General features: G+C 40.5%; 1 protein-coding gene, 1 long non-coding RNA gene and 1 pseudogene across 5 annotated transcripts; 2 read left to right on the top strand and 1 right to left on the bottom strand.

Moving 5' to 3' along the window:
* Positions 1-35,207: 35,207 nt before the first annotated feature.
* On the bottom strand, positions 35,208-97,653 carry LOC149255213 (LEAF RUST 10 DISEASE-RESISTANCE LOCUS RECEPTOR-LIKE PROTEIN KINASE-like 2.5). Of its 4 annotated transcripts, XR_016267211.1 has the most exons (6): positions 97,173-97,234; positions 95,268-95,412; positions 95,111-95,177; positions 94,935-95,009; positions 35,369-35,435; positions 35,208-35,283 (listed from the first exon to the last, which is right to left on the bottom strand). XR_016267211.1 is itself a non-coding variant. In XM_089460386.1 (5 exons), the coding sequence occupies exons 1-3, from the start codon at positions 97,628-97,630 to the stop codon at positions 95,846-95,848; spliced, it is 1,599 nt and encodes a 532-aa protein (XP_089316512.1). In that variant the 5' UTR covers positions 97,631-97,653; the 3' UTR covers positions 95,112-95,177; positions 95,268-95,412; positions 95,807-95,845. The 4 variants fall into 4 exon arrangements, 3 of the variants coding, with proteins under 3 accessions (XP_089316512.1, XP_089316514.1, XP_089316513.1); XM_089460386.1 differs by lacking the exons at positions 35,208-35,283; positions 35,369-35,435; positions 94,935-95,009 and adding exons at positions 95,807-97,071; positions 97,303-97,653 and having other exon boundaries at positions 95,112-95,177; positions 97,173-97,217; XM_089460388.1 differs by lacking the exons at positions 35,208-35,283; positions 35,369-35,435; positions 94,935-95,009 and adding exons at positions 95,807-96,891; positions 97,303-97,653 and having other exon boundaries at positions 95,112-95,177; positions 97,173-97,217.
* LOC149255214 (plant intracellular Ras-group-related LRR protein 4 pseudogene) lies at positions 62,964-64,197 on the top strand (annotated as a pseudogene).
* Positions 97,654-105,525: 7,872 nt separating the features above from the next.
* On the top strand, positions 105,526-106,374 carry LOC149255212 (uncharacterized). The gene is made up of 2 exons (XR_016266343.1): positions 105,526-105,790; positions 105,926-106,374. It is a non-coding gene; the product is annotated as an uncharacterized LOC149255212 (long non-coding RNA).
* The last annotated feature ends 37,805 nt before the right edge of the window (positions 106,375-144,179 follow it).

The following is a 144,179-nucleotide window of genomic DNA, read 5'->3' as shown; positions in this document are numbered from 1 at the left end:
GAAGGCACATAAGGCAAGGAGCAAACATATTGACAGGATAAGGGAAGGACATGGTCATCAGCGGGGGGAAGGGAAGACATACTCGGTAGGGAAGGAGGGATAACACATTCGGCATTAATACGGGAAAACACACGGGTATCAGAGGGAACACATTAGTAAGGAAATAACACCATCTATCGATCGACGGAAACACATTCGAACACATTGATCGGGAAAGCATCGAAGGAAGGGTAAGCTCCCAAACACCCCACCTAACGTATTGTATCCGAACACCTACTCTAGCCCAGCGACTAGGAACCTTGCCTTTTATTCCCATTAATCTAAAAATGCTTAGATACGTATGCTTAATCATAGTAATCATTGAGAGCTTATTGGGGATACTAGTATATATGGAACGTGTATGAACTAAAGGTGATATCTGTGTTTCCATAATATAGAGGTATAAGTAATATAAACACTATACCTAAGGTATTGAGTATTGGTATTGGTTATGAGGAACATGAGTGATTACACTTAACTAGTAGTGACTAATGGTTTACAAATGATAGCAACTACCCTTTGTTTCACATATTGTACGTTATAGGTAGTACCGTATTACATTGTATGCTATGAGTAAGCATAGGTAATCAGTAATATGTATTGTAACATCTTCATTATAAATGGTATTTGATCTATTGGAATTGAACCAATTGAGCTCTTAGTCATTAGTCATATGAATAATGACTGGAAGAAATGGAAGAAGTTCACAATTCGATCTCTCAAAATAGCATAATGACATATATAATATATGCTTTGGCGGAGGTTTTCACATCTTTCCCTCAATTTACTTATTGGGTGGGGGGGCTTATGGTCGAGCACCTAAAGGTCCTATTATAACATTTTCAGGAGGCGGAGGTGGAAACAGGAGGGTGCCTCTAATATAATGGTCACATACATATGAATATTTTGTATTCTCATTTTCCTACCGAGCGATGGTAGTTTCCCCGTCGCCAGGGTGATACCGAAAAAGGGATAGACAAAAGGGACAAGTCGTTCGTTCCCTTCTCATTCAAATGAAATCAGAACCGTTCCTCTCCCTCTCCTCTCCTTATCAGTCGAGCCCCCTAAAGGGTCCTTAACAGTCGAGTACCTAAAGGTCCTATGGTCGAGCACCTAAAGGTGATGGCGGCCTTATCAGTCGAGCCTGCTTACGCATCCTTATGCATGAATGAATTATATATGTCATTACAAAACCTCCGCCTCCTAAAATGGCAAGAATAGTAGAGAAAGATGTGAAAACCTCCGCCCCAACTAAAATAGGGGAAGTGTCGCCCATATTCACATGGGCAGATCTGAAAACCTCCGCCTCCTCTCCTCTCCTCTCCCTTATGGTCGAGCACCCTAAAGGGTCCTTATCAGTTGAGCCCCCTAAAGGGTCCTTATCAGTCGAGCCCCCTAAAGGGTCCTGAAAATGCTATAATAGGAGGGGAATCTTGAAAAAACCTCCGCCAAGCTAAAATGGCCAAATTAGTAGGATGCGTAAGCATGCTCGACTGTTAAGGAGAGGTCCGGCAGGGTGAGGTAACGAACGCTCGACTAAAAGGAGAGGGCTCGACCTTTTTTACTTATTTGGGAGGCCAATAAGTAAATTGAAGAGGGTGAGCCTGCCGAACTCTCAACCCCCGGGAGAGGGATTCGATCCAGCCGCAGGTTCCCCTACGGCTACCTTGTTACGACTTCACCCCAGTCGAAGACCCCACCGTGGTATGCGCCAATAAGACCACCCAACCATAGTGGGCCACACTAGTGGAACTGGGACTCATTGTCAACCTCGAATCCACTTCCTCAATGTGGTGTTCACTCGAGTGATTGGTTGCCGGGGCGAGATGAGGCCTCTCCATCGCTATAGGTTGGTAGACTGGTCAAGAGAGAAGGCGGGCGTGTCAGAAAAAAAGGCTTCTCTGAAGAATAGAACGCGTAGGATAGAGGTGTAACTGAAGAGGATGCGGCTCAAAAAAGCGGAAAGAAAGGAGCCGTAAGGCCGCTCGACCATTCGCCCCCCCACCCAATAAGTAAAATGAAGGTTGACCCGCTTGTCCGCATCGGGCAAGGAGTCAGAGAGCATATGAAACTACTTGGTCCTGCACATGAATTCTACCCAGTGCGGCTTCGTTCAATCCATCCCTACGTTTCAACGAATGTCCAAAACCTCCGCCAAGGTGATAAGAACCTACAGAAGCAATCGATCAGTACTAATAGTAGTAGAGGTATTCCCCAAAGTCAAGTGGTTAGGGGTATGAATTCTCACTTTGAGAGCTTCATAGCTAAGTCCTTTCAATTTCTTGATTGGGAAAGCCAGGAGCGATAGCGAATGGATTGATTGATTGGACTTGTTTAGAATAATAGATTGACCAGATCTTTGACCACCACAATAGGAACGAACATAAGCTACTGGCGAAATCATAACTATCATCGCTATAACCTCGGGCATCACTATACACTGGGGCACATGGGCATACCATAACCTACATCTGAACGTAGCATACCAGAAGAGACATGGCATTTCCTATTTCAATATGTAAACACATATTCTCAGTAAGGGTATCTATGGGGTTTCCACGCGTTAACACCCCACCCACCCGCGGAGGATCATGGAACAGAAGAGCACGGGGAAAGGACAGAAAGGGGATGAGGTGCATTTGTATCCATTAGCGCATAAGATCATGTACTCCCCATACCCCCAAAAGTATTTACACCTGGAACCAAATCTCGTTGAAGAAAAGAAGTCAATCTTGTTCAAAGAGCTCGAAGTGCTTTGGAAGGGAAAGAGCTTGGGACCTAAAACCCGACTTTACGGAGGAACAGCGAAATATATATTGCTTTAGCAAACTTGTCTAATTCAGAGGCTCGCCATCGACGGATCATACTTGGTAGAGCAGCATCTCTAAAGAAAAAAAAGCACACTGTAGCAACATATGTAATATTTAGAGAAAAAGACTTGAACCGATCGCATGGTCAATCCACCCCGTATGGGTTCATTCCGTGCATGGCGCCCCGTGGTTTGTTTCCTTGTTTTCATCATTCCCCCACCCCGTCCCGGACACATAGTCGAACACTGAAATAGACGTCGTAGCACCTCTTTGTTGCACATATTCATTCACTGCATATAGCCCCTCTCCTTTAGGTTGAGTTCAAGGATTTTGGTGAACGGTTCATATAGCAGCCACTCACTTTCTGTTGCATATGATCTTCAGATTGTGAATCAACGTATGTAACGCATAATCATTGCATGCACTCCAGGAACCATTGTTCCGTAGAGGTAAGTGAGGTAGAAGCAATTGTTCCATAGCGGTCAGTTTTGTGGAAGTGTATGTGTAGTCCGTCCGTGGTACAACCCCGCTCTGTAGATGTGTTCCACCACGCATTCCGTTAGATGTGTTCTTCAATTGAATCAACCGAATCAATCACTCCTCATCGCATGGGTGACCACCTTACACAAATGATTGGTTCCGTATCGATGCGTCCGTTGGCCCTTGAGCTACTCATCACCTCCAGCTACGTGATCTATGAGTATTGGTTCGAGAAGGCAAGGACTCTGGAGGGCCTAAATGGTTGGCGAAATCTAAGTTCTCATAGAGAGAACCGCTCTGAAAGTCTATAGTTTATAGATAATAGAATCCAGTTTGATGTTCCGATGATATTGAATGGGGGGGTTTAACAAACAGAAAAGAAGAAATCGGTTAACAGAAGGAAAGCATAACAGGAAACATGGAGGAAATGACAAGCACCCACATTGGTTCGCAAACTGATCAGATAAGCCCTCGCTCGAATGCATCAACTCTAGGATCGACTGGAGTACCGGCATTGAAACTTGGCATGGCCTACCAGCAAGTACCGGAAATGAATGCATCACCGGCGAGTACCGAGAATGCATGGACACCTGATCGAATACCGGCATCGTCACCTGAATCGAGTGCATCGACAAGCGACATTGACAAGCGGCATAGACTACTTCTGGGAGAAACTTTTTTGATTCCTGGCATCGACTCCTGAATAACTAATGGGATGGACCCATTATGAATTATTAAGGGGGCACGGTCTAGAGCATAATTCATGCACTGTATAGAGCCATCCTGCCTCTTTTCTTGTCCCAGCCCGGGGTGATTCTTCCAGCCCTCGGGTTCTAGATCACGGGTTTTCTTGTCTCGCCTAAAAGCAAGCCATCCATTTACTTTCCTCACGTGCTATTCAACACTAGTAGGGCCTTTCAAGACGTTTCCCTATGATGGCGGGATGGAGATTGGAGTTTAAGCCCCTTTGTTCTTGCTGGCTTTTCGGGATTGACGAATGAACCCGCCCGACGAAGAGAGAAGGACCCCCAAGTTACCACCGGACAATAGAAAGGTTCTAAGTCTTTATTGGGTGGGGGGGGGCACCATAAAAGATTGAGTTCATCATCACAGGATAACCAAAGAAGGAGTTCCATATTCCCCCGTACGGGGCGGCTTACCTATTATATATGGAACAGTAGTGCCTACCTCTACTTGATGGACCATGCGTTACATATGATGCACCTGTTTATAAGGTGCATACCCACATTCATAGCCAATAATCACCAGTTATAGCTGATTTACCATAGCCATAAGGGCAGTGCCGAGATAAGAAGCGCCCCAAATCACATACCTTAAATAGTCCACATCCTTCCACTTCGAAACTGGTGTTGATGCTGACTATATGCCGGTACTAAATCCCAAGAGGAGATCCAATGATAGGAGTATCCAAGGAGGTGTGGTGTTATCTGGAAGCAAGATAGATAGAAGGGCTTGCTTGTCTAAAATGACAGATAAAGTATAAGAGGATAGTGGAGGGATACCTGAGTGAATGGAGGGCATAGCGGTGTGTGGGGAATCGTTTCTTCTGTGATGCTAGAGATTGGACATAATTTGGCAATGGGTATCTGAGTTGCTGTTTCCATCCGGAACACTTCGATATCTGTCACCTCGTAGAGAGAGAGAGTGATAAATTAGGCCTTTCTTGGGGTTCTTTGTGGTATAGCACTCTAGTGGCGTAGATGAGACGATGTAGGGGTATGTGATAATTCAACTAGAAAGAGGAGGTGTTTCGTGATTGATGCTTCCATGAATTCTAGGGAGGAGGGCATAGATGATTCGGTGATAGCCAATCGTAAGGACGGATAAGGGAATTAATACCTTATGAGTGAGATGGATTGGTCACTTACTTTTAGGGCATCTATCCCTTTATCTAAAGTACACGCGCTTGGAGGAAGGAGGTTACCCGCATCGATCTTACCCGTGTTCACTGTTGGATGTTACCCGATGCAGGCAGGTTGTTACCCGACCGAACCCAATTGATATTCCCATTAAGCCCTCCCACTTACCCTATGATGCTCACTACCAATTCCCCTACGATGCTCACTACCACTTGGCCGGGATCACCCACTTGGCTGGGCTCGCGAATCTGGGAAGAAATACTCTGCTTACTTGGCTTGGTTACTCAGACTCGGCTACTCGACTTGGATACTCAGATTGGTTGGGCTCATGGGTGGGGCTACTCGGATTGGATACTCGGCTTGCCTACCGGGTTCGGTTGGGCTGCTCAGTTGGGCTACTCGGCTGAGCTAATCGACTGCTCGGCTTGGATACTCGACTGGGTTGGAAGCAGTCATTGTCTAGAAGCTCTACTCGCTACTCATCAGTGATAGAACTCTTTTCACTGCATGAATGATCTCTACTCATCGAAGCTCTAGTCGGTGCATGAAGCTAGGGTCCGTCGGTGCATGAATGATGCTCCTGTCAGTGCAGATAGAAACTCTGGTCGGTGCAGCAGTGCCAGTTGTCAGTGCAGCTTGCTCCAGTCTCATTGCCTGAAGGTCATTGCTTATAGCAACGACTGTCTATGATCCTATGGCTATGATTTATGACCTTATGACTATGATCAACTGGCTATGACTGGCACTTACTAGCTGCACTTACTGAGAGGATAATAGAAAAGAATCTTCTTTGAGGGGAAAGATCTAGTCTTCTGGGAATAAAGATAGGGGCTTAATTTCGTTTTCCGGGAAGGGGCTAGAGGCATACATGTAGTGAAACCACTTCTATGCGCAGCGGGTTAACAGCTTCAGTGAATGGTTTACAGACACAGTGTTATATTATGAAAGTTTGTTTTTTAAGTAGGGGGTGTGTGTCTGAAGGTCCTTCTCACTGGAAGGCAAACAAGAGGGCTCACTGAGCCTTGTAAGGGAGGGATGAAAATCCTTCCCTGATTACAGGAAAGCGCCCTCACCATATGAATAGTGAGCCCCCTAACGGGTCCTCCGGGTCCTTGTTCATGTTGAAAACTTCCAACTTCGATGCTTTCTTAGAAGATAAATTCTTGTTTCTAAGAAGCGAACTGCGATGGTTCCATCTATGAAAATGTTGTCGGAGCTTCACACCAAGAAGTTGTTGGACTTCAATAGTAAAAGTAATCATCTTATGGTTATAAGAAAGGTACAACGGGTCCTTCCTTCTCTTACGCTTATGAAGGAAGCAGGGTAAACGCAATGGGTCCTTAACTTAGCTTACGAAAAAGGGTAGGTGCTACGGTGAAGGGTAGGTGCTATTAGTCCCTTTGCTTACAAAGCAGGGTAAGCGAAATGGATCCTTATGACCTCAGGTCAATACAATGATAACGATGAATTAGGGTGACCTAAAAGCTATTCATAGGAAGGTGCAGTTGGTCCTTCTTACCTTAGCTTACGAAGGAGGGTAGGTTTTACCAAGGAAGGTAGGTGCAATTGGTCCTTACCTTCTTACGCTTATGAATGCACTAACGTGGTTAGGTCAGCTGTTCTCCACTTGTGATTGATAGTTTGATGCACTCTCTAAGTCAAGCCTGTTTTAGGTGGTAGAATTGGGCGGAGTGCAAGTTCTTATTAATACTGGGTCGATACACTTTGGACGGGCAGGCTCTTAAGGGCTCACCTTTGGTGGTATCTCTACTTCTGGTACCTGTGTCTCTCCCGCTGCTCCTGCTATAGTGTCGAAATTGAAAGGTCCCGGAGGGGCTTGCGCTTCCTAGTGCAAGGAATGCTATCGGCTCTCGATATGCAACTGCTGGCATTGGATCTGATGGATATGAAACAACCCGGTCAACTCCTGGGGTTCAATCTTGATCAACCGGCATAACTATATGAAATACGGATATACTCTATAGGTCCTACCATTTAGACCGCTTGGCTAAGGTTCTACCCCCAATACTCCTAATGTTTTACCGTAGGCGACGGAAAGCTATGACAGGTTGCTAACGAAGCTCACACTTACGAAGAAACAGAGGTGCACACCCTACCACTACTCAATCGAAACAAAGTTATAGTCCATATACCATATATTTTGTATGTAGTCGTATAGGCCTAAAAGAATCCAGTTTAAGTCCCCGCTTCTCCTACTGTTCTAGGGCTACTACCTCGTCCATTTTAAGACCAAAATGAAAAGCCCGACGTTCCCTATCCATATCCATTCATTATAGATCTAGGTCCAGATTCAGTTTTATGAGCCTAAGAAGCATCATCCACGGTTTCATTCCCAATTGAAGATCCAATTCCAAAGGCACAAACAGTCAAGCCAGCAGTACCAAAGCAAGCACCCCGCTCAGGATCCCATTTTGATATCCAGAAGCAATTGACTCCGATTCTTGCTTGAATAAACTGGTACTGTCTTGGTTTCATCCACTAGTACTGCTCCTACCTTTCACTCTTACTAGACTGCTAGATATGCTCCTATTACGGTCATAGTTAAACCACTACTTCTCCTCTTGCTTACCTTGTTTATGCTAGTACTGCTAGTAGATAAGCTACTCGTACTCCTACTACCCTTTTATGCTACTGGCTCTATAAGCTAACTAAGCTATTGCCACTAAGCTCCTCACTAACTCAGCTATCGAACTAATAGAACTCAACAAACACCTAGAAGCTATATAGAACCTCTTCTTTGCTTGCCACTATACTGGTAGGGCTAAAGGAGAAACTCCCTCATCCAAAACCGGTTATAATGCTCTTGATTCCCTCTCCTTAAGTCGAGAGTTCGGTACCTCTCCCGGTGGTCGAGAGTTCGGCAAGCTCACCCTCACCCTAGAGAAAGCTTCAGCAAATCCTCAGAGTAAAGAGTCTTTATCTGACTTTCCATCCAGTAGAAGAGCCAAGGAGAGCTTGTCTAATGACTTGCCTTCTTAACCATTGACTTGCTTAACCACCATAGTAGATCCGTTACTTGCCTAACCCCTCTTAACCATTGACTTGACCATCTTAACCACCATCCCCTCATAACCACTAACCATGTTTCTAATATGGAAGTCAGCCGAGCAGTCATGAGGAAGAAACCTTGAGGTCCCCAGTCCCCTTCATGAGCATGAATGAACATGAGGAAGGACCCTAGTAGATCCGTAGGAGTGGTATTGGTTTCATATTGGTAGAAATCACCTCCAGAGCCTTCCCCTCTCTTAACCCCTTCTATTGGATGGTTACTTACTCAACCCTTTACTTGCCTTTTGACTTACTTTCTACTTGCTCTTCTACTTGCTTACTGGCTTGCTACTGGCTCTGCTACTGGCACTGGAGAGGATGTTGAAGCTATTGATGGGACTGCATATCGATATCGATCTGCTACTGAAGCTACCGGTTGTGCACCTGGAGGATCTAAAACTGGATATGCTCCTGCCCATGCTACTGTATATGCTTATGATTATTAACCGAGATGCTGGACAAGGTAGTGCTACTGAAACTGCTCTTGCTTGCACTGATGCTTCTGGTAGGTAAAGTAATTAACCTTTTGCTAGCAAATTATTAATATGCAAAAAATCCAATTTACTCAGCAAATAACTCGATATAGCTTAGATTCTTTCCAAGTGTACTATAAAGGTCAATAACTCGATCTGGCTCAGATACTGGTGGATCTACTTCTTTATCTTTATCTAGAACTGGAAGGGATACTACGGACTTTATAACAGGATCCGTATCAACTTCACTTGGTCCTGCTCCCATTTATGCCTTAGCCCCTTGCCTTTATTCCTGCCTCTGGAAGAGATACGGCCTTACTTTCTTCTCTCTCTCTAGCTAGGAAATCACTCTCATTATATATGTCATTACGGCAGCAAATTAGGCTATTTCTTAGGTCTACGCAGGTTCCCCAGCTTGGGCGTGTCAAGTAGCCGTAAAACACACGCAAATGGTCTTCAGACGAAATTCCACTCTCGATGCATGCCTCTGGAAAACTACAGCAACATAGGCTGGCATAGGCTGGCTTATGAGCTTGCTATCGAGTCATGCCATAATGACATATATAAGACACTACGATCTGACAAAGAGAGGATGCGTAAGCAGGCTCGACCAACGGGAGAGGACATCATGACTAATCGAATCATGCCCATAGTAGTATGGGGCCTTTGCTTCCTTCCCTCCCGGGCCCTTTTCCCACTCCTGGAAATGGCCTCCCTACTCCCTGAGCCCAGCGAAACCAGCCTGCTCTTGGACTGATCTAACCTGGGGAGGATGCGTAAGCAGTAAGGCCGCCATCACTGAAACTTGTCCGTGATTCCAGTCATTATATACGTAATTACGCAATCTAATTTGAGGCCCGGTAGGACCCGTTAGGGGGCTCACTATTCATATGGTGAGGGTGAGCCTACCGAACTCTCGACTATAAGGCCGCCATCGAAATCTAACCTCCGCCTCCTCTCCTCTCCTCTCCCTCTCCTCTCCTTATCAGTCGAGCCCCCTAAAGGGTCCTTAACAGTCGAGCACCTAAAAGTCCTCTCCTCTCCTCTCCCTTATGGTCGAGCACCCTAAAGGGTCCTCTCCTTAACAGTCGAGCCTGCTTACGCATCCTTATCAGTCGAGCCCCCTAAAGGGTCCTCTCCCTATGGTCGAGCGCCTCCGGTCCTTAACAGTCGAGCCTGCTTACGCATCCTCTCGATGGCGGCCCTCTCCTTAACAGTCGAGCACCTAAAGGTCCTTATGGTCGAGTACCTAAAGGTCCTATGGTCGAGCACCTAAAGGTCCTCTCCTCTCCCTATGGTCGAGCCCCCTAAAGGGTCCTTAACAGTCGAGCCTGCTTACGCATCCTCTCGATGGCGGCCCTCTCCTTAACAGTCGAGCACCTAAAGGTCCTTATGGTCGAGTACCTAAAGGTCCTATGGTCGAGCACCTAAAGGTCCTCTCCTCTCCCTATGGTCGAGCCCCCTAAAGGGTCCTTAACAGTCGAGCCTGCTTACGCATCCTTATGGTCGAGCACCTAAAGGTGATGGCGGCTTTAACAGTCGAGCCTGCTTACGCATCCTTATCAGTCGAGCCCCCTAAAGGGACGGAGTCACTCACTATTCATATGGTGAGGGTCCTCTCCCTCTCCTCTCCCTTATGGTCGAGCACCTAAAGGTCCTTAATAGTCGAGTACCTAAAGGTCCTATGGTCGAGCGCCTCCGGTCCTGTTAGTCGTGAAACAGTGACCACACCGAAAGGACACAGTGAACTTGCTTCCGATACAAATTGGTCGAGCAACTTCGTCCCTCGATCTTCTCTTTATTCTTTACCAGTCTATTTTTTGGCTTTCAATATATCTATGTTACGCCTTACTTACGCGACTGGCTTTCAATACGTTACTAAAAGCCTGTCTAAGGGTGAAAAGTAGTACTCCTAGCTTTCAGTTTCAACTGGTGCCTAGATGAATGCGATCTATGAACCTGGTGCCGCCGATGGATGAATGTGATCTATGAACCTTGCCCCCGGCATGTATATAGGTCGGCTTTGAATCATTCTTGAGATATTGAATGACGCTCATTATATATGTCATTACGGTTTAGCAGACAATGCATATATGGGCATCTGTCATTACGCTTTCTTATCAATGCATATATGGGCATATGTCATAATGACATATATAAAGAATGACCAACGGGAAAGGACATTCTTGCTCGATGACCGGGGAGAGTGAGAGGATGCGCAAGCAGGCTCGACCATAAGGTGCCGTCAGGCCGCTCGACCATAAGCCCCCCCACCCAATAAGTAAATTGAAACTTGAGTTGCTCGACCAACGGGCCGCCATCATAGTACACTCGACTGTCAAGGAGAGGGCCCTTACTTCTTCATAGGGGTCACTCACTCATTCCGATGGGTGAGGACCGGCAGGGTGAGGACCGACAGGGGCTCGACTGCTAAGGCCGCCATCGTGAGCCTGTCGAACTCTCGACCTCTGGGAGAGGTAACGAACGCTCGACTAAAAGGCCGCCATCGGCTCGATTGCTAAGGCCGCCATCGATTTCTCGCTCGACCATAAGGACCTTTAGGTGCTCGACCATAAGGGAGAGGGAGAGGGCCGCCATCGAGGGGGAGAGGAATGAGATATATTATAGATGTCATTATGTTATCGGTTTCTGAATGAGAGAGAAGGAGAGAGATTTCGATCTTCTCTATGTCATTATGCATGAATGAATTATATATGTCATTACGCATCAAAACCTCCGCCTCCTATATACCCTCGGATGGTACAATCGGATGGGAGGACAAGCTTCCCGGTTCGGAGTCCCTTCCCTGAAACTATGTGTGGGAGGACAAGGAGAAAGAAAGATGTAACTGAACTCCCGGGAGGCAGGGAAAGCTACCTAGGTAGCAGGGCAACTGGATCAAGCTCACGCTGTAGAACCCGGGGGTGTAGGCTAGCTAAAATGAAAGCATGCTCGAGCTAGATAAGAAATAAGGGAGGGGCCGGTAGAATTCAATTACTTCAATGTAGTTTCCTTCCTCCCTGCTGGAATAGCACTAGTCTACTCCTTATCCTTGTTGCCTTCTCGTTCACTCCTCCATGAACTCGTCGCATTGATTTATCCACACCCGATGGAAATGAAAGCTCAGGTAGGCCGGCCATTAAGTAGGTAGGCTCCTCGTTTACTTCCGGTTGAGCTATAACTTATATCTAGTTGTATGGAGTTGACTTCCTTCCTTCCATCCTTACTTACTTCCTTCCAGCTGGTCCCTAAAAGAAGTGGGGGTCAACTTCACTGATGGTCCTTCCTTCCGGGAGGGAGGGAGCAGGAGCCCAGGATGGTAAGACCTTCCGGTTGAACGAACAATCCATATTCTGGAAGGCCAATATAACGTATGTAAGGATAGAACTAGCCGTCCTTCACCCTCTATCGGAAATACAGATTGATGTTCTAATACTCTTCTCCCCTCCCCAGAGCAGTTGTTCTCGACGACCGACCCTCGCCTACACAGGATGGAACCAGCCAAACAAGACAAATCGACTATCGGGGGTGAAGGATGGAACCGAGGGTGAATGCCCAAACAATCAATCGGGGGCAGTTGTTCGAGCTAGTCGTTGGATGGAAGCTCGTCCGTTAGTTTAAGCTTTCACTCATCACCTGAGAATCCTAACCGGAAGTAAGGAAGGCAAGGGAAGCTCGTCGAAGAGTTGGATGGAAGCTCGGAAGGCCAAAACATTCATTCAACCGGAACCTGGCGGTGCTTCATTTAACCGGAACCTGGCACGCGGAATCGGAAAGCAGAAAGAAGGTCCCGGAGGGGCTTGCGCTTCCTAGTGCAAGGAAGTGAAACGAAGTAGTAAAGGTCTTCGTCGGAAGGATGAAAATACAGGCCGAAACAGCGGATGGATGAGCGACCCCTAAGTAATATGGGGCCCTTATTTTATACCCATTTTAGTTATATGGAGGGAGGGAAATGACACTGGTCTTATCTTTACTGAACCAATCAATTCACACATGCTAGGATCACCCTAAATAAGTTCTAATTGTTCGAGGAGAAGGTGAAAAGCAAGAAGCGGGGGAAAGGGAGATAGATGTGGTAGTTGTAATGGATCAACACTGGTGGAATTTGTGGTAATTACGGAACAAAACTTCAGTACTATGGTAATGCAGCTCTCTAGCTACTCCCTTCAAATGCTAGGGTAATAAATGAAACTCAAAGTTGGGGTGGGGTGTCACTATCACTCATCTTTGCGATTGCAGGGAAGGGCACTACCAAAAGCACGGGCCCAACCATAGCTTGTTTCCCCTATGCCAACTAGCATTTTGTTTCGTATAATAATAGACACTCATTATTTCCAAGGTGCCACATCATATGCCTGTCTGAAGAAGGAATTCAAAGAACACCGTCGAAGAGTGCAGGAACATAACCATATAATGATTATGCAACAAGGGGTTATGCGGGTGAATTCAAAAGTGCGTTATGCCAATGTGATAAGTAAAGTAGGCCACCTAACGAACCTCACCATCTCGTACGCGGAAATTCAGTCATCTACTGGCTTACTCACACCGGCTATAGTACCGGAAACGCTATACGACATTTCCTACCCACTTTTCAAAGACATTTCTCATTAGGGCTCATTCAGATTGTCAAAGAAGCCGCTACCTTCCCTTTTTGATCGAGTAGTATAGAAGTCCATAGCCTCCGCCTTATAATCAATCTTTGAGCCGCTCTTTCCACCAGTGTCTATTGGTTCCGCCACTATCATAGTACCCATGCTTTCTTTATTGAGATCCAGCAATGGGCGGGAGTCAAACGATTCGTCCATGTAGACGTAAGGTGGTGTTTCGATCGGATACCCCTAATTATAAGCTAAGGACCAGCGCCCTATTAGCCCCGTGTACCGTAGCCGGGTGTACGGAAACAGACGTGTGCATCTATCATACGAAATCTCTTCCAATACTACTTAGAAGTATTAGGAACTGCACTAGTCAAAAGAGATACTAGATGGGGGAGTTTCTCTGCAGTACGAAAGCTGATGTCCAGCAGGCGAATTCCACTTTGTACTATGCACTTCAACCAGATGAATCAGGGTGAATTAATGTGGTCATACCTTTTTGTCACGGAGCAGTTCACCAAAGCGATACATATTGTAGAGGGGCTTCTTTAGCGATTCGAACTCCCAGTTAAGCAACGTCGTGGAAGGAGCAAGAAGAAATAGCCCCCACCTTATCTTATTTGGCAGCACATATTTGTTTGTCTATCGGTTCTGTTGCGCTGACTACTCCCCCCCCGAAAATGTGGCTTGGGAAATTAGCTAGCACATAGTGAGTTGGGGATCAACTCGAATCCATCCATCATGCAAACACCTTCCATGGTGCATCGTACTATGTAATATGCACATTTGGTTTCTGATCTGAATCGACATCGGATGCTCATTATTATGCTAAATCGACCTGGGTGCATAGTCTAATCAGAGCAATTGTTTCTCTCTACTCTGAATCAAAGGGAATACAAGATTCAACTAAGAGCCGTTCACCATTGAAACTCAAAACCTCACTTCTACCAAAACCCACTCCGACTTTCTTTACCGCACTCTACTTTCACTACCACGTAGGGTTTATTGCTTTGGTGTTCATAGCTTTAGACCAAATTGATGCTACACGTCTACTACTAATCACAGCTGCTTCTAACTCTTTACGAGTGGGGGTAAAGGCTGCTCGCATGAACTTAGTGATCGCTACCACATTGCTTGAGATATTGGCAATTGATGGGGGGTGGGAGGCACCAGAAATGAAATAGATATAGAATCCAATGCCAAAACTGCTAGCAATACATGATTGGATCCACTACGAATTGGAGTACAAATAAGCCACAAACATTCGTTCTTGCACACAGATAAGCAAGCAACAGGGTCCATCGAAGGAAGCCCGGTCTTAGGGTGAGCACCGGGGAAAGCTAATTAATTCATTAACGGGCAGGATGCCGGAAGAGCCCATAGTTCGGCAGGGAGGGCACCCTTCTCCTTCTATGGGAGAGCTAATTAGATTAGGCACCGAGGGACGGAAGCATAGTTGGAGGAAGGACAAGGTGAAACTATAGTGAATCAAGAACCTAACCAAGCAAAAGCACCAGTTTGGGCAATTAATTTAAGGGCAAAGCATAGCCCGTTCAAGAGCTAGCAGAAGCAAGGCAAGGGTTAGATCCATTCCAAAACCAGTGATAGATTTAGCTTTATATCCATAGCCCATTTAAGATCCATTTTGATATCAACATTGAGACCCAACGACAGATCCGGTTCCAGGGCCAGTTGACCTCGTTGAAGCAATTGGAGTTGACCCAATATTGTCAGGTTCACTAGTTGTTAGCCTACAGATATAGTTCCAGCAGCAGATCCCGTAGTGGAGTCCTTAGTAACAGAGCGATTAGCCAAGGTGGAAACACCACCCGTTGAATAACCAGTTGATCCAGTTGAATAACCCGTTGAAGTTGATAAAGTGTCAGATTATCCAGTCACAGATCGTACGTTTGATTCGTAAGCTAATGACTTATCGCCCGAGTACATTCATAATTATTGGTGGAAATTGATTGGCCTGCATGCATAAATGTCGCTGTCTCTGATTACTTTCGGCTCATCTCACTGCTGGATCATTCGCTCTTGGTTCCGTTCCGCTTATTCCAAACTATCTCCTGACACAAGCTTATAGATACCCTACTTAGTTAAAGGAGAACGAAAGGCCATAATATATAGCTCTTAAGCAAAGGGAAACACATTGGATGCTCGGACAATTACTATTGGAACTACAGCCCACTAGGACATAGGAAAAAAAGGCGGTTTACCCGGTTACAGCCGTCGGTTTAGATTGTGTCTTCATAACAAGCATAGGCAGCAGAGAAAGCAGCTTAGGCAGAATCACATGCAGTAGATGCAAAGGTAGCTAGAACGAGCAGCAGTTGATCTTAATACGTGTCTCCTCGGTGATAAGGCGGTTCCTCAATGGGATCCAGGCTCCAACTAGATTTGCTAGTGAAACAGGGTCCTTTTTTAAGGGCAGGCTCCAACAACCAATTCGAATATGGAAGCATTAGCCAATAAGAGTAATTGTTTCAGAAAATCCTATACTTCCAATGAGGTGTGGTTATTCCGTTGGGCTCGATAGATCTTATACTCGTCGATAAGCCGTAACACATAGGTCGAGGATAGATGCCACGGGAGCCTCAGCATTGTTGATGGAGCGGGAGCATTGCTACACCGGGCAGTTGATGGGAATAACGTTGGGCCAGCTACAGCTGTTCCTCTAGAGAAAATATAAGGGCTGATAGGGTGAAGTAATGTGCGAGGATAGGGTGTTAACGCTAACCATTCATATGGTTAGGAGCAACTCTCTTTTGGGGGAGGGGCCCCAAAAGCCGCCATCATGCTACAGCATGACTCGACCACCGCCATCAACTTGAAGAACTAAAAGGCCGCCATCGCCTTATCAATCAAGAGCACTTCGCAGAGCGGACCGGCTGCTTCGTTCTATGTATGAGGGTATTCCTGTCCCATTTTCCAATTGGTGCGGCTGATCCATCTCTCTGTCCAGTTCGTCCATTTCCGCGTTGCTCATCGTTCTCGTGTTGTCCTTCCTGTCGTTCATCCTAGGTACTTATTCGTCTAGCAGCTTAGAGATTGTCTTGCTCATTTCCTAGATTTCCCTATCATTGTTGGTCTCTGCCAGCGGAAAGGAGTAGCTCGCCCCTAAGCTAAACCCTATGGGGCAGGTCTGACCTAGTCCGGGTTGGCTTTATTATATATCGGCCGAAATCACCTAAATAAGAGACGAACCTTCGATCCACTATCGATCGGGACGGCTCCTGGGCAAACTGAAATCTTACTTACTTCCCAACATACCGAAGCCCTAAAGGACTGGGAACGATAAAATTTCGATCAATTAGATCATAAGGGTTCAGAGCCAAACACAAATCATTGTCAGTTATAAAGACCGAGCTAAAACCTCGGAGGTGGCGGGCCGGAGGAAGATGAGGGTCATTAGGGCGCTCATCTCGCTATTCAATATTATTTGTTCGAGACTAGAGGCGCAGACGGGAGATATAGGGATCTAATCCAATCTGTTTGTCACCCCGCTAACCTAGTTCTCGCATACGAGAGTATCAGGGGCAATCCGAGCAAAAGGAAAGATTAAGGGCTACAGAAAAAGGGTGGAACATGGTCGTTCCCTAGATCTGGTACCGGCCATAAAGCAAGGGGGGGTACAAATAAGGGTATTTATACTGCACCGCCTAAGGAAAGATTCTTTACCACGCCTACAAGCACTTACTTATTTGGTGGCCCCTTAACTAAATAAGTACTGCGGTCTTACCTCTCTTTCTTACTGATGTATCCGGGCCCGAGGAACGCGTAGATAGACGTGCCAATTATGCGTATTCTTATTCGACCGAAGATAGAAGCAAGGTAAGGTCACGTTGCTTAGCTCCGTCTTCCCGTAGTGGGTGAAAGGATGAAGCCAACCTAGTCCGTAGGTCATGTATCGGTATTCCCCAATCATACCAGTCAGAAACTACCCGCATATAGCCCGTAGGTTATGTCCCCGTCTTCTCTTACAGAATAGATTCCTTATACTGTCGTAAGGGTTAAAGGTGAGGTACCACCTTATGACCTACTCCAAGGCCAGGGTGAAAGGAGCAATCTTTAGGAAGACCCATAAAAGAACGATTTCTTTATTAACCTGTCTCCCCTAAGGCTGGTATAACCAACCCTGCCCGAGAAGAGTTGTGGTCTGATCGCCCGCCTTACGAGTTCGGGTCGCCTCTCAATATTAGTTCTGGTTGCGGGCATGTATACTTTAGATTGGGTCGACTACCTTAGATAGGGTAAACTACCAGGGCGAAAGGTAAGGCTCTCTAGTAAGACTCTTTCTGCCTGAGCTCTTTGGCCAAGGATCCTGTATATTAGCTTTCCTTATGACTAGTCATTTCCTTACCGCCTGACGGAGAACAACTAGGCGAAAGGGCTCTCTAGTAATTCCCTTACCGCCTGAGCTCTTTGGCCAAGGAACAAGGGGGATCTTAGATATAGAAATATCTATGAACAAATAACAACTAGGCGATAACAAGGGCTCTCTATGAAGGGGGATCATATAATAGAATAGTCTTTTCTCTTTGCTGGCCTTAATTCCAAGGGGAACATGAAAGACTAGAAAATCTGGTCGTTCCCTAGCCTAGATCTGGTCTCCCGCCTATGGAAATGCACGAGGAAGAGTCTGTAGCTTAGAGTCAGCAGCTAAGTTACGTTCTTACAAGAGCCGTCATTAACACGTACGGCCATTTCACATGAACACCCCAAGAGCCTACATTTCACATGAGCGGAACAAGAAAGGGGGGATCGATATTGTCTTACTTTCCTGCTCTTAATGCCATAAATGTGAACGAGATGGGTATCATATTTGTGCTGTCCCAGAGCGGTAATTCGCCCTTATTCTTTCTATGGATGGGGAAGCAAGCCACGTTCGACTTGCATGTGTTAAGCATATAGCTAGCGTTCATTCTGAGCCAGGATCAAACTCTTTTTTTGAGTATGATCTATTTTGAGCATCAAATGCCCCTCACCCATATGAATGAGTGAGCGACCGATGGCGGCCTTGACAGTCGAGCCCCTCACCATATGAATAGTGAGTGACCCCTCACCATCGGAATAGTGAGTGGCTCCGCCCCTAAATAATATAGGGCCCTCCGGTCCTCACCATCGGAATAGTGAGTGGCTTCGCCCCTAAATAATATAGGGCCTTTCGAATGCCGGCAGCCTTAATATTCATATATTATATATGTCATTACGGTCATGATCGAATTCATGACGATCTCCCTGCCTGAATGAGATAGGTAATTACGCTTTAGCAGATCATGCATATATTATATATGTCATTATGCTATTTTGAGAGATCGAATTGTGAACTTCTTCCATCCGGACCTTCTCTCACTCACATCTCTCTGGTCATGTATGAAATGACATATATAATGATCAGTCATAAATCTCTCTCCTTGCACTAGGAAGCGCAAGACCCTCCGGACCTTCTCTCAGGAGCATCTCTCTGGTTCAGAAATGACATATGCCCATATCTGGAATGACCGCTTCTTGCATCTTACCTCTCCTATTGTCGAGAGTTCGACAGGCTCACCCTGCTGGCGGCCTTAGATTGAGAGCCTGCTTACGCATCCTCTCGATGGCGGCCCTCTCCTCTCCTCTCCCTAATGGTCGAGCCCCCTAAAGGGACGGAGTCACTCACTATTCATATGGTTAGGGTCCTCTCCTCTCCCTATGGTCGAGCCCCCTAAAGGGACGGAGTCACTCACTATTCATATGGTGAGGGTCCTCTCCTCTCCCTATGGTCGAGCCCCCTAAAGGGTCCTTAACAGTCGAGCCTGCTTACGCATCCTTAACAGTCGAGCCTGCTTACGCATCCTTATCAGTCGAGCCCCCTAAAGGGTCCTTAACAGTCGAGCACCTAAAGGTGATGGCGGCCTTAACAGTCGAGCCTGCTTACGCATCCTCTCCCTATGGTCGAGCACCTAAAGGTCCTTATGGTCGAGTACCTAAAGGTCCTATGGTCGAGCACCTAAAGGTCCTCTCCTTATCAGTCGAGCCTGCTTACGCATCCTTGGCGGAGGTTTTAGCAGAATACACTATTCGTTTTGCCATTTGAGGAGGCGGAGGTTTTTCAAGATTCCCCTCCTCTCCCGGGGGTCGAGCACCTAAAGGTCCTATTCTTGCGCATCCTCAGCTGGCTTGCGAGGAGCCTGACCAACTTAATGAACCACCGCAACATATATAAGATATTGGGTTATTTCATTCTTAAACGAAGGGTGGACTGATTTCAAAGTCCATTTATTCCAGTCATAAATTATATATGTAATTATGCATTTCAATTGCCCTACCTTTTGGTTTTGGGTGGGGGCGTTGCTCAATATTCCAAAACCGCCGCCAACGTAAAATGGCCAATCTTTCTAGGTAAATATGTTCAAACCGCCGCCAACGTAAAATGGCCAATCTTTATATGGAAATATGTTCAAACCGCCGCCAAGAGAAAATGGCAAAATGAGTAGGGCGTTAAGGGGGTAAAAACCTCAAAGCAGGGTATCAACAACTTGGCATGGAGTAACCTAAGATCACCAGGCTCATGGGCAAAAGGTAATTGGGAATCGTAACCTAAACCTCGCATGCTGGGTATCCAAAACTAGTTGGCCTCTCTCTCTCTCATGCAATGGAGTAGCGTCATAATCGAACAACCCTAATCGTGTAACATAAAGCAGGGCAAGTGAAAGGGTATAAGTGAAAATTAATGGGTAATGCGTACTGAATGCGGGCAGACTGAATGCGAGACTGCGTGCGGAGGGAATGCGGGGTTTTCTTAACTGGGCCTTCCATTCAAGGGTTGGTTCGTTCTCTCTCTCGTCGTCAGTTAGAAACGCGGGTGTAATTTCACCTCTCTCGTCATGTCCTGGGCGAATAAGTGAATCGGTGACCTCCTGTATGGGGGATGAGAAACTGTTCACGCTAGAATAACCTCCTGTTAACGTCTAACTGGTAACACACATGTAAACCACCTTCCTGGGCACATGGTATAGAAAAGGGTAACGTTGAACAACAGGGCTTGGTGCTATTGGGACCCTCCTTACTAACTGACTCACTAACCTCAGTAACCTCACTAACTGGGCACGTGGTATTGAGAACTGGTCACATAGAAAACCATACTGATCACGGACTATTGGGACTGCCGCTTCACTAATTGACTTACTCACTGACTAACCTAACTAAAAGGGCACGTGGGAAAGTTTACAGGTAACACACATGGAATCCCCACTTCGTGGGATGGGTGGTTACTGAAGGCGGAATATGTGGGATTGGTAACAGAAAGCGTAATGGGAGGATTGGTAACTGAAAGCGTAATGTGTGATCAAACCTCTACGTCCTCATCATGTGGGCAAACGGTAGCGATCAGTTTCTCTCCAATCCCTTCTCTCTCTGCTACCATCTAGAGTTCCGGCGTTATCTCTCTCTGTCTTTTCTTCTGCCCGGCCTCTCGTTCCCATCCTGCTTCTTGGCTTGGTTCTCGCTACCTCTTTCCTATTCTGGCCTCTCACTTCCGGGCCATCTGTCATTGCCTCTCCTGATTCCCTTCCTTTGTTCCCTCACCCATCCCCCATTCCCGTTTCATCGATCTGTATCCCTCCCTGTTTTCGTTTATCCATCCTTCGTTCAGCTTCTTTCTCTAGCTCCTGCGTCTTTCCCCTGTCTGTGTTCTCGCAGCCCCCTTTCCCTTGATTACGAGGGGGTGCCTGCAGCCTCGGCCTCGACTTCATCTTATTTTATCCTTCCCTCCTAGCTGGCTCCTGCCTGCTTGCCTTCTCGCTGCTCCGTTCCTTCCCCCCCTGTCCTTCCTGGTTTTTGCGTGCTTTCTCTTCTCTTTCTATATTCTCCGGCTTGCCTGGGGGCGGGCGTGTGGTCTGGCTCTATTTTATCTATTCCCGATGGTGGTCATACTCTATTCGGTTCTATCTTCTCTCTATTATTCCCCGTGTCCTGTTGCTTTTCCAGGGAGGGGTGGCGGCAGTGGACGGGACCATAAACCACTAGGTACAGCGGACCACAGTTAACCGAAAGCCCCATGTTCCCAACAGCTGTTTACTGCTCTTACTTACTAACCTTTGTTCTAGCCCCCCACTCCCACCTGGTGCCATGGGGAATCTTATAACGAAGTCTCTATATGCATTAAATAAGCTGATTGGCTTAATGAAAATGCAAGTCCCAAACTCTCTTTTTTATTTAGCCAAATAGACCATGCAAAATAAGGGGGTCTGCATTTCAGGTTATTCCATCCATGCAAGATAAGGGGTCTGGCTGAAGGCTTGGTTCTGAGGGTGAGCCTGCCGAACTCTCGACAACAGGCCGCCATCGCTTGGTTCAATCATCATGGCTTAGGGCTTAAGGCTGGGGTCTGGCTGAAGGCTTGGTTCTGAGGGCAAAGTGGATTCTACAGTGGATTCTGTTGACTATGCAGTCGGTGAAGATCCAATTACTGGGCCAGCAACATCCCTTCCATATCGAGATCGAGTAGCTTATTCAGTTTAAGCACCAGTAGCACACGTTGAAGAAGTACCGGGTTCACTACTAGCACTCCTGGTAGTTTCATTTCCGGATCGAGACCTACCACCAGTGGGCTAGGGCTATCGAAGTGACGAAGATGCTGGTCCAGATCGAAGCCCCTGTAAGCAACAGATATTCCGTATATAATGTGCGAAGTCTTACAACCTTGCTATCTACCTAACCAACCGCTTGCTTCGCTCACTGATCCTGTGCTTTTGGGTTGGGTATCGATCCCGATCAACAGTATCCTTCCTCTGCCTACACGCTAGCTACCTTTACTACAGCTCAATTACTACAGCTCGATCTCTATCTGCCTTTACTTAGCAACGGAAGGAAGCAAAGAGCTGGACTGGCACCGAATACTATCTGGTGGATGGATCAATACGGGGATAGGAGTAAGAATAGTAAGATCCTTCAGTTGCAGATTCAGTTTACCCAGTTGCTGGAACATCCGAAGTAGGAACAGCAGGTACAAGCGCACTAGCACATGCTAACACCTGATTCTTACATTGATAATAGCTGAATGGAAGATGACTACGGGTAGGCTCTTACAGGCATAGACTGGACTTTGTTCAATCACTCGGCACTACAAAAGTGTATTAAAGATTGGAATAACTGGCCTAAAATAAGGATTGATTAGGAGAGGGCATTAGAACTGGGGGTTAACGCATGGGAAATAGAATATTGTGACCCTACGGGTGCACTATCGACCGTTTTGCTCGAATCAAAAGGCTAGTAGAGAGCAAGTCTTATTGCATACATGTTATTTCAATCGAAAAGCCTATATCTCCCCCCGTAATGCCTGCTCGTTTACTTTGTTTATGATGATAACCCCCGACCAAATCGAGACCCAGCATCAGTGACAGTCGAAGATCCGGATCCACCCATTGAAGAATCATAGGCATCAGTGTTAGATACAAATCCAGTTCCAAGCCAAGTGAAAGCATCCGAGTAAGCACCCCTTCCGGGTCGATAGCCAGTAGCAGGAGCGGTAGTTTACCCGTTAATCCACCGGAATCACTGATTTCAGTAGCATCAGTTATGAATAGGTGGCATAGGCCACGGAGGCTACGGTAGCATAGAGAGCAGAAGCAATTGACCGAGTGAAAGCAGCACAGGTGGTTGGAGTTTAGCAAAGGTATAACCCCTTAAGATCTAGATCGAGAGCTTGTTCTCACATTTACTATAATTCAAATAACCTACTTAAGACTAATACTAATAAAGCAATGAACCCAATGGTATAGAGTCCATCGTCTCTATAGAAAGACGCACAAGGAAGGAAAGCACCGCTTTACCCACTTTATACCTGCCGGGGGAAAAGAACAAGCTTAGAAAAGAAACACTTAATACGGGGGCGTTAGATGTGTGGAATAGACTGGGTGAAAAGTATGCACAAAGGCAAAGCCAGTAGATCCACCGACGGATTGAGTTTCCGATCCTTCAGTTGACCCCACCCCCACAATACCACTAAGACTCAACCCCATACCTTCCGGTAGTAGACACTAAACCTAGAGGCAGATCTGTTTTATATAGTAGAAGAATATGTTCCGGATCCATAATCCACTGATATAGGTGAATAACCATCAGTTGATCTAGCCATCGGAGGGACACTAGGCCTGGGAAATACAGTAGAAGGAGGAGCATAGGTGAAAGTAGAGGTAAAGACAGGAGAGGAAACAAAGGCAGGATTTTGACCATAAATAGATTCAATATACGAGGGAAGACCGGTGCAGGGAGAAGGATAGGTAGGGACCTAGACGGAGGGTAAAAAAGCGGTGTGGGAAACCAAGGAAGAAGGACTCCGAACCATAGGAGGAGATGCGGAGGAGACGAGAGGAGGGGACCAATATACTAGGTAGCCCCAAGGGACTCCTGATCCCGTGCAATTAGGACCATGAAAGGAAGGGAACTGGGAGGGTCATTTCATTATCCCGTGCATGTGCATGAGGTTTAGTCAGCTGGGTTGGTTTTTCCCTGCACTCCCGATAAATGGGTTGGTTCAGTATAACCCACAAAGTAAACACACCACATTCTTTATCCCTCCATCACGCCATAACATCTTGCCACCCCGTAGTACGCCTCCATCTTACTACAACCCGTAGAGCGCACACATGATACCTGTTGTCAGTCAATCGCACGAATAGAAAGCATAATCACCGCTATCCGTCACCCAGCCACTATGCTACATGTTACAGTAAAGCTCCGCCATAAAGTATACCGAGCCATCCGCCCATCTACAGCCCATATAGCCCCCAGTGCACTCCTAAGTCAGTCGAAAGACCAGACACTCCAATTTTCACGCCCAGATAATGATCCTGTAGCGTAGTTTACCCATATCCCGTATCGAAAACAGATGCAGTTACATGTACGGACCCAAATGCAGATCCAGATTGAGTTCGAGCAGATCGAGATCGAGTTCCTGTCCTATAGCGAGCGAGTTGTTTACCTTGATTAAGTAACTAAGCTAGCAGCACCCGTAAGAGCAGTCTCAATAGCAGTGGTTGAAGGACAGATAGCAAGGCGAGGCAGCGGACAGGCACACAGTAAGGGGGGCTGCGCCATCCATACCCACGGATAGAGCCCATCCCAAGCGCATCGATAGTTTACCAGCCACTCCCCTTACCAATCAAACCTAACGCCCACTGGACACTATAGTATGACGTTACGTTCCGGGCTTACCTACTGTTATTTTCTCCTTTGCATGTGATAATCTGATTCCCTGCTTTGATCCTTCCTCATAGGGAGTAGCAATGGAGGCCACAGAGGCAGAGGTAGATTCACCAGAGTGGCATCCCGGCCAGTGCCATCTGGCGGTACGTGAGCTATATCGAGAGTCATGTCCCGCGGCCTCACGCCACACCAAATCTAGCTAAGCGTACAACAAATCCTAGGCTAAGCGACTCGCCCAAGTTACAAAGTAATAGCTGGTAAATTCATCTATCTTCAAGCTTAAAGGAGGATTCGGGCCTCAAATACGACTACGACTACAACTCAGAGACTTGGTAGGCGACTCATACGACTCAGAGACTTGGTAGGCATTCAGAGAAGAAAACATATTTTGGTAGGCGAATTGAACTTTCCTCTCCTTATCAGTCGAGCCCCCTAAAGGGTCCTCTGGTAGGTGGCGAAAGACCAGCAGTTTGGTAGGAGAAGGAGCGAAAAGCCGCTAGTCATAGCCAGGAGTACTAGCCAGGAGTACTAGTCGATCATAGCCAGTCTTAGCCTTAAGGTATAGCCTTAGTACTAGCCATAAGATACTAACTAGAGTACTAGCCTTAGTAAGTTCCTTAAGGTAAGTACTAGCCATATGGACTTAAGAGTGAAAGCCATAAGGTAGGGTAGAGAAATTAGCTTTATTTCAACTTGCCTTTCTCTTTAGTGCTCTCTTAGAGTAGAAGTAGCTGTAGTTCTTTCTCTTTTTAGTAGTGCTATAGACCCTTTCTCTCTCTATAACGACTAAATTAGCTGTAGTTCCACTTGTTGCTCTTAGCTTTAGTTAAGTTTTCAATTATCTTTCTAATGACTCTCTCTCTATGGAACTGGGCTATTCCATGGAACTGGTTGTGTCGTTTAGCTAAGCTTTACTTATAGGTTAGTATCTATGATAAGCCACACTCTCTCTATCAACATGTCTAGCTCTTGCCTAGCCTGGTTCAGTTCATAAAGCAGCTGACTTACGGTTCATAAAGCTTAGTTGTACCAGCAGCTTCCTTATTTGTAATACCCTAGCAGCTTCCTTAGTCGTAGTTTCAATCTAGCTTGTCTCGCCATACGTTCACGTTATAACAGCCCTCGGTTTCTTTCTCCCAGCTTCGAGTGATTTCGTCAAGCCTCGGGTTCAACCAGCAAGCGAGAACAAGCCCTTGGTTCATCGACCAGCCTTTTGAATTGAGGGGAAGAAATCGATCTATCATTCATGGCATAATAACATATATAATATATGCATTCACTCTCTCTCGATCGAATAGGGTGAGGAACGAACGCTCGACTATAAGGATGCGTAAGCAGGCTCGACTGTTAAGGACCCTTTAGGGGGCTCGACCATAGGGAGAGGAGAGGACCCTTTAGGGGGCTCGACTGATAAGGATGCGTAAGCAGGCTCGACTGTTAAGGAGAGGACCCTTTAGGGGGCTCGACCATTAGGGAGAGGAGAGGAGAGGGACGAATGAATTCATATGGGTGAGGTAACGTGTGAGGTCCGTTAGGGGCTCGACTGATAAGGATGCGTAAGCAGGCTCGACTGTTAAGGACCTTTAGGTACTCGACCATAAGGACCTTTAGGTGCTCGACCATAAGGACCTTTAGGTGCTCGACCATAGGGAGAGGATGCGTAAGCAGGCTCGACTGTTAAGGAGAGGACCTTTAGGTGCTCGACTGTTAAGGACCCTTTAGGGGGCTCGACTGATAAGGAGAGGAGAGGGAGAGGATGCGCAAGCAGGCTCGACTGTTAAGGAGAGGACCCTTTAGGGGGCTCGACTGATAAGGAGAGGAGAGGGCCCTCACCATATGAATAGTGAGTGACCCCTAAGAAGTAAGGGCCCTTTTTTTGACTTATTTGCCCCCCCAAATTAAGTCAAAAAAAAATAAGTAAATTGAAAATTAGGAAAAGTGATCAAAAGCAAAGTTTAAGGTCAATTTTCAAATTCAGTAACTAATGTACATACTTCAGTAACTAACCCTCTTATATATAACCCTCTTATATATGTTAACGCTATCCCCTTCGTTACGCCTTCCCCCTATAGAGCTGCTATAGAGTTGTCCCACCTCACCAATAGCAAGAATTCGGGATCTATACTCTCCCAAACCTAAGTAACTCACTGCCTTATTCTCTGAGTCGTTTTTCTCTGAATTGAGGAGGTGTATAAATAATGGGTTGGGGATGTTTATTATAGCAGTTGTTCCCTGGCAAAGGAGGAATCCGGATGGTGGCCGGCAGGTCTGTATTCGGTGGTAAAGAGAAAAGCCAACTGCGGTGGTAAGTACAGTGGAAAGTGCGGTGGACTGAAAGGGCTATGAATCGTTGTATTTCCCCACGCTAGTGAATGAATAGAGTGAGTGAATAGAGTGAGTGATGTATGTTACTATTGGGGAGATAGCTAGCTATGTCTGTTACTATCGGGGAGATGGCTAGTTATGTGACTAGAAGGATTGATTTCTTGGGCTGGTCAAGGAAGGCGTAACCTTGTCACCCTGGATCTTGTGACGTGACCCTAGTAACCCTTCCTAGAGAGAGTAATGAGACTTAAAGTACAATAACTCGTGCTTTGAATCCTAACTGTTAGGGCTTTCATTCCGTAACCATTTTCGAACGCCTGTGACCTTTCTTATAGATATTGATTTATATGCTCCCACATAGTGTCATCAGGACTGTAGCAGGTCCATTGAACCTTTACTAGGCCGATGGCTCAGTCTTGGAGCACCTTGATATTCCTAGTTTAAGTACCAGTTCCAGGTCCAGCAGCATAGACAGAAGCGGATCCAGTTGAATAAGCAGCTGATTAAGCCATTGACGCAGTAGCTGTAGGATAGGAGGGGGTCTCGGGCCCGGGACCTTGCCTAAACAACTGGGAGGGGCTGGCCTGCCTGCCTTCCTGCCGGTGAGAGCGGATCGAGAGCTTGTTCAATAACTAATTGCAGAGCTAGTTTCAGTTGGACCCGTTCCATCTATATTATCTAGTTTCAGTCATTTCATTTGAACCGCCATCAACATTTGACCCAGAACTAGTTCTTTTGATCCAGTAGATCCACCTAGCCAGATAGCAGCAATACCAGTAGCATCACCTGTACCGCCAGCGACATAATGACGTATATAAGCAACACCGGGAGCAAAGGCTACGGTTGGGGCAGAAGCAAGGGTGGGTGCACTAGTATATCCAATTCCAGTAGCATCCCTTCGGCTTGGTAGATCCAGCAGCATAAGAGGCATAGACTGAGTAAGAAGGCGAGAATAGGCAAAGGTTGGGACAGAAGCGCCCACCCTCTGGAGCAGCCTAGCCATATCGAGATCCAGAAGCAGAGCCTTAAGCAGCAGCTGATCCGGTTGATTCAGTTGGTTAAGCTGTTAAGTATGCTATTTCTTCTGATCTTGATCCAGTTGGTTAAGCAGCTGATTCTGTTGACTCAGTCAATTCTGTTGATGCACTAGAACCAAAGCGAGCAGTTCCACTACTACCAGCAGTAGAGATAGAGGTTACGGCAAAGTAAGATACGGACGCGGATCCTACAGAGGTATAGGCTAAGGCACCAAGAGCAAAGGCAGGTGCAGGGGTCAAAGCATACCTTCTATTTCGAGATCCAGATGAAGAGTTTAGAGGGCCAGTGAACCGGGTAGTTTATATAGCAGCTTAAGAAGCAAGGGAGCCAGCATTCGAGTCAGGAGCAGATATTGTAGATGATGCGTATCCTGGGGGGAAGGGCAGTTTACCGAGTTTATGCTCCCCTATAGACAGCTAGAGATCGAGCTTACCGGGTTTCAACAGCACCACCAGCAGCAGCCCCTGTACCAGTTTCATATCCTCCAGTCGATGACCTTGAACCAGCACTACCAGTAGCACCCTCGCCGGCTTGCCCAACATCTCTTACTACAGTTCGTATAGCAGCATCAGTGGAGATTTGATCTTTCATAATGACATAGATAATATCTAGAATTACCGCTTTCTTCTCAAAGCATATAAAGGAGGTACCCATGCTACCATGCCGTATCTAGCCCTCCTAATTGATAGCCCGGTGAAATGGTGGTAGTTATATATGAGCATATGGATGCGCAAGCAGGCTCGACCGCTAGCCCCCCCACCCAATAAGTAAATTGAACATTTCTCGATGCATGCCTCTGGAAAACTACCGCAACATAGGCTGGCATAGGCTGGCTTATGAGCTTGCTATCGAGTCATGCCATAATGACATATATAAGACACTACGATCTGACAAAGAGAGGATGCGTAAGCAGGCTCGACCAACGCCCCCCACCCAATAAGTAAAATGAACTTTTTTCAGTAATAAAAAGTAATCCTTCACTCCTCAGCGATAATGCAGTCAAGAGAGAAGCAGGAAAGAAGGCCAGGTTCGCGTTCTCTCTCTATCATCTTTATACGCCCACTTTCTGTACTGAAATTACCATATCGATAGGACGCGTTCATTCGCACTCTCTTCTCTATATCATTTCGCGACGCCACCATTGCTTACTGAATTTACCATTCCAAGCGCGGGCTCTACCTGAGAAAGGTGTTAACCAGCCGAAATCAATTGGTGATTCAGATTCTTCCTAGCCTGATAGATATGATCCAAAGGAAAAGGCTCAAGGCTTATGGTGAATGGTTCGTGTGGCTCTTGTTAGTGTGGTTGGGAAGGTCAGTAAGTGTGTTCCCGCAGTGTGTGTTCTTTTCTGTCCGCTCTATCTCGTTCATTCTGTGCCATCCGGTCAGATGGCCGCCCGCAGTGTCTGTCGTGTGTGGCTAATCGGTGGGAAATGAGTGGTCTTCCTTCGGTGGTTTCGTTGGTCGGTTTCTTCTCTCTCTTATCTCGAAGCATAATCTATCTCTCGACGGTGTCTAGCGTGGTGTCCAGGCATGTCACCTCCGAAGTATAATAGTGTTGTCCAGGCCTAGGGTGGGGTGTGTTGGTCGACGCCTCCCTCCCGGCAAGTCAAACTAATCCAGAATAAAAGCAAGTAAGAAAACAAGATCGCCTGCCTGTTGGGTTGCGGCAACCACGCATAGTAAAGAATGTCCTAGCTTCAGGCAGGTTCTCTCTCTCCCTTTCTCTGCCAAACTAAAAGCAAGCATCCGGGGGGATCAAGCCGGTTCCCTAAAGCCTAAAAGCAAACGGCAAGCATTTCCTCAAGCCTCAAAGAAGCATAAAGCATCCGGATTCGTTCGTCAAGCCAGCAAGCATAAAGCATCCGGGTTCGATCGCTCCTCTAGCAAGCCAGCAATCCGGCCATCCATGCCGTTTCTTCGACCAGCCCGCCATCAATTAATCAATCGCAAGCGCGCCCGCCGTTTCATTATTTATTATCCCAGCCGGTTCTTATCCCAGCCCGTGGTTTCTTGGGCCCGCCCGTTTCGTATCTTCTGCCAGCCCGAGCATCCGGGTTCGTCTAGCAAGCAAGCAGCAATCCCAGAATCCTAGCTGTGCCATTCCCCTATCCGTTCGAAACGTTGTGAAGTACCAATCTTCAATAAATAAAACATCACTTTCAAAGTGAAGTGGGTTCACCCTCAACTTGCCTTCATCGACCGAAGACCTGATATCGACCTCAATTGAGACCCGTCGATCTCTTCTTGCTAACTGAAAACAATGAACTTGACGGGGATTGCTTGCTGGTCGGTTGCTGGCTGACATCCAAAGCTGACATCCAAAGCTAACATACCCAGGTTCCTCATCTCACGATACCCGAAAGAGAGGTATATGATCTGCTCCCGGTTTCTCTGCTGACCGGTATATTTCGTCAGAGGTGTTGTCTGCGAAGGAAGGTGGACCAATAGAGAGAGTCAAAGTGCTGATGGATAAGTATCGGAGCTACCAAGCGAAAGTACTTGGTCGGAGATATGCATATAACTTCAGCAGCGTTCTATCTTTCTTTAATGAAGGAGGGCCTTTTATAAAAAGGGCCTTCCCTTCGATAAAAGAAAGAAAGATTACCCCCCTTATGCTTCACCGGGGGCCTATACGGTACGGGGGGGGAAGAACTTCTATTTTGAAAGGGTACGAAGTTGCTCGACCAACGGGCCGCCATCGGAATTGCTCACCCACGATTTCGTTCATTTTGTTTGAATCATAATCAGACTTCAAGAACTTATCTTCCTTAGCGGATGTTTGAGCAGGCTCCCCTCTTAAATAGTGGAATTGCTCAATCTTGAAGCATAATTACATATATAATATATCTCATTCTAAGGTGCGAAGCCGCTTGTCCCTCCGGGGGGAAAGGAAATTGACATACACTAAAGCAGCTTAACTCTATCTATATGGGGTAGGTGCTTAGGATCCACACCACCTATTGAAATGACTGGGCACTGTAGGTCTGGAACCCAGCAGAGGTCTTGACACTTGAGGTCTGCAACTTGAGGTCTGGACATAGACACGGCCTTACCTGCGAGCAAATCAAATATGGGGGGCACTTACTTCCTTCTCAGCGGACTTATTGGACCACTAGTTGTTACAATGTGACTGGGATATACGGGCCTATTGAGACCGGATAGCAATGACCTCACTCTCAGCTTTGGGCTATTTCCCCCTTCCTTGGTTACAGCTAAACTTTTCTTTCCGGTATCACCCCATATGACTGGCAGCTCTGGGGATGTATTACATGGATTCATGAGATGGATATTACCTTACCACTTCATACTGGTGGGACTACATCACCCACCTCCCCAATAATCACCACACCTGATGAATGGCTCAACCTCGCCTTCCTTAGGTGGTAAGTTCTAGCTAATGATGGGCTTATTTATTGGTTCACATATTGGTTCACAGACAGACAACAAGACGGCATTGGTGATTCCTAAACAGAAAAGAGGAAGCCATGGGGGTTCATTGACCTTCTCCTATTCTTATTGATCTCCTTCCTGTTCACGTCGAACTGTGCAACTTGGTGGCATGCCTATAGGGTCTCGGCAACTAGTGAGGACAAATCACCTTCCTGGGACGGGGTATTGAGAAAGAACAGTTCACGTCGGACTGGGCATGGTGGGGTCACCACAACTTGTCAAAACACCTTAGACCCTGAGAATCCGCTGCCTTCGCTCCTCACCGGGGATTGAGGTGGGTGAGCGCTTTCGCTCCTCACCCTTCTGCAGGCATTGAACCTGCTTCACACCGCTTTGATGGCGTGGTCGGCACCCATCAATCGATCAATCACGAAGGACCTTGTCCTTGTACGTGAAGTTATGAATGAGATATGTCATTATGCGTTCATTCATTATATACGTAATTACGCTTTAGCAGACAATCTATGGGCATATGTCATTACGCATTTCCCCTGCCGAGCAGCCGATTCTGCTTCATATTCGATTCGCGCCATTAGAGACGCTTTAGCAGATCATGCATATATTATATACGTAATTACGTCATTGTCGCTCTTATTCTCTCTACGCGTCATTTCGACACTACTGGAAGAAGCAGACACAGTGCATATATTATATATGTCATTATGCTATCGAATTCATTATTCGATCGATAGAGCGTGAATGCATATATTATATATGTCATTACGCTTTCTTATCAATGCATATATTATATATGTAATTATGCCATCGCCGGATGAATGAGGGAGATTCAAAGCATATATTATATATGTAATTATCTCTCTTATCGGTCAATAATTACATATATAAAGAATGACCCACGGGAAAATTATTGCTCGATTACCGGGGAGAGTGAGAGGATGCTACAGCAGGCTCGACCATAAGGGTGCGTTAGCACGCTCGACTAAAAGGCCGCCATCAACTTGAAGAACTAAACGCCATCGCTCTTTCGACAGCGCCCTACCTACCCTACCTCTAATGGGGACAAGCGTTATCAATGCACAGGCCACGCAGTATCGCTCAACCTAATGCGCCCACCTCACCTAATGCCACATAATGTGGGTAATTCTCGTTAGCGGTATTCATATCCCTCCCTAATTGAGAAACATCATCGAGAGACATAATGCTTCATAAACCCTCGCCCCTCCGTTCCCCCACCGGAAGATGTTTGTCGGCTGAGACACCCTCGTTCAATGGGGGGGCCAGAGACTGGAAGGAGCCTTGGCGGTAGAAACTCATTACCTACTGGGATATGACAGGATGCCGATATAAAAACCTCATTCCCCGCCAGACCAGTAAGTTTACAAAGGGAAGTTCTTATTTACAGGAAGGAGGTTGTTCCAATAGCCCCAGGATGTTTATTATGCTTGATAGTAATTGATCGATATACCACATCTTCCCAAAGAGGCGTGATGCACGTAGTGAAACGACTGAAAGCCATACATAGCCTGTCAGAGACAGAGAGAATATGCCACCATAGAGGCATATAAAGAATAGCGTGGATAAAACAGTATCTAAAGTACAGTAACGCGTTAGCTTTATAAGTTATACTGTAGTCATGCCCTAAGCCCTAGTCCAATCAACAAGTACTACGGGATTCATTCTACACACTTTGCTTCGTCGCTACGCTTCAACCTGGGAGACAAGCTTCGCTTTGCTACGCTTCCACCATCAAGCTAGGCAATATTTCATATGCAATAAGGGAACTAAGTAACTTATTGGGTGAGGGGCTTTCATTTCGGTCACTTTCATTCAATGTCAACAGACAGGTCGGGGGGATCCATAGGTCAGGTAGGCACCCACTCCAGATTCTTCACCTTAGCTGCCATTATTCCAAAGTTATTTGCCATTGTCGAGTAGTGGCTTCTCTGTTCTTGCACGAAGGATTTCATTTTCAATTATGTTTCCTGTGCATAACCACCAGTAGCATAATAAGATATGGAAATAGGAGCATAGCCCGCCCGGACCAACAAGCGAAGGCAGAGTGAGTAAGGAACAAAGAAAGCCTTTTCCGTTCTTCCATTACTTCACTGCCTTAACAACCAGGGGTGGGTTTAAGACCTTACCATGAAGAAGCTATTACCATAAGCAGACGATGGGGTGGGTTTATGCCCAGGATTGATAGAGCTTACCTTCTGAAGAAGAAATCATGCTTCCTTGCACTAGGAAGCGCAAGCCCCTCCGGGACCTTCTTACCGCCTTCTCTACAATGCCTACTGTACTTATGTGCGGGGGACCCCGTCAACCTCCCCCCACAGCTTGCTTACTTTACACAGTGTTACGGGGGGGGGAAACAAACAACCTTAACACGACCGGAACGGATACTGGCCCGTACCTCAGGATAGTGATAGAGAGATATGATAAGTGCATGACCCGAAGAGAAACTCTTGTCATTGTAGGGTGTTTTCGGTCGACCGAAAAACGTCCCCTCTCCCATATGCAATCAAAGAGAGGGGGAGAAGGATGATAGAGAGATAATGTGAACAAGGAAAAGACAGCTACGTAGAGAAAATCACGCCAAAAACTATACCATTTGGGTAACTAGAGAAAGATATAATGAAGAAAGCATAATTACATATATAAATAATGACCATCAGTGTAGACCGATTAACTTACTCGATCTTCTCTTCCCTTCTCTGGGGTGAGGTATAACCTTTCGCTCTTTCGTTTAGAACCAGGCATGGCAGATTGCTAGCCTACCACGGATAATTCCGCTTTTTCCTTGGTTCTGCCTTCTTTCCTTTAGAACCAAGCCAAGCTAGGCTCACTTGGCTTGCCACTGATAGTCCCACTTTTAGAACCAACTATACTAGGATATCTAAACCAGGAGCAAAGTTTGGGAACAGGAGACCGATAAAGACACTGGGATAAGGCTATCGTAATCGACAGACTCGACTAAAACAGCAGAGGTATTGCCTCATTATAGTAGGGAAAAAGTTGGCCTCAGAGTTTTCCTGAGGACCATTTTCCTTAATGATAGACTGTAGATTTTGGGGCTCGTAGACATATGATAAAGCACCCACTGACCTCCTGCTCCTAGAACCTAGGCAGAGTGAAGGAGATTTTCTATTGGGATTAAGAATCTCCTCAATAGGATCTTAACCGCCCACCCCTTCTAAGGCCAAGACCAGTAAGGACGAACACGACCTTTTGGGTAACCCTTTTTCTTTAACGTCCCGTGCCTCGTTCTCTTAATAAGGAGAGGGGGCTCGACTGATAAGGAGAGGAGAGGGACGGAGTCACTCACTATTCATATGGTGAGGGTCCTCTCGATGGCGGCCCTTATGGTCGAGTACCTAAAGGTCCTATGGTCGAGCGCCTCCGGTCCTTAACAGTCGAGCCTGCTTACGCATCCTCTCCTCTCCCTATGGTCGAGTACCTAAAGGTCCTTAACAGTCGAGCACCTAAAGGTCCTCTCCTTATCAGTCGAGCCTGCTTACGCATCGAATGCCTCGGCCCGTCAAATATTTCTCGAACGACAACCATCATTTAATGCTTCTGAGCATACATTATGTTTCAATTTAACATATATAATAAAACTGATTCATCAACTTAGTAAACCAATTGTAATTATAGCGAATTTTGTAAATAGACTTCTAATTTTAAACACACAAGTTAAATTGTAACAATTTTTTTCTTTAAATTTTTCAAATGAAGAGGAGGAAATGTAACTTTCCATAAATAACTATGATTTGTCCATTCATAAAATCAGTTGCATGAAGAACAAATTTCAATCAATTTCATGAAGAATAAATTTCAATTTCTTCATTGAAAATTTTGTGGTTCTTTTTGTTAAAATAGAAATGAGAATTTCGTACCTGTGATACCTTGAGGTGAGAAAGATTTTGGAATTTCTCTTATCTCTATCCTATTTCGATCCAGATTTTCATGACCTGGAAATCATGAACCCTTAACATTTAGAATTAAGTAAAAATTTCTTTGAGACACTATCAATAAGCGCTGCATGATTTCTATTACCTTGACACGACATGGATCTAGTGCGCATTTCCAGCCGTAATGATCATCAAGGAAAAAATACAGTACACTGCCAAAACACAAAACCTATAGTTCAACAAGCAAAACTAAGAGCCAGACGTTACAAATCAATTCCAGAAAATAATACATGGCATACATACAAGCGCGTGAAACAGAAACATCTCATACTGGCACGTATTTGAAATATAAAGAAATTCCAAGTAGAGGAGAAAGATCAATCCAATACCGACAATTGAAATATAAAGAAATTCCAATGACAGAAGAATGATCAATCCAATAGCAGTCTGAATATTATGAGAAGAGGAACATACATATTTTAAATCAACGGAGCTATGAGTTGGCCTGGCTGAATGAAGGACAGTTGGAGGAAGCGGGGCTGGGTGTTTTTCCAGAGAAATTTAAATGAAATGTAGCCACAGCCTTCTAGAATAGGTGTTTTTTTAAAGAATTTTAAATCAACCGAGCTGTGAGTAGGCTTGGCTGAACATCATTAACATCATAGGGCGACGCAGATATACCTCTGGACATATCCACCAACTTGCTATGAATATCTCAGATTTAGCTTCTTCAATTGCCGAAGCAATAGCTTCAAATGTAGTTTTGCCATCAATAAACCACTGAACTTCACTGCCATCAGCAGTCAAACCTCTTGGTGGGGCAAAGGATCCAAAACGATGAGGATGACACCATCCTTCAGGAGGCCGTAGCCCTGCATCATTAATTGCTGCCACCCAATCACGAGCTTTACCAGATCCCTTTGTCCTTATCTTCACAGTCCTGTTACCACACGTTACTGTATATCCAAAACGCAAAGGATTGCGTTCCTTGGTCAGCTTTGCTGGAAGTATCTGGCCATCTCCGTTTCCATCCGAAGGAGAAAGAACGTCAAAGATAATAATATCCAAAAGAGTGGCATCAAAGGGATCTGCCAGGAACCCAGGTTTCAGCATAGCCCATACCTTCTGCCAGTTTTCATTGGAACAACAGCAGAGCCACCAGCAATTGTTACATTTTGTTGACTCCTCTTCCGTGTGGATCTTTGGAAGATGCCTAACCATGACAAACTCCTCTTTAAACTTAGGCCCATACTCCGGCATAAAAGAAAGTTTGGAAACCTCTAAGAACTTGCAAACCTACTTTTACTTGGATGGGTTTCCTCTTGGTATGAGGATACCAGTTCTTCATCATGTTCATCTTCTTGGTATGAGGATACCAGTTCTTCATCATGTTCATCTTCTTGGTATGAGGATACCAGTTCTTCATCATGTTCATCTTCATCGTGCCCTTCCTCTACTCCAGCTGTGTGCTCTCCAATACCGATACTCTGGAGCCACTCTTTAAATTTTAAGTATGAACATTCTGCAGGTGGGCTGTAGGATACTTCAACAGGAGGTTTGCCATAAGTGTTGCCGAAATCATGTTTCAGGACAATAATAGAGAAAGAATTGTTGGCAGGATAGTTTATAGGCCTGCTGACTTCAATGTATTCTTCTGGAGAATCATTGAATTTGTGGTTCAGGAGATCTAGATCAACGCTATCTTTTCCATCGTTGAATGGAGATTGAAACAGCAGAAGAAGTATCAGACTAAAGCTGATGCCATTCTTTAACCACTCTGGAGCCACTCTTTAACCTGCTCCTGCTTCTCATGCAGCTCCTCAATACTGCCAATTTAGTCGATTCCAGTTTGATTTGCCACAAGAAATTGTCCAGCAGATGAAAATGCCCACAAAACATCTGCACTTCAGCATTTGAAAAATACCAGCGGCGCTTCTCTTCAGAGACGGTTGCCCGGGGCAATTCCTCCTCAATATCAGAGACTACTCGATCTGGTCCTTCTCCCCAGCTGCTCTAGAGTTGTTATCTCCTCATAGCAGGAATAAGGGTGATCCTTCCAGTCCAGTGGATAGGCGGAAATAAGAGGCGTATAATTGGATAACCGGATAGATTTCTTTTTTGTACTGGTAGATATAGGCGATGAGGTACTATCAATATGCATAAGTATTAGACCCAGCAAATTCTGTCTATAACCGAGTGGGTCAAAATGATTCTTCAAAGCCTAGAAGAGTCCATCCTAGGTCTGGATATGATGTGCTATTGAAATAGCAGATGAAGAGGACTGTAGATCCACCACAAAGGTTGGGGTAACTCATGTATCCATTATTGCTCCCTCCTACATCTATACACCCAAATATGTGGACATCGCTCATCATTACCATCCTTGAACCCATGGCATTTGGCCTTCAGACTCGCTTGTCTCCATCCATTCATCATCATTCACATGGCACCTATCAATTGAAGGGTGTAAGGGTCATGTATTTCCCCTTAGGGGTTGGGAACACCTAATAGGGTTGTTTATTAGCCACTTCCTAGGGAGGTAACACTATTACGATCTTAAAGCCCCAAATTTGGAAGAGAAACACATTATGAAATCTCAATGTGCCCTTGATAAACAAGCTTGGTTCACGTAGATGCACTAATGAATAATGAATTATTGTACCTGATGGTGAGGAAGCACATTGGATCTTATATGTAGTTGACAGGTGGTCTCATCATGGGTTGGGCAACTTAATTGGTGGGCTTGGCCTCATCATGGGTTGGGCAACTTAATTGGGGCCCAAGCCCACCAGAGACTCATATTGACACCCCCAAAGGAAGCGTTGAGAGCCATGGGACTCCATCATGTGTTAGAGCATCATTTCATGCCATGGGAACCTTCATTGCACCCTAAGCAGTTTGTTCATTCCACCACATTTTTCACGAGATGATGCACTTGGACTAGTGTACCCTGGCCGGCTTAGCATATTATTGCAATTAATCCAAGGGCCGTAGGAGGTTTGTCTCGCCCTTGAGACATGGGAGGGCAAGCACCATGTCAGAGCCCTCATCATTGGACTTTAGAGTAGCAAATGCTTTTCTATCATCAAGAGACCCATGAGACCAGTTCTTATGCCCCAAATCCAATTTGGGGCCCCACATGATGACTTGCATGGAGACCAAGGTGTCATCCCCTTGTTCGATATTTATAGAGCCCTCTCTCACAATTTGGCACAAAGAGGAATCCACGGTGGACCTGTAATGGCCCCACATCAGCATGATGTCATCAATTCGACTAGTATTTGGGTGGCTAATTTATAATTTATGAAAGATACTTGGTCGGCTTGTTTATTGCCCATTATTTTAATGTTTTGGGGGCTAATTAGGTTAATTTGACTTAGTGATGTTCATATAAATAGAACTCACTCATTTGTGAGAGATTATCATCATCACTTGGATTCTTCTTTTGTAAAAGAACTAGCACTTTTTCTTTGGAAGCTATTGGAGGGCTTCCATTGTTTCTATCGATCTAGTGAGGCCTAGCACTAAGTTGCTACATTTTGCGGTAATAGGAACCTTATTGTGTACATGTTAAAATTGGCAACTAGGGCCAAACTCCATGTGGGTCACCTTATTTATGGCAGCTGATATTTTTCCTAGATTCCTCTTGTCGAGAGGTGTAGGATTGATCTAAATATCATCCAATTCCGACAAGTATTTATGGAGATATGAATTTATTTGTATTTACTTGACAAATTGTCAAGGTCGGCCAGTAGCGAAAAGTGTGGCACACATGCCCAGCAAATCATATAAGTACAAGTGAGGTTGATTCATTATCAACTCATCTCATCTCAACTCATCTTCTCTCTCCTCATCTTATTGGGCAAGCAAGAAGGACGAATTAGGGCAGCCTCTCTCACAAGTGCAAGAAGAAGGACGAATTAGGGCAGCGTTGACATTTCTAGGGTTGTGTTGACCACCTTTGACCTAAAAGTTGACAAGCATTCACTGGTTAGGGCTGACCACAGATTGCTGAAATTTTGACTACTATTTTGACTGATTATTGTGGACTGTTTTGCGCTGCTGAAAATAGTTGTTGAAGACCGAGTTCTTCAAGTGTTGGGTGTGGAGCCTGATTATCTTCTGTATTCAAAGGTATCGCCGCATTGGACCCCAGTTCGTAATGGGGCAGCAACGCTGCCCGTAAAATATTCGCTGCAGGGGGGTCTAGGGGGGCAGCTGCGACCTTTGGGAGCCCCCCCCCCCCCTTGGCGGGGGAATCGGGGGCAATGCCCCCGAAGATAAATAAAAAATAAAAAATAAAAAATAAAATAAAAAATAAAATAAAAATGTAAAATTGCCTTGTAAAATGTTGTAATTTCGTAGTCAATCTGGGCCATTCATTAGGCGGAGATTTGACGGTAGAAGTTATGTTTAATTTAGTGTTTTTTGCCCTAGAAGGCGACCCCTCGCTATATATGAGGGAATTGTATTACGTCTATGTAGATCTATATTCTAGTGAGCAAGAGAGAGGAGATTGAGAGCAAAGAGGGAATTACAGCAGATCTGTTGTAGGTTGTATCTCTTTAGTTTGCTGGATAATATAAAAGGAAGGACTAGTTGTTTCTCCATGGACGTAGCCCAAACTGAGTGAACCACGTATATCTGTGTCTCTCTTGTTTTATGAGTTTTTTGTGTTTATATTTCTGCAATATTTTGTGTTCCATTGCTACGTAATATACAATTTACTAACATAAAGTTGACTAGAAGTCAATCCGGGGTTGTTTTGACCAAGTTTGACTTTGCTGATTTAGGGTTTGTTGCTGCTATTATAAAATTACAGAAATTTTAATTGTATTATTTCTCTCTGCTGAACTATTGAATTTTAAAGAAGAATTGATCAAAGGGTTTCCCCGCATTGGGGTTTGTTCTTGGCTAGCCGCCACATCTTGTGTCTCTTGTTTTGGCTTGTTTTTTGTCGATCGTTTAATGTTCTATCTGCACTTTACTTTATGTTTATATGATTTCTAAACAGTGGCTAATAAAAAGATTTGAAGTAAACTGCTCTAAGCATAGACATACCATAATTTAACATGGTTTCGGAGCTGAGGTGAAGACAAAGCCCAAGCAAGAGCAAGAGCTAGAGCAATCACCGAAGGTTGTTGAAGCAATCTTAAAGAAGTCATGGGGTCCTCAGCACACTTCCCCGCTGAAGACAGACTCCGTGAGAAGTCTGACTATCACGGATGGAAGATGTCTCTCAGTCTGAGACATTAGAAGAGCAGGAAGTGTTGGACCATGTGAGAGGCAGAATTGTTGAGCCTCCATCAAATGCCTCTGTTGCTGCAAAGAACAAGTGGACCAGGGGAGAAGTCAAAGCAAAGAAGATCATCCGGGACTCTATCGACAAGCACCTAGTGGCCTATGTTTCCAAGCTGACCACCTCCAAGGAAATCTACGATAGACTGGTGAGTTTATTCAAAGTTAATGATGCAAATCAAGTTTTGTTCCTTAAAAATAAGCTGAAGGAAATTAAGAAGGGCAAAGATGAGAGTATGAAAGCATATTTCTTAAGGACCACCGAGATCAAGAATGATCTCCTACCTATTGGGAAAGTAGTTCCTGACAGGGAAATGACTATCACAACTCTCGGAGGGTTGCCACCTGAATGGTATATATTCAGAACTACTCTTCTCAACAATAATGTAATTCCTGGATTTGAGGAATTGATGGCAAGATGCATTCAAGAAGAAACAAGGATGAAAGAGCAAGAAATGCCCACAGTTGAAGGCAATCCCTCTGTCTTTTCTTCTCATGCTAAAAGAAGAAACCATTATGGGGCTAAATCCAAAGGAAATGCGGACCGAAAGGTGGAAGAAAAGGACGATGTTACAATTGCAACAAAATGGGCCATTATGCGAGGGAGTGCCCTGATAAAAGGGACTCACACCATGACGATGACCAAAATCACTCTCAAGGCAATCAAAGGAACGGCAGGTCCAATGGCAAAGGTAAAAGGAATGCTGGAAATCAAGAAAGAGGTCAACCCTTCAAGAAGGCAAGAAACTCCAGGTATGAATCTAACGTTGTTAACAATAAGCAAGATGAATATTATCTACCAGCGGCCCTCCCTACCACTGCTCCCCCAGACTCGCTGGGAAATTGCCTTATTGAGAGTGGTGCCTCAAGGCACTTCATTGGTTACAAAGAAGCTCTCTCTAATCTGATAGAGAAGGAGACCAACCTGGAAATTGTTCTTGGGGACAACTCAAGATATCCTGTGAAAGGTGCAGGGAATGTCACTCTTCAATTGAATCAAGGAAATACAATTCATTTACAAGAAGTCCTATATGTACTTGATCTCAAAAAGAACTTGGTGTCCATTTCGGAAATGGAAGACAAAGGCTACAAGGTGGCCTTCATCGATGGCAAGGTACGTGTATGGAAAAATAACTTTAAAGATGCCTTCACTCTTGGGTTTCGAGTTGATTCATTATATCAAGTCGGAGGAAGTCCGTTGGGTGTCATGTCTTATGACACGTCTCTTCAGTCTGAACTATGGCATCGGAGGTTTGCTCACCTTCATTACAAAGCTCTACCCGATGTGAGAAAAATGGTGACCAGGATGCCCGAGTTCAAATTAGCGCAAGAAGGTGTATGTCCGGGATGTGCCGAAGGAAAGCTCAAAAGGAGACCATTCCCCTCAAGCCAAAGCAAGACCTCTGATATATTGCAGTTGGTTCACTCAGACATAGCTGGTATGATGCCTGTGAACTCCTTGGGAGGATATTTATATTACCTCACTTTTACAGATGATTATTCTCGCGAGACTTGGATATACTTCTTGAAAAAGAAGGATGAAATGTTCTCTTGGTTTCGTTACTTCAAAGCCTTGATAGAGAGTCAAACCGAAAAGAAGATCAAGATCTTAAGGACTGATAATGGGACTAAGTATGAATCCAATGAGTTCCATGACTTTTGCAAAGAGGTTGGCATTAACAGGGAGACTACAACACCATATACTCCTGAGCAAAATGGTGTGGCGGAACGGAAGAATCGTACAATTCTGGAAGTTGTTCGTGCTATGCTCCATGATCAAAGACTTCTGAAGTTTTTATGGGTTGAAGCTGCGAATTCTGCCGTATATGTGCAAAACTGATGCCCTCATCAAGCATTGGGTTCCAAGACTCCTGAAGAAATGTTCACTAGTAAGAAACCTGACGTATCTCATTTTAGAATTTTTGGAAGTCCTGTATATTTTCATGTGCCGAAAGAGAAAAGGAATAATTGGGTGCATCTAGAAAGAAAGGAATCTTCGTGGGCTATAGTGAAAATACTAAGGGCTATAGAATCTATGTGGCTGGTCAAAGGGAAGTCGTGATTAGCCATGATGTCACCTTTCACGAAGATATGGCTCTTAGCAAAGTTGACAATCTTCCTACTCTAAGGAAATCTAAAGAAGTCAACACCAGGAAACCGGACAAAAAAGAAGATGAGACAGTGCCCGATGTGGAAGAACCTATGGATCCTATTGACCCCCCTCCGCAACAGCCCTCCTCTTCTAGGAAGAGGCCTTCATGGCTCAAGGGGACACTTGATGATGTCGAGGGACACATTGCACCCAGAGGGACTTTCCATGAATGTAAGAAGTCGTCCAGGTATCAGGGATACTTGACCATCATGAGCACGATCATCCAAAATGAGCCTTCATCATTTGCAGAAGTTGTTAAGCATCACGTCTAGAAGGATGCTATGACTGAGGAAATATGAGTCCATCATGAAAAACGATCTCTGGGATGTGGTCCCCAAACCCCAGGACAAAGCCGTTGTCACTTCGAAATGGCTTTATAAGATAAAGCAAGGAGCTGATGGAAGCGCTAAAAAGTATAAGGCTCGTTTTGTCGCTCGTGGCTTCTCTCACAAGAAAGGTATAGACTATGACGAGATATTTGCATGTGTTTCCTGATACACCACCATCCGCTCAATCATAGCCCTTGTTGCTTCGCAAGGATGGAACCTACATCAGATGGATGTCAAGACTGCATTCTTGCATGGTTCAATCAAAGCGGAAGTTTACGTGGAACAACCCGAAGGATTTGAGATTCGTGACCGGGAATCTCACGTGTGCAGGTTGAAGAAAGCCCTCTATGGGTTGAAGCAAGCACCCCGAGCATGGTATGAGAGGATCGATAGCTACTTGATGAAGCTGGAATTCACTAGGAGTAAAGCCGACCCTAAACTTTACTTTAAGGTTGAAGATGACAAACCTCTCATACTGGTGTTGTACATTGACGACCTCTTTCTGATAGGTGCAGACCCTCTCATTCTCAAATGTAAGAGGGAGTTGGCTTCCGAGTTCAAGATGAAGGACCTAGGACTGATGCACTATTTCCTAGGACTAGAAGTTTGGAAAAAAACAGGGGAGAGTTTCCTATCTCAAGGAAAATATGTGGTGAAGATATTGGAGAGATTCGGTATGGTGGACTGCAAGCCCGTGACTACCCCGATGGAGCTTGACTTCAAGAAGTTAAGTGGTAGTGTTGTCGGACCTGTTTTACAAAATGATACCGAGTATCGTCAACTCATCGGAGCATTGATGTTCTTAGTGAACTCTCGTCCGGATATATGTTTTGTAGTCAACACATTGAGTCAACATATGGTTCACCCTCACCACACACATTGGATTGGTGCCAAGAATATGTTGAGATATCTTCGTGGCACAATCACTCATGGGTTGAGATACACAGCCAGAAATGTGAGACTACATGGATATACTGATGCTGATTGGGCAGGCAGTGTGGTGGACTGAAAGAGCACCTCCGGGTGTTGTTTCCTCTTGGGATCTGCCTCGATATCCTGGATGAGCAGAAAGCAGAATTCGGTGGCCTTGAGCACCACCGAGGTAGAGTACATTGTTGCTAGTATGGCCTCTTGTGAGGCAATCTAGTTGCGGAATCTCTTCAATGAGCTGTTTGTATTTACATTGGATACTACCATGATCCTGTGTGACAACCAGAGCAAGATTCGTTTATCAGAAAATCTCGTATTTCATGATCACTCCAAGCATATCGATATCAGGTACCACTGTATCCGAGATATGGTGCAGCGAGGAGCAATAAGGCTCCAACATATCGGTACAGATGAACAGGTCGCCGACATTTTGACGAAGCCCCTGGGAAAGGTCAAATTCTTGACTTTCCGAGAACGACTTGGTGTCGTTGAGAGACCCTCTTATGAGGGTCGTGTATGATGCTTACATTGAGCTTTGGGAGCTCCAGGGGGGTGTGGGGTACTTCTTGGAGCGACTTGCGACCACAGGGTGACTCACCCTCCCCTAGTGGTGCGCTAAGTACAGGGTGAAAGGTTCAACCTTCCCCTGTGACACCTCGTGGCGACTGTGGGACAGGATGATTAGTTCTCCTGTGGGCCAAGATATTAGTTCTCCCGTGGCAACTATGGGATAGGATGATTAGTTCTCTTGTGGTCCAGGATGATTAGTTCTCCCGTGGCGACTGTTGGAAAAGATGATTCGTTCTCTTGTGGACAGGATGATTAGTTCCCCTGTCGAGGCATCCTACCCATGCAGTCTGGGACTCATGGGAAGTACCTCTCATTTTATCAATGAGTAGGGAAATGGGGTTAGGGACCATTAGTAGTACTATCGATGGACGCATCATTGTATCTACCGTACTCCCTATGCTAAGATGACCTCCATTGATCTGGGATCAGTGAGAGTGGTATGATACACTCTAAGACTGACTTCGGGTCAATGGAGGATGGTATGATACATCCTCGATCATTTCTTCTTCTTCATAGTTCAGCAGAGCCAAGCAGTGCAAGGCAGTGCATTTGATGGCAGGGATAGGGCCTACGGTCAGACAGATTAGCAGATGGAGTTCTCCCTAGTTGAGAGGGAGTGTTAAAATTGGAAACTAGGGCCAAACTCCATGCGGGTCACCTTATTTGTGGCAACTGATATTTTTCCTAGATTCCTCTTGTCAAGAGGTGTAGGATTGATCTAAAGATCATCCGATTCCAACAAGTATTTATGAAGATATAAACTTATTTGCATTTACTTGACAAATTGTCAAGGTCGGCCAATAGCGAAATGTGTGGCACACATGCCCAGCAAATCATATAAGTACAAGTGAGGTTGATTCATTATCAACTCATCTCATCTCAACTCATCTTCTCTTTCCTCATCTTATTGGGCAAGCAAGAAGGATGAATTAGGGCAGCCTCTCTCACATGTGCAAGAAGAAGGACGAATTAGGGCAGCATTGACCAGTTAGGGCTGACCGCAGATTGCTGAACTTTTGACTATTGTTTTGACTGATTATTGTGGACTGTTTTGGGCTGCTCAAGATAGTTGTTGAAGACCAAGTTCTTCAAGTTGACTAGAAGTCAATCCGGGGCTGTTTTGACCAAGTTTGACTTTGTTGATTTAGGGTTTGTTGCTGCTGTTATAAAATTACAGAATTCTGAATTGTACTATTTCTCTCTGCTGAACTATTGAAGATTAAAGAAGACTTGATCAAAGGGTTTCCCTGCATTGGGGTTTGTCCCTAGCTAGCCGCCACATCTCGTGTCTCTTATCTTGGCTTGTTTTCTATCGATCATTTAATGTTTTGTCTACACTTTACTTTATGTTTATATGATTGCTAAACAGTGGCTAATAAAAAGATTTGAAGTAAACTGCTCTAAGCATAGAACATACCATAATTTAACAGTACATCACCTTGAAGCATCACATATTTACCATTGGAGTGGAGCACTTCATTTTTGTTGGCCTACGAGTGTTTATTGCAAGTTCTTTGTAAAGGCTTAGACCACATTGTATTGTTGACCACCCTTACCTCCCATAGATGTCGGGGAATGAGAGATTCCTTTAATCGGTAGCATCATTATACTCTTCTCTTTGTACTTGTCTTCTTGGAGTGGTTCGATAGGATTCACAAGGAAACCCTACAACAACTTATACATGGGAGGAGGACATATTCATTGGAGATTGCCCTTGTGAAGAAGGGAAGATGTTGGAAATGACGCTGTGCTCACTCCTATTTCACTCTTGTGCAGAAATGTGATCAAGAGGAGGAGCACACTAGTCATCTCCTCTCTTACCTATTCATTTGTACTTGGTCTCTCTCTCGCTTGGAGCCACTAGGGTTTTGTGATCTTCATGAAGCATCCTGTATTCTAGGGAAATAAGGTTTCATCCCTTTAAGGTTTTTGGTTAGGCTTTTGTGATGAAACCCTATGTGTATTTGGTGAAGAAGAAGAGAAGAAGACGTCTTGATTTTAAGGACTTGTTTGAACTCCTATCTATAGCCTTGGAGCGCTAGTGCATTGTATTAGCCTTGTAATAATGCTTGGTATGTACAAAAACTTCATCTCATGTATATTAATGAAGTTTTTCACTATATACTCCTTGTATAAATTTCAGATTTGAATTTCAACCATCTAACGTTTACATTAATTGTTAGTTACAGCTATATTTTGTCTTGCTAATTTGACTTGTCTATCTTGTTGAGTCAATTTGATATCTTTAATCCTTACAATTAATTGGGTCTACCTGTAGTTGTTGTGAGAAGGATTATCATCCCCCCCACCTAGGTTCACTTCATGCAAGTGACATACTAGCTATGAATGAGTATGTTGTCATAACATCCTTGACCTTTGTGTTGATAAAGCCTTAAGCTTCTTCAAAATCCAACTTACACTTGATATCATCCTTAGAATGAGGAGATTTTCCCAATATTTTAAAAACCAAAACTTGTCTTTGAACCTACCACCTATCAAACCAGGTTTCGAACTGGAACCTAATCAAACTAGATTTAATGAACTGGTTTAAAAAAATACAAAATGACTAATTTTTAACGGATATATATATATATAGAGAGAGAGAGAGAGAGAGAAGATTCGAAACGATTAGAGACAAAATATGCAAGGTTTTCTCATCTACATATGATGTAAGGGTGAATATATCAAAATGGCACAAAATGCAACATATTAGCAACAAAATACATAATCAATGAGCATCTAAATGGCCCCTACAGTCCAAAAACCATGCTACAAGCTATTGTTCATTGGCCAATTACAAATCATTGATTAACGTGATTATTCATTAAACTCATTCCCACTACTAGAAATGGATCATCATCAGGAACAACATAGACACCATCTAGCTTAGAGTCTTCAAACTCCTCAAATTCTTCAACATCATAACGTAGTAGAAAAAGCTTATTATTAGTGGAATATTCTTGGGATGAAGTTGAAAGAGCCCCTTACGCTAGGTTAAGGCTCATTAAGACTTTTAGAGTGGGAGCATGGTGATGATAGAAAGAACATAACTCCACAACATCTTGAAATTTTGCAAATAAGTGCCACAACAAAGAATGGGCAGGCTTAGAAAAAAAAAAACACACAAGCAAATAGCAAATAGCGACTATCTTGTACATTATTCACAAACTTTTCCACCTTCAAATAATAAATGGAAATGGTTTCAGGCATTGTTTTAGACTTGATAAGTAGCCAATGGATTGGACACCATCAAAGGATTGATTCAATGATGCATCACCAACAAGTTTGGAATCAACGCTTGCTTTATAGAGGCAAAAATAAAAAACCAGCACTCTCAATTGCTTGTATCATAGCATAAAAATTATAAATTGTGAAACCTGACTATAAAAATTATAAATTTTGCAACCTGACTATAGTAGCATGCCCAACACTCTAATAATTGAATTAATTTTAAGATAATATAGTTTATATATAAAGACACACACACATAAATGTTGGAAAAATAATATTAGGCCGCCAACCCATAAAACGTAATGGTATCACAGGGTCGACTTAAGGTGTAATATCTGAAGTAAAATTAATCCAAGTTGACCTTTCGAGTTGAACATTTTGGGCAATTTGATTAGAGCCAACCTCTATAGGTTTGGATATTCATATTGGTTTAAGGGACCTCTATAGATTTGGATATTCGTATTGGTTTAAGGGAAACCTCTTTGGAAGGTTTTCTTTATCATATCAGGGGGCTTATCCATACTTTAGAGGTTTTATTTGGATAAATGATGGAAGATTGGCATGGTGCATCTCTTAGAGGCTTTGACATTTCATCTTGAAACAACACATAATCAAGAATTGGGATTTTGCTTGTACAATAAGTGAAAGGAACCATTCCTTTTGGAAACCCTTACAGATGATGCATTGGATATTTTTGGGACTTGTGCACCCACATTTGAGGGAGCCTAGAGGATTTTGGTGACAAGTGGCAGACTTTTTCAAGTGTTGAAGGGCAATCCTTTGGAGGCTAGATGTTGTGCTAATGGCCAATGTTTTCCCCTCATTTACAGAGATGGGTCACTTTTAGAGGGCTTATGCCCCTTTTCTTTGTACATGTCGCATGAATGTTGATCAAATTATGTATTTTAGATTAATTAGTTGAAGAAGAGGGCCTTTTGTCACTCCATGGGCTAGATTAAGAGCCTTTCACCTAGAAAATTAAATTTTTAATATAAGGGAAGCTAAGCATATCCTCTATAAATAGAGGTGCACATCCTCTAATGGTGGGAGAAATCCCTTTGAAAGTCTAAAATTTCAAAACAAATCTCTTGTTTCTTAATTTTGGTTGCAGATGGATGAGTCGAACAACTTCTTGAACAGTTTGTGTTAATGTGTATAGTTCTCTTTCTTGATGGATATTGGTAGAACTTGATGATGAAAGTCTTATTGATGTGGATAAACTTCTTTTTGTGGTCCGTGGATGATTATTTGTGAATTTTGATGGATGCATGATAAATCAAGTTATTTTTCTTTATCTTACTCAAGTCAATGGATAAAGGTTAATAAATATCCACCATTTTGTTGTATTTTATCTCATTTTCTTCCTTCGACAAGGGTTTTATCAAATTCTTTTGAGGCAACCTTATGTGAAGTTCCCTACCTTATTTATCCTTGAAAATTTGTGCCTACCCCAAGCCTAAAGGATACACAAGTTAGTCTACTCTAGTCCTTGAAGCTAAATCTACTCAATGCCTTTTTGAACTACTCATCAAGCTCTTTTGAGATGACCTAGTTGGAACTCTCTATCCCATCTTTGAAGATTTAAGGATGCCTTGGTTTGTTTGAAAATGTAACTATGTTCAGTCTTCAATAATGTACTTGAGTCATTATGTAATGTACTTGTCAAAAGAATAAAGGAAATAATTTTTATTATTATTATTATTATGACTTATTAAAGCATGGGTTTCATGCTTGGGTCACCATGTTTTAGGTCAAAATCGCCATTGAGGAATTCTAGGATTTATTCTAAGTCAATAGAGTCATTGTACTTTTAAAGAGACCCTTCTTGGGCTTTTGATTCATGTAAAAAGGTTAAGTATTGAGTCAAATATGAATTATGTAACCTCCACACCATGTCGGCCTAAGGACCCTATTTGACCCCACAAGAAACCTATAAAAGGAAGCTCATCGAATTCATTTGGAGCATCATTCTCTCAAAAAGTTTGAATTCCCTTGTAGCTGGAAGAAGTGTGAAAATCTCTTGTTGCTAGGCAGAAGTGCGAAGTTATGTTGTAGCTAGAAAAGGCGCAAATTTTGTTGTCGGGAAGTCGAAGTGAATGCGAGTTTGGGGAAGTCCAAGGAGACAAGGAAAATCGAGATTTTGGTGTCTTCTCTCTCTCTGTTTTGTATCCTGGATTGGGAGATCGAAGTCTTCCAAGTTTCATTGTTATCGGAAGCTACCAGTTTCCGTAAGTTGCTACATAGTCGAAGTTGTCGGGAAGAGCTCGAAATTCTGGGAGGCTGACTTGGTGTGGAGGGAAGGTCTGGTCTTAGTCTAGGGTGAAGAGTCTCAAAGAATACTATTGAAAGGAAGAATTATCTTGACTAGGTTTTCCCCTCGAAGGGAGTTTTGCCCTGGTATGTGCCTACATCTGGTGTCTATTGTTTTATGTGTTGTTGCTTTTGGTAATTGCTTGATGAACTAAAGAAACAAGATATAAAGAATATTAATAATAAGAAACATCACAAGTAATAATCGAGATCAAGAAAATATCTATTGCATTTTTTATTTTCTAATATGGTTTCAGAGCTTTGGTGAAGAAGGAAGAAAAAGGAAGTCTCAAGCACTTAATCCATTCATAGGTACAATCTTATGGAAGGAGTCTATTATATTCAAGGAAGATGTCTAACTCAATCAAGGGTGAGAACAAACTTGAAGGAGCATCTAACTTTAGATCCTGGAAGAAGAGGATTGACCTAATCCTCGAGAAGAACAAGGTGCTGGAATTGGTAAAAGGAAAGAGATCGAAGGGACCGAGGAAGAAAGTTGACATGTCCAAGATAGAGTGCTATCAATGTCATAAAAAGGTTCACCACAAAAGTGATTTTCCCGAGAATCCAAAGAATAAGAAGAGAGGAAGGGATCAAGCCAACCTTGTTGTAAGAGACTCAAAGAAATTCAAGCCAGAAGAACCCGACATTAGGGACTTACACTATTAAGTCCTTTGCCTGTAGCTTTACATATCTTGTTTTATATGTTTTAGAATTTACAGGTTTCTAACATCTTTTGGAAAAGACATTTTTGTATTGTTTTAAGTTTGTAGGTTTCCCTCAAGCTTTGGAGGGAGCTCCTAACAACTCCCAAAGATAAGTATCTCATGTCTTTTCAATTTTGGGTTCATGTACTCATTCAATTTTGATTATATTAAATATTAATCACCTTTCTCCCTCTATTGTTTTGATTAGGGAAAACATCTGCTAGAAGGAGGATCTCCCAAGACAAGGTTGGTCAAGAAACAAAGGTATGCTTTGAATACATTGATTGAAAAGATTATTCATTTGATGATCTATTACTTTGTTATGACTAGCAGTCTTGAATCTTAGTGATTCTTGTTTGGGTGATTCATCTCTTGATAAATCTACCCAACCCACTCTTAACTAATTTTTGCAGAACCCTAGACAGGTTCTGGAAAACCCTAACCGAAGGGTATGCTATTGTGAATGTTTGAAACCCTAAATTGCTTAGGGATATTGTGAAATGCTAGTTGAAATTTTATTGATGATGTCATGTTTGGGATTTTGGTATGATCGGTAAAACCTAACTTGTGAGGGTTGAGTGATAAGGTCTAAAATCCTGGAACCTTTGAAGTTTTGGTAATATAGGGTTTGTTATGTTTCTACATTGGAACCCTAGCTCATTGGGGTTTGGTGGAATGTGTGAGCAAGACCCTTATATTGTCTTTGAAATATTTTCCTTGATATGTATGTGTTTTGTGTGGTTATGTCTTCCGAAGTCATCGCATTTTACTGTTTTGTGTATCGACGTTTCGAACCATCCTCTATGGTTCATCATCAGGATTAGATACGTGAAGAATTCAAATATATTATGTATGTGTTTGTCTGATCAAACCCTAGTGTAACCAAGATGATTGTGTGTCTAACTCTTATTGATATTTGTGAAGTTGGGTTTAACTAACACATGATATGAAATGTATTTTCATGATGATGAAATTTAGGCGTGTATTGATCCAAAATGGATTTTGGATAGACCCCTAAGTCTAAGTGTTCCTCACTGAGGAAAAATGAAAGTCCTAGGAAGTTCCTGGAACTAGCCCCATTGCAGAGATCGTCTCATTCTGAATCTGTTGCCACTTGAATGGGCAAAAATGGACTTAGGATGCAGAAGTTATCGCTCAAAGAAGATTCCCTTTGTTCCTTAGAAAAAGAGGCAAAATCCTTTAAAAATGGCCTAAAAGGCTTTATGAAGAAAATCACATCGGAGGAGGTCCAAGGTAGACTTAAGCGGAAAGGGGAAGCACCCCCGATCATCGATCCCCTACATATTGGGTCAAAAGCAAACAGGCGATGTTCCATAAGGACCGAGCCGAGCGATATGCCGATCACCGATATCGGCAGATCGCAATTGGCGATGCCATGAGGCAAAGGCGGGACCTCGGGCCGAGCGATATCTCGATCGCCAATATCGGCGTTGGCGGATCGCGTCGGCATAGGCCATGCCATATGGACAAACCTCGGGGCTCATGCGATATGCGATTGCGACAAGTCACATTGCAAAATCGCATCGGAGCAACACCATGGAACGGGGGCTGATACATACGCGACTTGTGATATATATCCGGACCCGACAAAGATATAAACAATATTCCATAAAAGTCGTTTTGCGATATTTTAAGTGTTTTAATGTATTTTTTAATACAAAGGGGAACCAAGGAACGGGCACTAAGACATGCGATAAGCGATTACAGGCGGACCCGATAGCAGTATAAAGCGGATTTAAGGATATTTGAAGTCCAATAAACGACTGTTTGGCGAGTTTTTTCCCGTGTTTTACAGTGTTTCTCTGTACAAACAGAGAACACTATTTTTGGGGATTTCAGAGGCCCGATGGACTCTTCTATTGCAGAAGAGGTGGCCACCATCCCTGAAGGCGTTTGGCAATGATTGCTAACGTTCAGAGGGCGATTCGAGCGGACAGAGGCAGGGAGCTAGAGAGCCCAAGAAGAGGAAATGAACGAACATCGCCAGTTGGCTTAAAAGCCATGAATGTCAGAGACAGAAGGTGTTGTTGGGTGTTGTTGGAGTTGTTGCTGAAACCGAGCATAAGGAAAAAGCTGAGCCAAAGCAGGAAGCTAAGGCGAACCAGCGCAGAAAGAGCTCGATTGAGAGCAACGCAAAAAGCAAAAGGCAGAAGCCAAAAAGAGGCCAAGAGAGAAAAAGCGAATGCGTAGAGCAGCCAAGGGAGTCACTTGGAGTTCAAGTGGAAAGCCAGAGGGTTGTAAACTGACAGAGAGCCAGAGCCAGAGCCAGAGCCAGCGCCAAAAGCCAAGTGCGAAGAGCCAGAGCCAGAGCCAGAGCCGAGAACCGAGAGCCGAGAGCCAGAAAGCCGAGAGCTTCAAGAGCCAGGGATAAAATGGTGCCTAAACCCATTGTTTTTGTGTAAAACCAATGGAGTTAAGCCAGGGAGCTTGTAAAAGGACTTTACCATAATCCCAGAGAGCCTAGTCGAGTTGACTAGAGCTCAAGGAGACGTAGCCCAAGAGTTTTGGGTGAACTCCAAATTAAATTGCGGTCTTATGTGTTTGTTTTACTACTGCATCATTTACTGTTATATGTATTTATATATCAGTTCAAGCACATCAACTTACAGCACAACAACAGAATTTAAAGCATATAATCAGTTAAAAACAAATACCAGCATACACCTATATTTTCAAGCATTTTTTAATTCCGCATTGGTTAGTCAAGAAGACTCGGGAATATTTAAAGCTTTGGAAGTGGGAGAGATTCTTGTAAGTTAGACAATAAGCCTAAGTCCCCCATTTTCAGATCAGGTGGTATCAGAGCCTAAGTTTGGTTAACCCCACCTTCAAAGAAGGTTATATCAGAATGCTTGATTGACAAAGCAAAGACTGCTTGTCTAAAAGGAGTTTGAACTTTGAACAGCAAGAGGCTGATCATATGCTTGTTTTGCAGACAGACTATTTTCTGAGTTTGCAGAGGTAAAGGAAAAGCTACTGATAGCTCAGTCCAGGAAGGACAAGAAGGAAGAAGGGCTAAAGGCATTCTTGTATCCCAAAGGACCTTAAGGCAATCCTTGGAGCACAAGAGGTTTGTTGCAAAAGGTTGCTGAAATAAGCTCTTTATTAATCTTGTTTGAAGTTCTTTGTTCATTAGCATAATGACAACTTCCTCAATAGTATCCTCGAATTCCTCTTGCATCACAAGACTCTTTGATGAAGACATAAAGCAAGACTTGTTCATTATGACGGGCAAGGTGAAAGAAATGTATGAGGATGGATGGAAGAGCAGCATACTTAAAAAGCAGTTGAATTCCATGAAGGAAGAGAAGCAGTTGCTTGCTGACAGACTACAGGAAATGGAGAGACAACTTCATATTGCAAATATGAACCTGAAGAGAATGCATGAGTTGGAGTCACAACTCTTTGTTGCCAAAGAAGCCTTGGTCAAGTATCAGCGTGAAAAAGAGGTAAACCATTCCACTTTGTCTTCAAATTCTTTTAAGAATGCTTATATTGGTTCTTTTGAAAAACATACTAGAGGCATAGGTTCCAAGCTAATGTCCAAGATGGGCTATGAAGGAAAGGGATTGAGAAAGCATGCACAAGGTATTATTGAACCAATAATGGTTGAGGAAAGGCCTAAGTATTTGGGTCTTGGCTATGGACAGTCACATGGAGAGAGTTCCAAAGCTGCCATGAAGACCATTAGAATAGCTCCAAGAAGGAGTTGCATTACAGAGTGTCAAGATTGTTTCAGGAGGAATGCAATAGCTTGAAACATCACTTGCAGGATGCAGGTATTCAGAAGCACACACTTGAACCAGAGAGTTGTGGAAACTCTAACAGCGTTGAAGAGATTGATGGTGTTCCAAAGGGAGCCACTTCTTCATTTGCTTCACCTCCTCATGAAGGCAATAAAGGTGAAAGAGGCAGGTATAAATCTGGTTCTAATCATATTCCTTTTGATTTTGCAAAGCATGGTAAATTTCCACATAAGCATGGGAAAAGAATTGCATGTTCCTTTTGTGGTTTGGATAACCATCATGTTTCTAGATGTTGGAAGAGAATGGCCACATACAAGAAACTTTTGAAGGAAAAAAAGCAAAAAGCCAAAGGTCCATTGGACAAGGCAAATCATGCTGACAAGAGGATGCACGTGTTGCACTTACTGCCATAAGCAAGGGCATCTTGCTAAAAGGTGTTGGACTCTGAATCCAGCAATGCTTCCACAAAAGCTGAAGAAAGTGGAAAGAGAAGATGGCAGAAATGGAAAGGAAGATTCCATGACTGATGTATCTCAGGATGATTCACATGTTGATGCTGATGTGCAGACAAAGGAAAGACCTTTGAACTGGATTGTTAAGAAATGGTTAGAGTTCTTTTCCAATTAAGGATTGCATGTCTATTGATGCATCTATTTGCATTTCTTGTTGATGAGATGCAAGTTGCAAGTTTCTACCAAGATGGTGAATGGAAAAGATTGAGTGGGAGACTCACTTTGTTGCTGCAACATTATATTTCATTTCAGCTTCAAAAGTACAGTGTGCTTAAGTGAAAGTTGAAGGATGAAATGCAAGCATAAGCATGATGTGCATGAACACAGGGATGTTGATGTTTTCCTTGTTTTGAACATGTATGTGTAATTAACTTGTAGGGTTGATTGCTTTGACATGCATGTGGTGCAACATTGACTTGAGAAAAGTTGACTTGGCCTCCAAGATGGAGATAGTGATGAAATGTTTCATCTTTTGAAAAGAGTCCTAATGGTATTTTTCTACATGCTTGACTTGAAGGGTCATTTGTTTTAAAGGGATGTTTGGCTTGTTGTCTAGTCCATCATTTGTATGCAGATGTAAAACATGGAGGTGTTCACAAGATGTGAAATCTGTTTCTTTTGTTGAAGCAGGAGTTTAGTCCATCCAGTTGTTGTCTGTATGCCTGTTGTTGTTAACAGTTGTTGTTGGCAGCTTTTCAAACAGATACAAATGAAGTTTTGTTGAGCAGATGTACTTCACATTTGTTTGAGCCACCTTGGATCAATGATCAAGGTAGAGAAGTTCAAACTACCTTCCATGACCATCTAAGCAAGAGTTCTGCAGGAAGGCAAAGAAGAAGACAGTTCTTCCCAGGAAGACCAACCCATCCAAAAGGGAAGTGGTCAGAAACTTTGGTTAAAGGCAATATGCAATGCAAGTGTATGGAGACTGAAAAGTTTTTTGGAGACCAAAAGTTCTTTTAGTAGAAGGCATGATCCAAAATGGATTTTGGATAGACCCCTAAGTCTAAGTGTTCCTCGCTGAGGAAAAAAGAAAGTCCAAGGAAGTTCCTGGAACTAGCCCCATTGCAGAGATCGTCTCATTTTGAGTCTGTTGCAACTTGAATGGGCAAAAATGGACTTAGGATGCAGAAGTTATCACTCAAAGAAGATGCCCTTTGTTCCTTAGAAAAAGAGGCAAAATCCTTCAAAAATGGCCTAAAAGGCTTTATGAAGAAAATTGCATCGGAGGAGTTCCAAGGCAGACTTAAGCGGAAAGGGGAAGCACCCTCGATCGTCGATCCCCGACATATCGAGTCGGAGGCAGACAGGCAATGTTGCATAAGGACCAGGCCGAGCGATATTCCGATCACCAATATCGGCAAATCACAATCAGCGATGCCACGAGGCAAAGGCGGGACCCTGGGCCGAGCAATATCGTGATTGCCGATATCGGCGTCGGCGGATCGCGTCGGCATAGGCCATGCCATATGGACAGACCCCGGGGCTCATGCGATATACGATTGCGACAAGTCGCATCGCAAAATTGCATCGGAGCAACACCACGGAGCGGGGGGCCGATGCATACGCGACTTGCGATATATATCTGGACCCGACGAAGTTACAAATGATATTCGATATATTTTGAGTTCCGTAAAATGACATTTTTCTATGTATTTTCGCGTATTTCGTTTATTAAACGAGATAAGACGGGAAGCGCCGATGTGATGAAACCGGACCCGAAAGGGTTTAGGAATGCAAATATATAATGTTTCAAGTCCGCCATAAAAGTCGTTTTGTTATATTTTAAGTGTTTTAATGTATTTTTTAATACAAAGGGGAACCACGAACGAGCACTAAGACATGCGATAAGCGATTACCGGCGAACCCGATAGCAGTATAAAGCGGATTTAAGGATATTTGAAGTCCGATATACAACTATTTGGCGAGTTTTTTCCCATGTTTTACAGTGTTTCTCTGTACAAACAGAGAACATTATTTTTGGGGATTTCAGAGGCCTGATGGACTCTTCCATTGTAAAACAAGTGGCCACCATCCCTGAAGGCGTTTGGCAATGATTGCTAGCGCTCAGAGGGGGATTCGAGCGGACAGAGGCGAGGAGCCAGAGAGCCCGAGAAGAGGAAACATACGAACAACGCCAGTTGGCTTAAAAGCCATGAATGTCAAAGACAGAAGGTGTTGTTGGGTGTTGTTGGAGTTGTTGCTGAAACCGAGCATAAGGAAAAAGTTGAGCCAAAGCAAGAAGCTAAGGCAAACCAACGCAGAAAGAGCTCGATTGAGAGCAGCGCAGAAAGCAAAAGGCAGAAGCCAAAAAGAGGCCAAGAGAGCAAAAGGGAATGCGCAGAGTAGCCAAGGGAGTCACTTGGAGTTCAAGTGGAAAGCCAGAGGGCTGTAAACTGACAGAGAGCCAGAGCCAGAGCCAAAGCCAAAGCCGAGAGATAGAAAGCCAAGAGCTTCAAGAGCCGGGGATAAAATGGTGCCTAAACCCATTTTTCTATGTAAATCCAATGGAGTTAAGCCAGGGAGCTTGTAAAAGGACTTTACCATAATCCCAGAGAGCGTAGTCAAGTTGACTAGAGCTCAAGGAGACGTAGCCCAAGAGTTTTGGGTGAACTCCAAATTAAATTGTGGTCTTATGTGTTTGTTTTACTGCTGCATCGTTTACTGTTATATGTATTTATATATCAGTTCAAGCACATCAACTTACAGCACAACAACAGAATTTAAAGCACATAATCAGTTAAAAACAAATACCAGCATACACCTATATTTTCAAGCATTTTAATTCCGCATTGGTTAATCAATAAGACTCGGGAATATTTAAAGCTTTGGAAGTGGGAGAAGTTCTTGTAAGTTAGACAAGAAGCCTAAGTGCCCCATTTTCAGATCATGTATAGATGTGTCCTTTTGATTGAAACCCTAGCTTGGTCTAGGTCAGATGTATTAATATTGTTGGACATATGATATGCTTATGTATGGTTATGAATTCCTAGATATGTGTTGACCTAGTCATTGATGGTCATGAGTTTTAGGATTTAATGGAAGTCCTTGCCTGAGATTCTAGGATGATGATATCTGGAAATCTAGGGTGTTATACCTAAACCCTAGTGAAGTTAAAATTGTCTAGTATGTGTGATATAAAAATCTAAAATCTATTAGCCCCAAGGGTTAGCTCAGTTGGTCAAAATCAGTGCCTCGCCATCGGGAGGTCACAGGGTCCAATCTCCTCAAAGCCCTTGGGGTCAGGCCTTGCTAGTGGGTCGTGGGGCTAGATTCCCTTCGGGGTCGATCAACCCAGATTCTTCCGTGGATGTAGCGCCACCCGTTGACCAGGGTGTCCGTGAACCGCAGCGTAAAAAAAAACAATCTGAAATCTATTAAATATGAAAATTTATGGTTTTGCAGTTAAATCCTAGTAGTGACATTGTCTAGTGTGAAATGTAATAACTGAGATCTATGTATTTAATGATTGTTGAGATTGTGGAATTCTAGGGTTTTGGAGTTAAACCTTAGTCAAAGTAAAATCTCTGAAATATGATGATTCGAGATCTGTGTAAGATTGTTGAATTTGTGAAATTGGAATCTTAGGAATCTCTGATGAATGTTGACTATATGATAATTTGAGATTCGTGAAGAGATTGTTGAAATTTGAATTTTTGGTTGAGTTTGATGAGTGCTCAGAAATATAGGGTTTTCAAACTAACCCTAGTGGTATTTGATCATGTTAGTGACTGATTGATGGTTGATTGAAAATCTAGGGGTTGGAAATCACCCTAGTGGAAGTTGGTCAGGGTAATGACTAAGTTGTGATTGACTTTGATTGATTTTATTTCTTTTGTATGAAATCTAGGATTTGTATGAATCCCTAGTGAGAAGTCTAACATATGTATTTTGAAAGGTTGTTAGATGCTTTGTAGATCTATATCTGTGTGAATTGTTTCTCAGGTTTGCTGTATGTTGTAGTAAGGTATGTCATACCTTTGGAAGACACATTGAGACCCTAGATGGAATGAATGTTGTTGTGAAGTAGTCTAGGGCGTGTGACAAAGTCCCTAGCAAGATGTTGAAGAGTATATGTCTCTTGTTTGTAATTAAGTTTGGGTATCTAATATGTATAAATATGAAATGCTTCCGCGATTCTGGTATGGCTAACATCATGTTTCTATAGATTTGTTTGTACCTGCTATTTAAGTTGTGTAGGTACACAATCTTCAATATGGTGAAGATGCTCATTAATGTGATAAGCATGATGGGGATGATAATAACTTTGATGAAATCGTTGGAAGCCACGAAAGATTCTCCGATGATGAAAAGAAGAAGTAGAACTCCCTAAGTTAAGAGGGAGTCTGGATGAAATCTCCCTAGGTTAAGAGGGAGCTCGAATGAAAGGAATCTCCCTAGGATAAGAGGATGGTTGAGAATGTTCCTTGTATAGGAATGATTAGATCCTCTCCATTTAAGAGGGAGTGATAGATATGATTCTCTGCTTCATGTGTCATGCACTAGACCAGGACTAACAGTCGTAAGTTTTAGTGAAGGCCATGAGTAGGAGAAGGAAATTGGAGAATGTGTTTTTAAGTGCTGCTAGAAGAAGGAAAGCATGATCCGATTGAAGAATATGTTGTTGCATATGAAGTAGGAAGAAAAATGTATGATTGAGGGATCTTTTGTCAAAGATTCGGTTGATAGTCCTACTATGGGATGTTGAGAAGCGAGAAGCAACATCTGTTGTCTGGAAGACCCATGAGGTTTGTATTTGATTATGTACATGTGAAACTATATTATTGATTAGGGTTGTGTTTGTACAGGTGAATCTCTGGAAGGTTTTGATAGCATGTTGGTTACCAATCAGTTTGATTGGGAGAGATTGGTCATTATTGATCTGTTGGATCAAGGGGTATTGAGGCTTTGTGAGTGACGCATTGCCTAGGAAGACATATGGTTGACATTTTGTGTTGATGTCTAAGTCCCAAAGTTGGAAAGGTTGTGTTGATAAAAGAGCTTTGTTTTGGATACAGACCTAGATTTTGGGTTGATGGTTAGCAAGTAAGCCTGAGGGCACCTAAAGGGGCTGAAAGCTTGAGTCCATCTTAGTCCGACCTGGATAGATTACCTTGGTCAAGAATCTAGTCCATGGCATTGTGGTGCCTAAACTGTTGAGTGACTGTTTGGATAGATTTCCCTGGTCAGGAATTAAGTCCATGGCATTGCAGTGCCTAAAGTTCTTCATGGTTCATATAGTTTGAGATCTTCCATTGTATTTGTACATTATGAATAGCTCCCTAGTTAAGAGGGAGTGTTGGAAAATGTAACTATGTTCGGTCTTCAATAATGTACTTGACTCATTATGTAATGTACTAGTCAAAAGAATAAAGAAAATATTTATTATTATTATTATTATTATTGTGACTTATTAAAGCATGGATTTCATGCTTGGGTCACCATGTTTTAGGTCAAAGTCCCCATTGAGGACTTCTAGGATTTATTCTGAGTCAATAGAGTCATTGTACTTTTAAAGAGACCCTTCTTGGGCTTCTGAATCATATAAAAAGGTTAAGTATTGAGTCATATATGAATTATGTAATCTCCACACAATGTCGGCCTAAGAGAAGATCAATTCGGCCTAAGGACACTATTCGACCTCACAAGAAGCCTATAAAAGGAAGCTCATCGAATTCATTTGGAGCATCATCCTCTCATAAAGTTTGAATTCTCTTGTAGCTAGAAGAAGTGTGAAAATCTCTTGTTGCTGGGCAAAAGGCGAAGTTCTCTTATAGCTAGAAAAGGTGCAAAATTTGTTGCCGGGAAGCCGAAGTGAATGCGAGTTTGGGGAAGTCTTGTTGATTTAGGGTAGATATGATGTGCTCTAAACCTCAAATTTTGCAGGGAGGCTTGGGCACCTGTATTCCAAAGAACCCATAAAGCGTTTTGGGAAATTCCACCCAAAAATGATTTTATTAAAATAATTAATATTTTTAATGGGGTTCTTAAGTCTAAACCTAGGAAAATTAAAATATTAATGGGTATTAATCTAATCATGGGTGAAACTTTTAGAAGAAGACAAGGATCAAGCCAAAATGATCTTAGCCCTTGATTAACTTTTAATCTGGGTCGTTGAATGTCAACGAGGATATTATTTAAGAAGGCTTGTGGGTCATTTGGCGGACACACCAAGTGAGTTCTATGAATCGATTTTCTGAAGCAGAGCAGGTGCCGAGAGATTATTGATTGTGAGCTTTTGCAGTTGAGGGGCAGTGAGAATCCGGAACAAGGAAGTTATTCCTGGGCTGGAGAGTATGAGGTAGAGAGAGGATAGAAAGACGTCCAAAGAGGGGAAGACGCTGGCCCACACAATGTTGATGCAGTGGCAGCGCAGGCCTCAGCAGGGGTGACACAAAAACTACGTAGGAGTGACGCAGTTCTGCACAGAGGCCACGCAGAGGCTCCAGTCTAGTGTGATCAATTATAGATTCTCCCAGTGACAGGGTGAGGTTATTTCACCATTCATTTTGTCTAGTTTCTCTCTGTATCGAATTGCTAGTTGAGCATCCTAGAATTATACTCAGATTTTCTCCTGAATAATAAAACCGTCAGAGATGTTGCACCGGTTTTCCCACATTGGGTTTTTCCAGGGACATTTGTCCAAAAATAACGGTGTCGATTGTGTTGTATTTTCTTTCTTGCTCGGTCTCTTGTTTCTGCATATAATTTAATTAAGTGAAGGTTGCAGTATATGTATTACGATATTTGTCGTAGGAAACTGCAAATAATTTGTTTAAAGGAATTTAACAAATAGGAGTAATATTATTAGTTGTTGCAGTAGGGATTCCGGCTTCTGGAATTTTCACAAGTCTAAGGAGACAAAGAAAATCGAAATTTTGGTGTATCTCTCTATTTCATATCCTGGATTGGGAGATCGAAGTCTTCCAAGTTTCATTGTTGTCGAACGCTGCCAGTTGTCGTAAGTTGCTGCATAGTGGAAGTTGATGGGAAGAGGTCGAAATTCTTGGAGGCTGACTTGGTGTGGAGGGAAGATTTGGTCTTGGTCTAGGGTGAAGAGTCTCAAAGAATACTATTGGAAGGAAGAATTATCTTGATTGGGTTTTCCCCTCGAAGGAGGTTTTGCCCTAGCATGTGCCTACATCTGGTGTCTATTGTTTTATGTGCTGCTGCTTTTGGTAATTGGTTGATGAACTAAAGAAAGAAGATATAAAGAATCTTAATAATAAGAAACATCACAAGTAATTATCGATTTACTGCCTTTCTGATTTTCTAACATGGTCAAATCTCTAGGGAGCACAAGTCAGTTTTCTCTAGTCTTTGAACCTAAATCCACTCCATTTCTCTCCAATTGAATTGTTCCTTAACCCCATATGCCCCTAAAAATATATATTGGTAAGCTAAGGCATTGATGTTTTATCCTACATCACCATTTTTTTCATAAACCATTTAAACTATTTTGTCGAGGTTTTACTCTCCTGGTGATTCCTTGGTTGTGTGTGTTCAGGAACCTTTCCCTTTGAACTGAAACCTAGAAATTTCCCTAAAGAACCCTAGCAATCCTATCTACCTTAAACCCAAATCGTTCAATCATTTGAAAAGAATAATACCCTCCTCCATTAAGGGCATTGTTGCCATTGTTTTAAAAGAAGAATACGCGTATCCTCCCCTACTAGGAGTTGATGTTGTGTTGCCTTTAATCGCATTGAGTCTCGCAAATTTGATCTAGAAAGGGGTAGATCCTTCTTCTCCCCTCCCTCCTTTAGAGATGTTTTTGGCATCCATAGTATCCTCCCAATTTGTCGTGGTTTTTATGTGGAAAAGTACCAAAATGTTTCTTCTATCAATCCCTTATAGGCAGTGTTTTAGAAGAAATTTCAATTTCCCTAGAAACTAGCTCCGTCAAGGCAACTGATCTGAATGATGTTGACCACATGGAGACATTCATGCTGTTATGGATTCTAGGGAAATTGGCAATCCAACACTTGTTAACAGGTACTCTGTCATGAGTGGATCTAAAGGGGAGGAGAATGTTGAAGAGGGTAAAAGGAATTCTGTAGGAGCCAAAGTAGAAAACAAGAACTTTGTGGGACTGATTATAGACAACATAGATGTTGAAGGGGAACAAAAGCTCAGTTTAATAAAGCTTGCCAGCCTGATTGAGATAAATGCCAAGGAAGATGCTAAGAAGTTGGATCTTCAAGGAAGATTGATGGACCAAGTTGAGTGGTTGCCTGACTCAATTGGAAAGCTTAATAATCTTACTGAAATCATTTTGTTTGAAAACAGGATAGTGACCCTTCCTAGGAAAATTGAAGGATTTTCCAAGTTAAAGAAACAGGATACTCATGCAAATCAGCTAATGAATCTTCTAGATTCCATTGGTGAGTTGCCCAATCTAACCGATCTAGACTTGCATGGCAATCACTTATAGACTCTACCTGCTTCAGTTGGAAAGCTTTCTCGGATTGTATCCTTGGACTTGAGTTCAAATCAACTTTCATCACTGCCCGAGTCTGTTAGACAGCTTAGCAATTTGAAAACACTGAGTATTGAGACAAATAAAATTGAAGAGCTACCGTATACAATTGTCAATTGATCAATATGTTGTTGAGCTTCAAGCAAAATACAATCAACTCAAAGCTTTGTGTAAAGTTATTGCCAAGCTTGAAGCATTACAAGTCCTAAAATAGAAATATAACGGAACAAAGAGCCTTCCGTCAACAATGGGTTCTTTAACCAATTTGAAAGAACTTGATGTAAGCTTTAATGAAATGGAATTGATACCGAAGAGTTTGTGCCTTTCCACAAATCTTGTTAAGCTTAATGTTGGCAGCAATTTTGCTAACTTACACAAGTTCCCACGATCTATTGGAAATCTTGGGATGTTTGAGGAGTTAGATATTATCAATGATCAAATAAACGTCCTCTCTGACTCTTTTCATATGCTTACATATCCTCAAATTCTTAAATATGAAGAGACACCATTAGAGATAGTGGAAGGCATATTATTGAGAGTGGAGCTAAGGTCGTTGTACAGTTTATGCTTGGTTGTGTTGCAAAAGGGGATGCAAAAAAAAAAAGACTAAGCCAAAGGGGAGGTGGTCAATATTCTGCTCATGTTTGAGGAAATGCAAGTGGGCTGAAGTTATGGAGGAACACCATTAAACGCACCTAATGCAGAAGCAAGCTTGTCTAGTAATACATAATCCAGTTGTTTGAAATCCCAAAATTAGACCAATCATACTGGAGAAAGGTCTAGAAAAGCTTGTAAGAAAGGTCGAGGTAAAACCATAAAACATGAAAGATACAAAGATACAGCTACCCCAATGAATAATGTTGGACAAAGACTAAGGTTAAAAAAAAATGATGAGCAGATAAACCAGGTACAAAATAGAATTGACCAAAAGAGTATTATTTTACAAGAAGAAAGTCATGTTGTGTGACATGAAAAAATCATTTGGCCACATTGAGAGAATTCAGGAACGTAATAAAATTCTAGATCAATGGTGGGATTCCCTGAAAAAGCAGATCCTTCCAGCAAAAAGTAATGTGCGGGCCATTAAGGATGAAATTGGTGCCTTGAACTTTGGTTTAAGGCAATTCCAAGGTCAATGGGTTGATGCAAATTCTGTTTGACAAGAAGCATTGAAGACTCCACAAAGCCAGAAGGATGAGATATTTGTTGAACTGAGTTGCAGAATTGGTGCAGCATATCAGGATTGCTTTATAGAGGTGGCTAGAAGGAGGACATCGACAAAACTCCATATAAGGCAAGCAAGCCAAGGAATAGAATAAGAAAGACTAAAGTGATCAGACCAGGACAACCCTTAAAATATTTGCTTGCACATACTCCTCAGGATGTCTTAGCAGCTATGGGTTATTTGACGTCAACTTGATTGGCATTAATGATGCAGACCTAGCATGCTTGGCTCCAGAAGCCTTAGTAGGGCCACTGCCTAAGGTTGATCGTAATCTGCACGTGAAAAACTCGTTCTCTAAAGCGGTAGCTATCATTCAGTCCCAAATGAAGATGGTCCTATAAATTCTGGTAAGGAATATAACCTTAGATGTTTGATAAAGGATGTGATAGTGATGAAATTATTGGAACAAGTAAAATGGAGGTTGAAAACGCATGTCTAAAAGAAGAACTTGCTTTAGCAGTAGCACATATTTGTACTCTTGACCCAGGATTGAACTATAAACCAATGAATGGAAACAGTGACCATTGCATGGTGACATCTCCAACCAGCATATTGGTCATTGGACTACAAGAACTAAAGAAGGGTGTTGGTTTTCTTCCTATGGCAATTGTAAGTATCGAAGGAAGTTTTTCATTCTTGAGAATTGGTAAGTGCAACATGAACAGAGGGATCATGTTATCTATATGCCAGTTTTCTATTGGTTGAACCAGGGGATTACATTTCTGAGGTGCTCGACCTCAAATTGGTACAGCATTAATTCAAGAACTCGTATCGTTGTTCCTGATACATAGATGGATAAATATTATTTCCTCAGGAGTTATCTAGAATATGGTGCGTCAGAGGATCATTTTCCATGAAACTTAACAGGATGACACCAGTGGACTTTCTATGGACGAGTTTGCAGATCATAGCGCACATGTTCTACTTTGCCACCCCATGGTATACAGGACTTATTTGACGTCCTGGACTGACCTCGTAACCAAACCTCAATAACCAATGTAAAAGGAATTTTGACACAGAAGCTAAGACGAATAACTAACAACTATACTAAAGCTTAATACAAAAGAAAGAAAAACAATATACTCCACAGAATCAATACCAAAACAAAATGGTTCAAGCAATACAATGTCCCTGAAAATTGAAGGAACAGAAAAACTCACTTAAGTGTTAAGCTGGCGAACGAAGCCAGAGAAGTTGTTGCGCTTGAAACAACGCGGCAGCAGATTTTGAGAGAATCGGTGGGCATCTCGAATAATAAAAATGTTGCCCGGGCTGCTTCAGGAGGCGACTGGGTCTATCCAAGGATGCTCCACCATGTCATAGGTCTTAGTAAGAAACAGAGGAATGGCGCTGCCTTGCAATCCTTCCATGAGCTGGGGCGGGACAGGAGGCTATGTTTGTGAACTCTCCTCTACGAAGCCAAGAGACGAAGCCAAGAGGTGAAGAGACGAAGCCAAGAAGGGTTAATCCAATCTTTTAATCATTACTTACAATGGTAATCTTTTAATTATTATCCAAAATAGTTCGTCCTATTTTTTAATCATTATAAATAATGTTAAATGAGTCTTTTAATCATTATTTAGAATAGTTCATCTCATCTTTTAATCATTACTTACCATGGTAAGTGAATCTTTTAATATTACTTAGAATGGTTTATTTATTCTTTTAATTTTTTTTAGAATGGTAAATGATGCAACATTGTTTGCACTTTGTAATCATTACCAAATATTCTGGGCTTTCTATTTATCCAAATTACCTTTTTTTTGAATTTTTTAATTATTACTTAGAATGGTAAATGATGCAACATTGTTTTCATCCTTGTAACCATTATCAAGTCTTAATATATTTTTTGCTTTTCATATTTATCTAAATTAGCAAGTGTCATTTAAAGTGTGCTTTTTATTGTTTATTTGATGACTTAGAAGGTAATGGATATATAAAATAAATGTATGTAGAGAAGGGCTTTATATATTTTATTTAATGAGTTTAAGTAGGTTATATTTTAGGTTTTTCATAAATTGTAAAAGTGTATTGGGTATAAATATTTTGACAAGTCAAGATCATACCAAGGTGACCTAGGACCTGGCAGCGATGGAGGACTGTGGAGACAAATGTTACTCGTAGCAGGTGTTGGGGCAGCCACATAGTTGCTGGGCTAGTCCTTGGGCTGGGTGTTGAGGGAGTTGTGAGCATTCCAAGGCGACGGGATTATTTGGGTGAACGTTTTTACTTTGTTTTCATTTTTCACTGTGTTTTTCATTTGGATGACCGGATGCATCCTTTGTGACTCTCAACGTTTACCACCTCCTCAGTTTTCAATACCTCGTGCTGCTTGTATTTCCTCATTTTCATACTGAGCCTCCTTGCTTTTTCTGGGATCTCAGGTCACCTGGGGTCGTACTACGCGAGGAAGGTTTCGTTGTTTTGGGTTCTTTAGCCTACTCGGAGCTTTCGCCAGTCGTTTTAGTCAAGAGTTAGTTTTATTTGTTTTTTCCTCTTTACACTGTTACCAGGATGGTGAACCCGACCAACTATGTGGATATGGAACTGGCTCTTAAGGACATTCTGTCAGTTTTGGATTTAGAACCGATGCAACAGAATCCTGCGAAGGTGGTCTTGCCAGCTAGGTCTCCACTTGGCAAAAGTTTTCGTACGGAACCGGCATGGAATTAGGGCAGTGGCCTAGGGTTGCTAGAGGAGTCAAAACCCCCTTCCTCAAGGGTGGTTTGCTGGTTTCTGGACTCTGAAGTTCATGAAGGTCAGGATGGTGCAGTATTGGCAGGCATTTCTGTCACGACGTTAGCGGGTTTACAAGTAAGCCCAAAAACCCCTCCGACAGTCTCTGTTTCTAGGGTTTTAACGAGTGGTCTGGAAGATATAGTGAGAAGTAGCGAACTCAAGAGGCAAAAAGGGTTGCAAACTTGTCTTAATGAGTTACTAGGGGTGGAAAAGTTGGTTACGGGCTTGAGCCTATACAAAACTCTTGACTAAAAAACCCCTTCTTCGACTTTTGCCATCAACCTCTCGGAGTCTTTTCGTTTAGCAGTTGACACTATTGTTATTGGGGAGAAACCCTTTATTGGTTTCCCGAAGGTAAATTCTTCGGCGAGACAGCCACTCCAAGAAGAATTTGGGAACAAAGTGTTAGGGTTTCCTAATTTTCCAAGCCAAGGGTTGGATTTGGTTGGACATCTAGAGGCAGGCTCCTTGGGGTCGAAGGAGGGAAGTCATCCTCCCATTCTCGACACTGGTGGGAAGGTACTGGACTTTGAAGCCTTGTAGAACATTATATTAACACCAAACGATCCCTTGGAGGGCATTCAGGGCTCGAAAAGCCATGAGGGTAAAGAAAATAACTCAATTGCCCCTTCAGTGAATGGTTAGTCCTCAGGCCTAAAGAGGAAGAAGGGGAAGGTCATGAGAAAGAAAGAGCAGAAACCAAAACTAATCTTAGGGGACAACATTCGGATGGATGAAGTTATGGATGCATCATAGCGCATCATAGTGGGACGGGTAAAGGGAAGACAATTTACTGCTAATTTCATTTAGAAATGGATAAGTAAGGAATGGAGTTCAGGGCTGGTTTCTCAGACGGAGGTTATTTGTTTGATAAGGGGTTGGTTCATGGTTCGTTTCTCAAATGCGGAAGTAGTTGATTGGGTTCTAGAGCGAAACTGGGGTTTCGGTAAAGCTTTGATTCTCTTTAAAAGATGGACCCCCATTTTCGATGCTCAAAGAGAAAGATTAGGAGAGATCCCTATGTGGGTGCCCCTTCCATCACTCGCCCCTCATCTTTGGTTGATGGATGTCTTCAAGGTGATTGGAAACATTCTGGGAACTTTTTTGGAAGCTGATATGTCCTTTCAAGTGACTATGGAAAGAAAGATGGCACGTATACTAGTTAGGCTGGACCCGAGGGAGGGTTTGGAAGAAATGATGCAGATACAAGTGGATGGATACTCTCTCACTCAGTTACTGGACTATGAACAGTTTCCCTATCGATGTCATCGTTGTTATAAACATGGCCACTTGGATAGGGATTTCCCATTGGGGTTTAGACATGCAAGGAAAAATTGGGTGGATTCGATTCAAGAATTGCAGGAGCAGCCTGAGGATGTAGTTATGGAGCAGGCAATTTCTCCTGGGAGACATCAGGCATAGGCTTCCGTTCAGATTGTGGTCAATGAGGATCAGCGATCAGTTCATGTAGACGCTGAAAGAACTGCTACTGTACACGAGTGAGATGAGATGATAAAGGTGGAGGCATCTCATCCTGCAGTTACCGTCTCTTCCCCTCCTCCCTCTCTTTCTATTCTATGTATGCCCCTTGTGGATCCTATTTTCAGGCCTGGTCCTTCCAGGCCATCTATTGATGTTTTTTCTCCTCAATGCAATATCTCTTTGGCCCTTGACAGCATCATTACATCGATACCGATTTTAAATCTTTCTGGACCCTCGTCGGTGGGCTCTGGTCTTCCCATCCCCTCTGTTATTTACCTAGACAAACCTCATTATAACCTTCTCCCCCAGGAAAAAAGAGACCACCCGAACGATCCTGTGGGTGGTCTCAACCTCTTATATGACACTGTGGGTCCTCCTAAGACTTGGGGCAGGAAATCAAACCTATCTAAAGCCCAGTTAAAAGCCAAGCTTGATATAGCTGATGGCAAACAAATCTCCCTAAAAGGGTCTCTTGGAGCAGTGATGACCCCTGTGGTGGTTTCCAAATGACTTTGTTGTCTTTCAATTGCAGAGGGATTGCCAATGCCCAGAAAAATTTGGCCTTAAAACATTTACTTAAGAATGTATGTTGTGATGTTATTATGCTTCGAGAGACTCTTGGTCCTAGGGATTTTGTAATGAATATTTTGAGAAACATGCCGCTTGGTTGGTCCTTTGTGGCTCTCGATGCAAGTGGGCGTTTAGGGGGTTTGACATTGGGTATAAAGGATTGCAGTTTAAAACTCTTAAATTCCTAGGGCTCTTATTTGATGCTTGAAGTGGAGGTTTACTCCTCAAAACTTTGTTCAAACTTAACTCTTTTAAACAGTTATGGACCTTGTCAGGGTCGTATCACTTTCTAGAATAAATTGCTCTCAAAATCTTTGCTAAATTGCTCAAAGCTTGTGGTGGGAGGGGATCTCAATGCCTCCGTAGGGTTATCAGAATCTTGGGGACCAAATGCACAGCTGGACCCTTTGGCCGTTTTTTTTCTAAACAAGATTTGGTTGGGGAGATTTATTGATGTTGATCTTCTGAAAGAAAAACCTACCTAGAGAAATAGGAGGGTTGATGAGACAAGGGTATCTAAATGTTTAGAATGGTTATTGATCAAAGAAGATATGGCTGCTCATATCCCTTTTTTTCGCCAGTTTGTTGGCTCTGGGGGTGATGCAGATAACTTTCCATTTTTCCTATAACTAAAAGGGGCCAGTAGGAAGCCTGGCTCTCCCTTTAAATTCAATTCTTCCTGGCTTAAAGATATGTCCTACAATAAGTTGGTTCATGAGATTTGGAGTTCTCATAATGGATCTTCGGGCTTATCCCTTGCCTAGTCTTTTATGGAGAAACTAAAAAAATTGAAACAATCAACTATCTCTTGGGCAAAGGAAAAATCTTTAAGGGATGAAGCGGTATTAAAATCCATTGAGATTGATTTGCAGGCTTTAGAAAGCTTGGAAGGGGATGGGTATGAGACAAAAGAAAAAAAGAGAAGGATAAAAGCTATGGAGGGTGAAAGGTATAGGATTCTGAAAGATAATGAAGAAAAGTGGAGGTTAAAAAGTAGAGCTATTTGGCTTGAGGCAGGGGATGAAAACTCCAAATTTTTCCAGAACTACGCCAAGGGCAGAATAAACACAAACACAATATAGGAACTGAAAAATGATGAAGGGGTTTCGGCATCTTCTTTCAATGAGTTGTCGACAATGGGGATGAGTCATTTCAAAACCATGTTTAAAGCTTTCCCCCGAGGCCACCATTGTCGAAGTCATTCAGGTGGCACAAGTATTTCCTAGCTTTATTGATGAGGACGATAATACTATTCTTATGGCCTCTGTTTCAAAGGGTGAAGTGGAGGGAGTTCTACTCTCTATGCAAAAGGAGAAGAGTCTGGGTCCAGATGGTTGGACGGTGGAATTCTTCCAACATTTCTTTGACCTAATAGGGGATGATCATGCTAGACTAGTGGAGGATTCCAAAAGCAAGGGTTTTGTACATGACCCTCTTAATTCAACCTTTTCGGCTTTAATCCCAAAGTTTGGTGATCCTCAAAGCTTTAATGATTTCAGACCCATCTCTTTGTGCAATTGTACATACAAAATATCTACCAAAACTATTGCAAGATGATTAAAACCAATTCTCTCAAAAAATATTTCACAGGAACTGTTTGGGTTCCTTGAGGGTTGTAAAATACATGAAGCTATTGGAGTGGCCCAGGAATCCCTGCATTGTATCAAAAGAAACAAAAAAAAAGGAATGATTCTTAAGATAGATCTTTCAAAGGCTTATGACAAGATTAGCTAGATGTATTTGCGCCTTCTTATGACTCACCTGGGTTTCAATATTGGTTTTATTAATTGGGTCATGTGTTGTATAGCTAATGTGAGTTTTGTTGTTCTCATCAATGGGGTGGCCTCTCCTTTTTTCCATAGGCAGAGGGGCCTTCGTCAGGGATGCCCTTTATCACCCCTCCTATTCCTTTTTGTTGCAAAAGGTTTGAGTCAATTGATTCATTTTTCCATTAGAAGGGGTGAATATAAAGGCATTGAAATTGCTATAAATCTCTTCATTACTCACCTTCTTTCTATGGATGACATTTTAGTTTTTTGTGATGAGTCTAAGGAAGATATTTCTAAGTTGCAGTCAATTATGTATTTATTCCTTAAGGCAACCAGGATGAGTATAAATGCACATAAATCCTCCTTTACTCACAATGGCTTCTCTCAGGCGGAGATAAATAGATATTTATCTACTTTTCTTTTTGAAGTAAAATCTTTGATGGAAAGCCTTAAATACCTTGGTTTCCTCTTCAAGCCGGACTCCTCCAAAAAAATTGGACTGGAAATGGTTAGTTGCAAAAATTGAGAAGCATGTCAAGCTCTCGAGCTTTAAGTGGCTATCTCGAGCTGGGCACTTGGTTCTTATAAAATCGGTTTTACAGACCATACTAGTTTACTGGATTACTCTTTCTTGGGTCGCGAAAGGCATTCCTTCACAAATTAAGAAAATATGTGGTCGGTTTATTTGGGCGGGCCCCAAGGAAGATGATGTTCTCCCATGGGTGACCTGGGAGAAAATTGCTCGTCCAAAAGATAAGGGACGGTGGGGCATAAAGGATCTCTCTTGTTTTTCTCACTCTTTGGCAGCAAAATCTGGCTGGAGTCTTTTAACCAAGGACAAACTATGGACATTGGTGATAAAAAAGAAATATTTAGATCCTTTGGAATTGGTGGTTTGGCTGAGAACACCAGGAAAGTCTTATAGTAACTCTTTGGTCATCTGGAAGGCAATGATTGAGTCTTTTGACATTGTTGTTGATGGGCTATCCTAGTTGGTTGGGAATGGTTCTAGTGTTAGAGTGGGAGTGGATCTGTGAGTTAGATGTAATGAGGCTTTCACTCTTCCAAGGGAGTTGAGAGAGTCCCTTGCTGCCAAGGGTATTTTTTCTCTCAATCAAATCTCAAATGAGGGAACCACTACTTTTTGGAAACAGGGCTGGAAGTCAGCCGAGGATTTAGACCTAGAGCCCCATTGGGAGGGTGTCTGGATGGAATACACTATGGAATTGCAAAGATCAAATGTCTGTATAAAGGAAAGGGTTGATGAACTTCGTTGGGTCTACTCTCGCAGTGGTATATATATTCCAAAGTTTGGTTACAATTTACAAATGGATAGAAGGGTGGGTGAAATTAGGCACTGGTGGTTCAAGCCTTTGTGGAAACTCAGTTGTCCAGTAAAATCCAGACTCTTTTTCTGGTGTATTCTCAGGAACAAAGTCCCAACCTGGGACTACCTTCAAAAAAGAAACATGACTGAAGAAATGGGTTGTTAAGGGCAGGCAGGAAGAGAGATCAATCAGCAGGTAGGTACCCCGGCTTTTGGTTAAGGTCCCAATGTGGAATGAGTATGTTTTCTATAACCGGAAGCCAAGCCGATTATCCAAGTAAAGTAACCAATGCAATAAGCCCAACCGATCCAAGTAGCTTAGTATCCCAGCAATGACTGGCATAAAGTGAATCAACACCTGTATTGACAGCAGCTATCTATGGGCAAGCGGTAGCGATCATAATCCCTCATCGAGTAACATCATCATCAAGTAACCTCATTTGTGTAATGAAGCTCTGAAGCAGCTATTATCCGTTTCATTGATCCTTGTGTCATGTGTTGCATTAAGAAAGCAAGCAATAAACTGTTTGTTCTTCTATATCCCGTGTATAAGGGACGGGTGCTCAAGACACCAACTGGATGATCTATTTAGTAGAGTTCGGAAGGTTGCATCACTTTAGGATGTGACGCTAACCTCCGCCTCCTCAAATGGCAAGAATGGGAGGGGGATCTTGAAAAAACCTCCGCCAAGCTAAACAGCCATACCAAATAACCCTACAGAGGGAATCTTAAGTCTCTCTTTGGAGTGGTACCACTTGTTGGTCGGAGTGGTTGGGGATCGTTGGTTCTTGTTCGGGACCGTTGGTTCTTGGTTTTGGACTTATTTATAAAGTGTGGCACAAGGCTTGCGCTTCCTAGTGCAAGGGGATGGTACTTTTCTTCTTCCTGATTTACCCGTTGTTCCGAAAACCTGAACCGACACGGATCCACTCCCATCCCACTCTCTCTGAACCGACACGGATCCACTCTCTCTGACCTGAACCGACACGGATCCACTCCCATCCCACTCTCTCTGAACCGACACGGATCCACTCTCTCTGAACCGAACTGGATCCACTCCCCACGCTTTTCTCTGAACCAACCGGTTAGGACCGGCAGGGGCTCGACCATAAGGGAGAGGAGAGGGCCGCCATCGAGAGGGCTTCGCGCTTAACCGACTCACTTAGGGTTACGGAAATAGCGTATATAAAGACACGACGTCGAAAGCCTAATAAACATTTTCACCTTGCTCTCCTAACGTCAAGCAAGCCCCTCTCCTCTCCTCTCCCTAATGGTCGAGCCCCCCTAAAGGGTCCTCTCCTTAACAGTCGAGCCTGCTTACGCATCCTTATCAGTCGAGCCCCCTCTTAATGCACGGGATATAGAAGAACAAACAGTTTATTGCTTGCTTTCTTAATGCAGCACATGACACAAGGATCAATGAAACGGATAATAGCTGCTTCAGAGCTTCATTACACAAATGAGGTTACTTGATGATGATGTTACTCGATGAGGGATTATGATCGCTACCGCTTGCCCATAGATAGCCGCTGTCAATACAGGTGTTGATTCACTTTATGCCAGTCATTGCTGGGATACTAAGCTACTTGGATCGGTTGGGCTTATTGCATTGGTTACTTTACTTGGATAATCGGCTTGGCTTCCGGTTATAGAAAACATACTCATTCCACATTGGGACCTTAACCAAAAGCCGGGGTACCTACCTGCTGATTGATCTCTCTTCCTGCCTGCCCTTAACAACCCATTTCTTCAGTCAGAAAATAATACTTAGTGGGTGGCTAAGACAATATCTTTCTTGTCGGGCCAGACTTCACCTGGTCAACCCGTTTTATCTACATTACAACGGCATTCTACGAACTTTAGATTCCTCTTTTAGTATGTTAGTCCTTTGCAAACACCTTTACGATTTACCTGGCATAGGCTCACTTACCTTAACTTACTTATCACGGGCTGGCTTCCCATAGAGCAGAGCTTTTCCACCGGCTTCCAGCCAGACAGCATTCACAGGCAGACCTGGAATCACACTTGCTTTCAGATGCTGCTGGGTACCACGTATTACCTATTGGTACGGCCGAGCCTCAGGATACAATTCAGAAATTAGAACCCACTGGCTAGGAAAGAATAGACTGACCTTTATAGAAGGCAAGGGGGCCAACAGACATGTAACCAGGACGGGGCCTATACAGAACACTGAGTTCCTACATGAATGCTATGAGAATGCTTACTTACAATGCACCTGTTGAGGATCATCGAACAACAGACACATGGCCTGGGTTCATTCACGCTAGGAAGGTTGTGCCCGTAAGGGAGGTGGGTTGGACTTGCCCAGAGAGATCTCGATTGATAGCTAACATATTCGAGATGGGTTCCAACAGACTAGGTCGATATGGGTTACCACGGACAGACGACTGAGGACTAACCGACCCCACTGGGAGACCTGAACATAGCACCCATACCTACTCGACGGATGATGCACCTGTCAAGCTTTATTGACATACACATAGGGAGGGACATTCATGCTAGGAAAGTCATGCCAGCCAGGGAAGTGGGTTGAGCTTGGATAGATCTTAATTGAGTCGTTGATCAATACCGAATGTCTTCTGAGAGGAGGGACCATTGAACAGTCTTACGGGTGGCCCGGGTGCAAGGCTATTATTTCATATTGGATGAGAATAGGATCAACCGTTATCAGGAGAATGCGGGTTACACTAAGTTACTAAGATGGGAATCGATCCATTCAAGTCCGCTTTCTTTGTATACGTAATTATCTCTCTCAACTTTAGTGTCATTCTCAATATGTCTTTTTAGTCAATTGGTTCCCCTTTCCCTCATCCCTATTTGGATATCAGATTCTGTAAGGAGAAGGAAGATGAAGTGAGTCAATTTTGTTGTCCCTCTCATTTTAGTCAGGCGTCCTTATCGTTATAGTGCTTCTGAGGCAATCACTTGGGAATCAAAGGTATTCGGAAACACAAAATTTAGGCAGTATGGCCTTCGGTTAAGGTCAATTCAGTTAAGATGTGAAATCCTCCTCTTCATATTCGGGATCCTTGGCGGATGACTACCATTGTCTGCGGCTACTGCTGCTGTTGACCCTCTCTTCTCTGGAATCTGTTCCCCTTTTGCCTTAGCTGGAGCCCGGTTGTTTTTATTGTTATCCACCACATCCTGACTTGGATTTATCGCTGCCAGGCTGGTCTTATTCACCACCGCTGCCTTCGCTGTCTGCTTCCGGTTCTAAACTCCTTCCTATACTCCAGAGCCTTAAAGCACTTTGACCTTTGAAGCTGACTGAGTTTCGTGGTAGGGTTGAAGTTTTCCCTATCCAGAGTTATAGAGACTCCCTTCCTTACCAGGCTTTGATGTGCCTGCTAAAAGGGAGAGAGAAGAGCCCCCATTCGACCCTATCCTCGACTTAGCATACCGTTGGTTGTGGGTTCTCAACGTTCTTCCTTTCTCAGATTCACGGCCCTCGGTCGGGTTGGAGGGTGACGTGCTCAGATAGGTTATGGAGAGATATATGGTTGAGAGAGATGAACTAGAGAATGGAGTTGTATTAGTGGGTGCTAATAGGAGGATTGAGATTGTCCTATCGATTAATTATTAAGCAAAGATCCGACATAGTCTCCGGTCAGGTTCGCTTCCCGACCTCCTCCTTTCGCAGCAACTTCATTTCACCCTCTCGCGCCTAATGCGCTTTGAGGTCTTTTGGGTTCGCCTGCGTTATCCTTCAAGCTTCATGGAGCGTGGAGCATGGAGATCGCATCTTTTTTGATGTCGATTCCGGCCAACGGAAAGAAAGGAGTTATAGCTATTCGAACCGAGGGAGCTACCTATGGGATATAGTAGAACTTACAGTTGGATATATCGCAGATTGAAGTGCAGAGCCTATTACTGTAGAGAGTGCATATCCATAGTGAGCAGTCCCTGTTTTTTCGGTTTACTCAGCAGAGTCCGGTACAGCTAAGCCAGAAAGCTCAGAAGTAGTTTCAGTTCCAGATCGATACCCAGTTACTACGGATCCATTACCTGCAAAGGCACACACAAGTTGGGGTATAGACAATAGCTGCACTAGCAGAAGTATACCCAGATCAGTAGCACCAATAACAGCAATAGACCCATACTCACACCGGCGAGCCATTCAAAGAAGGGACTTAGAGGCTTAGGTGGGACAGAGAGCGTAGAGGGAGAATCGGTCAGTTAGAGCGGCAGCTTAGGGAGGGAAGGGACCACTTAAGAATCGGGGCGAGAAATACACTCATTCATTAGGAGGTGCTTCTTTTGATTTCTTGCATTGAGGATGCGAAAGCAGGCTCGACCATAAGCCCCCCCACCCAATAAGTAAATTGAACGGATAATAGGAATAAGCCGAAGAAGCCTCCTGGGTCGAAGGGACGGAGTCACTCACTATTCATATGGTGAGGGTTACCATAATTGGGCGGTTTATAAGCCTCCTGGGTCGAAGGGACGGAGTCACTCACTATTCATATGGTGAGGGTTACCATAATGGGGCTTATAAGCCTCCTCCGTAAGTAGCTTGGTTGCTAGATACGGCGTAGTTATATATGAGCATGTGGTAGTTGCGGTAGAGATAGAGATGTGCACCTCGGCGAGATGGCGTAATGACATATATAATGAGATATCTCTTTGTATACGATATTCTTCTCCAGTACCTCTCCTCTCCCTATGGTCGAGCGCCTCTGGTCCTGTTAGTCGAGTCACTAACGTACCTCTCCTCTCCTCTCCCTAATGGTCGAGCCCCCTAAAGGGTCCTCTCCCTATGGTCGAGCGCCTCCGGTCCTGTTAGTCGAGCGATGGCGGCCTTATATTATATTGGGCCCCACTCTATCCTTCCTCTCTCTCGTGTAGTGGGCTTCACACCCCGGAACCAGACTTACTGTAAGACCACACCCGGGTTAGCCATGAACACACTCACTAAGCGAACACACCGAATAAAGACCTCCTGGGGTTCGATCGGTTTCCTCGTCCCACACTCAATAGAAAATACCGAATCCAGACCTTGCGGGTGAGGTGTTTACTTCTATGAACGCAACTATGGACAGTCTTTTCAATCCCACTATGGGAAGTCTTTTCAACCCGTGTTTGAAGACCCAGATTCACTGCTATTAGTTGGTGCAACTCTAAAGCAACTATCAAGGGGAACCGCCAAGGGAGATAACCTGAATTATTGCTATGGTGATGGAGCAGTCCTATAGCATTCATCGCGGGGAGACGCTGGGGGAGAGCACCCTGATCTGATGCCAGTTGATGGTACAGCTCTGGCGCAGCCATTTAGGGGATATGCTATAGGGGATAACCCTTACGAGGGGCTGTGGAGACGAAGCGATTATTGAGCAGTGAAGGAACGGAGGGTAAGAAGCATGACGAAGAGGGGAGAGAAGCATGGCGTAAAGGATAAGGTGGGTGCCGTGAGGTTAGTCCCGTAATAAACTTTCCTTCGTATTATTGAGTTGGCTTCACATACCGAATCAAGACCCGCCGAGTCACATCCAGGTTAGCGGGAACACACCACGTAGGCAAGAACACACCGACCGGACCAAGACCGATATACCACACCCGGATTCCTCCTTAGGGTAGGCAAAGAGGTACCAGCCTAGGCAATAGAGTAGACAATACCCCAACCAGCAAGGGACCGGACCCCAGATCCGCTTCTGGGAGAACCTATAGAGCGTACTGATCCGCACCCCAACCAATCAAGGGAGCAAGGTAAGGGAACCCAGCCAATGGAGCAAGAGATGGATGTGCTATAGATTGCCTAACTAAAGAAATTGACTTATCCATAGATTGCCTAACTCAACCCCAGAGAATCCGTTGATTGTAATCCCAAGAGAACCCCTTTCATCAAAGAAATTGTCCATCCTTTTCACCATTATTCGATGGTCCTAATAAAGGTTTCCAATTCCCCCACCCCCATGTTTGCTTGATCGTTGGCTAGAGAATTTAGGATCCTTCATATCAGTTACTACTTGGCTACGGAGCTTGAAACCTTGGGAGTGGATCCAGTCGGTTAAGCGCGAAGCCCTCTCCCTCTCCCTCTCCTCTCCCTCTCCTCTCCTTATCAGTCGAGCCCCCTAAAGGGTCCTCTCCTTAACAGTCGAGCCTGCTTACGCATCCTTAACAGTCGAGTACCTAAAGGTCCTTATGGTCGAGTACCTAAAGGTCCTCTCCTTAACAGTCGAGCCTGCTTACGCATCCTTAACAGTCGAGCACCTCTCCTCTCCCTTGGGGTCGAGTACCTAAAGGCCCTCTCCTTAACAGTCGAGCCTGCTTACGCATCCTTATTAGTCGAGCGTGCTTACGCACCCTAAAGGTCCTCTCCTCTCCTCTCCCTTATGGTCGAGCACCCTAAAGGGTCCTTATCAGTCGAGCCCCCTAAAGGGTCCTCTCCCTATGGTCGAGCCTGCTTACGCATCCTTAACAGTCGAGCACCTAAAGGTGATGGCGGCCTTAACAGTCGAGCCTGCTTACGCATCCTTATGGTCGAGCACCTAAAGGTCCTCTCCTTAACAGTCGAGCCTGCTTACGCATCCTGAAAATGGCAAAATAGGAGCTAAAAGTTCAAAAAGCCATAAGGTCCGTCAGGGGCTCGACTGATAAGGAGAGGGAGAGGAGAGGAGAGGACCTTTAGGTGCTCGACTGTTAAGGATGCGTAAGCAGACTCGACCAAAAGGGAGAGGACCCTTTAGGGGGCTCGACTGATAAGGACCCTCACCATATGAATAGTGAGTGACTCCGTCCCTCTCCTTGACAGTCGAGTGTGCTAACGCACCCTTTAGGGTGCTCGACCATAAGGTCCGTCAGGGGCTCGACTGATAAGGAGAGGGAGAGGAGAGGAGAGGGAGAGGGAGAGGTGGGCTGGTCAATTAACCGAGCGAGGGCTGGTCAACCAAAGCGTAATGAAATCTCTCATATCGGTTTCTGAATGAGGGAGATTCCGAGCATATATTATATATGTCATTATCAGTCGAGTCACTAACGTACCTGGGCATGGTGGTAGTTAGTTATATGAGCATGTAGTAGTTTAGGTTCAGTATGGCGTAATGACATATATAATGATAGTGATTTCCTAGCTAGAGGCAGCCTTGAGCAATATATAAACCCCCAAAGGCGGTCCCCACCGACAGAAGAAGTGTTGACAGCCAGCCCTCGTTTTCGACCAGCTTCGAGTGATTTCGTCAAGCCTCGGGTTCAACCAGCAAGCGAGAACAGGCCCCTTGGTTCATCGACCAGCCTTTTGAATTGAGGGGAAGAAATCGATCTATCATTCATGGCATAATAACGTATATAATATATGCATTCACGCTCTCTCGATCGAATAGGGTGAGGTACAACCGACTGGATCCACTCCCCGCGCTTTTCTCTGAACCGACTGGATCCACTCCCATGATGCGCTGGTAAGGATGCACTTCACTGATAAGGATGCACCTTACTGGTTAGGACCTTTAGGTGCTCGACCAAAAGGATGCGTAAGCAGGCTCGACTGTTAAGGAGAGGACCTTTAGGGTGCGTAAGCACGCTCGACTAATAAGGACCGGAGGCGCTCGACCATAGGACCTTTAGGTACTCGACTATTAAGGACCTTTAGGTACTCGACCATAAGGACCTTTAGGTACTCGACTGTTAAGGAGAGGGAGAGGAGAGGGAGAGGACCCTCACCGTATGAATAGTGAGTGACTCCGTCCCTCTCCTTGACAGTCGAGTGTGCTAACGCACCCTTTAGGGGGCTCGACTGATAAGGATGCGTAAGCAGGCTCGACTGTTAAGGAGAGGACCTTTAGGTACTCGACCCCAAGGACCTTTAGGTACTCGACTGTTAAGGACCTTTAGGTACTCGACCATAAGGACCTTTAGGTACTCGACTGTTAACGAGAGGGAGAGGAGAGGGAGAGGATGCGTAAGCAGGCTCGACTGATAAGGAGAGGACCCTTTAGGGTGCTCGACCATAAGGACCTTTAGGTGCTCGACTGTTAAGGACCGGAGGCGCTCGACCATAGGGAGAGGACCCTTTAGGGGGCTCGACTGATAAGGATGTGTAAGCAGGCTCGACTGTTAAGGAGAGGACCCTTTAGGGGGCTCGACCATTAGGGAGAGGAGAGGAGAGGGAGAGGAGAGGTGCTCGACCATAAGGATGCGTAAGCAGGCTCGACTGTTAAGGATGCGTAAGCAGACTCGACCAAAAGGGAGAGGACCCTTTAGGGGGCTCGACCATAGGACCTTTAGGTACTCGACCATAAGGGAGAGGGAGAGGAGAGGACCTTTAGGTGCTCGATTGTTAAGGACCCTTTAGGGGGCTCGACTGATAAGGAGAGGATGCGTAAGCAGGCTCGACTGTTAAGGATGCGTAAGCAGGCTCGACTGTTAAGGAGAGGACCCTTTAGGGGGCTCGACCATAGGACCTTTAGGTACTCGACCATAAGGGAGAGGGAGAGGAGAGGACCTTTAGGTACTCGACCATAAGGACCTTTAGGTACTCGACTGTTAAGGACCGAAGGCGCTCGACCATAGGGAGAGGACCCTTTAGGGGGCTCGACTGATAAGGATGCGTAAGCAGGCTCGACTGTTAAGGAGAGGACCTTTAGGTACTCGACCCCAAGGACCTTTAGGTACTCGACTGTTAAGGACCTTTAGGTACTCGACCATAAGGACCTTTAGGTACTCGACTGTTAAGGAGAGGGAGAGGAGAGGGAGAGGATGCGTAAGCAGGCTCGACTGTTAAGGAGAGGACCCTTTAGGGGGCTCGACCATTAGGACCTTTAGGTACTCGACCATAAGGATGCGTAAGCAGGCTCGACTGTTAAGGATGCGTAAGCAGACTCGACCAAAAGGGAGAGGACCCTTTAGGGGGCTCGACTGATAAGGACCCTCACCATATGAATAGTGAGTGACTCTGTCCCTCTCCTTGACAGTCGAGTGTGCTAACGCACCCTTTAGGGTGCTCGACCATAAGGTCCGTCAGGGGCTCGACTGATAAGGAGAGGGAGAGGAGAGGAGAGGACCTTTAGGTGCTCGACTGTTAAGGATGCGTAAGCAGACTCGACCAAAAGGGAGAGGACCCTTTAGGGGGCTCGACTGATAAGGACCCTCACCATATGAATAGTGAGTGACTCCGTCCCTCTCCTTGACAGTCGAGTGTGCTAACGCACCCTTTAGGGTGCTCGACCATAAGGTCCGTCAGGGGCTCGACTGATAAGGAGAGGGAGAGGAGAGGAGAGGGAGAGGGAGAGGAGAGGAGAGGGAGAGGAGAGGGAGAGGGAGAGGTGGGCTGGTCGATTAACCGAGTGAGGGCCGGTCAACCAAAGCGTAATGAAATCTCATATCGGTTTCTGAATGAGGGAGATTCCGAGCATATATTATATATGTCATTATGCATTCATTCGTTGCTCAATATTCAAAAACCTCCGCCAAGCTAAAATGGCCAAATTAGTAGGGAGAATGTCCAAAACCTCCGCCAAGGGAGCTGATCAAAAGTAAGTCAAATGAACCCGCTTGCTTGACGTTAGGAGGGTGAGCCTGTCGAACTCTTTTTTAGTTACTTATTTGCCCCCCAAATTAAGTAAAAAAAAATAAGTAAATTGAAAAGAAAGATATACTGCCTTCTTTTATTACGGGATTATGCCTTAGACCAGATTCCGCAGACAGCACTCTCTTACCGGATCGGATGGAGACAGCCTTAACCTTCTTATATTACCTGATTCCACAGCCTTCTTAGTATTATTAGTCCAGCGAGTCGACCACCTCACCCTTTTCATATGCCGGAGAAAGACAGACAGATTGAATGCTGCCTTCTGATATGAATGGAGAGACACTGCCAGCCTTCTTATATATGAGATGACGAGAGGACCCCGTGAAAGAATAAGGGCAGCTGCTGCCTTACCCTTCTTCTTTCACCGGAGAGAGAGACTGCCTTCTTCTATTATTGGTCCAGCGAGTAGAGCAAGCACCTATCATTATACCTTTCGTTTTAGGCCGGGTTACACAGCCTTCTTCTATTATTGGTCCAGCGAGTAGAGAGAGCAACTCACCCTAATTAGATTAGACCCTTTTTATGCCGGATTCGACAGCCTTCTTATCTTACCGGAGAAAGACAGACGGAAAGCAGCCTTAGTCTCTTACCGGAGAGAGACAGAAAGCAGCCTTATTCCCGGAGACAGGAAGCAGCCTTATTCCCGAAGAAATACAGACAGAAGGTCTTAGTATCTTACCGGAAAGAGCCTTAGCCTTATTCTCTTACCGGAGAGAGAAAGATAGCCTGATTCCCGGAGACATACAGAAGACAGCGGCCTTATTCTCTTACCGGAGAGAGACAGAAATATAGCCTTAGTATATGACTGGATTCAAAAGCCTTATTCTCGGATTCGTCAAGCGAGTCGAGCACCTCATCCTTAGACTTTTGATGCCAACTACCTCACCCTTATTATACTTCCGAACTCTCATTCCGAATTAGTTAGTTTTTAGCATGACGACGACCCAGTATGGTGTCCTGCGGAGCCTGGGCCCGGTTACCTTTACAATAACGAGTGCGGAGCCCACAACATACCCCAAAGCTATTACTTACTTGATACGAGCACTGGAAGGAAGCAGCTTACCTTATCCACTCCGCCTACTTAGGAATAGACTACCTAAGCCTTTACTAAACCACACGGCTTTTTACCCTCTTCTTTTATACCTTACCTACTATGCTTACTTTGATTAGATAGAAAGAATTTCTTTAAGGCGGGGGGGCCCCTTTCACCTTGAACCTTGGGACTCTCACCTTTAGCCCTCATCATAAAAATCAACAAATAAGGCCAACAGAAGCCTTTCACCAGAAGCCTTTAGTCCTTCACCTTTAGACAACTCCACTTATGCCTAAACAAGTCCACAAGCCAGAAGTCATCAGACAAGCCCAACTTATGCCTAAACAAGGGCAACAGAAGTCTTAAGCCAGAAGCAGGACTTGCCCTTACTCTCAAGCCCAATCAGACACTAAGAAGCAGGGATGAAGCTAAGCCCAGATTAAGCAGCAATAACCCATAATCTTCTCTGACCACGCCACTTATCAACTGGAGTCATGTTACTGACAGCTCTAGTCAGCACAAGGTTTAGAACATAATTTGAGCAGTAAACAACCAGAAGTTCACCTTATTCTGTTGATTCTTAGCCGAGCCACCTTCTACTTCGAGTCCTTTGTACCCTGAACCTGCTACTGAGCCCTGCCGATATACCTTATTCTTTGCCATGCAATACGTATACAAATAGTTCTTCGGATTCTGAACTAGTGGCAGGCATTACGAGCAGCTTAGTAACCTACTAAACGATTGGCTCAGAGCAGCGGCACTGTTGTGGTCATGTGCCAGGTAACCCGCGTATCATCAGAGAACCACCCTCCCACTCTTCAAGATGCCATTGATAAGGTGTTGGACCTAAAAGCCTACTATATTAACCATAATCTTATATAGTATGACCATCCTATCTTGGCCTATAAGCAAGGGGCTATTGATCATGCACCTAAACCTTATTAGAACCATCATTTAGATCATAATCTAATAGGTTATGGTGTGGTTAATCCTCTTGAGGTTGCTATCATTCAGACTACTCCACCAACTATACCTCCGACACAGCCACAACAACAATAAGAACTAAGGATCTTACAATGTTCTATTCAAGCAGCTCCACCTCCTACACCATCACCTAATACTAGTACTCTTACATCTACCTCTACCTCACAACCTACCACTTCGTAGCTAGCTACCACTACTCCACCTTAGCAGTAGTAGGAGAAACCTTGGAACTACCATCCATTGGGTTAACCTAGACCAGATCTAAACAAATGTTGTGAGTACCATCAGAGATCTGGCCATACCATTGATTAGTGTTGGGCCTACTATCAATCCAAGCATGAGCAACAACTCGAAGAAGAGTAGAAAGGCCCCTGAAAACCTAAGAATAAAAAACTAGAAATCTACTAGAATCCATTCCCATCACATAAATATTCATAGCCTTCCTCATCACATACGACCTCCACAGCCTTCCCAACCATCATCATCAAGTAAGGCTTCTACATCATCAGCAGCTACTTAGTCCAGCTAAACCAAACATGTAGAGAAGGACAAATTCATTGTTGGATCCATATAGGAGGTGGAGCACCCTGAGGTTTACATCACTACATGCACTAGCCATGCTACCCAGCCTTCTACTCATAATGCCAATTTAGAAACTAGTACTACCCCTCCTACATAGCCTACCTCAGGAAGCTCTAATCGACCTAATCATTCGTAGCCAGTACACCCTGTCGATAGGCCTCCGGCATAGCTTATATAACCATACTCAATTTTCATATACCTATCTTGCCTAAAGGCCAACTGCTACTTCTGGGTATGGAACTGGTACTTTAATGGGGTCATCTGGATATGGATCCGAACGAAAGGCATAACTTGGATCTCAATCATGAAGGTCAGAATCATAAGCTTGATCACGATCATTAGGGTATTATGGGTAAACTGGATATGTTTATGGATGCTATGGGTAAACAACTGGCTCTGCTATTGGTGCACATGCCCCTGCTTATGGCTTAGCTTATGGCTCTGCTTCTACTGGTGCACCTGCCCTTGCTACTCGTACTGCTACTGCTGGCTTTGCTGCTGGTTCATATAGAATAGATGGGACAGTAAGGGATGCATGCACTGGTGGGGAAGCTGCTGGGTATAGACTTGGAAGAAGGGACGCCACTAGGCGAGATGCTGGCTCGTATGCTGGGACTGGAACTAGAAATGGAACCGGGCGAAGAGAAGCTACAGGGACTCTCGATCTCGAAATGGAGCTGGAAGGTATGCTGCTACCTCTGCTTCTCTTGCGACTGCCTTAGGTGCTTGACCCGAAGATAGTGGTGGGGAAGTGGGTCAATAACTCTAACTAGTGAGGATGCTGCTACTAATGGTACTGGCGGTGGATAAGCTGGAACTACTGAAGCTAGTGGGGGTGCTGCTAGTGGGGGTGCTGCTAGTGTAGGTGTTGTCTGCTTCAATGGCTGGATCTTGATCTCGATCGGAATCTGCTATTGACAGCTTTGCAATGAGATCTGGATATGGAAGGTATGCGTAGTGCATCGAACGAGTGCCTGGCATTGAGAGGGAGCGGGGCAACCTTATAAGTACCGTTTTCCGTTCCCGAGTTTCAGCGTTCAGTCAATCTACAAAGAAGGAATTGGCTCTGAAGGAACCATACGTGCCTTTCGTCCGAAGGCCCTTCTTTTTTCTATGTGATGAAAAGATTTGCTTGGAGAAGCTAGTATGTACGGCCGATAGGACTTATAATCCGGGGGCGGTTCGATCTTTATTCACCAAACCAGTAGTTGTGGCCGGTTGATACTTCTACAAAGAATCTATCTCCAGTGGGGGGCGGGTTGATCTACAAAGGATCTATATAAAGGTCGAGTCCTATCCAGTTATTCGGGTCTTCGTAGGTTTTAACGATTCATTCCCATCCCGGTCGAGTAAGGTCCTCACACTACACTTCCAGATAGCGAGCGACAGCGCATTCATTCCTATCAATTGAATCTCTCTGAAGCAGCCGATCAGCGTGGGATAGAACAAGTTATAACCCGTATAAATAAGTTGCCCGGATATTTGCCTCTCCATCAGGTTCAAGTTCGGAGTAAGAGGATAGTTCGGGTCTATCTGTTAAGCCCGCCGGTTTTGTTTTCTTGCTGGTTCATCGACCAGCCTTTTGAATTGAGAGGAAGAAATCGATCTATCATTCATGGCATAATAACATATATAATATATGCATTCACGCTCTCTCGATCGAATAGGGTGAGGTACAACCGACTGGATCCACTCCCCGCGCTTTTCTCTGAACCGACTGGATCCACTCCCATGATGCGCTGGTAAGGATGCACTGATAAGGAGAGGATGCGGAGCACGCTCGACCAACGCCCCCCCACCCAATAAGTAAATTGAAATTTCTTGCTTGCTTGACGTTAGGAAAGCAAGGACCCGACAGGGGGCTCGACTGATAAGGAGAGGAACTTTAGTTGCTCGACCACCGGGAGAGGACCCGGAGGGGGCTGGACCAACGGGAGAGGACCCGACAGGGGGCTCGACTGATAAGGATGCGTAAGCAGGCTCGACTGATAAGGAGAGGACCTTTAGGTACTCGACCATTAGGACCTTTAGGTGCTCGACTGTTAAGGACCTTTAGGTACTCGACCATAAGGATGCGTAAGCAGGCTCGACTGTTAAGGAGAGGACCTTTAGGTGCTCGACTGTTAAGGAGAGGGAGAGGATGCGTAAGCAGGCTCGACCATAGGGAGAGGACCTTTAGGTACTCGACCATAAGGATGCGTAAGCAGGCTCGACTGTTAAGGACCCTTTAGGGGGCTCGACCATAGGACCTTTAGGTACTCGACCATAAGGGAGAGGGAGAGGAGAGGACCTTTAGGTGCTCGACTGTTAAGGATGCGTAAGCAGGCTCGACCATAGGGAGAGGACCTTTAGGTACTCGACCATAAGGGAGAGGAGAGGGAGAGGAGAGGATGCGGAGCACGCTCGACCAACGGGAGAGGACCCGACAGGGGGCTCGACTAATAAGGAGAGGAGAGGGAGAGGAGGGGAATCTTGAAAAACCTCCGCGCTATATATATAAAAAGAGGGGTGAAAATGGCCAAATTCTTAGGGTTATATTCAGCCTACGCAGGACTGAATCTCCAATGAAAAGACCTCCTCAGTTCAAGCACCCTACACATGGTTCTAAGGTGAAGTCTGATAAGAAACTACGAAGGGAGCAGCGCCGTAGGGATAAGCATGCTAAGAAGGCAGATAAGCCACCTCCGTAAGTAGCAATGACGTAATTACGTATATAATGAATGCCGACCAAGACAATGAGTAAGTGACTGCTGAAATGGTGGTAGTTAGTTATATATGAGCATGTGGTAGTTTAGGTTCAGTCAGTTCCTTGCTTCGGGCGTACAAGACTCGATAGCAAGCTCAAAAGCCCTCTCATTAGCAATCGAGCGTACTAACGTACCCTTGCCCCTCCTATTTCTTCTCTGGCGGCTTCGCACCTTTATTTATCAGCGTCGAGCGAGAGAGGACCCCCCTCTATGAGTTAGAGATTGAAATATTTCAATATTCTATTTTCGGAATGTGATAGAATAGAACGGATGATAAGCAGGGATTCTATTTTTGAATTAACTGCTAAATTATGAAATTCCGCTAGAAAGTGAAACTAGTCAATTTGTTCATTCCATCGTTGAAGAGGATAGAGATTAGTCTTGACAAGGCCAAGAGAGCCAAGGAGTTTATTGAGCTACTCCTTTTATCTATCTAAATGTATAATTATGAAACTCCTGTCCTTTATCTATGTAATAATGCGATGGGACTAAAGCCATTATCTAGGCTACTAGTTGATTGGGTCTAACCAAATGGGTGGGTTTCTATCTGTCTCTTGCCAGCTTTCCACTTGCCATGCCCTAGTTGCTCGGCCAGGTCCTAATATATCTTGCCGCTTACCGCCAATGCCAGGACTAACTGATTCATTATCCCAATAGCCAAAGTTTGCCAGGCTTGATTACCACTCTGATCGGAATACCAACAACCTTGATTGCTACACTGGCACTGACTAGGGACTATGAGAAGGGGCTATGAGAAGGGGCTGGCAGGCTACGGGGTGGGAAATCGCCTATTCTTTGGTTCATTGGACAGATATGGATGTGCTGCTTGCAGGCTTGGCTTGATTTATTAGCGGCTGCCAAAGGGAAGGGCTGGGATGAACGGATCTCCTGAAAGGGAGTCCTTAAAATAAGGTATTCTATCTAGTCCTCGTCAAGGGAAGAGAGAAACCTCTCTGGTAAAGCTTGTGTACGGAGGAGGTTATCTCGCATATAGGAACCACTCACTCTACCTGCCAGAACTAGACCTCCCTGGCTGAACTTTGATACCTTAGGCTTTAGGAGGGAACAACTATAGACCCAGGATTGGTTGGAATGAAACAAACACACCCTTACCCTTTTGACTGGCACCCTAGGACGATGCGAGGATGGATGGAGAAGGAAGAACCTGAAAGGCTCTCATTTAGCGACTTGCCTAATGACAAATGACATTGACTAACCCAGTGGAAGATTATGTCAACGACCCATGGAAACAACGGGTTTCATATGGAAAAATACCCAATTAGTGAACAGGCCGATCGAGCAGAATAGAACCTCTTTCTTATGGTATTTAGGAAGAACTCTTATTACGTATATAATATGACAGATTGACCTTGCCCCTCCTATTTCTTCTCTGGCGGCTTCGCACCTTGCCCCTCCTATTTCTTCTCTGGAGAGTGCAACATGTGAAGATTGATCTCTTGACATGTGTACACCTTAGAGAGTGAGTGCTTGACTTAGAGTCTTTATTTTTTATGTTGCAATAGCCCTTGTATGTCATTCATTAGACACCATTAGTTTAAGGTTATGGACCACATTAGTGTTAGTGGGTGCCCACTAACACTAATGTGGTCCATAGCCTTAAACTAAGGATGTCTAATGAATGGAATTCAAGGGCCATTGCAGCCCTACGCCAAGATTAGCCAACATTTCTCCAAAATTTAATAAGGTGGCAACAATTAGCATATCTCCATTAGGATCATATGTTAGGCTAAGCCAACAACTCAATAACATCCACCTTACGATTTCCTTGGAAACAAAAATAAAAAATCGCCACCAATACATCAACAAAATTCCCCTCTAAGATTAACTTGGGGAACCAAATATGGAATTTTGTCATAAAAGATATTTGACCAAGTAAATATTATATCCCATTGGAGCATATACGTTGAGTAAGAGCATTTGTGCACTACAAGTTCATCTCAGACAACAAGAATCCTCATCATGTGGAGTGTCTAACTCTTCAGGCCCGTGGATGTAGAGCGCATCACTAGAGGATTTATCTCTTGACATGTGTACAACTTGGAAAGTGAGCGCTTAAATTGGATACCTTATCTTGTAGATTAGGCAGATGACTGAAGAAATTAACAAAATTTCGGAAAAATTGGCAAACATTATGATTGTTTTACTCTCCTGCACTAATGAAATCTACTTGTAACAACATTTTGTAACTATCTTCAAACATACGGACCTTCCCTGTGCACCTCTGCTTCATTCAAAGGTAACTTCTTGTACTAATTCAGTTTTCTTAGTTCACATTGGACACGAATTGGCTTGCATGACCTCCCCAAAACACTTGGCATGCATCCAGTCTTTCTACTATACCTATCAGCTCCTACATAGACCCCATTGTTCACGTGGGTCATTCCATGGGGCAATGATTGAGTGGACACAACAACACGCAAGGTCCAGTTTCCAATTTTCACTACCACGGTGACTTTTCCTCCTTCCAAATCCAAGGGTTGATCTTGAGGTAAATCAACGACCTAGATTCCCATCGGACTAAAATATGCATGGGCATTTATGACAAATTACCTCCCCCCCCCCTCGATGAATCTAACAGCCAGGATTTCTCTGATTTCACAGCCTAGATTTATATCGTGCTAGAACATGGATGCCAGTTTGTGGGGTGCCTTTTGCCCAATAGATCTGGCGGTTGTGATTTTTACTGATCTAAGGCCCACATCTTGCATCACGCTGAAACATGTGCGAGGGTTTACAACGAGTTTTGTGCATGATAGATATAATGATTGTTCTCTTCCTTCATCAACGACACTCTCCCTTCATCAACAACCCATAATCCACATCATTCTCCAACTTGCATAGGGAATAAAATAGACTTGCACCCCTAATAGATCTAATGGCTACGATCAAGCGAGATTAATGGCCCACATCACACCTGCAACTCCAACTTGCACAACGGATAAAACAGAATAGCACCCTCAACAGATCTAATGGCTACAATCAAGCGAGATCAATGACCCAGATTGACCGTCGGAATCTAAGTTGCACAGGGGATAAAACAGACTTGCACCCCAATAGATCCAGTGGCTATGATCAAGCAAGATGAACAACTAAGATCACCCATCCAAATCAATTTGCACACGAGAAAATAGATTTACAACCGCAATAGATCCAACAACTATAATCAAGCGAGATCAACGACACACATTGGGCTTCAACTTGCTGGTTGTTTATCAATGCAAAGGGCATCTGGTGGATCTAACGGATTGCATTATCTATGCCATGCTTGCTAGTTATGGTTTTTTGTTGATGGTGGAATGCTTAGCTAGGGTTTGGAAACAAATTGGAGTGTCCTAGCCTTTGACAAGATTATGATTGGTATGTACTTGTAACTTCATTTGTTCTATAAATGAAGTACATTGCTTTCCACAATTTGTGAACTTGGAAGTCTGGTTTTAGTGTACATTCCCATTGAAATTGAACAATTTCTAGTGATGATTATATATGCTAATTTAACAACTTTTGTGCATCATCGTAAATTGAGTAGTATTCTAATCAATACGTTTTGTCAAAGATCCTATATTAAAGTATTTATAATTCTATCAATGCAAGGGTGGAAGGTGCTAGGGTTTGTGATAGGAAAAAACTAGAGAAGACATGATGTGCTAGGGTTTGATGTCCTTGGGTGAGAAGGATCTAGGATTTGTCGCAAAGAATCCCTATCGAATACTTGTAGCACTATGCTTGGAGGACTTGTTTAATGTAAGCTTAGAGAATATCCTAGACGACTTGTATACTGTATGTGGGAAATCAAGGGTGGACTTGTAAGCATTCATGCTAGTTTGTTATTCATCCTTTGAAGTGGCTACAAGTAGCTTGGTGTGATGCCTTGTTAGGCCATCTTTGATAGTTGTGGTTTGTTTTTTATGCTGGATGCCATAACTAGTGTTTGGAAACATTTGAAGTGTCCTACCCTATTTTAAGTTTTTGGAGCATAACTCTAAATAACTATACACATAACATTTTACAACCATATAAAGGGATTTTTTTAAATGTATGTCATATTATTATTATATATATTGTAGTGCCCTTAACCCAAGATTTAGCAATTTTTTTTTTAATTTAAAATTTGCATTAAAAAAGAGGAAGAAATGTAAAGGTCAAGTTGTCATAGCTTCCTGTAAATGAGTTTCCTTTGCTTCAAAAGTCTAGTGCCAAGGAAAAGGCATAGAACCATATGTTCTCCAGGACTAAGGTTATCAAAAAGCAAATAAAATCCCAAGATGATCATATTCCACGCTTATCTAGAGGATAAAAGGGAAAAGAAAAGAGCAATAAAAGACCCCACTAGTCTTGGACATGTCTATTCATACTTAGGACACGGTTTCCAACCCTGTTGGAGATGATTACAAATGCTTTGATGAGTCTCCTAGGATAACCAAGCTAGAGAAGCTTCCCACTTTAGACCCTATGTGTGATGAACAATATGATGACTCCAAACCATCCCTATAGTGTATTTCATCCTCATGATCATTTTCAAGGCATGAAAATGTTAATAATCATCACAAATTCTTGCCAAAAAAGTTAATTTCATCCATGGCATGAAACTATTGGGAGAGAATGAAAACATGAATCAATGCCTCATTAATTTAATTATAGAAATTGATATGTCCGAGGAAAGATTTCTACTCAAAAGAAACCCCACTATGTTCTAAATATAGTCTATGTTTACCTAAATGTGATGAAGTTCATTAAGATTTAGTGTTTCATACAAATGAATTATATTTATCAATATTGTTTATGCCTACTTAAATAACTTATTATTTATTTAAGTTTAATATAAAATGGTTCCACTTATATAAATAACTTATAAATTTATTCTATAAATATAAACACTTGGTAATTAATACATGACACATTTATTTAATATATTTTAAACATATGTTAGACCAAAAAAAGTCACTCATTTCCTTTGCTTATAAAAAAATCCAGAAGACATTTCATCATATCCGAACTAATTTTTAAGAAAATGTGACTAAATGGATTACCTCAGGTTTACTAATACTTTTCCCTGTTTATATATATCTTAGCCGGAATGGTGAAACCTTATATAGATGGAAGCCTACACCTTCCAACTCTATTATATGTCAAACGTAGCCTAAGTATATGGATCAAATCTTCGTTCCACCTCACCAACCGTGATGGTTCCTCTCATTAAATTACAAATTAATTTATTCTACAGGTATAAACACATGATACTTTTTATTTAACAGATGTCCAATTAAGGGAACATCATGCGTTACAGCCTCCATAAAAAGGAAACCTCCCACGTTTAATCAATTCCAAAGATTGTACAGTTGGTAACCTTTTCTTGATGGGAGGAGCTTCTCCATGATCCCCACCACGCTGTTGGAGACAACCTCTGCAACCGTCGCCCGTACGAATTCATTAAGGCTATGGACTAGCTCAATAAAGCCAAAATGTCGACTAGCAATGCTCTTCCTATCAACCTCAGAATCAGAAATACTAGTAGAAGGATCGGAGGTCGATGACGATGAAGATGATGTAACTGCACCTTCGCTTGTGTCAGCCTGCAAAACAGCGACATTGTCGCTAATGTCTTTTGTAATAACATGAAGCTTTCCCAAGAATCCAGCTAGTAGGTAAGGTGACTCTGAATCTGTGTAATTTGTACTTTCCTCAAAATGACTTTCCATGTATCTTCCTGGGGATCATACATTTTAATCTTACCGCTGTATAATGAACTAGAAGGATCCAACGCATACAAGTTACCATCCACCACAACGCTTAATTTTGTCCCTGCCTGCCTTGCAGGCCAACCATCTCCCATACCCTTAATTTTGTCCCTGCCTGCCTTGCAGGCCAACCATCTCCCATACCGTTTGGCATCTCCAGCCAAGAATCAGTAGCAGGATCATAGGCTTCACCACCAACATCTACAAAGAAAGGCCACGAATATAAGCTCTGTGGTACACATAGTTTTCCTCTAAATGCTGTCATTCCAGTAGCAATTGGTTTTAGCATATCTGCCAAAAAAGCTGTGGGCAGAACTTGAGCTCGTGCAAATGGCATGTTTGGAATTTGGGTCCAGGTATTTGTAACAGGATCATAAACCTCTGCCTACTGAAGTGGAGTCAATCCACCTCCCCACCACGCTGTTGGAGACAACCTCTGCAACGCCCGTACGAATTCATTAAGGCTATCGATTAGGCACTTGAATCTCCATGCTTCTTTTTGCTGGTGCCCCATGTGGGCGTAGAGGCTACCAAGAAAAGAACTCCCACCTCCCCTACCTAAGAAAAGTCATCAGCAATGCATTCGCATCACTCTGCCCACCCCTTCACTATGAGTAGCTCGCTCAGCCCTTCGCCCCTTCCTATGCGTCCTGCCCCTAAGGCAGGAAAGCAAGCAAATATTGCCCGCCAAGTCTCATGCATATAGGATAACTACCATGAAACAGGGAGAGTAGATTGCTAGCGTGTCAATGATAGTCCCACTTCTTTCCTTGACTCTGCTTAAGCCTTCTTTCTTTTAGAACCAGGCAAGGCAGGGCAGATTGCTAGCGTGCCACTTATAGCCCCATTTCTTTCCTTGGCTCTGCTTGAGCCTTCTTTATTTTAGAACCAGGCATGGCAGATTGCTAGCCTAGCACTGATAGTTCCACCTTTTCCTTTGTTCTGCCTTCTTTCCTTTAGAACCAGGCCAAGCTGGGCTCAATTGGCCTGCCACTCATAATCCCACTTTTAGAACCAACCATGCCAAGATCTCTAAACCAGGTGGGCTCGGTTATCGATACAAGAAAGCTAGAGAAGCTAGGAGCAGAGTTTGGGAATAAGAGACCGATAAAAACACGGGGATAAGGCTATCGTAATCGACAGACTCGACTATTTCTGCAGAGTTATTGCCTCATTATAGCAGGGAAAATGACGGTAGATTTTGGGGTTAGTAGATATATGATAAAGGACCGACCGACTAACCTCCTACTCTTAGTAGGCCGAGCGAAGGAGATACTCTATTGGGATTAGGTATCTCCTCAATAGGCTTTATAACTTTTAAATACAAAAGTAAAATTGTAACAATTTTTTTCTCTAAATTTTCACAAATGGAGAGGAAGGTTTTCCATAAATAACTATGATTTGTCTATTGAGATACTCTATTGGGATTAGGTATCTCCTCAATAGGCTTTATAACTTTTAAATACAAAAGTAAAATTGTAACAATTTTTTTCTCTAAATTTTCACAAATGGAGAGGAAGGCTTTCCATAAATAACTATGATTTGTCTATTCATAAAATCAGTTTCATAAAGAACAAATTTCAATCAATTTCCTGAAAAACAAATTTCAATCTGTACATTGAAAAGTTTGTGTTAATCTTTAATAAAAAAGAAATGAGAATTTCGTACCTGTGATACCTTGAGGTGAGAAAGAATTTGGAATTCCTCTTATCTCTGTCCTATTTCCATCCAGATTTTCATGACCTGAAAATCATGAACCCTTAAAATTTAGAATTAAATTATGTCAACCAGTGAGAAATTATTTGAGACACTATCCATAAGAGCAGCAGCATGATTTCTCTTACCTTGACACAACATCGATTTAGTGCGCATTTCCAGCCGTAATGATCATCTTGGAAAAAATACGGTACGCTGCCAAAACACAGAAGCCATAGTTCAACAAGCAAAACTAAGAGCCCAGACGTTACAAATCAGTTCCAGGAAAAAAAATACATGGCATACATTCAGGCGCGTGAAACAGAAACGTCTCATAGAGGCACGCACTTCAAATATAATGAAATTCCACTATAACAAGAGAATGATCACTCCAATACCGACAATCGAAATATAAAGAAATTCCAATGACAGGAGAAATTCCAATGGCGGTCTGAATATAATGAGAAGAGGAACAGTGCAAGCATTAGAAAGACAATAGAATCAGCAACATAGAGAATAGAATGGTTCACCAGTAATTATTCTTAGATAACTATGAAACATCTCTTTATGAAAATATGCCTAATATAAAATATAAAATGCCAAAAGTGAAACCAAGTTATATCTTTTTCCATTCAATTGAATCTTAAAATACGGAATAAAACTTTAAATAATATAAAAACTTAATATTATATTAAAAGATTAACCCCCAATAAATAACTCTAATTAAATTAGACATGATAACATAACAATTTCTCACTAAAATTGAGAAACGATAAATAATACAACTACTATTACTTCTATTCATTTGAAGTCGATAACTTAAAAATCTATTACATATAAAGTACCCAAGAGAATCAAATTATTATCTGAAACTCTCTGAGGTTTCAGGTTTGGGCATTGTGAGTACTCTTGGGATTTTTCTTTTCAACCTCCAAAGGATAAGTAGCAGAACAAGATGGCGCATGGTGTTGCATAGTTGTCATTGGTGGATCAATGGGGAATGGAAATGGAGTTGGAGTGGTAATGGTTGAAGAAGACGGGTCAGAATCATCGAGGTGCATTTCTATCATAGGTGGATCAACGGGGAATGGATATGGAGGAGTGGTAATGCCGGCATCTTCTTCGAGCATTTCGATTACTTTACTCATTGGAGGACGACGAACCGCATTGAATTGTATGCACCACAGCCCAACTAAACTTTTTCTTTTTGCTATCCTCTGCTCTTCCTCTGACATGTTTCCTTTTCTCAAATTCCCAAACTGACCCTTCTCCACTTGCTTGAAAGCCCACTCTGGATAGAAAAATTTGCTTGATGTACTCTCTTTATTGTGAAAATCAATATTCTGTCTTGCACCCACCATCTCCATCACCAGCATCCCATAACTATAAACATCAGATCTATCAGTGACAACTCCATACATCCTAGACACCATCTCTGGGGCAGAGTAACCTAGAGTTCCTCTGTAACCAACAGAGATGTGGCTTTCCTCTCTATTAGTTATTTGGGCTAAGCCAAAATCTGCAACTTTTGGGCAAAAAGTGTCATCAAGGAGAACATTGTGAGGCTTTATATCGAAATGTAAGATGCGATTTCTGCACTCATCATGCAGGTATGCAATACCGCGAGCTGTACCAAGTGCAATTGAATATAGTTGTTTCCAGCTCAGCTCGTCATGATGGCCTCCGTGGATATATTTGTCAAGGGAACCATTCACCATATATTCATACACCAAAGCTTTGATGGATCCCTGGGAAGAATAACCCAAGAGGCGCACCAGGTTAACATGACAGGTCGTACCCACTGTTGCCACTTCAGCTATAAACTGTTGTTCACTCTGTTTGGATTCATCCAAAATCTTCACAGCTATCTCGCGTCCAGTGGGAAGTTGTCCTTTATAAACTGTTCCAAAACCTCCTTTACCAAGCTTTTCTGCCAAGTTGTTTGTGTAAATCATAATCTGAGCATAAGAATATCTGGTGGGCACCTGAGAGGAATAATAATTTAAAAAAATTTCAACAGAGGGAGTTCCAGAGGCGATGGGGTCCATAAACGCTCGAATACTCTGCTCCTCGGTGGCAGTCCTGGTACAACAAAATTGCCGACGGAGCACTATGCAAGAAACCACTACTATGCTGAAGAGAGCACATACTCCAAAAAATAACCCTAGATAAGAGTAACGGATGGATGTGGTTTAATGGTAGGAAATTTACCTGCCGTAACTCCTGGAGATAGGACTTGACCTACAGCGTGATGCCCTGCAGGGAACGGAAATCGAAACAGCGGCGTAAGAGAAGGAAACGTAAGGATGTGGTCAATAAAACAAGTTTCGGAGATCCTCACCTTCAGAGCAATTACTTTCCAAGTATAAACCATGACGGCAAATGCAAAAATCACCAGAATCGAAGTTATCAATTTCTCTTCCAATTTTTTTGATATGATGATAACATGTTCCTCCAGTGGCGTTACATGAAAGACAAGAGTCGGGTATACTCCATGTAATTTGGAATCCTCTTTGACTGAATTGCTGCATATTCTTATCACGGCTAATGTTGTAGTTCTTATCCGTTGGAACGACTACAGGATACGAAGTGCAATGCCTACAGAAGGCATCCTCGGGTGTACAGAGGTCACCGGATGAACCATTATAGAAGAAGCTTTGGTCGTCCATGTCTCCCCAATCGAGCCGCGTAAGGTTTTATGGATGTGCTGATTTGATTTCGTTGTGTACAGTTCATAATCATCAAAAGTAGCCGCAACCTTCCAGAAAGTGAATTCTATCCGGCGTTCATCAAAAGAATTGATTAGTATTATTTGAATTCCATAGCATTTTAAAAGAATTGATTAGTATTATTTGAATTCCATAGCATCTTAAAAGAATTGATTAGTATTATCTTAAAAGAAATGATTAAAAGAATTGATTAGTATTATCTTAAAAGAATTGATTAGTATTATTTGAATTCTATAGCCTCTTAAAAGAATTGATTAATATTATTTGAATTCCATAGCCTCTAAAATATAGCATCTGTAATTCATCAGTCTAAATACAGTTAGCGAGAATTAACACAGGAAGCCAATCAAAATACCAATTTGAATGAATCAGTATTATGAATTAATTAATGAAACGAAAAAGGAATTACAGTGAGATGATCATAAATCCTGAGGTGACGAGCTGGTGTAGACCTGATAACCTTGCTGTCTGTCCACCTTATCACATGAATTCCAATGGATATCACAAGGATAAATGTATCAAAATGAGACCAAATTTTCCTGTACGGAGATATTACCCAATAAAACTTTCACATAAAGAAAAAGTACGGAGATATTACCCCGATAAAACTTGAATCATGTTAAAGATCGATTTATCTCCAATTTCCAGAATCTCTGCACTCCAGGCTGCCCTAGGTACCTAGGTTTTTGTCCAGCCATGCGATGATGATCATGGATATGAAATCAAGAAGACAAGGACTGATAAACAAAATTGAGTGCACCCAAAAGTAACAGAAATATTTATCCCATCCCACACAACCGTACCGTAGTTAAACAGAAAAGGAAAAAATCTAAACAAAAGAACACATGAAAGAAACATGATAATAATAAGATACAATGAAAACAAATAAAATGGAGGAAGGAGCATGAAGCAGATAAAATGGAGGACAGGACAAGAGCATGAAGCAAGGAAAATGGCAATGCTGCTGGAAATGAACTCAATCCATGATCAGGAACAAAAAGATACAAAAGAGGGAACTGTCGAACCCTGCATCAGCTTCCTTTTATGGGTCGGGCTGTTTTTTTAAATAAATAAAGGGAGGAATTGGTACGGTTTTAAAGAAATTGAAATGAAGGATGCAGCTGCTTTGGCTCCTTTGGATACTCCGGAAGAATTGAACGCCGTTGCTTATTCCGGATGCTTCCGAGAAATTGAACGTTGCTTAGTTTTTTGGGGAGGGAATTGGTACGGTTTTAAAGAAATTGAAATGAAGGACGCAGCTGCTTTGGCTCCTTTGGATACTCCGGAAGAATTGAACGCCGTTGCTTATTCCGGATGCTTCTCCTTTGGATACTCCGGAAGAATTGAACGCCGTTGCTTATTCCGGATGCTTCCGAGACGCCGTTGCTTATTCCGGATGCTTCACCTTTGGATACTTCGGAAGAATTGAACGCCGTTGCTTATTCCGGATGCTTCCGAGAAATTGAACGTTGCTTAGTTGAATTGAACGTCGTTGCTTATTACGGATGCTTCCGAGAAATTGAACGTTGCTTAGTTTTTTGTTTTATTTAATTGAAGGTTGCTTTGTTTTTTGTTTTATTCGAGGTCCTCGTCATCGCATCATCATCATCATAGTGTTGCTTTGCTTTTTGTTTTATTTAAGTGAAGACAACTGCCTTTAATCATCGTCATCTCATCATCATTGCGATGATCATGACAGTCATTCACCATTGTGATCCTATGACAATGACCTTTCATTACCAATTTTGCATTATCATGAAAATAACAAATCATTAACCACTTGAAATTTATGTTAAGGTTGGCAGCATAGAGGAATACACGTACGAAATATTTCATTATAATAAAAACAGAGATAATAGTGAGATGGGAGAGTCCTCTTGAGGAATCTTGCTAAAGATATTAATATTACAAATTTTATTAAGACAAATTTTATTAAGATTAAAGGTTAAGTTATTTAATACGTCAAATAATAATATAATATATATTGAATAATAATACTAGCATTTGCACTAGATGTTACAAAGGAAACGTCGTAAGGCAAGAGATAACATATAACATTATGTAAGAAAATAGATAGCATATAACACTAATTAGCTAAGGCAATAGATAGCATATAACACTAATTAACACTTCTTTGACAATTGTTGAAAGACAAAAAAAAGATCCACAAAAAGAAAAGACCATGCTATACACAATACATGCTTCTTAGCCTTACAAATCATGAGTTATATGTCATATAACACTAATTAATGCTTCTATCATATCACACTAATTAATGCTTCTTTGACAACTGTTGAAAGACCAAAAAAGAGATCAAGAAAAGGAAAGGACCATGCTATAATGAAAACAAATTAATGCTTCTTTGACAAGTGTTGAAAGAGAGAAAAAAAAGATCAAGAAAAGGCAAACAACCATGCTATAATGAAAACAAATTAATGCTTCTATGGCAAGTGTTGAAAAAGAAGAAAAAAAAGATCAAGAAAAGGCAAAGACCACGCTATAATGAAATCTTACTGCAATACATACTTGCTCAGCCTTACAAATCACGAGTCTTATGTCATATAACACTAATTTAATGCTTCTTTGTCACCCGTTGAACAACAAAAAACAAAGATCAAGAAAAGGCAAGGACCATGCCATAATGAAAAGAAAATAATGGTTCTTTGACAAGTGTTGAAAGAGAAAAAAAAGATCAAGAAAAGGCAAAGACCATGCTATAATGAAATCTCACTGCAATACATGCTTCCTTAGCCTTAGAAATCATGAATCCTTAAGAAGGAAAAAAGAATAATCAAAATTCTTTAACATATTATTTCTATTTTTGAAAATTAATTAGAGAAGCATTTCCAGACCACCATAGTTTAATGGGTCAAGTAGGTTGGTAGCTTGACATCTATTTTGACAAACTGAATCTTCCCATGTCGTTTTGGGAATAAGCTAATGCCTAGTTTCATTATGAAGCTCAAGAGAATTATTTATTATCTTAGAAATGTTCATTTTCTTCTTAACACTAGTAAAGATAGATAAATAATTATAGTTTTCAAGATTATAGTTGATCAACTCCATATAATATCTTAGTTTCCCTTTTCCCCTTATCTCTTTATAGCTCCATAAATCCTAAATTTGGGAATCCAAGTCCCATTTGTAAGTTGAAATTGACTTTCTATAAGTCCAACTATGAAACTTATATAATGCTCCTACATCATTATTTTATATTTATAAATATTTTGATTTTTAATTGTATATTTATTAATTAAATTAATTAAATATTAAATATTTATTAATTATACCTTTTATATAAATATATGGTTATCAATATGAATTTTTATTCTTTTTGTTTCTGTTAATGTGATATGATTGTAATTTATTAATAAAAATGAGATTACAATATAACAATATGAATTCAATCCATATATTATTTATTATTAATATATTTTAATTCAAAGAATATTATGTTTTACGATTATTTTTTATTATTATTTCACTTAATACTTTATTTTATGGAGGGAAAAATGAAACTAAGTTATTATAAGGAGCTCATAAGTTAAATATTGAAAACAATATAAAATTTATGTGCCTTGGCTTATGTTAGGAAGAAAACAAACATTTCTAATATAAGAGTTAATTCTAATGAGCTTCGTAGTGAAACCATTTGTTTCCCAACTGACAAAACACCATGGGAAGAAAGAGTGTAACTTGTGCCATATAAAGAGGGTTGAAGATGAAAATCACTTTCTCAAAACAACATGGGAAGAAAGAGTCTATGCTTGTGCCATACTAAGACGGGTGAAGATGAAAAGAAATTTTTCTTAGACTTATGAACTTCCATATCCATTCTAATTTTCAAAATATTTATCATATTACCAACATTCTTGACTTATTAATAAGTCTTGCTAAAAAAAAAGTGAATACAATTCTTGACCCTAATGTAAATACAATACTATCAAACTCCATTAACCTCTATTAGCAACTCTTCTTTCTTATAGATTGATTAGTAAATGCTACACTAAAATTAATATAATACATGTACTTATAAGCTTCATAAATACACTATTCTCCTAATCAGTGCATTTTTTCCATTTTTATAACATTTTATCTATTTACCAATAAAATGATCAATTGCCATTTCTTACATTTCTACTTATACATTTCATGCTACACTAAAAATAATATAATACATGTACTTATAAGCTTCATAAATACACTAATCTACCAATCAGTACATTTTTGCCATTTTTATAACATTTTATCTATTTACCAATAAAATGATTAATTGCCATTTCTTACATTTCTACTTATACATTTCATGTATTAATAGATTTTATTTTTGTTAAAGTTTGAAACATATCAAGTACATTAGATACATGGTTAACATAGTCAATTTAGGACAAAATCGACTCTATTCACCTTTATTGGATATGCCATAATAATTAGTCATGGCATGAACCTAGTTAATTTTTCTTTTATTTTCTTGGTAAAATTATAAACATAAATAGAACATATTATATGGTCATGGACCTACGAATATTTACCATTACAAATTCATTAATTTAATACATTTAATATTTTATACAGTTGTGTTTTTATGACTTGACTCCACTGGTTTATGAGGTTGTACCGCTGCGCATATATGACATGACTCCACTGTTTGAAGCAATTCAACCTAAACCGTTGGATTATATGGTAATCATATGGGCATTGAGGCTTGTGGATTTCATTGTCCTTTAGTCGTTCGGTTAGCTGCATTTGATTTTGGATAACTCTGATGTTACATTAATTGCCTGCACTTTCCACTGTACGTGGCGTGGGCGGACCTGACCAGCCCCAGTTGCCGCCTTGGGATTCCTCTTGTATTGACGATATTGAGGCTTGTTGAGTGATCCAATGGCCAGGGTTGGTTCCTTCAACTTTCACTACCCTTGGCGCCATATCGAGGTCTCATTCTTCCATCAGTGCTCATGACACCTGCTTGGTCTGCTACTGCCTACCGTGGTCTCATTCCAGCTTCGAACCAGAGCTCTATTGAGGTTTTTGAAAGGCGCTCGAAGTGCCAATCCTTGTCCTCACTGCCAGAGTTGGCATTCCGAGTAAGTTAGCTACTGGTTAGTTTTCTTGTTTTTGTTTTTCTTTCCTGCAACCTTGTTTTAACCTTTCTCCATAGCAGAATAAGCTCTTCTCTAAGGAAATCTTCGAATACATAATCTAATTGTGGTGGTTTGCTCGTAGGTACACCTTGCTCTGGTTTTCGAGTTTGCTACCAAATGGGATTGGTGCCTTCAAGGAACAGAGATGACTCCAAGGTTTTCCACTGGGTATGAGGGTTTCCACACTGGCCAAATCTGTAATTGCAATAGCTATCTTCTGTAAGTCCATTCTCTGTTTTAATTTTGGCACTGTAAGACATTTACGCTCTTAAGCTTGTTAATGTGTAATAAAATGGTCGATTTTGTATTATCTTGAGTTACTCTTCCTGGGTTATGTCCACATAGAACGTTTTCTAAACTTATGTGATGCTGCCATACGTTGCTGGGTTATCGACTATTATTTTCTTTATGTCCTTCTGGTTGTGCTATTTTGCAGAGGGTTTGGTTTCGTAAATCATCTCGGTTACCGTACAGTGTACTTATTCGCTATTTCTTGATGTGCTTTTAGCTGGAATTATCTTTGTTGATATTTGTTGGGTTTGATTAACTTGGGGTTTTGTTATAGTTGGGGTTTGGAAGCTCGTCCACCAAGAAACGAGGTCAAACCATGTTTTTCTTTAAAGAATTTAAACGAGTAATCCCTCTGAGTTTAATTCTGTTACATCGAGCGACAGGGTTTAGCTACTATTTCTCAACAATGTAAGATTAAGATGTTTAGTAGGAATTGCCCATTACGTTCAAGACTTGTGTAGCTTTCTCAGGTCCATAACCATTTGAGATTTGAAACTCCCCCTGCAAATAGATGGATTTACTGCTCTTCCAACATAAGAGACCGAAAGGCAGCTACAACAAATTTGAATAACAAAAGAGAAAATATTTCTTTGTGAAAAAATATAGAAAACACTTAGGCAATGGATCCTCGAAGATTATTACCCTCTATAAATATTTTACACCAATGAACAACCGATGTGAATTGTTGCGAGTGATAATATTGTTGGGTTGCAGAATTTACTTGGATTAGCATTTTCAAAAGTCTATGGAGAGCTATAATTCTCCAAAAATACATTTCTCATGCATCGATATTGGATTGTATAAGATCCCCATGGAAATCTATCAAGAATGTTTGAAGTCAGTGGAAAGCTTGGGTGCTAGGTTTTGCTACGAATGGATAGTTTCTAACCGAGTAAGTTGGTAACAAGGAAAATGGAAGGATAGGATTTGGATCCTATTATGGGGTGTGGAGATCAAAATTTCTTAAATCAAATCTGAAAAACCATGTTCATGAAAATGGATTTATACACTTCATCAGGTTGTAGACCATTGACAACAAATGTATGGCAACGGGAATTGAAATCAACCCCATATTTGGGCATAGATGCGGCCCAGTCTAAAAATTGGCGAATGTCTCTGAATGAGATGAAAAGAATTTATGTTAGAATTTGAGATGAAGAGGACTCTCTGATGTGTGCAAATAATAAGGCTACAAGAATATAGATATCAAAAAGGGGATATGAAGCTTTAATTGATCCAACTAGTCTAAATGATATGTGGTCGTGGTCTATAAATCTAGAAAATAAAGCTGGAAAATAGAGGATCCATAGAAAACAATATTTTTTCTCTATCTAGTACTTACGTAAAAGGTCCTAACTTGGGACAGTTCAGAGAAAAGAGGGAGACAAGGCCTCAGTGATTGTATGTCATGTACAAGGGAAACAAAATCTATTCCTCATTTATTCATCTACTACTCATATGGTCACATTTGTGGAAACATATCGAGAAATTGACTACAATAAATATCTGGAGGGGATTCACAATGGAAGAATGTCTTCAAGACTTGTATCCAGAGAAGGATCTAAGAGAATATAGAGCAATTCCATGTTTAACCTTATAGGGTATATCATTGTCAAGAAATGCTCAAATTTTTTAAAGAACCCAAATTCCTACTTTCTAGATATACAATAAGCTCTGTGGACTTTATCTAAGATGCAAAGTGTCTACGAAAGTCAAACATCATTGACAGTCCAAAAGCCAAGACCCACATGATATGAACGGCGAAGATGGAATTCCGAGTAGTATTTCCAAGGATCACTTCATCAAGTACAAGGCTTCCCTGGGCACTCGAACAAACAGTTTTGCAGAATTGAAGGCTCTTCACAAATTATTAAAGCTATAATGGATATCATGAGGTTGCAAATATTCTGGGATTCTTCTTAGGTCATAAAATGGATGAATTATGAGATACATATTCATTGTTAATTGGATGATTTGGCGAGGCAAATAAAGAAGGCTGCATTCAGGTTTATCTCTTTCACAAATGGTTTTCATTACCATAACATGCTAGTAGATGCACACTACCAAAACAAGCAGAACGGGTTCAAGCTGGATTTAGTTTGCCAGAAGAATAAAAAAGGTAACTTGACACAAACAGGTATACCTGTAATGTCTCCGTCCAATTTTTTTTATTTATTATTACCGAGTTAAACGATGTTAGTGCTTTTCACCCAGCTGGCCTGTCGTACATTACATTTGATCCTACCACAACTCTAGGAATTACATCCCCTACAGCTGTATGGATCATTTAATAGCGCATTTAACTCTTAGGGAGATGGTTTTTGGGTTGAGAGCTAGTTTTCAGGTTTAATTTGATATGAGGTTGCTTACATGATTAATTGCCACCTGTGTTGTCGTATACATGGCCTGGTGGGCCGTCCGGCCACACCAGCCCCGCTCGGGATCCTCACCCAGATCGACGGTGCTGTATACTCCATTTTGATCCTACGACGGCGACTACACCAAGTCATTCCTCATCTCCCGCTGTGAAGAGATTGTTCTCATTTGTTCTGGGATTTTCTCTCGCGAGGTTTACCTTGATGCGGCCATTGTTTTCTATAGTGCTGTTCGGTAACTCAGCACAGGTACCATTTCATGGCCTGGCAGTGGGCCAAAACATTTACAGGTAAACTATATTGATTCTCTTCCAGCTGGTTTTCTGTTCTTTCGTTTTTCCTTGTTCATTGTGACTGAAGGTGTTCGAAACCCTGCCAGATACCCTAATTAGTTTTTTTATTCTTGTGAATGAATTGCAACGCAGGATGAAAGATTCTGGAGCTGGCTCGACCCGCTTGGAGTTTTCCAATTACGGGTAAGAGCTTTCCTTAGTCGGTGGGAAACTCTTAAGGCGTGGAGTTTTACTCTCTACATCTAAGAGAATGCCTGTTCTACAACCGAATTCCACCATCTTAGAAGAGGGTTGATTTCTTTACTTTTAATGGGTTTTTCCCCAAATGAGGGAAATCATGACCTCGATGTAATTAACATTATAGATAAAGCCAGAGCTTATTTTTGCTCGGAAATTATGTAGTTTCTTTTCGTGTTATCCACCTCGGTGACAATGAGGGTTTTACAAATTTGTACAGGTTAATGATTCTGCCATTTGGTATGGCTCTATGGTCAGTGGTTTAAAGCATTATCTGCTTAGATTTGTTTTCAGAACTTTGCTAGTTTATATGTATATACCCAGTCTCGGATTCGCGTCCTCTATTATGCATTCAGGAAATGGTGTGATGTATTACCCGAATTCCTTGCTCATTCTGGTATACACAGTATGTTATGTTTGTTTACAAATTTTGATGGGTTGTTTGCGTTACAAAGAGTTCCAAATTCTCGAGTCGGTTATGTGGTCTCGGCCCACCCGAACTCTGTTTAATGGTGGCAATTTGTATATCTGTTGCGTAGGTTTAACATCACCCTACTGTATGTTTCTTTTCTTTCTTTTATTGTTTCCTTTGCAAATGCGGGTCTGCTACCCAGTGTCAAATAACCTAGCAATCCTCGGTTTCTATACCTTTTCGAGAGCTTGTGCTCCAATCCCAGCTACAGGGTTTCACCGCCAGGAGGGTTATTCATTGCAGGGTTCTACTGCCGAGCCCTCCGCCCTCGGGAACAACTAGTTTCGAAAATAGTTCGAACCCTTACCCTAGGTCTGCACTACCCCTTTTTGGTTGCATTCTTATCTACTTCTAAATGAAGCATTTCTTTTGCTTGTTGACTATATTCATACATTCTACAGATTATTAATACATGTATAGAGAAAATGTTTCCACAGATCCCGTTTGTCCTGAGGCTGCCTGGCATTCAGGGCTGCTGCACTGACCCTCACTGTTTCCAGGAAAATTTCACGGTCAAGTTAGACCTGCTAATGCAGATACCCCATGATAGCCTATCTATCTTTCCCATGTATGCCGAGACTGTAGCAGTCTTCATCCCTTTCCCCTAGAAACATGATTTCAACTACACGGGACTTTTACTGAGTTGCAAATAAAATACTGTGCTATGCGTAGATAGACTTGAATTTAGTCGGACCATGTTTTTCTTTAAAGAATTTAAATGAGTAATCCCTCTGAGTTTAATTCTGTTACGTCGAGCGAAAGGGTTTAGGCCTGAGTCCTCACATTCATTGTCTTGGACTCGCCTGTGGTTGCGTACATTCCTTTGGAAGAAATAGCTTAATCTCTATTGCAGAGTCATGACCAGAACCTGGTCTTTAGGAAAATATTTCCCTGTTTCACCGCATTCTGACCCTATTTTTTTATAATAAGAATATAGTCTAATTTATTTCTGAATCATGTCTTTTTTTTAAGAAGCATGTCTTTTTTTTAATAAGCTTGTTAAATTTGAGGGGATTTCACCTCTAATATTTTGAGCCACACTGGCCAACTCTGTAATTGTAATAGCTACCTTCTGTAAGTCCATTCTCTATTTTAATTTTGGCATTGTAAGACATTTACGCTCTTAAGCTTGTTAATGTGTAATAAAATGGTAGATTTTGTATTATCTTGAGTTACTCTTCTTGGGTTATTTCAACATAGAATGTTTTCTAAACTTATGCGATGCTGCCATATGTTGCTGGCTTATGGACTTTTATTTTCTTTATGTCCTTCTGGTTGTGCTATTCTACAGAGGGTTTGGTTTCGTAAATTGTCTCGGTTACCGTACAGTATACTGATTCGCTATTTCTTGATGTGCTTTTAGCTGGAATTATCTCCATTGATATTTGTTGGGTTTGATTATCTGAGTCCTCCCACAGACTGTCTGGAGTACACACCCTCAATACTGCATCAGCCACGCACATTAACAAATGCGCAGTTCAGCGGAAATATCATAGATACAGTTTCAAATCTGGTAATTAAAAAAAAATATGGGGAAAACAAATACGCCATTACAGAGAAAACAGAAAACACTATACGCATTGCCAAAAGAAAACTCTTATGACTCAAATTTTCCTTGCTGAAATCTATTTCAAGAATTCGTGGCATATCAAGAAAATAGCATACTATATGAACCTGGAACATGTGAAATAGGAGATTAATAAATTGGCATCAAGACGGTACCTTTCGGCGCTTCGGCGCTTCCTCGAATTTTAGTTGCACACGAATAGAGGACGATGATAGGCCGTGGCTTCAGTGACGCAAGGACGGTGTGGCTAGCTGGTTTCCACCGTTTGTAGATGTTACAGAGGAAGAAGGGTTGCGTGCAGCTTTGTCATTAACTGTGAATGCAAATATGGGCGCTTCAAGGTTGTAAGCCGTTTTTTGTCAGTATTTCAAAGAATGGTAGTCGCAAAGCATTAGTCGCGAACCGTTACACGTAATAACCAATAACTAATGCATACTCATTTGTATTTAATTTTTTTAACTATTTTGATCTAACGCTTGAAATTTGTGGAATCGTCTAACATCTAATCGTATGGTGTACAAGATGACATGTAGGCAAGCAGGAGAGTTGATTTCAAAGGGGAACGCCTTACGGCGTAAATATAATATATATTGAATAAGATTATTTATTAAAGTATCATTTTATTATATATAAAAATGACAAATATAAATTTAAATAAATATATATATATATATATATTCCACCGTGGTTATACATAATTTATGTGTTTGTTTATTAGTTTTGATTTTAAATAAATAATTTAATTTAATGTACTTCTAAATACTTAATTATATTTGATTTTTTATTTAAATTAATTAATTAATTTTACTATCTATTATATTTTGAAGAGACAATATCATTAAAAATAAATAATCATAAAAGGGAATAAGAATAAATAGATGAAATTTAATATATGGATATTTTATTATTGTTTTCCTAATAAAATATATATTTTAGTTCAATTATATAGTAGGTTTATAAAAAATCTATAATTTATGAGTTTATAAGTTATTTTGTAAAATAAAAATAAAATAAAATAAAGTAGTTCAATCCATAACTTGAGAGTTTATAAGTTATTTTGTAAAAAATTATACTTTAAATTGCATTTAATAAAAAAATATTAATACTTTAGAATTTAAGGTAAATTTAACTTAATGAAAGAAAACAAAATTCATTTACTCAACTTAAAGCATAGTTTAAAATTACTCAATAGTACAAATTAATAAGTAAAATTAAAGATATCATATACTACCTAATGGGTGAGCTCAAATATACCATATGCTAAGTAATGAGTGAACTCAAATATACCATGCTTTGGTTATATTCTTACAATAATATGAGAAAATAATAAAGCCCACACCATCGTTCTTTCAATTGTCAATCAAAGTGTTATGATGCATTATGTGAATTGTGAGATTCAAGGTTCAAATCCTCTTTGGGTGTTTACCAAAAAATAATAATAATGAGAAAGTAATAATAAATTGACAAATGGATGGAGAATTAATAAAATAAAGGTACCGCAAATAACTAGTGAAAATGCAATTAATTAATAAAATCCAAGAAAAATAAAGACTAAAGAAGTATATAGAAAATAACTTTTTGCATAAAAATTCAAACAATTACAATTGAAATAAAAAGTTTAATAGTTTGATTGTATGTTATATCCTAAGTCACATGACACGAAGGACACGTAAATACCATACCAGTATTCGACACGAGACACATCAATCCTAGAAACATGACACAAGGGACAGGGTATATATATATATATATATATATAGATAGATAGATAGATAGTGCTTGATCCATATAGATATGAATCATGATTATATCTATTTAGTGTTTAGTATACACTATTTACTATTTAGTAATTTACTAGTTAGTTTATTAATTTACTACATCAATGATGTTCACAATTCAATGTTCATTGTTCATGTTATAACTTTTGTTATTAACTTCAAACAAGTTTGATCATGTTCAAATGTTCAAACTTCACATAAGGTTTTATGAACTATAAATTTATGTGTTCAAACTTCATTTTTGACCAAAGTGTTAATCGAGCTTTCCCTCCCGTTAGGCCTCGAAGGTGTAGTGAGCAATGAGCACATGACGGGGAGGTGGGTTTTTTTATTTCAAGACATGATCTATATGTGGCCATTGGTATATAATTAAGTTAAGTTCCATAGGCTATAACACAACTTACAAGAAATTAAAGTGCTCCAAACTCTCAGCAAAGCACGCGAACGCTCGTCTCCTGCATCTCCAAGTCCAGGTCGATGTGAAGTTGTGAGCATTGTGCTCGAATATGATGGAATTCCTCTCACTGCACAACAAATTTGATTTCGGTGGCGAGCAATCTTGACTACACTAGCAAACATTGACAAAAAAACACAAAAATAAACCATGTTGCAGGTTTTAAATGTCACTTTTAATGGGACATGTGTCCTAAGAACCAAAAATGTCAGGGCACGTTTTCGCCACATCCAAAACATGTGTCTTGATTGGAAGACACGAAGAAAAACATTTTTGACACGTTTTAGGGCACGTTTCATGTCCGACAAGTAAAATACGGGACGAAAGACCCTGAGGGACGTGTCCTGTGACTTAGGTTATATCTTTAGGATATTATTTTCTTATCTGGAGTAAAATATAAACAATAAATTTAAATGGTGAATGGAGTGGATACTTGTTTTTTTTCCAAGTTTATAATATATTGCTTATCTAGTAATTTGAAAAGGAAATTTATTCATGGAACATAGAACAATGACCCTTGAATTCAAATATATCATATTTTGATTATATTCTTTTACAATAATATTAGAGAGTAATATGAAAATGACAAATGAATAGAGGATTAATATAATACAGTCATGGCAATTAACTAGTGAAAATGGAATCAAGTAATAAAATTCCACAATAGAAATAGAGACCATAGAAGTACATAGAGAATAAAATTTTATACAACAATCCATATAATTACAATTGAAATAAAAAAATTAATATTTTGATTGAGTGTTGTATTTTCAGGATAATTTTTTCTTATTTGAAGTGAAATCTAAACAATAAATTAAAATAGTGAATGGAGTGGATACTAATTTTTTTCCAAATTTCTAATATGATGTTTATCTAGAAATTTTAAAAGTACATTTCCCATGGAGTATAAAACAATAACCCCGTGGGTGTCCCACCTGCCCAACCCTCATCTATAGATTATTATGGTAGTGGCGGGGAAAGAACTGTATCATAGGTAGAGCCTTAGTATTCGATCAACTATAACCATTTGAATGCAATACAAAAAAAGAACCATTCAAAATGAAGTATAGTTATGCTTAAAAGATATTACAAGCCCTATCACAAGCCATCCAAGTTAGTTATTATATATAAAGGGTGAAAGCATGAATATGGATTACACTTTTGGGTCAAATGTGGCCATGAAATTTCAAGCTTTTCCTCTTTTATCAAATTTATGCCCTAAAAATTAGTATAAGCACTAGGAATTTTGATTTAGAGTAAAAAGATTGTGGAGAATTATGTTGTTGTCCTAATAATATTTTTTGCAAAAATATTTAAATGGAATCCTTGCAATTTTTCACAAATCTTAAGAGGAATGTGTGAGGTAGCATAACTTAGTCTAAAATGTGTAATTTAAAAAAAATAAATAAATAAATAAAAAATCTATATATATATATATATATGTGTGTGTGTGTGTGTGTGTGTGTATGTGTGAGCATGATCTACATGGAGAGAGTTAAGTTTTTCATATTAAAAGATTATTTGTATGAAAACATATATTTTTTATTATTTTTCGAAGTTGGCAAAGTAACATTTCAATTGCATTTTGCAGGCACATGAGTTCACCTAAAGTTTTTTTCAACTATTGAAATAAATTGAAGAGGATAAACAAATATAGTGGTATTTTTTAAATTTTTTTCATTGTGTATATTTTATGATATTGATTTTTTATTTAACCTCTTTAAAACACTTCAAAAAAAATTCAAACCTTATGTTTAAAATAGATTGGATGAAAAATATCATATGAATTAAAAAATGTCAACCTCATATGCCATTGGATAGAGGATTCATTCATGAACCCAACTTGATCAACTCCGTCACCTAAGGACAAATTTATCCGTAAGTCCGCTAGAGTGCAAAATGGTGTTGTAGGAAATTTTGCAGAAGGGTGCTAAAATTGTGGATTTTAGAACTTAAGAGGCTCGATCTAGCACTAAATTTCAAATTCAAATAGCTCGATAGAGGGTTTTGTAAACCCTAGATCGAGCCATATACGTGGTTAATAGGGGTTCAATTGAGCTACATAGCTGGATCGAGCTATTATGCTCCATCCAGCCTCTATAAAAATAAATGAATGATCTAAAATTAAGCTTTTACCTCATTTTAAAATTCTAAATCTTATTAGAATTTTTGTTATCATGTCATGTAGAAACTTTATTAAATTTAATATTAGTATTAAAAAATATTATTATTATTATTAAATTAAATGATGAAATGATATTAATATAAAAAATTTAATATTAAATTTAAAATTTTATTAATATATATATATATATATTATATATATATATATTATATATATATATATATATATATATATATATATATATATATATATATACTAGCACAACCACATTAATAAATGTGGTTGATATATGCCGTAGGCGTCAACAAAAGAGTCATTAACAAAAAAATAGTCGTACAAGTTGACTCAATATGTTAATTTTTTTTTACCTAATTTTTTTTTATAAATCTAATATAATAAAATATATATTATTTTTAAAATCATTAAGTAATCATAACCTAAAGCTACCTTTAAAGAAATGAAACTTAAACAGTTTCAATTGGAATACATGAAGCCCTCTATGTATCTTTGATGGAGGTAGTTGAAACATTAATATTTTGGAAGATTTTAGATAGTATTTCCATAGAAAGTTATCATTTTCCCTCTAGGTGAATGTACAAAATACATTTTTAATCTTGCATTTTAAATATGTATTATATAAAAAATTAAATTGTTGTATGACATCAAAATAAAATAAAATAAAAATATTTAAACATAATATTTTAATTGTCAAAGTATTTTAAAAATTTTGAAATATAGAGGAGAGAGAGTGGGAGATAAGGGAAAGAGAGAAAGGGGGACACAAAGATGGAGAGAGTGAGAGGAGGAGAGAGTCTCCAAGAAAGAGAGGGAGCTCGAGAGATGGAGTTGCAGCAAAAGATAGGGAAGGAAGAAGTTCAAGACATATAGAGAGAGAAAGGTGGAGAGAGAGAGAGTGAGTGACAAGGGAGAGATGGAGAGAGAGTGTGTATGTTTTGGGGTGAGATAAAAGGACAAAGAAGGAGAGATGGAGAGATGGAGAGAAGGGGAAGAGAGAATGAGAGAGGGAAGGAGATAGTCGACATAGTTGTAGGAAAAAGCTCGAGAGAGAGAGAGAGAGAGAGAGAGAGAGATGGATTTGAAGGGGGGGAGAAAGGAAGAGAGGGAGGACTTTAGGGGGAGGGAGAGAGAAAGATGGAGTTGGAGGGGGGAGAGAGGGAGGTAAGAAGAAAGACATATAGAGAAATAAAGGTGGAGAGAGAGAGAGGGAGTGGCAAGGGAGATGGAGAGAGAGAGAGAGAGGGAGTGACAAGGGAGATGGAGAGAGAGGGAGAGAGGAGAGTAGGAGGGAAGAGAGATAGAAGGGGAGATAGAAGGAGAGAAGGGGAGGAGAGATAGAGAAAGAAGGAGAGGGAGAGGGAGGGGGGAAGGGAGGGAGATATATATAGATATGGAGAAATAATTTGTATATTTATGGGGCGATATAGAGAGATGAAGAAGGAGAAACAGAGGTAGATAGAGATATAGATGGAAGGGGGAGAGAGGAAGAAAAGAGAGATAGAGGGAGGGAGGGAGAGATTTATAGATATGAAGAGAGAGAGCATGTATGTCTAGGGGGTGAGATAGAGAGACAAGGAAAGAGAGATGAAGGGAGATATCGATATAGATAAGGGGGGAGAGAAAGGGAAGAAAATTTCTTGCACTAGATGCATTGATTTCAATGTACAGATGCTAATTTTTAATCCTATTTGATTTCTTGCATTATATCCATTGATTTTTGCATTGATGTTGATTTCTAATTCTATTTCATTGTTTGCATTAGATGCATTAATTTCATTAAAGATGTTAATTTCTAATCTTGTTTGATTGAGCTTGCATTAGATGCATTGATTTCAATGTAGATGTTGATTCCTAATCATATTTGATTGCTAGCACTAGATGCATTGATTTTAGTGTAGATGTTGATTTCTAATCCTATTTGATTGCTTGCAGCATTAGATGCATTGATTTCAGTGTAGATGTTGATTTCTAATCCTATTTGATTGTTTGCATTAGATGCATTGATTTAAGTGTATATGTTGATTTCTCATCCTATTTTATTGCTTGCATTAGATGCATTGATTTCAGTGAAGATATTGATTTCTGATTTGATGTAACTAGATATATGGTGTACATTAATCTCAAGATAATTAGTTTAACATTATGCATTGATTTAAGTGTAAGCACAAAACAATTATTGACGATGTTCATTATGACTAAGCTTTTATAGGTAACCTCAAACAAAATAAAATCAAATAAAACTTGTATTTGTAATTTTTACATCTTCACATCTTTTAAAATTGAATGTATAACCTATTTCAATCATATTTGAGTTTTTAAAAATTGAATAAAACTTTTTTCCATCATAAGGAATTGATTGAAATACTTAAAAAAGTTGTCCATGTAATGATATATGGGTGGGTCACAATATATATATATATATATATATATATATATATATATATATATATAACTTCATAATTCAATTAATTTATTTTTAAAATTGAATTGTAATAACATACATGTAGATTTCACTAAAAGACACTTTCCACAAACCAATATGAAGCATGATTGAAATTCTTTCCATGTTCAATATTAAATTGAAACATGATATATTTTAGTTCATTTTAAGTATCAAAGTGACTTGCATCATAACTTAAGATTTTACTTATTTTCTTAGTCTATGAAAGTGGAAATTGAAATTGAACGTATATTTTACTAATAAAAGTCATAGTATATAGAAAAATTATTAAATTAGTGAAATAATTTTAAGATCCATAAACTTTAAAAATTAGTGAGAATCCATAGACAAGATTAATACAAATCTATAAACTGAAATAGTGAATACATGTATCAATAAACTATCTATATGACACTATATACAAATTACAAATATCACATGAACATCCATAAATTAAAATAATAAGCATTCATAAAGTAAATAACATCCATGATGTACATTCATAAACTATTAATATATGAAAAGATACAAATTTTGTATCACACATGTGAATGTGCCCTATGAAATGAGCCTAAAAATATACAAACTATGACACTCTAAGTACCACTAGAACTCCAATGTGAGTTCTGCTGCGCAAAGTAAGTTTCCATAAGCTAGTACTGCAATATAACAGATTCAAATTCAAACTAATTAGATCATTATTTGTATAAAATAAAGAATATGGAAATAGAGGATTTTGAACCACATTTTTAATTACATATACATGAATCTACTAACCTCATTCGAGTCCAAATGCAAGTCAAATAGGATGGGGGTTTGATCATGAATTTGGGTTTGGTGCTCCCTTGCTTGGGACTTAATGATTGGGGCCTGCATCGATGGAACCGCGTCATTAGTGCCTCTATACCCAACATCTGGCTCATGTCTACACATAACAACGACATCAATGACACTCTGCATATGGGCCTGTGTACACAATGGAAAAGACAAATTATAATTAGTCGACAAATTAATTAGCATACATGTGTAGCTTAAAAAAAGAAAATGTTGAAATCCTAGGAATAAAAAAGTTTACCTAAACTATTGGTCCATGTGGCTGTACATAGTGACTCTCCTCCACATTAGTGAACATATAAGGTGGAGGTGGAGGTGGAGGAGAATCCATGGAAACATGTTTTGGTCGAGGATGGACTAGTTGATCAAATGCCCCCTTAGATGAACTTATAAGCTCATCCGTGTAGTTGGGATGTGTCTACATGTTATCATGAACTTATTAATATAAATGCAATCTAATACGAACTAGAAATTTTAATATAAATAATTATGCATAATTTGACAGTAAGCGTCAAAGGTTTTGTATATATATGTACCTGGTTTGTGTCACGCAAGTCATGCACCCTCCAAGTCTCACAAATGGAATCACGATACATACAAGTATATGTCAAAAGTTGGTCAAAGGGTAAAATCGCGAGAAGTGCATCATCATATAAGGGAATTTGCGGGTCACAAGGAAATGGTGTTGGTATCCTAATCTCTCCATCTAATGCAAGATGTTCACTGGCCAATGACGTTTGAATGTTGTGTGTAATAGTCTCATTGGTCTCACCATCGAGCCCCAACAACCCCTCTAACTCCGTCGATAATACCAAGCTTCGAGATTGTATTGGCAAGAATCTTGGAGGTGGTGGTACATGCCCAGGGACCCTACGAGCCCCCTCGCACTCATAGGTACGTCCCAAGTCAGGTCCATAATAATGATATTTGGTATCAATGTAATCCATCACCATATGTAACAAGAACTCTGCATATAAATGTTTGGAAAAATAAATGGCGACCTGGTCATGGGGGGGAATTGACCCCAAGCTCCAATGAATCTATCATACATAAAGGGGTTTCATTAACATTCCTAAAATATTTCATTGGAATCAGACCTCTATGTCTAGCAGGGTGATTTAGAGGGATGTCGAAAAACTCCCCACGAACATCAATCTCCTTGGTGGCCTCTTTCACCACCTCCCAAAAATATGGCCCTCTAACCTCAAGCCTCCTAATCCTTTCTATGGACTATAATATGTGGCTATTTGGGCCTGACCTTCGGTATGCCTTGATCAACCTATTGATGCTATCTAGCTTCAAAGACAATACAAGATGAGTTAGTGAATTGGTATGGATCTTCTCTATCTCTATTATGATCCATGTATGAGGGGTCATAACATCCTCTAATGTGATATGAGTTGTAGCATCATCCCACATATGGATTGATGTTGCACTCTGATCCTTAGCTTCGGCCTGTTGAGGGCCTGTAAATCATAAATATAATTTAACATATATGTAATTAACAAACTAGAATCATAATAACATATACATTAAATTCAAACACGTCAGTTTAAGGCAATTTAAAAATTAAAGACAATTTCAAGACATAAACACATAAAGTTTAAAGAGGATTAAAAAATGCAGGAGGTGTACCTGAAATAGGTGAAGAAGGTCCACTAGATGTAGCATGGTCATAAATCGAGATAGAAACACTGCCTCTGACACTCTGACTGTTGCTAGAGGCAGGATCTATGAGGGGAACATGAACTCTCACTGGGATACGTGATCTATCGTGAGCCCAACCATGTATAACATAATATCTCACACTACAATGACCTACAATTGGGGTGCGTATATGGGATATCTCAACATATTACATATATATAATACATATAAACTAATCCAAGAAAAAAATGTTGACAAAAAACTATTTTAAAACTCAAGCGGAATAATCTAGCCTGAAGTCTTAAACTTTAGAGTCCATTTTTTGATAATTTATCAACCAAAGTACATTGAGTTCCATGTAAACACAATCGAAAGAAGTGATAAATCTACCTTCACACTTTTTCTCATTTCTAAATAATGCATTTTATTCATAGCCCACAAATATGTAAATATATATGTAAAAAATTGAAATAAACATATTTACAAAATGAATAAAATTGCATGTCACACAAATAGACTTTATGTTCATAATGTTTGACGTTGACACATGACATGTACTAAATGCAAGCACATGAAGAGAGTGTTTCCTGTACAAGACACTACATAATGATACGATGTGGTACAAATTAGAAACTAGTCTAAATGCTTTTATTCACTAGGCAAAATGCACATTTCTTGATGGATATATCAATGATGCATTGTTGAAACATGAAGTTTTACTTATATGTGTGTGTGTGTGTGTTATGTTTTAAATAGTTATGCTATGTTAAATATTATAGTTATAGTTATGCATAATACATGTTACACTATGTTATTTTATGTTATATTATGAACTATGTCATATATATGTGTGTGTCAAATAACTCTATGTTATGATAAATAGGTATAGAATTATCTATATATATATATATATATATATATATATATATATATATATATATATATATATATATATATATATATATATATATATGAATATATATGATGTTATAGTTATAATAGTTAAATATATCTAGTTATAACTATTATAACTATAACTTCACGATCACAACTAGGTCAGATGGGTCATGGCCCTGGTGACTTCTTCCAGCTTTTCAATTTTGGTGAATTGCTCTCCCTCAGAGATTTTCATTCCTTCTAGAGGCCTCAGGTAGGGAGATCCACTCTCTCCCTTTATTTTTATTCTCATGATGGAAGGACTTGGCAGATCCATTAAGCATGCCAAGGAAACGGGCAAAATCAAAGGTCTTAAATTATCTGAGAATGGTTAAGTTCTGACTATTTGTTGATGACACCATGCTGCAAGGAATCCCCACAATAAAAGAAGCTTTAGCCTACAAGAAAATCCTGAAGGAATTTGCCATGGATACAAGTATGGAAGTCAATCTCTCTAAGTCAAAAATCTTCTTCATAAATACTAACATTTCTATTCAGAGAAATATTTCAAGAATTCTTGGCTTCCAAAGGGATTCCCTCCCCACAAAGTATTTGGGAATCCCTCTCACAGCCAGACCTATGCACAAGAGTATCTGGGAACCGATGCTTAATAAGTTGCAGGACAGAGTCAAAAATTGGACCTTCAGAGTCTTGAACCTAGCAAGCAGGTTGGTTATGACAAAGGCAGTTTTGCAATCTATCCCGGTTTTTATGTTATCAACTCTCCCAGCTTCCAAAGGGGTTTTAGAGCAATTCAGGAATATACAAAGAGATTTCCTCTAGGTAAGGAAGAAACAATGAAGAAGTGGGCCCTGGTCTCTTGGGATAAAATCTGTAAACCCAAGAGTCATGGGGGTCTAGGCTTGGATGATCAGGAGATTCTTAGTAAAGTGCTAGGAGCCAAGCTTTGGTGGCAATGGGTTCAAGAGCCAATAGCCTATTGGGCAAGGATCTTGAAAGAGAAATATGCCAGCTCTTGGCACACTAATGATCTCATAAGAATGTCTGGAAATTTAAAAGGATCTCACATCTGGAATAGAGCCTGGGAAAATAGAAGCCTAGTTCAAAAAAACAGTTTTTGGGAAATCAGAGCAGGAGATCTTGCACTCTTTTGGGAGGACAAATGGCAACAAGAACCAACGCTGTTAACAGAGGATTTTTTAAGCCTCAAGCAGGAAACAGATTCCCAAGGGTTAAACAAAGTCAAGGATTTCTGGGATCCTGCTCAGAACTCAGGAAAGTGGAGAAGCTGGAGAAAAATTGACTGCAGAGATGATAGCCCCATTAAAATTAAAGCAGAGGCTCTTGGGAGCTTGCTTAAACAAAGAATGATCTTAGTTACAGAGGGGCAGGATCAATTGAGATGGGGCAATAACAATAAAGGCACCTTTAATCTTAAGGAAGCTAAAGGTATTCTCCTTGAGCTTGATTCCAGTGTACCAGAAAATACCTGGCAACACCTCTGGAAGCACCAAGGTTGGATGAAGATCAAGCTTTTCATATGGTTGGTTCATCATAAGAAAATTTTAACTTGGGACAACATTAGGAAAAGGGGGGTTATGGGGCCTTCCAGATGCCAGCTCTGTGAAGAGCAGGAGGAGACCATGGAGCACATTCTTAAGAGCTGCTCTTACACCACCTGGTTGTGGGATTATTTCTCTACCATTTTCCAACAGTCAGATAGGGACAGAGGTAATATCACAAATACCCTAAACAATTGGAGAGGAAACTATTCGGAGAATGAGTTCCTTAATTTGGCCTGGGCCTTCATGCCAGGCTTCATTATTTGGAATGTTCGGAAAGAACGAAATAAAAGAATTTTTAAGAATGAAAAGGTTATTCCTCATAGACTATTTGATCTGATCCTAAAACAGCTCAGGGAGATAGTTAGTATCACAGTTTGCAATCTCCCTAAAAATCCCCCCTCTGAGACTGAGCTGAGAATTCTTAGACAACTGGGAATGAAAGGGATTATTCCCCAAGGATTGATCAGGAAGGACATAACTATGGATATAGAGAAGGATTTCTGGCAACCACCATCGAAAGGCTATCTAAAATACAACATTGATGGGGCTTCAAAAGGCAACCCGGGAACAACTGGTTTTGGAGGAGTTTTAAGAGATGAAAAGGGCAGTATTATATTTATCTTCCACTGCCATTTGGGTAGAGCCACAAATAATATGGCATAATTAATGGCTCTGGAACAATGTCTAGAGTTTTTGATCCAGAACCAGAGCTCAAATGTCATTGTAGAAGCGGACTCAGAGATCACAATTAACTCTGTGAAAAGAATTAACTGCAGTACTCAGTCGGAGAAAGTCTCTACTCACTGGAAACTAATCCAGGTCTACCAAAGAATCCACGTTCACCTCCAGGAGCTTCGAACGGTTAGTTTCAACCATGTTTGACGATCTGCCAATAAACTAGCGGACCTTCTGGCCAACCAAGGTGTGAACAATGATGATGGCAGAATGGCGAAAAAGTGGCAGGAGATACCTCAAAACCGTTTAAGGTTCTCTACGAAGATCAAGCCGTAGAAGACAGGGAAGTGTTTAAATATGAAGCCAAGTTAACAAGCATGAATTGATTTTTCCGGCAAAATCTTATTCAACCTATCAGTATGTACTTGGTAGAAAGGCAAGCTAAAGTATGTCTGATTTTATCCTAAAGTCAATTGAACGAGGTTCTCAGTTCATCGAATGACAAGCTGCCGGGTCTTTTCCCAAACGAGCATAGTATCAGATTCCGGTTCCGTAGCTGGAATAAATAGAACGCGTGGTTAGTTTTTCCGGAAGCTGGAATTTTCCCCCTTTCTGCTTTCAAGATTGAAAACCACGGCATGGTCGATTTTCCGATGATCGCGCGATTCATGAACGATTTATGGTTTTGCAGTTTCAGGAGCGATCCCATAGAGTTTGTAACACGTGGTAGGTTGGTTGACTTTGAAACCGCCTTCGATCGCACACTATCTCTCAGTCAGGTCGTGCGATATGATTTCTGACCATTGGATCCAGCAGCCAGGATCAATGGTTGGGATAGAACGTGTTGTTTTTGTGGGGCCAAGTGGGCTCTATCCTTTCATCCGGTTTGGCGTGTTTTTCCCTCTTTCATGGTGTGTGGTTTTTGCACGGTCAGGGGTGTCTATAATCGTATGTTTTCTCTAGGAAGTGTGTTTTATCTGGACCTTCCGTAGTGGGTGGGGGCTCTTGTAGCCTTTCCATGTTTATTTCTCATAAGTTTGGTGATCAATGTAGCAGCTCGGGGGGTCTTGGTCATGGGCAGAGATTCCTTTTTCCCGATTTCCTGTAAAGGATCAAGTTTTATGTACAATATGTATTTTTTCTTTTGAATTAATGAATTAGAAGGATCGGCGCTTGCTTCAAAAAAAAAAACTATAACAAGTTCTGTCCACAGCTCTCGAGAGCTGTGGACAAGTTCTGTTAAATCGTTATAGAACTATGTTATGTTATGTTATGTTATATATATGTATATAATATATATATATGTTATTTTATAGTATTATATATAGTATATATATATATATATATATATATATATATATATATATATATATATATATATATAATTTTGTTGTGTTATGTTAATTAATTTTATGTTATGTTTTAAATGTTAAATAACAAGTTAAGTTAAATAGTTATAGAAAATTTTATGTTATGTTATTTTATATGTGTGTGTGTGTGTGCGTGTGTGTCTATGTGTGTTACATACTATGTTTTTCTTTTTGTTCTTTTGTTTTTGTTTTTGTTTTTGTTCTTTTTTTTGTTTTTGTTTTTGTTTTTTTCAAAGGAAAAATCGTAATCTTTCAGTATGTGGAAAAATTACATGTAGTATATGCCCAAGGCATATGCGTAACTGTTGGCCCATGGCCATTTCAAAATACATATCAGTAAATAAGTTGGCGAAAGCCATTCCTATGGGTATTGTTCAAAAAAGATTAAAAAACTGTACATAAAATCCTCGTAGAGGTATTCATTCTGTTGAGCCATATTTGCATATATATCTTCAAAAAATAGACACACTGTTTTTATGAAATATAAAAAAAACAGTAATTTAGGGCCTTTCCACCCTATGATATTCATGATCTATATAGGGGCAGTGATGGTATTGGTATTGTTCAGCACCCTTCTGTTCCATGATCATCCACAAGCCTCGGGGTAGTAGCGTGGCCTCCTTGGAAAGCCTGTCATCACTCTCGTTATATTCCCTGTATATATGATGACATGAAATTGAATTAAAAATTGTTTTGAAGATGATGACTTCGTTCAATATATTTCTAAGTGAATGAGCATGACAGTGATTTTTATTGTTGAACCAGTTTATTGTGATTTTAGAGTCCCCGAAAATCTGTATGGTTGAGTAATCATGTGCTAATGCAAAGTGCAGAAGATGTCTGAGAGTGATTAGATCGGCAAAATTGTTTGTCCCCTCCCACAATCCCAGTTGAACTTTGAATGAGTGATGTTCATATATATGCATAATGAAACCCCCACCATAGCCATGGGCTTGGGCTGCACCATCGAAGAAGGACCATGGTCGGGATTTGTCGATCGGTCCAGGGGAGATAGTGCGTCGGATGTGGGAGTTGTCAACTTCTGGGATGTCATGATAGGATACCACAACCTTTGCAATGACGAGTGCCCAATGTGCAATTGCTTCATTAAAAATGATGTGATTCCGGGTGAGCCATATAGTCTAGCAGAGTATTAGTTGTGCCACCGTCCTGAGTGGGCATATTCTAGATGGTGTTTGAGACTTTCCTCCCCTTGGCATAATTATGAAAGAAACTCGTGTTCTCGTCTCCAGCTTTTAGCCAAAGCGCTCTGCTCTTGAGGCGCCATGACTCCTCTCTTTCCTTCAGGATTTTTGCCCTCTGATTTTCTAATTCAATAAGGTGGATCTTGGATTCTACAGAAATGAAACCCCTATTTCGATCATCCAATAGGAGAGCCAAAGAGGACTCGACTGTGTCAAGGTTGTTGTCATCCTTTAGAGTTTTTTCCTTTGCCCACTGGATAGTTAATCTCTTGAGCTGATAAAGATTATGGCAGAATCCTTCAGCCCGGGTGTGACTCTTGTGGGAGGGTTTGCCAACCAAAAATCAGGGATTAGTTTGGAGTAGGAGGGGTCCTGAAGCCAGGTTGAATTAAATTTGAAAGGTTCCTTGGGATTTTTAGGGGGTATAGTGATTTCTAAGTAGATAGGGAAGTGGTCTGAGATACCACCTGAGCCGACCCATTGCCTGTAGAGGGATAATCGTTGTAGCAGCGGGGTCTTAATTAAAAATCTGTCTAACCTTCTAGCTAAGGCCGCCTCCCCAACTCTCCTGTTCCTCCAAGTGGGAAATGGTCTATTCATGGGGATATCAGTCAGTTGAGCCTATTCCAGAAGGTTTTCCATGGTAACAGAAATCGGGTCAATTTGTGCAGATGAACCCCAAGACTCGCTAAATCCAATGGAATAGTTTAGATCTCCACCAATAATGATGATTTTTGGCAAAGTGATGGAGAGGTTTAGGAGTTGATTCCAGAAAGCCTCCCGCCCTTGGCAAGGACCATATACGTTGGTGACTCGAAGATCCATACCCAGGTCAGCAGAGAAGATATCTATCCCAATGAAACCATGCCCTCCCCAAGCATATTTTAGATTGATGGAACGAGGGTTAAATCCTAGAGCCAAACCACCAGATCACCAAACTGCATCGAGGGAGAGAAAGGTCCAACCTGGTTTCAGATTTCCTAGATACGGGTAATGTGATTCGCTTCACCAAGGGTTTCTTGAAGTAAAATGATGTCAACAGGCTCAGATTCAAAAAGCCTTCGAAGGGCTAGTTTTTTGGGTGACCTAGCCATGCCCCTGCAGTTGAAGGATAGCCATTTCTTGGGGGTAACATGTCAAGGGTGTTCACTGCTCTAAGAACCCGGTCCAAAGAAGTTTGCCTGCTAGAGGCCACCTCGGCCCCTACTCGAAGGATATCATGCGAGAGGAAGGATTTGCGGCCACGGGGTGGTTTAAGGGGTAACGAGGGAATGGGTAGGCCAATACCAGAGTGTTGTGAGGGGGACTGAGATGAGAGGGAGCGGGGGCGTAAATTGTATGAGTGGGGAGGGGAAGATGATGATGGGGGAGGACTACAGTGTGCCTCCAGAGAGAAAGACGGGGAGGTAGTAGAAAATACAGACTGATGGGAGATTAGGGGGCAGGGGATGGGAGGGAGAGTGGTGGTTTGATCTAATACTGATGCAGTATGCAAATGGGGTGCAGAGCATGCAAAAGTAGAAGTAAAAATAGGGAGAGGTAGAAGAGGAATACCCGAGGTACGTGCAACTTTAGTTGCTGCCCTAGCTCAAGTCAACGGCGGTGATGGAGGTGTGCCAAGAGATTGATGTTCCTGCTAAACTGTGGTCACCTTCCCAAGCGAAGAGAATGTTGCTGGCGTAGTCTTCTCAAGGGTGACTGAGGTGGTCTTGCCCATCCCGCCCTCTTTTTCCAATGGCGTTTCGGGGTTTTTTTGCACCAGGGGGCATTCTTTGTAGAGATGCCTGACTTTGTGACAGCGGCAGCATCTGAATGGCACACCCTCGTAATCTAGGATTTGAATCCTTGTAAAATTTCGCCATTGTAGAGTAATCTTCTCCTCCAAGCCCTCCCGAGTATCCAGGTGCACTAGGATGCGGGCTAGAGTGTGATTTTTGGACTGGATGATAGATTTATCGTAGTCCAGAAATGTGCCCAGAGTGTTTCCAATTCGCACGAATACCTCTTCTGACTAGTACTGAAGGGGAAAACCAGGTAAACGCACCCAAAGGGGTCCAGCTCCGATCTGTTCTCTTTCTGGATCAAAGAGAGGGCTCCATCGTTTTAGCAGGACTGGGGCCATTTCAATGTGCCAATACCGGGCGAGCACCATGTTTGTATATTCTTCCAGAGCGAAGTGGAGCGCAAACCATCCTCGTTGTAGGATCTGTACCTCGGTTAGTTTATGAAGATTTTCCCCCAAATTTATTTTACCCATAACCCCAGACGTTCCGCTGAATAGGTTCTTCCACGAACCTTTCCCACCAGAACTTTTCCTGTCATGTCTACTACTACTCCCATGGTGAGACATTCCCCAAATTTTATGGTGAAGTCCTTCCTTGAGGCCTTGACACACTTAGCTTTCCTTTTCCCTGATCTCGACGCTGTTGGGTGGTCCTGCAGTGGATCTAAAGGACTCGGGGTTTCTTGTTGAGTTTTTTGAGCCGTGGTCCTTACCCTAATCACAGGGGTTTCAAAACATCCTGATGGAGGGGCCGAAGTGTGTGCCGCCGCGGAGCTACTGGGAGTGTCATGACCGAAGGCCTGATTCTCTGGTACCGCAGGAATTTCAAGGCCCGGGGAGGAGGAAGGGTTTGCAGGGAAGAGGTGATCCACAGGGGGCAAGGGATCAAAGGATGGGGATGAGTAGACGACCAGGAGATTTAGGGTTCTAGGAGAGAGCGGGGGGTAGTCAAGGGCTAGGGAGTAAATGGAGAGGGTAGCGATGTGGACGGTGGAAGCAGATAGCCTAGGGAGGGAGACAACTGACATCGGGTTCGAGCACGATGAAGCTACGAAGGAAGCGAGTGCCGGCTTAGGGTTAGGGCAACAGAAAATGGATTGTTCCGAGAATGGGTCCAGTGAGTAATCCACCGGTTCCGAGTCCATATCCTCCATGCTGAGCCCGTAACCGTCGGTTTGCAGGAGCAGGTGCAGGCGAGGGCAGCTGGTAGCGGAGGGAGCTAGGGGGATTACAGAGCCTGCAGTTAATCGTAATCAAATTCACGGCTAGGGTAAGAAGCCCGGTGGAGCACCATCACGATCCACCATATCATGTTACATACTATGTTATATGTGTTATGTTAAATAATTTTATGTTATACATTTCAATAATTATAGAGTTCTACGTTATAACTTTATGTTTTGAACTCAATAGTTATGGTAGTATGTTATGTTATAAAATATATATATGTGTGTGTGTGTGTGAGATAGAGATATGTTATAATTTAGTTAAATATATATAATTATATAGTTATATAGTTATGTTATGAACTATAGTTATGGTTTTTTTGTTTGAAGTTCAGCATTATATTACTTCAAAAAAAGGAGTATAATCATATTTTCTTGGTGATCGGTGTTGCTCTGCAGGGAAACCATCCTATGACCACTAATTTCGAGTCTTTAAATTACATATACTATGTTTGACCAGAGTATCTTTCAGGATGAGAGAGTGGACTAAACATAGTTTTTGCAAAATTACAAAATTGCCATGTCAGTAGCTTTCAAACACAGAACTAGCATAAACTGAGAAAAAAATTCAAAACAAGTTGACAAATAGATAGTTGAGAAGGGCGATGAGATTTCTGGAGGATGGAAGACCTTCCATTGTCCATAGACCATGACTGGTTGAGCGAGGGTGGTCTTCCAATAAAGAGTATCTGCTACAGAAACTACTAAGAGTCCACGACACGGTCACAATCCATGCTTTGACACTGTCATGACCCCACGACCCCAACAATGCCACAGACAATGCTTTGACCCCAACAATGTGGCTACCAGTGGTTGTGCTGCAACCACAAGCACGTCTACAAGCATCGAACATGAGCCACATTATGAACCTAGGCTTCAAGCCCTGAGTCGCGTTGAAAATATTGACCATGAATTGCTACCATAGGCTGTGACTATTCATAAATCCAATAAACAACTTTAGAGTGGGGTGATCCTTCCCAATTTGGTTAATTCGAAAATACATGACATGGTTGCAATAATTCACCCCGGTGCAGCTTATGTTGCGAAGAAAGTAATGTGCCAGAAGAGGGTGATTCCTTGTTTCGAGAATTGAAGACTGGTTTGAGCCGCCAACAAAAACCCAAGAGTTAGGTGCCAAACCAAGTTTAGTGGGTGAAGAATGCCCAAGAACAACCATGGTGCCAGGCTTGAGTGCCAATAGGATGGCCATATAATTATGACTGAAACTTAACGAATTTTCCCAATTGTAAGGACACCTACCATTGGCGAGAGATGACGAAAATGGAAATAAATTCTTAGCATCATGTCTCTCTCCTATGGTGACCAAAGGAATTCGAATGACCTCAGAGTAACCCATGACCAGTGGTCAATGAATCAAATCCTCCAGATGGGAGAGAAAAGCAATATACCAAATGTTGGTGCTAAGTCAGATTGGAAGAGAATGACAATTATTACCGACATGGCTGCAGATGCCCGTCATTTCCTTAACAGACATAATTTCTTCGTTGATCTTCATGTGGTTGGTGCATTTCAAAGCCTTCCCACATACGCCAACATTAAACCACCATGAATTAATTTGAGTCAGGTTGATCGAATAATAATAGCAACCCATGATGAACCGAATATTGATGTGCTCATCGACTGGAGTGAAGAGAGCCTGCTACATGAGTGAATTAATACTAGTGTATGCCATGGCTGGGGATGACACATGTCGATCCAGCTGGAACCTTTTGCTACATGAAGCGGTCATTTCATTGAGATTGGCTATCATTTTCACTTGCGGTGGGGTTGCACTATAGTTATGGTTATGTTGTAACATGCTATATATATATAATTTTCTTTTCTAGATTTTTAACTTTAAAGATTAATATTTTATTTTTAAAACTAGAATCTTACTAGGGGCGAAAGCATGGAGCTAGATTACAATTTTTGGTGAAAGAGGGCACATTTGGGTGGAAAAATCAATAGCTCGATCGAGCCTTTTTTAAGCGCTCGATTGAGCTTCTTGGGCACTAAAAAGGTAGCTCGGTTGAGGGTTAACAATTAACCCTTGATCGAGCTATCACGCTTGATCAAGCTATGGTGCTCGATCAAGCTTTAGGGCTCAATCGAGTTTTAAGGCTAGATTGAGCATTAAAGCTTGATCAAGCCCTATGACTTGATCAAGCCCCCTTTTTTTTATATATACCGCTCCTACAGTCTGCATGTGCCATTTGCACAGACCGCGAGAGCTCGACCGAGATTTTAAGACTAGCTCATCTGAGGTTATTAGAGCTCGATCAAACAACGAATCGTTCAAGTCAATCTTGCTAACCACCTCGCCAACATCACAAAGGCTCAAATGAAGGTAGGTACTCTATCCTCTTTTTTTTTTTGGCAAAATGTAACAAATAATTAATTTAAAACAAACAACCATACAAAAACTACAAAAACCACAAAAAATCCTTGAAAAAAACTTAGAAAAACACAAAATCAACCAAGAAAACCACTTAAAAAACCCTTCAAAACAACTTAGAAAACTACAAAACCAACATAGAAAATCATTTAAAAAAAAAAAGAAAACCCTTCAAAACAACCTAGAAAACACTTTGAAACCACAAAAAAAATTATAATTTAGGTTTTAAATTTGTTTATTTCTTGCAATGTTTTGTGTATTAAATGCATATTTTCTGATTTTGAATGGTAATTTAAACATTTATTTTCTGATTTTTTATGGTAATTTAAACATTTTTTTCTAATTATTTTAGGTTTAAAATTTTTTCTTTAAGAATTTTGTGAAATAAATTTTCAGTTTTTTTTTGTTATTTAAAATGGATTTTAAATTTCTATTAAATTTTGACCAAAAATATACCCCAAAAAACTCCAAAATAGAAAACAATGAAACTATAACCAATAAATAAGTAAATTAAGAGCTTGAGATTGACATGATGAATATAGTTGCTCATAGTGAACCTCTATTTATACAATAAGAAATTTTATTTTATTTTATTATTTTAAATTTAAATTTATATATATATAAAGTAAGAGTACGATTGTAGTTTTAAAAATAAATTAGTAAACTTTAAAATTAAAAAACTAAAAAAAGAATATATATCTATATATATCACTCGTCAGTATATATAATTACATCTTAAATAACTTTTATATAACTATATGACATAACATATAACTATATATTTAACTATAACATCACATAACTATGTATTATAACTGTATATGTAAAATATATAACATAAAAAAAAAAATATATATAAATATATATATATATATATATATATATATATATATATATATATATATATATATAATTTAACGTAACACACACATACACATATATAACTAGATTATAAGGTTATAACATATCACATAGTTATATATATATATATATATATATATATATATATATATTGTTTATAACATAACATAAAATTTTCTATAACTATTATTTAACATAACATAACTTCTTATTTAACATTTAACATAACATGATATATATATATATATATATATAAACAATGCATCATTGATAGATACATTAAATCCATCATGAAAAGTGCATTTGGTCTATTAAATAAAAGCATTTAAACTCAAGTTTCTAATTTGTATCATATTGTTTCATTATGTAATGTGTTGTACAAGAAACATTGCATTCATGTGCTTGTACCTAGTACATGTCATGTGTCAAAGTCAAACATTAAGAATGTAAAGTCTATTGTAGTATTTGGTTGGTATGGAAATTTATTATTTTGTAAATAGGTTTATTTCAATTTTTTACATATATATTTACATATTTATGCACTATGAATAAAATTAATTACCTAGAAACAAGAAAAAATTGTGAGGGTATGTTTGATCACTTCTTTCGATTGTGTTTACATGGAACTCAATGTACTTTGGTTGATAAATTATCAAAAAATGAACTCTAAAGTTTAGGACTTTAGGTTAGATTTTTCTGCTTGAGTTTAGAAATGGTTTTTTTGTCAACATTTTTTCTTGGATTATTTTATATGTACTATATGTAATATGTTGAGGCATCCCATATATGCACCCCAAATTTAGGCCATCATAGTACGAGAGGTTTTGTTATACGTGGTCGGGCTTGTGATAGATCACGTATCCCACCGAGAGTTCATGTTCCCCTCGTAGAATCTGCCTCTTATGCCAGTCGAAGTGTCAATGGTAGTGTTTATGTCTTTGTTGATGATCATGCTACATCCAGTGGACCTTCTTCGCCCATTTCAGGTACACCTCCTACATTTTTAAATCCTCTTTAAACTTTATGTTTTTATTTCTTGAAATTGTCTTTAATTTTTAAATTGTCTTCAAATGATGTGTTTGAATTTAATGTATATGTTATTATGCTTCTAGTTTATTAATTATATATATGTTAAATTATGTTTATGATTTACAAGTCCTCAGCAAGCTGAAGCTGATGATCAGAGTGTGGCATCGATCCCTCCACGGAATGATGCTACAACTAAGATCACATTAGAGGATTGACGACCCATCATACATTGATCACAACAAAGATAGAGAAGGTCCTTGCCAATTCACTGACTCGTATTTCATTGTCTTTGATGCTGGATAGCATGACTAGGTTGATTGATACATACCAGAGGTTAGGCCCACATAGCCACATATTGTAGTTCATAAATAGGGTCAAGAGGCATGAGGTTAGAGGCCCGAATTCTTGGGAGGTGGTGAAAGAGGCCACCAAGGACATTGATGTTCGTGGGGAGTTCTTTAACATCCCTTTGAATCTCCATGCTAGACATAAAGGTATGGTCCCACTGAAATATTTTAGTAATGTTCATGCAACCCATTTCATGTATAATATATTCGTTGGAGCTTCGGGAAAGTTCCCCAACTATGACCAGGTCACCATTTATTTTTCTAAGCATTTATATTTAGAGTTTGAGTTACCTATGAGGCCAAATTACACTGATATCGGATCTCATTTTTATGGTACCGACATGGGACATACCTATGAGCGTGAGGGGGCTCGTAGGGACCCTGGGCATGTACCACCACCTCCAAGATTCTTGACACTATCGTCTCGGAGCTTGGTATTACCGACAGAGCTAGAGGAGTTGTCACAACCTGGTGGTGATACATGGGAGATTGTAGACATCATGCAAGCGTCATTGGCTAATGCGCATGTTGCATTAGATGGAGAGATTAGGAGACCACCACCACTACCTTGTGACCCACCAATGCCCTTATATGATGATGCATTTCTCACTAGTTTACCCTTTGACCATATTTTGACACATGCATTTATGTATCGTGATTCCATTCGTGAGACTTGAAGGGTGCATGGCCTGCATGATACAGACTAGGTACATATATATACGAAAATTTTGACTCTTATTGTCAAATTATGCATAATTATTTATATTAAAATTTCTAGTTCATATAAGATTGCATAATTTATATTAATAAGTTCATGATAACATGTACACATGGATGAGCTTACGAGGTCATCTGAGGGGGCAGTTGATCAGCCAAGGCATCGATCAGAGCACATTTACATGGATTCCCCTCCACCTCCACCTTATTTTCTCACTAATGTGGAGGAGAGTCAGTACGTACAATCACATGGAACAACAGCTGAGGTAAACTTATTTATTCCTAAGATTTAAAATTTTCTTTCTTTAAGTTACATAAATATGCTAATTAATTTGTAGACTAAATATAATTTGTCCTTGTCATTGTGTACACAAGCCCATATGCAGAGTGTTGTTGATACCACTGTTATGTGGAGACATGAGTGGGATGTTGGGTTTAGAGGCACTGATGATGCAGGTCCATCTATGCAGGCCCCAATTATCGAGCCATGGGCAGGGGAGCACCAAACCTAGATTCATGATCAGACCCCCATCCTATCGGACTTTCATTTGGACTCTATTAAGGTTAGTAGGTTCATGTATATATGCAATTAAAAATGTGGTTCAATATAATTTATTTCGATATTTTTTTTGTTGTACAAATAATGATTTATTTAGTTTTAATTTGAAAGTGTTATATTGCAGTGCCAACTTATGGAAACTTACCTTGTGTGACAAAAATCACATAGGAGTTCTGGTGGTACTTAGAGTGTCATAGTTTGTATATTTTCGGTCTAATTTCATATGGCATATTCACATGTGTGATACAAACTATATATATTTTCATACATGGAAAATTTATGGATATACACCATGGAAATTATTTTAGTATATGGATGCTTATTATTTCAATTTATGGATGTTCATGTGATATTTGTAATTTGTATATATTTTCATAAGGATAGTTTATTGATACATGTATTCACTATTTCAGTTTATGGATTTGTATTAATCTTATTTATGGATTCTCATTAATTTTTTATGTTTAAATGGATCTATTAAAAGTATTTCGCCAATCTAATAATTTTTCTATATACTATAACTTTTATTAGTAAAATATATGTTCAATTTTGATTTCTAGTTTCATAGACTAAGAAAATAAGTACAATCTTACAAGTTATCATGCAAGTCACTTTGATACTTTAATGAACTAAAATATATCATGTATCAATTTAATATTGAACATGGAAATAATTCCAATCATGTTTCATGTTGGCTTGTAGAAAGTGTATTTTAGTGCAATCAACATGTATGTTATTACAATTCAATTTTAAAAATAAATTATTTGAATTTTATATGTATATATATAGGTCTGATAGGCCAATTTGGTATCAATGGACGTTAACACTATCATCATCATCATCATCATCATATATATATATATATATATATATATATATATATATATATGAAATTTTTTGTGACCCACCCATATATCATTGCATGGACAACTTTTTTAGTATTTGAATCAATTTCTTATCTCAATGTTCAATTACAAAACAAAAATATGATTGAAATACGTTTTATTCAATTTTAATATTAAAAGATTTCATGTAAACAACAAATAGTTTTCCTCTGGGGAGCCGCCATGGACAGGGTAAACGAAAGCTTATCAATTATAATAATCATCTCTGCTTATCAATTATAATACCTATAATTCTTCGACGATTTCAACTTATAACAATCGAAAACAATTTATAATCTTTTCCGTTCAAAAACTATCCGTACTGGCTGAAAATGCCTCCAGGCCCGACGAATTTCACCAAGTATTTGAAATAGATTCATCCCTAATGTCCTCCTGCCGAGTGAAAATGTCAGAAATTACTGTACCAGAACCACGTATTGGGGTTCAACCGACTATATGTGGAAAAGGCATGGCAGGGGCACACAGAAGGTTGCGTCGCATCGAAGTCAAAATCCATGCGCGTCTTTCTTATGGGGAACCGCCATGGCTAGGGTAAATGAAAGCTTGATAAATTATAAGAATTATCTCTTCTTTGCCCGGTGATTTCCATGACGATTTCATCTTCTTCGCTCATTATCTTCATCTTCGTCTGTCATTATCTTCCTTGCTATTTCTTCCCATTCTGTGCATGACTCCTCAACCGTCCAATGCTCAAAATGGACGGTTCAAATTCAGCCCAAACAATATGCAGTGTATATTTATTGCTGCCATGGTGAGTAGTAGTGTGTGAGGGTGTAATTTTGCCCACTATAAATTAATATTTAATATATCAAAATACAAATTCAGCCAAAACACATATGCATTTGTTTATAATTATTGAATGCCATTTTAGTAGTGTTGATGTAATTTCGCCACTTTAAATTAATATTTAATATATCAAAATACATTATATTAAATCATTTTTTAATTTAAATTATCAAAATACATTATATTAAATAATTTTTTAATTTAGTAATTTAAATTAAGGCGAGGAGCTTTTCGTTTATATCGCCATTCATTTGTGGGTTCATTTTATTGATATTTATATTTTCGATGTGGGTTATTTTATTGATATTTATTTTTTCGATGTGGGTTATTTTATTGATATTTATTTTTCAAATATGTTTTTATGTTATTATTTAATTTTCTAGAATGGAATAATATATTAAAAGAATATTTCAAAATTATATAAAAAAATATTTATAAAAATTGATAATTTTAAATTTTTATCGCTTTAATTTAAGTTGAAATTAAATTAATATTAATTTAAATTTTTCTTTTAAATATTTATTTTTTCAAATGTGTTTTTATGTTATTATTTAATTTTCCAGAATGGATAATATATTAAAAGAATATTTTAAAATTAGATAAAAAATTATTTATAAATTTTGATCATTTTAATTTTTTTATCACTTTAATTTAAGTTGAAATTAAATTAATATTAATTTAAAATTTTCTTTTATATTATTTATTTAAATATTTACTGAAACGGTATTTTTTAAATAAAAATATTTATTCACATGAAAAATATCATTTTTATAATAGATTTTGGAACATTTTTTTTGTCATAAGATAATCATAATAATATTTAAAACCTATTGTAATATTTTTTAATAAAGTAAATATAATAATATTTATGTATTTTTTAATCGGAATGAGAATTTAATGAGAAATGGTAATTTACAAAATTTATTATGACATTATATATAACTATTTCATAAATATCATAGATAAACTAATTACCACATCACATCTTTACAAACTTAAACCTACAAAACATAAACTTAAATCTACAAAACAGAGAAAACAAATTGTTCACCTATTTTTAACAAATATATTTTAATATTCATAATACAAAAGATATCATCTATATAATATGTTAATATAATAATAAAAAAAAAAAAAAAAATTAAAAACCTGTTCTAATATTTTTATTAATATTATTTTTTAATAATAGTATTTTGATATTTATATTAATTTTTTTTTAATATTTAAAAAATAAATAAAAATATCATTTCAAATCATATTTATTTAAATACATTTTTATTTATTTAATATAAACATAAAAATAACATCATAATATTATTTTAATAATTAAAATAATAATAATAATAAAATAATCACTAATGTCAAATATTTTTTTTTACTATTCCCAAAATCATTTCAAACCTCTATACCAACCATTATCTGTATAAGAATGAGTGCATAATTATATATATATATATATATATATATATATATATATATATATATATATATATAATTTTCCATACATAACTATAACTATTTGTATAAATATTTCTCCCTAATTTTCCATAATCATACACATTCTAATTATGTCGTTTTTTCACATGATCTATCCCAGCACCTTTTACCAGAGGCTAAAAGACAGATATCGATGGGTAGGAATTTAAAATCGGAAGCACCTGTAAGACTGCAATTTTAATAATCATTTCAATTATTTTACTAAAAAAATATTGTCCGGCTAAGAAATTTTTTATTATATTCGAAAAACAAATCACTTTATTATAAACCATTTAATTCCATCCCTGTCAGTAACTCCTTCCAACTCCAGGTCTATTAAATGTGAACTTTGTCGATTTGTCACACGATCGATCTCGGTACGTTCTACGTAGGGCTTGTCAAACTATTGAATCTTTTTAGCATAATTTTATATGATTCTGTGCTCTAGAATAATACAGTTTTCTACATTTTATCTCAGAAAACATATCAACACTATTTAAATCAGAAGGTGAGGTGGAGACTTCAAATTGGACCAGATTGTACCCAATTTATATGGTTTTATGGACATAAGATTTAATTTGGACCAGATTGTGCCCAATTTATAGGGTTTTATGCTAATACGACTTTAGTTCAAGAAAATCTAAATCGAAGTAGACCTTTCAAATTTGACCACATTAAAAACCCATGAAATAATTCTAGTTATCTATTTTTGAAAACCATGTCATAAAATACATAATAAACTTCATGAAATATATGGATATGAGTAAGATTCTCCTGACTTATATTTGAGATGTCCCCTTAGCGCATGCAAACACATAATCCATGGATAGGTATAGTAGGCAGCCTCCTATTGAAGTCGGGCGACCCAAGCCCACAACCGCACCCTCCTTAGCCTACGATATTCCACCCGACCTACTCCAACATATTATAGGATTGATTTTATGCCCCGGTACGATATTCCACGCGACCTACTCCAACATATTATAGGATTGATTTTATGCCCCGGTAGACGTATTATCTTCTGGGAATAGTAAACAGAGGTTTGTAGTTTTGAAATACAAAATGAAATTTGTAGCAAATCTTTTTTTATTTCAGATTTGTATAAAGAGAGACTTATTATCTTATAGGAAAAGTAAACAGGTTTGTAGTTTTGAAATATAAAATCAAAAGGGTAATAAATCCTTTTTTTATTTCAGATTTGTATAAGGGAAAGAGGCATGTACCCTAATAACTTTCCAACGTGTCCTTTACATCCATTGAATTATATTCTTGCACAGAAGTAACTGGGTCGCATTAAAATATATAAATATGTCAAAATAAATCATGAATTCAAATTTAGCAAACTATTAATTATTCAGAGTTATGAATTTAGAAATAAAAACAAATCATAAATTCAAAATTCACAAACAGCTAATTATTTAGGAGTGTGAATTCAGAAATAAAATTGACTTCTCGAAAAATATTCAACCTACTAAAAAGAGGCTTCCAAAATCTTCAATCAATGAGGGCATAAAACATGCATTATTAAAATAAAGATTTAAACAGAAGCCAAAAACATAGGGTTCAGCATCATCGCATGTCACAGATATTTAAATTTTAGACTAGCTCCACCTGAAGAAAGATATTAAATGTCCTGACCGAATTTTACCTGTAAAACTAATATCGCGAGGCATAATACATTTCAATAAATGTATAAAAACGAAACTAACTTTTTCTTGAACTAAAGAAACAAAGAAATATTACCTCGTTAAAACTTGAATCAGACTGATTTAGCTCCAATTTCCAGAACCTCTCCAAGCTTCCCTGAGTTTTTGTCTAGCCATGGGATGATCATGGATATGAAATCAAGAAGACAAAGACGGAATGAGAAACAAAATTGAGTGCACCCAAAAATACACAGAAATATGCAATACAAACTTAAAAATATCTGAACAAACGAAGGCAAGAAATAAACATGATAATAATGGAAACAGGTCATGAGGAGGCAGGAGCATGAAGGAGATAAAATAAGGCAGACAGGAGCATGAAAGCAAAGAGAATGACAATGCTGGAAACGAACTCAATCCATGATCAGTCTCAACAAAATAAAATAAAAAAGAAAAAGATGGAACTATGCATAGGGCTGTTTTTTTTAAGTAGGAGGAGGGAATTGGTAGCGTTATAAAGAAATTGAAATGGAGGATGCAGCGGCTTTGGCTCCTTCCGGATACTCCGGAGGAATTGAACGTTGCTTAGCTTTTTGTTTTATTTAATTGAAGGTTGCTCTGTTTTTTGTTTTATTCGAGCGACAACTGCCTTTGGTCCTCGTCATCGTCATCGCATCATCATAGTAACTGCCTTTGGTCCTCGTCATCGTCATCGCATCATCATAGTAACTGCCTTTGGTCCTCGTCATCGTCATCGCATCATCATAGTGTTGTTTTGCTTTTTGTTTTATTCAAGTGAGGACCACTTCCTTTGATCCTGGGCATCTCATCATCATTGTGATGACAATTACATTCATTCACCATTGTGATGACAATGACAGTTCATTACCAACTTTGCATCATTATTAGTATGAAAATGACAAATCATTTCCCACATGAAATTTATGTTAACATCCAGAAAGACAAGAGGAAATATTTCATTGTAACATGGTTATTTATGACAGCTAAAGAGGAATATATAAGAAAAAAAGAGATAATAATGCGAGAGTCCTCGTGATGAATCTTGGGAAATATATTAATTTTACAAATTTTATTAAGATTAAATGATAATGTTAATAAACAATATTAATTAAATTGAATAAAATTATTTAGTACTTTAAATAATAATATAATATATAGATTATTTATTAAAAGATTATATTATATAAAAATGACCACTATAAATAATAAAAATGACAAATGACAAATATTTTTATTATAAAAATATATTTCATAGTAGTTATAAATCATTTATGTGTTCATTTATTAATTTTGATTTTAAATGAATAATTTGTTTTATTTTATTTTTAAATATTTATTTATATTTAATTTGTTATTTAAATAAATAAATTTATTTTGTTACCTATAATATTTTGAAGAGATAGTATTCATTAAAAATAAATTATTATAAAAAGGAATAAGAAAAATAGATGAGATTTAATCATTTTTTTAGTAAAACATATATTTTTAGTTCAATTATATTATAAGTTTTCTTGTGAAAAACTATACTTTAAATTGTATTTAAATGAGAAAATATTAATAAACTTTAGAATTGAGGGTAAATTTAACTCTGGAAAAAAACGAAACGATTCAAAATTCATTTAATCAATCATTTTTAAAGCACGTTTAAATATTACTCAATACTACAAATTAATCAGTAATCTTAAATATATGGCATACTACCTAATGGGTAAACTCAAATATACCATATGCTAAGGAATGTGTAAACTCAAACATACCATATTTGGTTATATTCTTATAATAATATGAGAAAATAATAAAGCAATCACTGTGTTATGATGCATTATTAGAATTGTGGGATTCAAGGTTCAAATCCCCTTTGGATGTTTACCCAAAAATAATAATAATGAGAAAGTAATATTAAAATGACAAATAGATGGTGAATTATTAAAATAAAATTACCACAAATAATTAGTGAAAATGCAATTAGTTGGTTGCACGGTTTTGTAGGCCCTTTGCCCGATTATCTAGCAGTTGGCTATGTTCCCCAAGCATAGGGTGCATGTTAGCTCTTTGACACTCTGGGCGCTGTATTTTATGTAACCAATTTTTAAACTACAAATGAATAGAAGGTCTGATTCTTGCTTGAGCAAAAAAAATAAAATCCCAAAGGAAAAAAGAAAAGCTAAAAAAAAAAAATGCTAAGAATTCAAACAATTACAATTGAAATAAAAAAATTTAATAGTTTGATTGTATGTTATATCTTTAGGATATTATTTTCTCATGTGGAGTGACATATAAATTTTAAATTTAAATAGTGAATGGAGTGGATACTTAATTTTCTTCCAAGTTTATAATATATTGCTTGTCTAGTAATTTGAAAAGGATATTTATTCATGGAACATAGAACAATGACCCTTGAATTCAATTATATTATACTTTGGTTATACTTTGGTTATTCTTTTACAATAATATGAGTAATATGAAAATAACAAATGAATAGAACATTAATAAAATAAAGTTATGACAATTAACTAGTGAAATTGCAATTAAGTAATAAAATTCCACAAGAGAAATAGAGACCAAAGAAGTATATAGAGAATAAAATTTTATAAAACAATTCATATAATTACAATTGAAAAAAAATAATTAATATTTTGATTGTGTGTTGTATCTTCAAGATATTATTTTCTTATTTGGAGTGAAATCTAAACAATAAATTAAAATGATGAATGGAGTGGATACCTAATTTTCTTCCAAATTTATAATATGATCTTTATCTAGTAATTTAAAAACTACATTTCCCATGGAGTATAGAACAATAACCCAGTGGGTGTCCCACCTGCCTAAACCTCATGTAGAGATTATTATGGTAACCTTCATCTAGAAATTATTATGGTAATGTTGTCATAGGTAGTGTTAGCGCTTGAAATTTCACCTCAGGCTGAGAAAGGTAAACCTCAAGGCAACATCAAACCATTTAGCCTCGTAGCTAGCCCTACGGGGCAGGAGAAGGCTCTCTCCGGTCTATCTCGGTAAGATCTTCAATAGATGAGATGACCAACAAGGTAACACTGATATTAGGCTAGTAAACTGATCAAAAGGGTTGATTTGGGATTTTTAGGGTTTTTGGTGGCAAATTGAGGAGAGGGCAATTTTGGGTGCGGGGATTGGACACAGTTTCTGCAGGGGGTTCTTTGGGGCGAGGTAGGAGACAGTATTGATGCCTTTGATTGAGGTGGATGATCAGGAATGACAGGTGAGGAGCTAAGGAGAGCAAAAAATAACTTTGAATTCTCCTTAGACAGTAGAAAACATTGAAATTAAACAAACTTAAAAGCAGAGCATGACAGTCATGAATTCTTACTTTAACACTTCGTTTGCTTAATGTGCAGAAGGAAAAGAAAGGAAATGATTCACATAACACACTTACAAGTACATAGAGAAACACACCATCAATACATGTAACCACAAGAATCCCAAAAAGGACTGCAAAACCCTGGTCTTCCTTAGCCAAAAATTGCAGAGATATAGTGAATAATACAATTATAGCTTCTCCCTCAAGAGTCCAACCATGAAAATGAGCAAGAAAGTACATAATATAGATCATCTAACCTCTTTCCCTGCCTCTATGGGTCGAGCTCACTATCCTAGGAGTTGTTTCAACCACTTCTAAACTAAGCACTACAAACTAGGCAGTCAAAACAACTTGCCTCTATAAGCTAGGAAACCAATTCATTCATTTAATTTTCACCTTTTTCATGAATGAATCTTCTAGAAGAGGTACATAAGTGTAAAAGTGTCATAAAAGTACATTAATTACATCAAGGAGGATAACAATTCACTCCATAAAGTCAAACAAGGTCAAACTGCGTTTTTCCTGAGCTGTACACTAAAATTTTGAAAAATTTGCCTGACGGGTCGCGCGCCTCTGCCTGACGGGTCGCGCGCCTTTGGGGCCACTTTTGGGGCACTTCCAGGTGTCCAAATGGGGCAAGAGTAGGCTTGTTGGAAAGGTCTGTGAGTCTACTTTCCAACCCAACTGGAATTTCTGAATTTGGTGGTCATTTTCCCCTCCAAAATTGCAATCTCCCAAGACTGCTTTCTGTGTCTCAAAAATGTGGCAGAAAGTCAATTTTTGCTTGTTTTTTGACTTTTTGGAGGCCCAAAACTTCACAAAATCTCTTGTCCATCAATGAGCATGTGTAACTTTGCATGAAAAATCTGGAAATGCTGAGTTTTTGCAAAATGGAGTTGCCAAGATGAAGGGTCGCGCGGGGGGTGAGACCCGTTAATGGGAAAAACCTGTGTTTGGCACAAAAAATTCACAAATGACAAAATTTTCTCCAAATTTCTTGAAATTTGGGCTGGGAGTCCCCAATCAAGTACCATGCTCAGTCAAAGAGGCTTTGGCCAAAATTTGGAGTGGATCGGGCGTTTTCCTTCCTTTTTGTGCTTTGGCCAACCGTCCTTGGAGCACCTTCGTTCTCGCCGGTATTTTTGACATTTCTTTAAAACCATGACACCTGTGCAAAAAGTGAAGGAATTTTTTCTTCCTTGGCATGTTGTGGACAAAAACCTCTCTCAGTTTTGAAAAAATCATCTTTGATTGCTCAGAAACATCATTTTAGTGAAACTTATCCCGATGTGTGGAACAAGGGTTTTGGTCGAAATGAAGCGAAATGAAGGGGATAAGGGGCTTCTAAATTCTTGAGGAAATTTTTGGGAGTAGGGAGGGATGTTAGGAAGCAGGGGAAAGTGGAATCTCAGAGATTGATTGAGGGGAAGGGGTCCAAAAGGGCAAAACACAGGCCCAACCTAGAAAATTGCCAGGTTGTAGCAAGAAACTAGGGTTTGTGCAAAAATGAGGATTTTGGGGGATCTGAGTGTTGGGAAGTGCTTGATAAGGTACATTAAGGATAGGGGAAGGTGTATGAACATCAGGAAACAAGTTTTTCCAATGATTTGACCGTCCAAAAGAAATTGCCTTCAAAACCCTAGGAGAGGGAAATGAACCTTGCCTAGGCACAACTGAAGCATGAACAAGGTGTAAAATGACTCATTAGACACTGACATGATAATGACAACCCTATGAATGATGATAGACTCAGCTAAATGATGACATAGACTGACATTTGGACAACTTTAGAAGGAGTGAAAGCAAACCCTAGACCTATTGCCTAGTGACCAAATTTTGCTTGAAGACTCACTGAAATGACAAAATTTGACCTTGACACTTCAAAATCACTTTGTAAGAGCACATTTGATCACTGGAGGAAGGCTGGAAAGGCTGACACTAACAGGTAGAACCTTGGTATTCAATCAACTATAACAACCTGAATGCAATATAAAAATGGATTGTAGTTATGCTTAGAAGACATAGAAGCTCTATCAAAAACCATCCAAGTTAGTTATTATATATAAACCCTTTAGTGTTGAAATAATGATACAAGTGAGAAAGGTTACTACATAAATAACATATGGTGATAAATCCTAACGAGATGTCTTTGTATTTCATAATTCGCACAACTATACAACTATTACTATTAATTAATAAGCTTTCGATAATATTAATTAATCTTTAAATACAATTTTTTATTATATAATTATAAATTTAAAATTTAAAATGATTAACACAACATATACAATATATTTATCTACAAATTTATCATACTTTATATCTCATAATTCATTATTGTTTTACATATATATCAATATACAAGTGCCAATATTATTTTATTAAACCATTAACAATGCTAATTAATTTTTAGATACATTGGGTTTTAATATTCTCACAACATATGTTATATGATCTTAAACTTAAAATTCAAAATAATTTACACAATCTATACAATTATGACTCCATGCATAAACTTGCAGTGTCGTTATAATTTTATATAAACTTTGACCTCTACCATACAAAGAAAGAAGTAGAATCTCAAAAGACTTGTGGAATAATTCCTATGGATAGGATAAATATCAAAATGTTTTATTAATTTACAGTGGATAAAAAAAGATATTTTATAAAATGAATCAAAATATAATGTATTTATGTAAGAAGGATACTTATGTTGAAATACTATCCAATTTGAACTTTCTAGATCCCTATTCAACCTCATAGTCACTAAAATGAAGGGCATTTATGAGAATTGCAGGCAAAGGGAGATGAAGAGAACTAGTGGATTTGTGCTTCGGACAAAATGCCTCATTAAAACTAGTGGAAGATGACATGGTCATCATAAAAAGATACCTCTCTCTTGGATGTTGAGAAAACAAGGCATAGGTATAGAGTGAAAGAGCCCTCTCTAAGGGGCATAAAAGTAGAATGGGACCAAATTCTAGCATACCTTACAACATAGAGAATTGACCAATCATTATGGAAGCAAATTTTAATCTCATCTTATTTTGAAGGTAGTCTCCCTATACATAATCAATTTTATGGGTTTTAGTTTTAATTTTTTGTGAGACCTAAGCAATTAGGGGAAACAATGTTGAGAGGAGAAGGATAGAGTTAAGGAGGCAAGAAGAAACATGGCCATGGCTAGGCAGGTTAAGCTTCTTCATCCTCCCATCTCCACTATTCAAAGCAACACAACCACGAATTGATCTCAGAGGCATGGCACTTGATGATGGAAGTGGAAAAGGGGATAATAAAAAAATGCAAATGCTTGATAGAAGAGAAGTTTAGATGAGAAAGAAGGTTGGCTATCATAACCCCTTCACTCATGCACCAAAGACACAAATTTTGAAAGGATTGCACTAATGTTTTGGACAACCCAGACCATTTTAGCTTAAGAAATGGAGAAAGATCAAGCTCTTCACGATGATACTCTTCAAGCATTGAGAATTTTTTAAGGAAACTTCAATTTGATGTGTTGGGGGTAATAGAATCTACTTCAAAGTGGAACCAATTTTGAGGGGAGACATAAAGGTGGGATAGGTAGAACCATTTGAGGAAAATCCTACCAACCTCATCATCTTAGATGAGGTACACTGAGTAATGGACTTGTTGTCAACTAGCATTCACCCTATCACCTATTGAGGAATATGGAACATTGACACTCTATCAATAACTATAGGCACTATAGCCTAGTTAATGCAAATTTTCATTTTATCTATCGTATTTTTGGTCAATATCTTGGGCGTAGGTTAATAGCTAGATGCAAGGACCTATTTTGGGACATTTGTTTCTATATATTTTTGTTTAAATTATTTCTTTAATGACCAGACTGATGAAACTGAGAATTTTTTAGTGGTTCTTTCTTAGAAGTAACCATTCCTCACTCTAATGCATGTACTCTAATTTTTTCCATAATATAAATGCCTAATACATTTTAGTCTAGAAAAAAAATATAATGTACCAAAATCATAA

Source organism: Pinus tabuliformis, chromosome 7, assembly GCF_031772625.1.
Source record: "Pinus tabuliformis cultivar Carrire ecotype Pingquan chromosome 7, CPIR1, whole genome shotgun sequence".
In the NCBI taxonomy this organism is placed as follows: Eukaryota; Viridiplantae; Streptophyta; class Pinopsida; order Pinales; family Pinaceae; genus Pinus; species Pinus tabuliformis.
This window is presented reverse-complemented; position numbering and strand designations above follow the sequence as displayed.

Excerpts from the sequence above, each read along its gene's own strand:
- LOC149255213 (XM_089460386.1), bottom strand. The coding sequence starts at position 97,630 with ATGGACGACCAAAGCTTCTTCTATAATGGTTCATCCGGTGACCTCTGT. Across the intron at positions 97,218-97,302 it reads GGAAAGTAATTGCTCTGAAG|GGCATCACGCTGTAGGTCAA; the intron begins GTGAGGATCTCC and ends CGTTCCCTGCAG. Across the intron at positions 97,072-97,172 it reads ATCTCCAGGAGTTACGGCAG|TGCTCCGTCGGCAATTTTGT; the intron begins GTAAATTTCCTA and ends TTTCTTGCATAG.